General features: G+C 46.0%; 6 protein-coding genes, 1 long non-coding RNA gene and 1 pseudogene across 10 annotated transcripts; 6 read left to right on the forward strand and 2 right to left on the reverse strand.

The window, feature by feature from the left end:
* Nucleotides 1-11,817: 11,817 nt before the first annotated feature.
* On the reverse strand, nt 11,818-13,706 carry LOC100272780 (uncharacterized). The gene has a single exon (NM_001147233.2). The coding sequence runs from the start codon at nt 13,568-13,570 to the stop codon at nt 12,068-12,070; it is 1,503 nt and encodes a 500-aa protein (NP_001140705.2). The 5' UTR covers nt 13,571-13,706; the 3' UTR covers nt 11,818-12,067.
* An 18,482-nt stretch (nt 13,707-32,188) lies between these two features.
* Nucleotides 32,189-36,809, forward strand: LOC103634883 (uncharacterized; annotated as a pseudogene).
* Nucleotides 36,810-41,316: 4,507 nt separating this feature from the next.
* LOC103636799 (inositol polyphosphate multikinase IPK2) lies at nt 41,317-41,988 on the forward strand. Its single transcript, XM_008659121.1, has one exon. The coding sequence runs from the start codon at nt 41,317-41,319 to the stop codon at nt 41,986-41,988; it is 672 nt and encodes a 223-aa protein (XP_008657343.1).
* Nucleotides 41,989-42,592: 604 nt separating this feature from the next.
* Nucleotides 42,593-44,628, forward strand: LOC103634884 (actin-interacting protein 1-2). Its single transcript, XM_020542542.3, has 3 exons — nt 42,593-42,831; nt 43,607-43,793; nt 44,266-44,628. The coding sequence occupies exons 1-3, from the start codon at nt 42,608-42,610 to the stop codon at nt 44,494-44,496; spliced, it is 642 nt and encodes a 213-aa protein (XP_020398131.1). The 5' UTR covers nt 42,593-42,607; the 3' UTR covers nt 44,497-44,628.
* A 4,168-nt stretch (nt 44,629-48,796) lies between these two features.
* On the forward strand, nt 48,797-52,461 carry LOC103634885 (uncharacterized). 2 transcript variants are annotated; one of them, XR_002264290.2, is made up of 6 exons: nt 48,797-49,768; nt 50,036-50,470; nt 51,294-51,482; nt 51,593-51,673; nt 51,791-51,903; nt 51,995-52,461. It is a non-coding gene; the product is annotated as an uncharacterized lncRNA (long non-coding RNA). The 2 variants fall into 2 exon arrangements; XR_004851895.1 differs by having other exon boundaries at nt 51,791-52,461.
* Nucleotides 52,462-54,620: 2,159 nt separating this feature from the next.
* On the reverse strand, nt 54,621-60,204 carry LOC100279792 (uncharacterized). Of its 2 annotated transcripts, NM_001152750.1 has the most exons (12): nt 59,846-60,086; nt 57,527-57,834; nt 57,151-57,384; nt 57,015-57,039; nt 56,756-56,845; nt 56,386-56,557; nt 56,212-56,285; nt 56,023-56,092; nt 55,836-55,907; nt 55,572-55,723; nt 55,404-55,477; nt 54,621-55,242 (listed from the first exon to the last, which is right to left on the reverse strand). In NM_001152750.1, the coding sequence occupies exons 2-12, from the start codon at nt 57,783-57,785 to the stop codon at nt 55,178-55,180; spliced, it is 1,287 nt and encodes a 428-aa protein (NP_001146222.1). In that variant the 5' UTR covers nt 57,786-57,834; nt 59,846-60,086; the 3' UTR covers nt 54,621-55,177. The 2 variants fall into 2 exon arrangements, with proteins under 2 accessions (NP_001146222.1, XP_035817317.1); XM_035961424.1 differs by lacking the exon at nt 54,621-55,242 and having other exon boundaries at nt 55,396-55,477; nt 59,846-60,204.
* Nucleotides 60,205-64,250: 4,046 nt separating this feature from the next.
* LOC103634886 (uncharacterized) lies at nt 64,251-73,261 on the forward strand. 2 transcript variants are annotated; one of them, XM_020542684.1, is made up of 11 exons: nt 64,251-64,633; nt 66,481-66,560; nt 67,015-67,102; nt 69,013-69,094; nt 69,188-69,311; nt 69,451-69,605; nt 69,803-70,223; nt 70,296-70,378; nt 72,107-72,211; nt 72,338-72,532; nt 72,814-73,261. In XM_020542684.1, the coding sequence occupies exons 4-10, from the start codon at nt 69,087-69,089 to the stop codon at nt 72,354-72,356; spliced, it is 915 nt and encodes a 304-aa protein (XP_020398273.1). In that variant the 5' UTR covers nt 64,251-64,633; nt 66,481-66,560; nt 67,015-67,102; nt 69,013-69,086; the 3' UTR covers nt 72,357-72,532; nt 72,814-73,261. The 2 variants fall into 2 exon arrangements, with proteins under 2 accessions (XP_020398273.1, XP_008655686.1); XM_008657464.4 differs by lacking the exons at nt 64,251-64,633; nt 66,481-66,560; nt 67,015-67,102 and having other exon boundaries at nt 68,973-69,094.
* A 55,631-nt stretch (nt 73,262-128,892) lies between these two features.
* On the forward strand, nt 128,893-138,059 carry LOC103634889 (DExH-box ATP-dependent RNA helicase DExH10). The gene is made up of 17 exons (XM_008657468.3): nt 128,893-129,167; nt 129,270-130,289; nt 130,586-130,900; nt 131,119-131,223; nt 131,322-131,390; nt 132,050-132,217; nt 132,319-132,390; nt 132,483-132,599; nt 132,812-133,033; nt 133,140-133,298; nt 134,422-134,511; nt 134,790-134,885; nt 134,962-135,115; nt 135,199-135,347; nt 135,504-135,599; nt 135,807-135,899; nt 137,625-138,059. The coding sequence occupies exons 2-17, from the start codon at nt 129,291-129,293 to the stop codon at nt 137,733-137,735; spliced, it is 3,015 nt and encodes a 1,004-aa protein (XP_008655690.2). The 5' UTR covers nt 128,893-129,167; nt 129,270-129,290; the 3' UTR covers nt 137,736-138,059.
* Nucleotides 138,060-143,466: the final 5,407 nt, after the last annotated feature.

Raw genomic sequence — 143,466 nt, forward strand, 5'->3', positions numbered from 1 at the left:
CCTCCTCCCTCTCCTCCCTCCCCCTCTCCTCCCTCCCCTTCCCCTCGCCGCTCGGCCCCATGGCCGGTTCGGCCGCCCGCCCCACCCCTCGCCGCTCGGCCCCATGGCCGGTTCGGCCGCCCGCCCCACCCCCCCCCCGCGCGCGCCCCCGGCTTGGCCGGCTCGGCCGCTCGGCCGCCCCCGCGCCCTGCCCCGCGCCCCTGCGCGCCCAGCGGCTCGGCCGCCCCGCCCCTGCGCCGCCCCCTGCCCGGCCGGTTCAACCGCCCCCCCCCCCCTCTGTTTTTTATTTTTTTTATTTTATTTTATTTACTTTCTGTGATCATAATTACTGTATTTTAAATAGGCTAATCACTGTTCATGCTATGGGAAAATAGGAAGTTTAATTTAAAATTCCGTTATGTTATTGATTCACGTAGTTAATCGTTTACCCCGTGCAATGTTGATCAACTAGAAGTGATTAGGTTTCCATTAGTATATATAAATATGTATAACAGAATTATTTTGTTAAGAACCAATTGTGTCATTAGTGCATAAGATTTAACCCCCCTGCGAGACCTTTCCCGTTTCTTTCTAACCATAACAAATGCGTTATCGAATGTCATACTTGATGCATATTCGCTTTATTTGTTATCTTGTATGGTGTACTGTTCTTTTGTATTAAATATGTGGATGTATGTATGTATGTTTGCGCTCGCATAGAGAACGATCCGGTCGAAGAGCCCGAGGAATTCGCAGGAGAAGCCCCTGAGCAGCAGTCGTTTGGTGGAGGCAAGTGTCCTTTGACCCATCTATGTCCTATTCATTCTTTAATTCACCTCCCGCTTTACACATTTATACCTAAGGATTGACTAGCTTTTGTTATCCATGTCCTTGTTTACCTATTTGGGTCGGATTATTACTACTTAGTCTGATGCTATTGCTCAACCCTAATCAATGAACATGATGTGATTATCTATGATACGCTGTTTTCCCGCTCTTCTTTATGATTATACTTGTGGTTTTCAAGGGGACTCGAGCGGTTTCTCGAGTGCCTCTCCGTAAGGACCTGTTCTATGGATGACCGCCCAGGAAAACAGTGCAACCATGAGGGTGGAATGGGGTGCCCTTAGCTGAATAATTAGAGGATCCGGGGTGTAGTTCACTTAGCCGTCGTGCCGTCAATGGGGCTCGGTGTATGCGGCTCGCTCTGCCAAGTTTGGGTTCGCCCCTTGGGGAGGAGTGCGGTGCATTTAGGAAACCTAACGGGTGGCTACAGCCCCGGGGAATCTTTGTAAAGGCTTCGTAGTGATGCCCTGCTGGATCACCTTGGTAGTGATCAATGGAGAGTCATGATCTCCGGGCAGAATGGGAATCACGGCTTGTGGGTAAAGTGCACAACCTCTGCAGAGTGTTATGAAACTGATATATCAGCCGTGCTCGCGGTTATGAGCGGCCAAGGGAGCTCCAATGATTAGTGGTACTTGATCAGAGACATTGTGGTACAGGTGGTTATGAGATTGATGGTTCTGGTTATGATTATGGTGCTGGTAAGTGGTATTCTTTCCGTTTGGAAAGGATACATTGGGTTAATAACTTGGGTTAATGCTAAAACTTGGCTTTCTACTAGTAAGTAATAACCTGACCAACTAAAAGCAACTGCTTGACTTATCCCCACATAAAGCTAGTCCACTACAGCCAAACAGGATACTTGCTGAGTATGTTGATGTGTACTCACCCTTGCTCTACACACCAAACCCCCCCCCCCAGGTTGTCAGCATTGCAACCACTGCTCAGGCGAAGATGAAGCTGTGGAAGGAGACTTCCAGGAGTTCCAAGATTACGACGAGTTCTAGGTGTGGGTTAGCGGCAACCCCCAGTCGGCTGCCTGTGAAGGCCGCGTTATCTACGTTTCTTTTCCGCACTTTGATTTATTGTAAGAACTATATGGACGTCTCAGACGTATGATGTAATCGATTATTTCCCCTTATTAATACTATTTTGAGCACTGTGTGATGATGTCCATATTATGTAACTGCTGTGTACGTGAATAACTGATCCTGGCACGTACATGGTTCGCATTCGGTTTGCCTTCTAAAAACCGGGTGTGACAATAGCGGACTAGCCGTTGGAGATTCCCGAAGCTGGCGAGTTCCTGAGGCCGCTCTCCCTTGGCGCACCGGACACTGTCCGGTGTACACCGGACAGTCCGGTGAATTATAGCGCGAGTGCCTCTGGAAATTCCCGAAGGTGGCGAGTTCGAGTTGGAGTCCTCTGGTGCACCGGACATGTCCGGTGGTGCACCGGACACTGTCCGGTGGCACACCGGACAGTCCGGTGTGCCAGACCAGAGGTGCCTTCGGTTGGCCCTTTGCTCTTTTGTTGAACCCAACTCTTGGTTTTTTTATTGACTATGTGTGAACCTTGGCACCTGTATAACTTATACACTAGAACAAACTAGTTAGTCCAAGGATTTGTGTTGGGCAATTCAACCACCAAAATTATATAGGAACTAGGTGTAAGCCTGATTCCCTTTCAACAAGCATTAGCATAGTGCCCAATCTGACTGCACTTGAAGCATGTAGGGCCGGTCTTCTGTCCTGTAGGCCTCGTCGGGGTGCCAGTGGGAGTAGCCTGACGAGTAGGTGTCCGTGGAGACCCCTGTGGAGCATACTAAGCTGTACGTGGCCCTCCTGGTCGAGTCGGTGTACCCTGTGGTGGTACGTAGCGGGGACGAACACTGTTGCTACCCTGTCCTTGTGAGATAGCCTTCCTCTTCAAATCACCCAATTGAACACGCTTGTGTTCAATAGCAAGAGCCTTATCCAGTAGCCTCTGAAATGATGGAAAGGTGTGTGCAACCAGTGCATACTGCAAGGGTCCATTAAGTCCTTCAATAAAGTGCTCCTGCTTTCTTTCATCCTCAACAACTTCCTCTGGAGCATATCTCGACAACTGAATAAATTTGTCTCTGTACTCGCTGACTGACATGTTGCCTTGCTTCAATGACAGAAACTCCTTCTTCTTGATCTTTATCATACCAGCTGGAATATGGTAGTTCCTGAACTGTGTACTGAACTCTGCCCAAGTAATAGTATCAGCAGCATCGTGGGCAGCAGTATAAGAATCCCACCAGTCAGCAGCAGGACCCGTTAGACGACCTGAGGCATAAAGAACTTTCTCCCGGTCCGTGCACTGCGCAATATTCAGCATCTTCTCAACGGACTTCAGCCAATCATCCGCGTCCAGTGGATCAGGTGAGCTTGCAAATGTAGGTGGCTTATGACTCATGAACTCCCGGTGCTTATCACGAGGTGGAACTGGTGGTGGTGGTGGAGGCAGTGGTACTTGTTGCTGCTGTTGCTGCTGTTGTTGCTGTTGCATTTGTTGTTGCAGCTGCTGTTGTTGTGCCCTCCTTTCTTGGCGTATCTCCTCTCGCTCTTGGCGCAACTCCTGGCGTATATCTTCTCTTTCCAGACGCATCTCCTGGCGTTCTTGCTGCATCTGTGCACGCATATCAGCCATAGTGTCCGCCATTTGCTGCATCACCGCCATCTGAGCAGCAACCAGTGGGTCAACTCCGCCTGGTGGAGGATTAGGAGGATTCATCTCTGTTGGCTGTGGCTGAGGTTGTCTATATATCCTTCGAGTGTGTCGATTAGGAGGCAAATCAATTCCACCACCCCTCCTGGTATTGACCATCTGAGTTAGATACATATGGTAAGAAAGAGCAGTAGACAAGGCAGTAATTACAAATCATGTTACTTTGGGGGATTTATTAGCTAAGCAGTTTAATGTTTTACCTACCATAGCTAATTTATTACATTATGCTGGCACATGCTAAGATGTCCATATAATATTTCAATCAATCAAAGAAGCAAATCAGGCATTGATCATCAGAACAATCAACCAACATTTTTAATAGAGAAAATAATTTAATTTTGTCTTAGGCTTCCTAACTCTTAAAAATGTCATAGGGGTAGGGATTCCAAGGTGTGAAATCCATCTTGTCTCAGAGTAGAAAAGGTAAGAATGATCAGAGTAGAACAGTAGAAGGTGAGACAGGTTCAAGATGAGTGTAGAAAGAATCGGAGTAAGGTAAGTATAGAATGAATCAGAATGAGATAAGTAGGTAAGGGTTTTGTCCATTTCTATCTAGGTTTCGTCCTACAGTCGACATTTGCTCTGATACCACTTCTGTAACACCCGGTTTTAAGGAACAAAGCCGGGTACATCTCATACATGCGCCAAGAAGACAACATATATAATAACAGAGTGTATAGAGATAAATGTCATAAAACATCAGAGTATTTATTACATAGCGGAAGACTTATTTCAAAATAAAGGAATAACCATAAAACGAACTAAGGATCGTCGGCGCCAATGTCGATTGAGAAACGCCACCTAGATCAAGTCGAATGCCTCAGTGTTAGGCGGCTCCTCTTCGACCACCTGTTCTTCTCCTGTGGGGGGTGTGAGACAGCAAGAGTGAGCTCACATACGTTCATAGCTCAACAAGTCGTGGAGAATAATGTGGCATGAACTCACCAAAGGTGGGAGTTCATGAAGTGTAAGGCTGATCAATGAAATAAAGGCTGAGGCTGAGCATTGCTTTTATAAGTTGGTCAAAATTTTATTAGCAATTACTAAGTGTAAGTAAATACCAAACCTTAATAATAATAAAGAACAATAATAATAAAATGATCCCAAATGCGATGCAAATGCCAAATTAAATTTAGGTTCCATAATTAATCATGTGAGGGTCCGAGCCGCTCATGACCGTGAGCACGGCTAGTATACTAGTTTTATACTCTGCAGAGGTTGCACATCTTTACCCACAAGTCATGTTACCCATCTGCCAAGAGACGGCCAATCCCATACACCTCTACCGAGGAGGCGAGGCAGGGTAACACTACGAGGCCTTTACAAAGTTCCACTAGCTTCAGAAATCCCGCTACAGTTTATAGGAAGCTCCAGTGCAGGGTTCTTGCCTGACCGCCATCGCAGCAAAATCAACCAAGGACCTCCCTACACTGACCACTCCCCTACCGCCCTTGCCCCTTTCGGGTAAGGAAGGCCTCCACTAGCTTTCCTAGTTAATCAGCCAAGGGCGTCCCATTAAACCCTTGTGGTAGCACTATTTTCCCGGGTGGTCGCTCCATGTTCCCATTAATTTAATGATCTTAGCATGAACAGTAATAATAACATGATAATAACAGAATAATCATGAATAGTGTATCTCCATACCCAATCCACATAAAGCAATAGCAGGTACTACCCAAAAATATTTCAGGGGTGAACAAGGTATAAAGATAACCAAAACTGGGGTAACATAAAGGGTCCCATCAAAATTAACCTATGCAGATCATTAAAATTAATAAGAACATGGCTGGGAAAAATAAGTGATCAAGGGCACAACTTGCCTTCAATGAGCTCCTGCTCAGCTACCTCTACTTGTTGAACCTCAGTTTCCACAGTGGCTTGCTCGTCTATTCGCATCAACACAATACATACATAGTATAGCCAAAATCAACATCACACCAAACATGTAAATAAAATATACAGTAAAAATCTACACATTAAAATGAAATCATAGGAACTGGAATCACTAAATTTGGAGTTATAGAATTCAAGTTATGAATTTCCTAAGGTTTAATGTGATTAAAATAGGATTAAATGTTAAATTAATGTTCTTACTGTTTTTATGCCAAAACAGAGATACTAAGTGATAGAGAATATTATTACAAATTTTTAGAAATTGGAATGGTTCAATTTGGAGCTAAAATAAATTTTCTATGCAATAAACAAGTTTTAACACTTATTTTCATATTAAAATCTATTTTCTAATTATTTTATTCGATTTACAACAGGCTCTGGATTGGGCCACGAATTCCAGAGAAGTCAGGGGTCTCTGCGCAAAAGATACTAGACCCAGCGCACAGCCGGATAGGATGGCGGGTTAATTTTCGTTTTAGTCGGGGTCTCTTTAGCGAAATGTGCAAGCCGAAGGGGTATCATCTAATCTGAACCGTTCGATTAGGTGTGGACGCGCGAGATTAGATCTAGCCTTTCCCGAACCGGTATGCGACTGCAGCCGTTGGATCCCAAATCAACGCACCCGATATAAAACACCAAGGTCTAATCCTATCCGTGCAATCCCCGATCGACGGTCACAACTCCATGCGACGAAGGGGTACGCTCAGTTTTAATCACACCCGTTGATCACTGATCTTACGGTGCCCAATTCCCTTCCTCGCCGTGACACCAGACACCATGGTGTCCGCGGTGGCGCCCTGAACCGCGGCGGCGGCATCACCGGGCCTCTCCTGCTTTTGATCCTAGGCGCAGAACTCCAATCCGAAGAGCGATATACGGAGCGGAGGTGAAGGCAAGAAATGAGGTAGCGTTCTCACCGGTAGATACGCAGCACTGAACCCCGACCACGGTGCTATCCGAGTTTGCGGCGGAGCACCAACTCCGACGAGGAATTTCACCCGCGCCGAACGCCCACAGACGCAACGCCTTTGCTCACCACGCTTCCGTTGCGCTTCCGCGACCACCCGGAGCTTCCACGAGGCGAATGGGGCCGAGGAACGCCGATTTCGAGCAGTGGCTGGATCTTGCGCCGCGCGCAGGCTTTCTGGTGACGGCGCAGAGGGAAGAGTCGAGGGGAAAGGTGAGGAGGGAGTCAGAGGCCACGTACTTATACCCCAGTAACGCCCCGCGGTCGTTGCACGGACGCCGAGATCACCGGCGAGCGTCAGCGCGAGGCGAGCGCGGTCCGTGCAGGAAGACCGGCATGGTTGTTGAGGGAGGCCCTGGTCAAAGGGGCCCACCTGTAAGCCGAACCGGGCAGCGCGAGCGCAGCGGTACCGACTGACGCAAGAGACCCACCAGCAGTGAGCGCGGCGCGGCACGAGGGGGACAACTGCGGTGTGGGTCCCACTTGTCGGTCACCTGAGATCGTTGCACGCGGAGGCGCAAGCGCGGCTGATGGGAGGGGCCCGCGTGTCGGCGCCATCCTCCGAGTGGACTGTGCAGCGGTGAGGAGGCATTGGGCCGAAATGAGGTGGGCGGCCCAACTAGGTTAGATTTGCTTTTCTTTTTCTTTTTACCTCCATTTTCTTTTATCTATTTTCAAGATCAATTTGAATTCGAATTTAACTTTAAACATTGTGAAAATTTCATTCTCAAATTATAGTGTGACCTTAAAGTACTAATCTTGTAAATTTAATTATATTACTTATATTTTTATATCATTTGTCTTCTTTTATTTTTCAAATCCCAATTTTCAATCTAGGGTTTAATCCAACCTTAGAATCATTATCTTATTATTATTCTTATTCTTATTTTTTTATTTAATGCACAAACATATAAAACTCCAACAAGATGCACTTTATTTTATTTTAGAATCATTTGTTTTGATTAATCCCTAAATTTTGAGTATGCTCTTTTTATGATGCAAATGAGACACATAAAATTGAGGATATCTCTCTATTAATCTTGGTATACAACTTTGAGTATTACATGAACATAAATAGAATAACAAAATAACTGGAACATGGATATAATAAAATATTAACCCCAAACCATATAAAGCAATAGCACAACTACCCATATGATTCAGGGGTAATCATGGTAAAATGGATAAACAATCTAGGGTAACCTATTGGCCCCATTAAAATTAAACCTATGCATGGTAAATGATTATAAGGAACATTATTGGGTAACAAAAGCGAATCAAGGACACAACTTGCCTGGGACTTGAGATTCCAGGTACCAACTTGCTCTTCAGGTGATATGTGTTCTCACGCTAGTCGTAGCAATACAAACAAATATGGTATAGATAAAATTAACATCACACCAAACATAAGAACAAACTGAATAATAATGATCTACGCGTCGTAACGAGATCGCGGGGTCGAGGACTACTAAAATCGGAGTTACGATTACTGAGTTATGGTTTTCCGAAGATCCATGTGGTTAAGTATATAATGGACTAAGTGCAACATTTTAACCTATATTTCATGACCAAACAAAATTACTAGATTATAATAAATATTATTGTGAGAGTAATGCAACTAGAACGGATCAAATCGAAATTAGAACGACGAAGTTATGATTTTCTGAAGTATTTATGTGTTCGGTACGAGATTAATTAAGTGATCAAATTTACTAAGGGTTTCACGCTAAAACAATGTTACTAAGTGATAAACAATAATCTTACAGATTTATAGGAACTGAAATGGGTCGATTTGGACAAGATATGAATTAAATATGATTTATACAAGTTTTACAATTTTTTTATACTCAAAATCAATTTCTAACTCTATTTTTCTTGTTTTATTTAATTTCTGGACTGCGCGCACCAATACCAGGAAGCACAGGGGCTAATCCATAAGAATCCCTAGACACAGAGCGCTATATGCAGGATACCGGGTTGATTTTCCTATACTAGGGGGTCTATTTTGCAAAGTGGTCACAGCGAAAGGGTATCATTTGTTTCTGGCCTTCGGATTAGGTTTGGACGGCCCAGATTAAATCTTTCCAACTCCGAACCGGTACGCAATTGCACCCGTTAGATCAAAGATCAACGCTCACAATTTAATGAAGGCGCGATCTAATCTTCACCATGCATACACCGATCGACGGTCCCGGTCACCCAGTCGAACTGGTACTAGTAGACTAATCCTAGCCGTTCCCCAGGGATCTTGTGGCCACGAAATTGCCTTCCACCTCCCGATGGACACCCACGGCGGCGCACCCATCCATGCGGCGGCGCCATGGCTGCCGAACACCCGAACTCTCCCCACACCTCCATACTCTACACGCTTGGGCGAAAAACCACGAGAAGTCTACTATGATTCGGTTAGTAGGATCTTACCAGAGATGGTGATGTGGCGCACCCAGACCACGGCAAGACCCAACTCCGTGATGGTCAGCCACCCATTGCCGCACTATTTCGACCATATAGGCCCTGATTCCTTGTGACGGTACCACGGGCACATCCCCGGGGACTCAGTGAGGCACCCAGTTTAGCCAACGAGATCCCGAGGACACTGGTAGCGCAGTTTCCATGGTGGCTAGAACCTATCCGATTATGTTTTCTCACCGCGACGGCGATAGCGGACCCTCGGTGTTGGTGCCACACGCACGGGCACCAGGAAGGCGGTGCACGCGGTTTAAAGCCTGAACCAAGGAGTCCGAGTCCGCTGGCTTGAATCTCGCGGCGCGGAGTTCATCCCGACAGCCACGCGAGGGAATCGATCAAGCTGTTACGGCCCGAGGTTGACGATCTCTAACTCGCGGATGACAAGTGGGCCCCGTGACGCAGCTTCTGTCAGCGCGTGGGCAACGACTGGTGACTGGCCAATGGAGCCCACCCGCCAGCGCACACCAGGCCGCGAAAGAAGTGGAACAGGTCCGCGCGAGGTAAAAGGGGAGGTTAGGTGGGCCGAAGTGAGGGAAAACGGCCCAAGGGCACATTAACTCTTTTTCTTTTCCCATTTTATTTCTCCTATTTCTTTTCTTTCCATTTCAAATTCAAATTTCAATAAAAATTTTAAATTCATCTTTGTGGCGAGGTTGTACTTCCGCTAACTATTAAATTTGATTATATCACAATGTGATGGAGTTATTTTAATTATAAATTTTTATTTTGTATTGTATAATATCTCTTTCTTTCCTTCTCTATTTTTATGGTTTTGTTTTTCTAATTAGTGTTTAGATTCTATGGACCCATTAACTCATTACTATTAACATTTTTTTATTTCATTATCCACAGATGCGCAATCATGTAAAACTCAACATGATGCATAAATCAATTCAATGTCTTTTGTTAATTACTTGTTTGTAATTGTAGCGTTCACATGTGATGGTAAATAGATATAACTCACACATAAAGATAAAGAAATTATTCTCTTATCACATGATTTACAAATTTAGGTATTACGGGTAGAAGAGAACACATGCCCATGTTCGCCTCATCGAGTCGGGTGAGGCGAAGGACGTGGGTACACGACATGCGCGTAAATGGTCTGCCGAATTCGGGTTCCAAGCCTTGCACGCCTGCAGCTTACTTTTTGTAGTTTTGTTTTGCCGCTTATGGCAGAGTACTAATATGATAAGTTTATTGTACAGTCCTTATCTGATAAGAATCATCGACACATTTATCTGGTGTGGATTGGATCAATAGATCCTTATGTGATGTGAATCCTTACATGGTGTGCATTTTTATTAGAATCGAATGTGGTTTTCTTCTATAAATACCTATGGGTGTTGTCACCTAATAGCAACCAACGCATCTAGTCTCACCTCTTCTATTACACCTCTGTGTGTGCTACTTCATTCCAATCGTCGACTTGCATCGGCGCGTGTCCTTGGAACCGTCAACCACCGTCAACCGCCGTCAATGCGAAAAAGAACATGTCGACCAAGTTATTGGGACACGTCCAAACAAGTCCAAGTACATGTGCGTACACTTACATAGAGAGAGAGATACGTGCATACTAGTGTATACAAGTAACCACATTTCCTTTTCCGAAAGAAAAAAAGGGTCATGTTTAGCGATAAGCCTCGTGTCACACTCAAACCTGGAGATCTCTGTGGGCCACAGCAATTGGCAAAAGTTGTCTTCAAGCTGCCTACAATCAAAGAAAATGATGGGATAATAAGTAGCTTTCATCTTGGACCCATGTGTGTGTGGAGTAGAAGTTGTTTTAACTGATTAAGTAGCCTATAACTTAAGGCACTGTTTGGAACATAAAATCTCGGAGAAAATGTTTAAGGTTTTGAACCTGAAAGGAATCCTTAATGTGGTCCTGAAATCGTAAAACAAATCTTTAGAAACGTATAGTACTAATTAGGCAATTCTCAATCAATTGTTTCTTGTCACAATATCTAAAGTTGCCACATCATACAATACTATTGTCCCAGTGTATAGTATCATATGTTATTTTGTAGTTTCCACAAGGCAATGAATGATAGATGTGTATAAGAGTATTAATTGTGGGCCACTTAGATGGTTCAGATTTTCGTGCATATGATCTCGTGCCAAAGTGGTACTCTCTCCGGTGTAGTTGTCGTTTAGGATAGCGACACTGTCTCCAAAATATAACTTTGACTAATGTTTTTTGTTAAAATATAGATAAAGTCTTAATACATTTATAAAAAATACTTGTTAAGAGAAATTGGTGTATATAAACATTATGTTTCAAAACTACAAAATAAAATTGTTATTTGTAGTTTGACTCAAACCTTATCTAAAACAACAAGTGTTTGCATGGTTCGGTGTCAACGAGGGATGGAACGTGATCAACCTTGAGCTGACCATGTCCCTTATTTTTTAAGGAATGAACCTCATCCACCATTTTTGAAGAATATTCCTTGACCCTCATTTTGGACCTCCAATCCAAACGCGGGTAAAGTTAGAATGATCTCATCTCATCCCTCTTTATCCTTCCTCATCCCTCCGTTCAACACTACTATTCCTTTTCTTTTTTAATAAGATGTCTTTCTACATATATTACATGATTTTGAAACTGTGCAATAGGAATAGCCTTACTCGTAGGAAATTCTAGAGGAAATTGAAAATGTAGGCGAGAGCGCAGCCAACGGCCGACATGACATGACAGCGAGTGGACTGTTTTCAATATAGATAGGATAAAATAGAGAAATATAATTGTATATGATATTATTTGAGACTGTTTAGTAAAGTTTTAAATATGAGATGAAATAGTGGACGTGATAGAGGATCTGAGAGACCAGCTAGCAGTATTTGAATGTCATATACCATGACCATGAGTTTGACGAAGAACAATGATTTTAAAGAAAAAAACACTTCATGAATATGCATGTACATCGATATATATATTTGGTAAAAATAACAGACGTTTAGTAATTAATTCCAATCGAACCAAATCCAGCAGCAGCAACAATGTACGTACAGTCGTAGATTTCCATATGACCATATCCTACGCCTTGTATAGCATAGCACTATCTAATGCCAGCTAGCTGTTGTGGCCTTGTGGGGGAAAAGCCAATGATGCATGCGATGCGACGACGCGCGCGAGGTCTAGCGAGACGGCCAGGCCTAGTTCTTGCCGCCGGCGATCTGCTTCGCGACGAACGCCCTGAGGTTCATCTCCGACGAGCCGCCTTCCGACGCGGCGGCGCGCGCCTTCTCCCTCCACACGGCGGCCTTGGCGCGCACCATCTCGGAGGTGGCGAAGTCGAGGCACCGCCGCAGCTCGTCGGCCTCCAGCACGCCGTCCTTGTCGCTGACGGCGGCCCTGACGCCGGTGCCGATCCGCTCCACCAGCCACGCGTTGGTGCCTTGGTCCGTCCACTGCGGCACGCACACGACAGGGACGCCGCACGCCATGCTCTCCAGCGTGGAGTTCCACCCGCAGTGCGTGACGAAGCAGCCCACGGCCGGGTGCGACAGCACCCGCACCTGGTCGCACCACCCCACCACCATGCCGCGCTCCCCCTCCCAGTCGGCCAGCGGCGCGGCGCCGGCGCCGGCGCCCTCGCTGCTGCGGTTGTCCTCCCGCAGCACCCACAGGAACGGGCGGCCGCTCTCGGCCATCCCCCGCGCCACCTCCTCGATCTGCCGCTTGCTCATCACCGACAGGCTCCCGAACGAGATGTACACCACGGAGCCCGGCGCCTGCGCGTCCAGCCAGTCGAGGTAGCCCTCGCCGTCCTGCTTGAACAGGTCGTTGTTGTTGCCTCCGTTCTTGGCGCCGCCGGCCCCTGCCGCCGCGTCGTCGAGGAAGGAGACGACGGGGCCGACGGGGACCACGTCCACGCCAGCCTCCCGCAGCGACGCCGCCGCCTCGGGCTCCACCGCGTCGAACGTGTTGGCGAGCACGCTGGGCTTGTCCTCGCGGCCCAGCGTCTCGACGAGCTCGCGGAACGCGTCGGCGACGAACGCGTAGGGGTCGTTCTCGGGGGTGGAGACGATGAACGACGGCAGGTCGCGGACGCGGAGCGGCGGGAGGCCCGGGAACCGGACGCTCGCCCACGGGTCGCCGCCCGCCGCGGCGATGGCCCGGTCGACGCCGTCCGTGGCGCGGAAGAAGTGGAGGTACACGGCGAGAACGGTGGCCGGCTGGATCCAGTAGAGCGCGGCGGGCACGGAGCGGGCGCGCGCCACGTCGGCCACCCACGACAGCAGCAGCGTGTACACGACGAGCGTGACGGGGCGGCCCACGCCGTGGAGGCGGTCGAGGACGGCCCCCAACGTGGCGGCGCCCACGAGCTTGATCTGCTCCATGTAGTGCGTGGCGTCGTGCGCGTCGCGGTCGAAGCCGTCGTCGTAGCCGTCGGAGTAGGGCACGTACCACACCCCCGCGGCGTCGCGGTGGCCCTCCGCGCCCGCCTGCTCGCCCGGGAACATCTTGCGGAGCGCGGACACGGCCGTGGAGACGGTGACCCGCGCCCCCGTGGCGCGCAGCAGGCGCCGCGCGAGGTGGCGCGCCGGGTTGATGTGGCCCTGCGCCGGGAAGGTCACCACCAGGAGGTGCGGCTCCGGCTCCGGCTCGGGCGCCGCCCCTCTGATGAGATCCTCCTCCACCACCATGGCCGGCATTGTGCGAGAGTCACGGAACAACAACCTTACAACCGTACCCCAGCGAGTGGCCTATCTGCACGACAAGCTGCTGCGGCTGGAAGCTAGCTAGACAGCTAGTGAGGCCGATGGCTATGGCGCCGAGCGAGTGATGATGTGGCCGTGAAGAGATGTGGGAGCGGGCGAGCGGCCTGCCGCCTATTTATACTGGGGAGAGGACGCCGGTGACGCAAGCGGTGAGGAGAGCGCGCCGCTGCCGCCGCTGCTGGTTGTGGTCACAGCTCAAACAACTCAGCATCAGCCATCAGAGGGAGGTCAGGGTCTGGTCTGGCCAGGGCCGCCAATGCACGTGTGGTGCTGCCGTGCTGGCTTCTTTCCTAGCTGGCCTCATGCCACCTGGCCCTGGCGCAAGATGTCAGTGAGATGCCCAGGTCCAGGTGCAGCTCCGAACGGCTGGGCCGCCTGACCACATGAAAGTAGGGTGCCGTTTCCGCCTGTGGCGACGGACTCTGTAGCGTAACGTTCTACCTGCCTCTGGGCTGTCGCAGTGTTCGTGTTGGCCTTTGCCTTTCTGTTGTTCTCTCTTGTCTGTGTTGCCTGTTGCTGTTGGCTGTTGCGTTGCCGAGGAGATGGATACAAATGCAATGCACGGAACTGCTGAAGTGCCACGGTCCTCTGGCCGACATCTTCCTCCTTTCGAAACAAAAGGCATCAAGTTCTCTCTCTCTCTCTCTCTCTCACAAACGCATGGGCTTACCTTCCTTTTTCATATTTGTAGGATGAATGCATGGATTTCATTTTTCATATTTGACATATTCAAATCTGACTTTGAAAAGGAATATACAGGCTTACATACATACATACATACATTGTGGTCTAAACATATGTGTGTTGATTCACTACAGGAAAACGACCAGTTTCCGACGGCTTACACTGTTTCCGACGGTTCTTAGGGTACCGTCGGAAATAGCCTTATTTCCGACGGCCTTCGGCCAGCCGTCGGAAATAATTCAATTTCCCTAACGTCGTCCGTTACCCCGCGCACGGACGCACACAACGCACACACGCCCGCACAGCCGCGCGCCCGCACACCCACCGCGCCGCCGCCGCCCGTCCGCCGCCGTCGCCCGCACAGCGCGCCCACGTCCCTCGTCGACGTCCGCGCCGCCGCCCGCACACCCACGTCCGCGCCGCCGCCCGCGTCCGCGCCGCCGCCCGCACAGCGCGCCGCCGCCGCCCCGGAGGCTCGCCGGAGACGCCAGAGACGCCACACGAGCCCCGACAGCGCCTCGAAGGTGGTGCAGCGGCCGAGGGCGCCGTCGGCAAGCGTCAGCCCGCGGACGCGCTCCAGCCGGTCCGGGTCGAAGCAGAAGGAGCGGTACTGCAGCTCCTGCGCGCCGTAGAGCGCCGCCGTGTCGGAGACGTCGGGGATCTCGGCGAACTCGTGGTGCGGGAAGGTGTGCACCGGCGGGTCGCCAGAGCCGCGCACCGCCGCCCGGGGGGCTCGCCAGACCCTTGGACAGCGCCGCCCGTGGCCGCCGCCGCCCGGGGGGCTCGCGCGCCAGAGCCGCCGCCGCCGCCCCTGGCCAGAGCGCCGCGGTGGACGCCGCGGCCTCCCCGCCCCTGGCCAGCGCCGCCCGTGGCCGCCGGGACCTCCCCGCCTTGGCCGCCGCGTTACCCGAGGCCGCAGCCGTCCCCAAGCCCGAGGCCGTCGTCGAGTCTTGTCACGTGAGCGCGCGCACGTGGCCGTTCGCACGGGCCCGAACGTGGCCGCACGTGAGCGCGCGCACGCAGCTTCACACCGGTCGCCAGTCGTCACTCCTGTGGGCAATTCAGGTAATTTTTAACTTTATTAATGTCATGTTGTAGTATAATGTGATGCTGTAGTATAATTTGATGTGATGTTGTAGTATAATGCGATACTATACTAAAATAGGTTTAAACTTATGCGTCACCCGTTTCGGTCCAACACATTGCTTAATAAAGTAGTGTGTTGTACCGAAATTGTCCCTTTTTGGACAGCCTTAGAGTGAACGACATATCAAATATGATTTATGATTAGTCAATGAGTTTGAGCGAGATTTCGACAGCATAACCCTCTTGTTCTCCGTTGCACCATTACGGGCGTGCAATGGAGAACAACAGGGTTATGCTGCCGAAATTTCGTTCAAACTCATTGACTTATCATAAATCTGTGATATGTCGTTCACCCTTAGGTGGGTTTAGGACCTATCCTTTCCTATAATTGTAGGACCACCGGCTCATAATATATCTAGAAATTAATGAACTTGTCTTGATCTTTAATTAGTCGAACGATGGGTGATAGTCGTCGCTGGATGTATGAAGGCTGGCGAAAAAATGATCCTTCGCTTGAGTGGATACAGAAAACCGAAGATTTTATCAATCGTGTTTTTTCTTCGTCAAGAAATGGTCGAGTGTGGTGCCCATGCAGTGTTTGCAAAAATTATCAACGTCAAACCAAGAAAGAGATGTCTGGTCATCTTTGCAAAAATGGCTACGTGCCAAATTATGAAGTTTGGGTGCATCATGGTGAGGAGCTTCCCCGTGGATATGCTCCAGAAGGTCAAGACGATTTTGACCCGGATTTAGACCGAATGGAGGAGATGGTTCAGGATTTAAGAGAGGATCCCGATTTAGTGTTTCCAGATAATCCTGAGGATCCTCAACCGCCGGAAGTTAAAAAATTCTTTGAACTTCTCAAGGCAGCAGAAGAGCCGTTGCACGAACACACGAGAGTAACCATTCTTGCTTTTGTGACGCGACTTATGGCTATCAAGTCTAAGTTCGCATTCTCCATCAACTGCTTAAATGAACTTTTGAATTTGATTAGCGACGTATTACCACCAGATCACAAAATGCCCAAAGACGTGTATCAGTCAAGAAAGTTACTCTCTGGCTTAGGTATGGAGTATCAAAAAATTGATGTTTGTCCAGATAACTGTATGCTTTTCTGGAAGGAAAATGAAAAATTAGACAAATGTTTGAGATGCAGCAAATCAAGGTTCGTTGAGGTCGTAAATGAAGATGGAGATAAATTGACAACAGAAGTAGCAAAGAAGCAACTTCGTTACATGCCTCTCACGCCTCGTGTAAAACGGTTGTTTCTCTCAAAAAACACCGCTAAGCAGATGAGATGGCACAAAGAACGTGACCGCGAGAACCCTCAAGTTATGATGCACCCATCTGATAGTGATGCGTGGAAGGCGCTTGATGATTTTGATTCGGATTTTGCTAGTGAAGCTAGAAATATTCGATATGCAGGATTTTGCTAGTAAAATTTAATTTATTGTTATACTATGTTGTTATCTCTTTATTGTTATACTAATATAATTTTCAATATGCAGGATGGCGGCTCGAAAGTTGAAGAATTTTGTGAAGGGCATGACGAAGGGCTCTTCTTCTTCTTCAGGAAGAAGCAAAGCACAGGAGTGTCTGTTCCAGGGTACCGAGTCGCTCTCGAGCAACAGACGACAGGCTTTGATGGAACATCTTCCACCTGATATGCATGGACAGGTGTGATTACTCTAAATTATTATTTTATTTCAATATAGTAATGTTTATATGAATCTAATGATTAAAGTGTTTCATGTGCAGGATGTTAACGAGACTCGAGAGGAGGAGGCAAGGGGTGAGGATGCGGCCGATTACGATGCGGCCGATGCAGACTATGAGCAGGAAGATGATGCTGGAGGTGGAGGTGGAGATGGGTGGTCTTCCGGTGGTGGTCAGTTTGAGGGTGGATGGTCAGCAGGCGGATGGGACTCATGGCCTAGCAGTGATGCTGGAGCTTCTAGTGGTGGAGGGTCTTCTCGGGCACGGAAGTCGAGGAAAACACATTGGGTGCCTCCTCCTAAAGTTCCTGCTCGTGAGGAGGATAAGATTTTGATCGTACCGTGTGGCGACGAGTGAGTTGATTCTAATGTTAAATATTTGTTCATGCATTATATGAAATTTGTTAATGCTTCTTTTGTACAATGTGGTTGCAGGTCTTGGATTGATGCATCTTTTCAAGGTCAAGGACGTCGCACACAGGTGAATAAAGTTTTGGGAAGTATATGCAAATATCTCTGGCCTGGTGTAGTGATGGAGAAAGGCGTTGAGGTGCCTTGTATGTCTTGGGATCAGTACGGGCTCGCGTTCAATGCGGAACATAGGAATGCCCAAGGTGCTGTGTGGCATGAGTTCTGGGTATGTTCTCTAGCCCAACTTGAATTGATTCAACTATACAATGTGCTAAAAATCTTGTTTCTTGTTTTTTTCAGAAACGTTACAAGTTGCCTGAAGATGGAAGTATGAACGATCGTGCACGGATCGTTTTTAACAAGAGCGCGACTACCTTGGTTAGGGATCAGATGTATTATGCTCGGATCCAGGTCACTTCTGATTACATATTAAGGCAGGAAGGACGTCGGCCACGTTCCAAAAGTGAGGCATCAAACAAATACTTAACCGAAGAAGAATATCTTGAGGTAAATTGTTTTTATCCTAATTCATGTCCAAGTGTTAGTACTAACAATACATTGGATCGAAATAAAGTTTTCAGACTCGGTGCCATGGATGGCATCAAATGAGGCTGGTTGGCGGGCTGTATGCAAATATTGGGCAACAGATGGATTTAAAGGTGTTTCAATGAGAAACAGCTCAAATCGTGGGCATGATGTTCACCACAGATATGGTGGTGATGGCCACGTTCGTTTGGCAAAGCGCATGGTAAGTGTAATTTATGGTCGTGCATATCATGAATCTTCTATGTGTTTATGTTATTTTCTCTTGCCTGTAGGAAGCTAGTTCTGGTGTTACGCCGAGTGATGTTCAAGTTTACCTTAGAGGTCACAGGGGGTCGGATCCTACAAATCCAGAACAGTTGTGTTCTCAGTCAGCTGCTGAGCGTGTGGTGAGACTTTCGCAACTAGTTACAATGCACTTCTATTCTAAGAGTCGAGAAAAATATAACTGCATTGTTTATTATTTGTCAGGCCTCATATGGTGCTTCCATGATGTCGGAGCATGGGCAAGACTATGATTGGATGAATCAGCCTATCGATCCTCAGGTTGTGTATGCTAGTGGAGGCGGAAAACCTCATGGACGGTGAGTTTGCTATTATTAATTCGTCGATTTGATCTTTTCTAACATGATGTGTTGCGTGTTTAACTTCTTTCTATTTTTTCTAGTTACCCCATGTTTGGTAGTGTTATCGACTCGACTCAGGTGAGGCCTGAAAGGTCTCGTCCATCGAGGTCGTCTAGCCGTGGTCCTCGCTCTAGTACCCAAGGAAACGCCGAGCTGATCCGGATGCAGGAAGCTTTGAGGCGGCAGGAGGAGTATAACAAGCAACAACAAGAGTACTGGGCTGCTCAATTTGCACGACAACAGGAGATGATGCAGGTAATTAGATCCTCGTGAGCCTCTACTATAATTGGAGCACATATTTTCTAATATATCCTCGTAACATAGCTTTCAATTTCTTTCAGCAAATAGCACTAGGGCAACGTCCAGATTTTTCAGCGATGACTATGCCACCTCCTCCACCTATCCCGCAGTTTGTACCGACTCCACAATTTAGTTGGGCCACACCTGCACCTCAGGTTATATTACTTGACTTTTTCTTTTGACGTTGCATAACAAGAATTTAACTACTAACATTTTTTTGAATGTTGTAGGTCCCTCCAGGAAACTTGCTAACTCCGGGAAATGAGGACTCTGAAGATGCGGTCGCTTCTTTTGTGGACGGTCTTCTAAACAGTGGAGGAGCTAGCGGATCAAATCAACCACATCCATTTGATCAACCTCCTCCATTTTGAGTAGCCTGTCTGCTTGTGTTTTTCTCGTACTATGGACTTGTGAACTTGTGGTATTGGGAACTTGTGTTATTGTGAACTTCTGAACATGTGAACTTGTGAACTTGTGAACATTGTGAATTTGTGCTTTAACTTGTGAACTTGTGCTTTAACTTGTGAACTTGTGTTATTGTGTGTTTCATGTGGTATTGTATGTGATTCTGGATGAAAACTGGATATTGTGTACAGATTGAATCTGTGTGATTGTTTGTAAAACAAAAAGCAGACAAATTCTGTTTCTCTGTTTTTTAATTATTTCCGACGGCCGCTTATTTCCGATGGCCCCGTCGGAACTAAGCTGTGACGGCGTCAGGCGCCGGCGGCCGGCCGTCTGCGGGGCCCACCTCGCTTTATTTCCGACGGCGCTACCCTGGCCGTCGGAAATAAGTTTACTTCCGACGGCCCCGTCGGAAACGCTGACACTTCCGACTGGGTATCCCCTACGGCATTACTTCCGACGGGACCCGTCTTAAGCCGTCGGAAGTAACTATTTCCGACGGTTCAGAACTTATTTCCGACGGTTTAGGCCGTCGGAAACTGGTCATTTTCCTGTAGTGATTGAGCTTTTGGAGGCTGTTTTTTCTTTAAAAAAACAAAAGGCTAACTAAAAGGATAGGAATCAGAAATTGCATTTTAGAAGGTGTTTTTGGTTAATATAGACTCACTTTGGTTGGACTTAACAATCTATTTTTTGCTTTTCTAAAACCCAAAAAAGTCGACATTATGTGCTTTTGGGCAACTAGGACAGCCACCCGCGACCATATGCGCTTTTGCTGCTTGGCCGGACGCCCAACAACCCTAGCTCTAGGTTCAGTACCGGATGAAAGGGCACAGTTTGATTTTGGTAATTGAGTCACAACCTAGATGAACTAGCATGTGTTTTGTTAAGACATACATGTGGCTAATCTACAAGTACACTAGTACGAGCAACATGAACCACGGTGGTGAAATGGCTTGAATTTGTTGCAAGTGGTCAGCTAATGTGATGAAAGAGCTCGGTGCATATGAGACATGACATGGTATCATGTGGCTATACGAAGAAGACCAAGAGACATGTTTTGGTTGTGTTGGACCGAGTTGCAAGTGTGAAGGACAAGTCAAAGACTTTGGAGCGATGGATCGCGTGGCGATGAAGTTTGAGCAAGCGTTGGCGCCGATGAACCAAGCCAATGATGAAGAGCATGCAAAGTTGCAGTCGTTGAACCAGTAAAACCACATGGCAACATGAAAGTGAATCTTATCATTCATGGAGAACGATGGAGGAACTTCATGATATGGGCAATGATCAAAGATTGTGTGGTTGGCTACATCTATGGATGATCGTTGCTCATCGTTTGATGAAGATGGAATGGATGTGCAAGGCAAATGTAAGATTTATGTGTGTGGGTGTGGCATCTATGTACCCGTCAACCGATGGTTGCCCACTTACCCCGCGTCGTCCTACATTGGGGCATGTGTTCTAAAATAAACACATACCAGCTCATTTTCACGAAAAGTTTTTTTTTAACCAAACAATGTGATATAAAAAATATAGTACTATATTATTCTGCATAACTGAGGCTCCATCGCAAATCTAAGCTGGGATCGATCTCGCTCAGTTGGATCGTGCACGCACGTAAAAAAAAGCAAGCCCAAGACCCAAGTCTTCCATTTCCCTAAGTAACGAGCATTCTAGAAGCTCGCATGATATGGGGACACGGGTGCATGCAGCAGGCAGAAGCTGAACTGGACGCTTCTTGCTAATTATTGGTCGCGTACGTTCTCTTCACAGCATGGCCCTGTTTGCCAACCAGTTTTGCTCTAGCTTAGTTAGGCCCGTAAAAACTTAGGACCGGCGACCGGCGTTGGAGTCTACCCTATCAAATTAACGAACCAACCGAAGAATTTGATTTTGTTTGGGAGGTTGCAACCCCATATATGTTTAGGGTTTAGAATTCGATTAGCTCTCCTCCATGTCCAGTTTCTGCTAGCCTGTACTTGCGTGACAGGGAGCGAAGATTTTATACGCAGTCGATAATGCAGAGGACAGCTGCAGCAAGTCGGATTCTCTCCGGCCGGGCTTCTAGAAGCCTCAAACCCATCATATACTGTAGAAAAACAGCACACGCACGCCGAATCGGAAGCTTCTACTAATCATGCCGTTCCGTTCCACGTTGTAGAACCCCCCCCCCCCCCCCCCCCCCCCCCCTGGACCGGTGTAGCGCGGTTACCAGTATCTGTCTATCAGCGTCAGTAGTCCCAGTAGCACACACAGTCCTGGCAGGCTGGCACGACGTGCTCCAAGCCTCCAAGACACAGAGTCCAAGCAGAGCAGCGATGGGAACTGAAAACTGCTACTGTTACTGCTACTGCTGCTCTTGTCTCGTTCTCCTCCCACTCCGCCAATCATCATATAATAACATTACGAAAAATCGACCAACTTTATGCTTGACTAAAGATACAAAAAATAGTAGTGTATGTTAACAGTACTCGATAGTTACTGATAGATTAATTACGCTATATTTTTTTTTATGATAACATGTTTAGATTTGCAACTGTTAATACTAATTCTAAAAATACTAATCGAATTTAAAATTACTTGGGTTATTAAAACGTGGTGTATGTTATTTATTTTAGGAGAGAGAGAGAGTATCACACTTCTCGTTTTCTAATGAATTAAATTAATAGGCTTAACCAGATATTACAAAGATATAGTAATACGTATAAATTTGATGAATTTCATTATATTATTAGAACAATGTTTTTATATTAAAAATATAAAAATACAATTATTACATATTACCTCTAGTTAAAAGATACACGGTATTGCTGCTCGGAGAGCGTTTCACGCGACCTCTGTCGCCTACGCACCGACGCGTGCGTCACGGTACATGTGGGCCCGCAGTGGGCGCGGCTGGGCACGACACCGCGATTGAGCCGTCTTCTCTCCACCAGTGACTCCGTGCGACGGCTTCCAACCGCGACTCTCTCCACCAGTGAGCGGTCGTACGCGAAGCGTGCGTGTCCTCTCTGCGACACGGCCTCCAGCGGCGACGCATCGGCGTCCGCGCGCGAGGACGACCGTCGTGGCGGTGGGCAGAGGGCATGGAGGTCCACGGCTGCCCCGAGGGTCGTGCCGCGATCTGGACGGCTCGGACCGGGTCTTCGACGAGCGGCGCGGGCGACCGGATCTGCCACGACGGAGCGACGCGGCCCAAGGACGGCGCGGGGCTGCAGCTGGCGCTTCGCCGTTAGCCAGGTGAGTGTGCCGCCTCCGCTTCTCCAGCAGCGCCACCAGGGTACGGGCCGGTGCGCCGCTGTAGATCTAGGGTGTCCAAATTCGCCGTCGCCGTTAGCCAGGTTAGCCGGTACTGTAGATCCCCTGTGGAGCTCGACGCGCGTCGCTGTCCTCCGCTGCCTATGCCCATGACGTTAGGTGAGGGGCTGTTCACCGGATTTACAAATCCCACACATCCGCGCGTTGCCTTGCCTCCATCGCCTGTGCTTTTCCAGCAGCGTCGGCTCGCTGTTCTTCTGTACTTGACCATAGCGCCCATCCCGCTGCTAGGTAATATATAGAGCCCCTTCGCTGTTGTCTTCCTCTTTCCGTCGTCCTGGTACCCGGCGGAAGCGCTTTTCTCATCCTCGACTTCGTCGCCGTCGTCCGTTCCTTTCTTCGGACGCTACTTTCTGTTGTTTCGGTTCCTTCATTGCATCATGTGTGTTAGCTCATAGTGTATGTTGCTCTTGTAGATCTGCTACGTACCAAAAGGGCAGACACACGCACGTCCTCAGGCTGTCCTCTCAGTCTCTTCTGCAGCTATTCGAGGTGAGCCACTCCTTCCACCATTGCTCTCTTTTAAATGTTGCTTTGGTGTCCATGGATAGATTGTCTGCATTTTTCCAGATTAGGTGCACATCAGTTTCTTACAACTCTGCTTTTTTTGGGGAGAAACAGGGTGGTGTCGTGATTCATTTTTTCCTACACATTTTACCGCTACTTCCTCTTCTGCTTGCATGCGTAGATAGTTTTTCACATTTCACTGAGCAAGAACTGGACATGAGGTTCACTTCACCTGCTTCCTGCAACTGCAAAGGATCATAAGATATGTAAAAGGGCTAACAAACAGTTGTACTGAGCGAAACTATAATTTTGAAGCTAGAAAGTAGAAACCAGTGAAGAAATACAGCATGCCTTCCAGGCTTATTATCAGGACATAAAAAGAAAACAAACTGACATGGCATAATGGTACCATTGAGTAACAAATATGGAACCGCAGGCATATGATTTATGACAATCTATTTAGTTGCCAAGAAACAATACATTCCAATTTTCTGTCTTTACATGGAAGATAAAAAAGTAAAAGAGTGCAATAATTCACCATTTTTGGCTAGGAGATTTAATGAAGTTAATATGACACTCAAGAAGGTGATTCTGTTGGGCTTAATCCCTGCTCTTCTCATCTCTGCAAACAGCTCAAGTGCCTCAACTGACAGCCCATGCATTGCGAAACCAGAAATTATTGATGTCCATGAAGAACAGCCTTTTCTGAATCTTCAACAGATAACTGCTCCCCCTTTCTTCAGTCAGCCCTTTCTCCATAATTTGATTAAGAACAGGGCGATCACCAGTAACAGAGCTTGTCATTAGAAAATGAGCGCTTTTACACACCTCTGGCCCCAAAAATAGAAACAGCCCAGGTCGTACAGCACCATTGTAACCAATTTCTAAGAAATGTTTCAAAATTTGATTCTAAATTGAATCTGAGTCCAGCCAAACAAATTTTCGATTTTGTGTTCAGGGTGCCATTTGGAAGTTTGCCCTAAATGATAATATCTAAACAAGCAGAAGAGTAGAAGCAGCAGGAAGCAGGGTAGCAACCATGGCACCAGTTGTGCCATTGTGCTCATGGAGTAGATTCTTGTGTTTGTGGAAACTGTCCTCACGCTGCATGGCCAGGCAAGAGAGTCGTAAGCAATTGAAGGCTTCACATTAATAATCAGCAAGGATCTAGATGGTCTAATCATTTTCCTCATGGATTCATTTACTGTTTCTCTCCAAGGGAGAGATGGGGAGGAGCACATAACTGAATGAGTCAAAACTCAATTACAGATATAGACATTTAACAGGTGAAGAGAAGAATCACATTCTGTTGGATTAGTATACAAAGTGGAATCATTTCTATCCTTCATGGCACCCAAACAACCTGACTGTGGAATTAGTTTCCAATTCTTTTCAATTCCTAGGCACCAGTCGGGCCCTTTAGTAGTAAAATCATTTAAACAATCCTCAGAGGCTCCAATCTGAATTAGTTTCCAATTCTTCTCAATTCCTAGGCACTGTACAAGATGTTTGCACAGGCGGTATTTCAGGGATGCACCAATCTGAATACCCCTGCCAGCACTTCATCCCAATCTTCATCCGATCCCAGGTTGGCCATGGCAAGGAGAGTAAATATCAAGGATAGATATTTCAGCCTTTTCTGAATCTTCAACAGATAGCTGCTCCCCCTTTCTTCGGTCAGCCCTTTCTCCATAATTTGATTAAGAACAGGGCAATCACCAGTGACAGAGCTTGTCATTAGTCCAAGGTCTACCAAGTCTCTATACATTCCATGGACCCAAACCTCCTAGATTAGAGGTTATGGCATCCAAAAGTTGACTGCAAAATCTGGTTACCATTTCTGTTTGCCTGAACCAATTTTCAGTTATTCACCCCATTGCCTTCTTTCTGACAGGGGTAGTTTAGGCGCCCGTATCTCCTAAATCTTCATAACACCAGGCCAAAGTTCCTTATTAAACTCGCTCATGAATACAAGACTTCCTTAGATATCATTATGTCGCCCATTTCACTGGATACAGACATAGATACAGGCATAAATGGATAGACTATCTTTAATTTTTCAGATTAGGTGCACTGTGCAGGATTTTTGTGCAGGTGATATTTCAGGGATGCACCAATCTGAATACCCCTGCCAGCACTTCATCCCAATCTTCATCCGATCCCAGGTTGGTCATGGCAAGGAGAGTAAATATCAAGGGTAGATATTTCAGCCTTTTCTGAATCTTCAACAGATAATTGCTCCCCCTTTCTTCAGTCAGCCCTTTCTCCATAGTTTGATTAAGAGCTGGACAATCACCAGTAACAGAGCTTGTCATTAGTCCAGGGTCTATCAAGTCTCTGTAGAATTCATAGACCCAAACCTCCTAGATTAGAGTTTATGGCATCCAAAAGTTGACTGCAAAAGCTGGTTATCGTTTCTGTTTGCCTGAACCAATTTTCAGTTATTCACCCCATTGCCTTCTTTCTAACAGGGGTAGTAGACTGAATCCGACGCTCCAAAATGTTTGGAGGATCAGACACTCCAAAATGAATCATAGACTGAATCCGACACTCCAAAATGTTTGGAGGTATTAACATGCAATACCTGGGAACTCATATTATAAGACATTGGTGCATACTTCTGTTCTCAGGCTCTGTATACGCTTTAGAGTCAGTGTGCTTGCAGCTTTCTCATAGGTTCTATTGCCGCTCTTGCTGCCTTCTTTCTCTTAGAGACATAGCTGCATTACCTTCCCTTCCATATGATCCTGTTTTGGTCATGTGTCACTTCCTTAGATATCATTATGTCGCACATCCGTTTCTTGGAACTATACTTTTTTGGGGAGAAACAGAGTTATCTAGGCTATCCCCAAGCCTAGGATTTGGTTCATCACAGAAAATATGGCTTAACCAACATGTTAGAATACAAATTAACTTGACTTCTCAAATATGTCTTTCTCAACTGTATCACCAATGTCGTGAACAAATGATGGACCATAGACTGAATCCGACACTCCAAAATGTTTGGAGGATCAGAGTGACTAACATGCAATACCTATGATATCTTCCCTTCCAGTGCCCAACGTTCTGCGTTTTCGCAAAGTCTGCACTAATATTGTGCGCTCTTTTGGTTGAATATAGCCTTTATTTAAGGCAATCTGTCTCTTTCCCTTTCGCATAAACAACCAGGCATTCATTATGTCTTTGAACAGCTACTATCGAACCCATGAACACACTTGATCAGCCATCCGCTTCAGCGCCGGCACATGCGTCGCGTTATGCGATTTCGTTGTCCTCTCAGCAGGTTCGTCAAAAGCGGCCAGGTTAGTGGCTGTCAACCTTTTCATGCTGCTTATATCTACTACAGCTCTATGCACATACTAAGATGCGTGTCCACGCCGTTTGTAGGCGACAAGTCCTTACTCGACTTTCCTACAGCGGTTGCCACCGCTAACAGACACCACCGCAAACAGAGGATGCGTCGTACGGTTGCGTCTGCTGAACGAGGATGTGCAAACAACGGTTTTCCCCTATCGTGTATGTTTTCAAAATAATCATTAGGTTTCGTGCGTGGTGCGCGTAAACAAAATTATATGAATTTATGCTCGACTTCCTACTTATAGTTAGCGCGGATGCAGCCTCACCGCCTCTTGAACGATCATACGTCGAGCTGCTTAAAGATGCTTGTGTGCCACCTGGTTTATTTTCTCTACAGACTTCTAAAGTTGTCCATACAACATTTACACATCTTTGCCTGTAGAGACCTACAAAGATCGCTCATACTATGGTGGCCCATCAGACGAGTGCCCACATTGTGGCGCCGTTTTCTGGTTTCAGGAACGGGTCAAAAGTTTGTCTGCTGTTTCGCAGCGCAGGCTTGTGTACAATCTTTGTTGCAGAGGAGGTAAGATTGTTTTGGAGCCTTACAAATGTCCACCGGCACCCTTATGTGACCTACTGCGATTCGATGGTGATAGTCGTGCAAGAAGGTTCCTTAGGCAAATCCGCTCATACAATTCCCTTTTCGCGTTTACCTCACTAGGTGTTGTCGTTGATCGATCGATAAATAACGGTACTGCACCTTATGTTTTCAAAATCAATGGCGTCGTACACCATCGCATTGGCTCGCTACTGCCCAGTCATGGATTGCGCCCACAATTTGCGCAGCTTTACATATATGACACTGAACATGAGGTGCAAAATAGGTTGGGCATGTTTGAGAATGAAGCTGATGTCCATGATCGTTCGGATCCAGAGGTGGCCCGTTTATTACTTAACATGCTAGATGAGCATAACAAGCTGGTCGCGGCATTTCGCTTTGCTAAAGAACGTTTACACGAAGAGGGCGACCAAAAGGTGACGTTGCGGTTGTTAGGCTGTAACACACGTCATGACGCACAATACAACTTACCAGCCAATGGTGAGCTCGCTGCTATAATAGTGGGTGATTGCTTATCTTCACAATACAAGTATGATGTCCTCGTGCACGCTAGAGACGGTGGCCTCAAACATGTTTCGTGCTTGCACCCGTCGTACATGGCCTTGCAGTACCCGCTGCTTTTCCCTTACGGTGATCGTGGATATCATCTTGGAATAAAATACGCTGACGTGGGAGAAGGTGATGTCGCATGCCGCAAGTATGTTACGATGCTTGAATTTGTTAGACATCGTTCACACTATAGGCTCAACGAACCGAACCCATTCACTTGCTATGGTAGGCTAAGCAACCAGCTAGCTGTCGATGCGTATTCTACGATCGAGGCGTCTCGATTGCAGTTCATAGCGGACCACCAAAAAGAATTGCGTTGTGAATCCGTACAGGGAATAACCGATGCCATTGGCAAGGGTCTCACCAGTGCTGACTCGGTTGGGGCAAGAGTTATTGTGCCTGCATCTTTTACGGGCGGCCGAAGGTACCATGTGATGAACTACCAGGACGCGATGGCCATCTGCAGAGTATACGGCCCACCAGATCTCTTCGTCACCTTCACATGCAACCCTAAATGGAAGGAGATAGTCGATGCCCTTCGCTTCGAGCCTGGTCAGCAGCCATGCGATCGTTCCGATATCGTTGTAAGGGTGTTCCATATGAAGGTCGATGAATTCATAGCAGACATTAGAGAAAATAAAATTTTTGGTCCCATCCGCGCTGGTGAGCTTCATTTTAGCTTGACACATTGAGTGGTTCCTTAGTATTGCTTTGCATGCTCTCACCTATAGTCCGTCCTATGCAGTGATTTACACCGTAGAATTCCAAAAAGGGGCCTACCACACATACACTGTCTTCTATGGCTGCTTGGTGGTCGTTCAGAGACAGAAGCCTGTGCCATTGACGCTTTCATATGTGCTGAGATACCTGACGTTGTCATTGACCCCTTGGGCTATGCTCTCGTTGATGAATTCATGATACATGGTCCATGCGGTGATTACAACAGGCGGTGTCCATGCATGAAAAATGACAGATGCTCTAAGAAATTCCCTAAGACGTACCAAGACGAGACTGTCATCGACGCTTTTGGCTATACCCTTTACAGAAGACGAAACAACTACCGGTTCGTAGTAAAAAGGTGGAATAAAATTGGACAATAGGAGCGTAGTGCCGTACAACATGCATCTGCTTAAAAAATACAATGCACATATTAATGTCGAGTGGTGTAACAAAACACACATGATCAAGTACTTGTTTAAATATGTTACCAAGGGAAGTGATCGAGCCAAGATATATTTTGAGTTGACTGCGAACACAGCTAATGCATCTCCAGGTCGTCAAATAGCCCCGCCAAATGAGATCCGCGAATACATAGATGCCAGATACCTATCAACATGTGAGGCTCTATGGTGAATCTTCGAATTCGACATTCACTTTAGAATTCCTTCCGTGGAACGCCTGGCGGTACACTTACCTGGAAAAAACATTGTACAATACGAGCCTGGGACAGACCTACAAGCGCTGCTTTTGAGCCGTGCAGCGAAGAAGACAATGTTAACTGAATGGTTTCAAATAAACTTGAAATATGGTGATGCACATCACCTCACTTATTGTGATTTCCCAAAAGAGTGGTCGTGGGACATTTCTACTAGGTGTTGGCGAAGAAGGAGGTTGACGTCTGCCAAGATTGGTCGCATGTACTACGTGCACCCAACAGCTGGGGAGCTATACTATCTACGCATGCTCTTGATGTTTGTTTCCGGTGCAACGAGCTTCGTTGATGTAAGGACCTTCCAGGATACTGTGTACGAGACGTTCAGAGAGGCGTGCGAAGCACGTGGTTTGCTCGAAGGCGACAACGAGTGGAACCTTCTATTTGATGAGGCAGTAGTGTCTGCCTCGTCATTTCAGCTTCGGCATCTGTTCGTTACCATTGTCGTTCATTGTCCTGTTTGCAATGTTCGTGCTTTGTTTGACAAATATTGGATCTACTTCACCGATGACATACACCATGGACTTAGAGAAGCTCTCGGCAACCCGCGCTACACAGCTCCACATGAACAACTCCTTACGTTGCTTTTGAGGAAACTAGCAGACACGTTTGCTAACAGTGGTGCCAACATAGTTGATTATGACCTGCCAATCTTATCGGCCTGTGGTGACGAAGTGTTTGGCAACCGGCTGATAAACGACGAACTGAGGTCTGAACCAGTGCTATGGCGTGCCCATGCCGCCGTTGCTGTCTCGCAGTTGAATGCTGACCAACGGTTCATTTTCAAAAAGCTGACTGAATCTGCGCTGTCTTGCTCGCCGGGCATATTTTTCGTATGTGGGCATGGTGGGACGGGTAAAACTTTCTTGTGGAACGCTATACTCACACATTTGAGGTCCCGGCAAAAAATTGTGCTTGCTGTGGCCTCCTCTGGCGTGGCTTCGCTGCTATTACCAAAAGGCCGTACTGCTCATTCACGTTTCAAAATACCATTTGATCTAGATGAGAGAGGTGTATGTGGTGTCAAGAGAGGTACCATGCTGTCTGAACTTATACAACGGACTTCTCTTGTCATATGGGATGAGGCGCCGATGACCCATAGGCATTGCTTTGAGGCCCTAGACAGGACTATGTGTGATATTCTTTCGGAACATAGAGCGGAAAATGCGAACATCCCATTTGGTGGCAAACCTATTGTGCTTGGAGGAGACTTTCGCCAGATTCTACCTGTGGTGCGCAAAGGCTCACGGTCTGCCATAGTGAACGCATCGATTACCAGCTCACCGTTGTGGCAGCATGCAACTGTTTTGAAACTACGAACAAATATGAGGCTCTCCAACCCGTCTTTACATGGGAAGGAACACGCGGACTTGGAACAATTTAGCAAATGGGTCTTAGATATCGGCGATGGTGCTTTGCCAGCCATGACAAGAGGAGACGAGTCCGAACCTACATGGGTTACGATTCCTGAAGATTTATTGATACGCACAGATGGTGATGCTGCTGCGGCCCTCATATCCGAGGTCTACCCAGATTTGTTAGAGAGATATATGGACCCTACATACCTAGCTACACGTGCCATTGTATGTCCTAATAACCTTACGGCTGATAAAATAAACAATTACATTGTCTCAATGCTCCCTGGACATGGTGTTCAATGCCTTAGTTGTGACACGATCTCAAAGGCGTCTGAACGCATACCTGATTTTGACATGTTGTATCCTACTGAGTTCCTAAACTCTATTAATGCAGCAAATTTCCCTTGCCACAAACTTGTGCTAAAAAAGGCGTTACTGTCATGCTGCTACGTAACTTGAACCAGACTGCGGGGCTCTGTAACGGAACAAGGATGCTTGTAACTGAGATCAGCCATCGTATTCTTAAATGCGTAGTGCTAACGCCCTCCGGAGTCGGAGAAGAGGTTTTCATACCGAGGATTGCGCTTAACACTACCGACGCCAAATGGCCCTTCACATTGCAAAGAAGACAGTTTCCAGTACGGATATGCTATGCCATGACGATTAATAAGAGCCAGGGTCAGACCCTCTCAACGGTTGGCCTCTACCTTGACAGACCTGTGTTTACGCATGGCCAGCTTTACGTCGCTGTTTCAAGGGTTACATCTAGAAGCGGTCTTAGAATTTTGATTGAAAATCCTGATGGTTCTTGCGGATCACAGACTCGAAACGTTGTTTACCGGGAAGTGCTACGGGCCGTAGATGCGGACCCCCTGCAGACTTCTTAGGGCATTATCGACTCAGACTTGTACATAACCAATATGTAAAATAAAAATGTGTATACCAGCAACGCGTTTAGTTATCGTACCTATTCTGTTGTACAACTGCTTCCCCACCAAAACAATTTTTTTGGCTCCTATACCGTTCGTCTAGCAGCCGACCGGCATGCAAGCACTAGGTGTGGCAAGTTTACAAAGGGGAACCGTTATGTCTCGATGCTCCAGTAGATCTTGTCATACAACATCCGTGGTAGATGCCTACTCAATGATATTGGACTAACTTTACCTGGCATGTTTCTCCTATCCTAAATAATTTTTTGGGTGGCCATACTGCCCTTATCAACATCGAGTGTAATGTTTGTTGGTTGCTTATTTCGCTGGAAATGACTGACCACTGTTTCTTTACTGCAGATGGGGGACATACTCATTCCTAGCCTTATGGTTGGAGACTGCTCTCACAGCATGTGTGTGCGTGTCTCTAGGCTTTGGGAATTCCTTGATCCTCAGGATGACAGTAGGCTCCTGCATACTGATCTTGTTTTGCTTGATGAAGAGGTACATGCATCTTTATACTGGTCTAATACTTGTGCATGCATAATAACCATCAGCTCATACAACATGATATACAATTTTCTATGCAGTTCTTGCGTGTTGTTTAAAATGTTTCCTCCTTTTGTTAGGGAAACAACATACATGCCCAGGTCTATCCTCCGTTATGCCAACAGTTCAGTGTGCTGCTTGATGAGGGAGGGGTATACAACCTGAAGTATTTCTTAGTCAGGAAAGCTAACAGATTCTACAAACCGGTTGAAAACTGCAACATGATCAGCTTTACAAAGTGGACTACGGTTGAGGTTGTCCTCTAGATCCCCCCTGCTTTTCCGGTTTGCACATATAATCTCACTCCCATAGAACAGTTGCAACCGCGTGTGGACTACAAGGAATATTTCATGGGTAACCTTCTAGACATAGTGGTTTCCATGTTACAAGTAGCATGAATACAGTACCAATGCCCTCGTTGTTTCTATTGTAGATGTGCTCGGTGTTGTCAGTGTGATCTCCCATGTTTCGTCGCTGCGCACAAGGGGACGACAGGCTGAGGTTATGAAGAGAACAGTCACTATAAGCAATGCAAGGTATCGTTTGCATTCCTATCCTGCTATACATTCCTTTTGGGTGCCGCACACGTGTATGTTGCACAATTTTGTTTGCACGAAAATAGCAATGAACCCGTGAATAGCCTGAACCTAAACCACAGATTATCATCCGTGTGGGGGCTGCCACTTCTTATTCTCCACGCTAGCAAAATTGTCGATACGCTCAAGGGAATAGCTGAAGGGTAGATGCACCTAGACAGGAAGAACACCATTAGATCACGCGGGGGTCAATCTGCATCCAAAAACTCAGCAGGAATATGTCCACAAATCATGCAAGGGTTATGCTACAAACAGGTTGGCCATAGTGAGAAATAAAAAATGCCATCTTCCTTGTAAAGGAAAACTGGTTTTAAACTACCTATGTCTTCAGTTGACCATACTTCATTGCAATGTACCTTAGAAAAGATCATTTTCCCTGCTCGGCCAATCCTCCATGCCTAATATTATCTATTGCTCATATAGAAGATTACTAGACAACTTCATCTGCCATTGGCCATTTAAACAAACAGCTATTTTGAGGCCTAGCATTTAGTGGTTTACGTACTTCGCACATAATTGGCAGTATGAAATAGCGCTCTAGACGCACTGTTTATGGCTTTTGTTTCTTTGCAATGTCCACAACTAACACGATACAATGAACAATTTATTTGTAAACTCGCTGTTCTTCACTCTGACAGGGATACTGGGCCAACCGTTGATGTTGTGCTTTGGGGCGAGCGGGCCACAGCTTTCCCAGCTGAACAGATCCACAGGGACAGTGGATCCTCACCACAGATCATAATATTTGTTGGCACTCTCGTGAGGAGTTACGCTGGTAAGTCTACTACATCCCTTTTATTGCACTGCTAATACGCATGAGCGTCTGAAAGGTTCCATTGTGTTTTAGATAATGTGTCTTTATCGGGTGGATCGTCATGCAAGTGGTACATAAACGCACCGGTCCCGGAAGTAAACGCTCTCAGAGCTAGGTAACTTACTCATCCTAGGTTTTCAGACATACAGTTTTCCGTCATCTTTCTCACCAAATCTGATTGGTGCCATTCGTAAACTGACATGGGTAAGCAGTGCTGAAACCAAACACCACCCTGTCATTTGGGATCAGGGGAAAGCAGCTGCTGAGGGTGCAGTAATTGCAGTGCCTGAACATAGGAAACTCAAGGATATTAAGTACCTCCATCCTTTTGAAAACAAGGTACCACTACTCGGCTAAACCTTTCAATCCTAAGTTTTATCACAGGTTCATAGCTGTTCACTTCAGTTACATTGTTTACAGAAGAAGGAATGGCTTGTCATCGTAAAGATCCTCAAGATTGATAGATCATGGTGGTACAACGCATGCAAAAAATGCCTTAGGACAACCAAACCACACGGTGACACATACAAGTGCACCAATAGTTCCTGTGACAGCATTGGATCGCCTACCCCAAGGTCAGCTCTTATACGTCTCTCCCTGTTTTTGTTAAGGACCTGCTAGACACCTTCTATTTAGATCTAAAAATGTTAGCTCATACGCGTTCTAAATTAAGCACGCTGTAAGCATGATAGACACAGACCAACTTTACCCCTTTCAGTTGCATATTGCAATTTGTAGGTGAATACTAGAAAAGAGGTAAAAATCACCGTACGCATTTCGTATTTGGCTTTGATTCTTGAACCCATCAGTAATAGCAGTACAGAGATTCATAACTACCCAGCTCATGTCAGGGATGTAAATATGCCCTAGAATTTCGTTTGAGCTATGCACAGCATTAGAGCAGGGGCAATAGCCCTGTGCAAGGGTTTGCTTACCAATCAGGTAGATAGTAGATATGGCTGCTTGAGTTCCAACTACAGCAAGAAGAGTTGCTATGATGGAGGTTGTCCAGTATATGGCTTATGCAGTTAGAGTATCTTAACTTTGGTGAAGTTTAGTGCGCAACGCATTAGCATTCCGTACATCTGTAAGATAAACAGATGCCAGTCTGTGCATAGTGTGTTTGTTCTGGTAATATAGCTAAAAGAAAAGTCGTTAAAACAAACTATGGCAACTAAAGGAGACATTTAGTGTCTAGGACAAAATTTAGATCTAAATTGAACTAAGAGTTTCGCCGTCTACAGATTTCATGGTTTGTGATGTCTGGCTATCGAACCACTCTGTGCAGGTACAAGATATCCCTCACCGCTGAAGACGATACTGACACCGCCGAGTTTATCTTCTTTGGACGAATGGCGCAGCGGCTCATTAAAAAAATGTGGACACCCTCATCTCGACTAATCCACCCGGTTTCATTCCAAAAGAGATTACAAATCTACTGGAAAAGTCTTTCGAGTGGAATGTTAGCTTCACCGAAAGCACAATTATTTATAGCAATGTTTCCTTCCAAGTGAATGCTATAAACGCAGAAATGGATGGTGGCAACATACTTCCAACTACACCGTCCTCACAGCCATCGTCGATCGTACTTTCTCAAGGTACATCTTATCATATCTGTTTAGTAGAGCTATGTACATTAGTTTATGCCAAGTTAGAAATGAAACTAATGGTTTGTTTCCTCTACTTGTTTCTTTCCGTTTCGTTCTACCTGTATATGATGGGTCACCTAAAGCTGAAACGACACAGACTGCAAAGTGTGCTGAATAGACACAAACTGGCACTCTGCTGTCTGCTCACCTGAAACTAGGCAGCTTCCTAAAAAAGAGTATTAAACAATTGGCTGAACCTACACTGATTGATATTAAACTGGTCAAATTGAGTAATGATTAGTGCATATGAAAACAGAACTAAACTCATACACTGTAAACATGCTGCACAAACTACACCAGAAATTCAACATATGCTAAAAAGAGGCTAATATGCGTCATTTGTCCAGAACACCATATGTTGCGCACATGTTGCACACAAAACTGGTGTATATCTCGGAAAATTACTTGAAGCAACCACAATATTATACCTCAGGTAGATATTCAGAATATGTTCCACCCATATTAAAGACTCAACCACATTACACTGGAAGGGGCCATACCACCGTTTATGCCGTAATATTATAGTTTAAAGGCATTTTTCCCATCTACAGACCAAGCATTTCCGCCTTCTAACTTAGTAGGTTTCTTTTTTAGTACAGCTCTTTTCACTGCACCCTATCCCCATCAACTGCAACTCTTGTGGCTCTAACCTGTTTTTTGTCTGGCTGCTAACTCCGCGGTAGGACAAGGACAGGTGTCACACAGAACAGGGAGGCTTCCTTCATCCGCGAGCCGTCACTGACACCAGAGAGTCACAAAGTTTCATCTATCGCCAAGGTTCATTGTTGTACTCAGTACAACAAAATAGCTACCTACAATATAAAGCATCGTTCTCCTTCTGTATACACTAAGAAATAAGCCCTAGATATGTCTTTTCATTGCAGTGTAACATACAGACAGCCCCACATCAGGGAGACAATCTGCTCCAAGGAACAGAAATTGTCACTTCTCCGCCTAACATGCAGGCGCCATCAGGAGCTGCTTACAGCGTGCTAGATGGGTCTACAAACAAGGCTCACAAAAGTGTTACTGGAAAAAGGTTAGCTTCATGCCAAGCAATCTACCTAGACTGTTATTCCCGTACCATCTCATCACTTTTGCATGCATGCCATGGGACCAAACTTTTCATAGGGCTCGGACATCACCTTCCAACAAGGTTGCCAAGAAACTTTTTAGAGATGAAGACACAGGAGATGACGATGTTGCTGGTTCTGGAGACGTTGATGCTGAGTAGCGGTATGTCCAAATCTGCCCTACAACTTCATAACATATATGCTTCCAGGTGTTCCAATTGCATGTAATATAAGGCAGTTGATACTACGCAAATCAAAAGCCCAATGATCAGTAATAACTACTTTTAGCTAACTAAAACACTGTGATGCATAGGAACGACATTCAAAGCAAGCTGACAGGTCATCAGATATCTCAAACAAGCATTCTAAAGCTAACAACAGGTCCATATGTGGTTGATTGAACTAATATATAAATAAAAGAGAAAATGGTGTAACCTTCTACCGATATAGGTGAAAATAGAAATTAGCAAGTTTTCGGAAAAGAGGTCAATAGGCTAAAACATCAGCAAGTCAAAAAAACGATAGTCAAGTGGTTTCGAATGGATTACCTTCATAGACCTCTTCAGTCGAGATCTACGGGAAAAAAGTAGACATTATATTTGAGATTGCAATGTTTGCCAAAACTTGTTAATTGATTGATACCCTTTTTTAGTTGCAGTGCTTTTGGACATGAGCGCCACCAGCTATGGAGACCCGCTTTTGGGAACTGAAGATCGCTTTTGGGAACTAGCCCAGTTCATCTAGGTTACTCTTAGAACTTGCCCCCCTGCTGTGCAGGGAGTATGGTTTTATGCTTGTAAGATATGAGCAGCGCTATGTTGTGTGCTTGACTGTAAGTTATGTCTTTTGGTGCTTCTAGGGTAGTAGCTGGTCGTAGCTATGATATGCGTGCAATCTTGCGAGGACCATACTCGCGATATGTAAAGCATGCCTATGTAGTCTAGGCCTGAACAAGACATTGCTTCCCTTGGTACTTCTACTATTTCTCTTTGTCGTTCTGTGCTACTACCAGCCATCTATTTGTCGTTCTACTCCCTTTAACATGTAACTATTAGGTGGTAACCAATCAGACGCGTCCATTTCAAGGTTTTCCTTAGTTTCCATTGAAATTTATCTATTACCCCGGTTATCTGCTAATTTATCTTATAGTACAGGAAATACACAGCGAAGCAGCTCCTATGTTCCATTGAAGAAAGGAGGCAATTCAATTCTGAATGATAAGAAAAATACCAAGGTATGTCGTGTAACCCATCCTTGAATTTCAGATTGCCTTTATTTGTCATGAATATTATTTTCCTTGTTTTCATGTTTGAGCCAGATTTAGCAATGTCGTAGCATAGGTAGGTGTGACTCTTTTGTTGAGGTGGAACTTTGATCGAGATGTGGCATGGTCTCGCTCTTATCTTGTCTGCATAGTTTATGAATTGACAGACATGGATACGTTTGTTTGCCATGCCATGTCGTTCCTCTTCCACTTCCACATTCTACATGTTTCTTTAGCTAATTAGGTCAGCTTAGGAGATGTTCATTACCGAACCTCCTTCAACCCACATTGCTTGGCTCACGCTTTCTGTGGGTACCATATGGTAGTAGGGTAGTGCAGTTTCTATTTTGCCACCTTGTTTATGCATCTGTCTATTCAAGCTTTGGTAAAAGTTGTGTTCATTTCCTTTTTGCCTTTTCTTCGGGGATTTACCGGGAGATATGCCTGTATGATTGTCCACATGATTAGACCGTGGTGCCCCTGGCCTCATCAATCGATTTGCCTCTTGATGTTGTGCATCTCAGGGCAGCACACAACAACGACTGTATCCATTGTGCTCGGGGGAGCCGTAGGCCTGAGATTCGTGGTCATCTGCTTGTTTTTCGCCAGGAGCCTGGTCAAGAAAAAGGATGGTGGTGGGTTAGTGGAAACACGAGCACGAGCAGCACCATGGCTCTCTTCTTTGAGCTGCCACCATTCTGCAGCTCCCACTGCTGTTTGTTCCACCAGCTGTGGACAAAGACATTGTGGGGGCATGGTATGGCATTTTGATGGTATGGTTGTGTATTTTGTTTCTTCAAGGTGGTGAGTGGAATACAGAGGGGGTGTTTTTGGCTCTTCTTCCTCTGGCCATGTGAGGGTGCCATCCCCCCCATGATGGCAGAGAGAGGAAAAGAGGTGGCAAGCTGCTGTTCAGGAAAGAAGCTGTCCACTTCTGGGGCTATTTTGATTCTCAGCTGAAATTGGTAGACGAGCTCGGGGCTGTCGTCTTAGCCTCTCCTGCTTAGGGTTCTAGGAGTACATTGATTCTCTTGTATTTTTTTGACCCCCGCCAAATGAAAAATACCTGTTCGGTCTAGGTTGAACGTACTTAGTCTCTTGTTTAAGGTTGCAGGAGCGGGTTGGGTGTCTATTTGGTTGGTCTGTTATGCAAAACGAACCACCAGATGCTCTGGAACCAGATTTTAACTCTAGGGTTTGGTAGTAGCTGGTGCTACCGCCACTAGTTAACTGGTCGCTAGCCTTTCTGTATGGACATTGCTGACCTGGTAACCGCACAGCTGTGCTGTGCAGCTATTCTCTTCGTTTGACCTGTTGCGGCTATTCGTCGTACGTTCCTGAATGCTTGCCTGAAAACTGTCTGCTCTAGCGACCAGCGGGAACTTGTCAAACTTTTGTGATGGCTACGACATGCTGCATTGTCGGATACACCTCTTCTGACAGGGCAGGTTTGTCTATAAATTGCCTTAACTTGGTTGTCTATAATTGTCAGTTCAGCATGTCAAAATCAAAGGAACATTGTCTGCTGGATATGTTCGTTGGAATTTCTGTGTTCAATGCCTTTGTGTTGCTTACCGTATTAATTTCTGTGTCAGAGCATTGGCTGAGGTTAAAATCAGGTACAATTTCTCGGATCACTCATTTACAGTATCATATTCTGCACTGGAATATTCTCCGCTCGATATTCTCGCTAATTCCTGTGTTGCTTTGGTGCTGGAACAGACTGTACACCCAGTTAGATAGACTGAGCAGGGTCTTGGTCCTGGAGCACTGCACGAGGATCACATCAGCACGGTTAGTGAAATCCACATCTCCTAAATGATTCCAGCTTACGCTTATTATTATTAAAGGTTCAATTTGGCGTGCAGCTGTCTTTGATTTGGTGCTCTGATTTCTTCTACGTTGTATGAAATTTTTTGTGTTGCCATAAGCTTTCTTTTATACGAGTCATGTACCATTGATTCAGATTCTGTAGAACTGTTCCAAAAATTCAGTTATTAAGAGACAGACTAGGAAAAGGTAGAAATATTTGTACTTTAGGGTGATAGAATGCAATTACTGATTGTAGTTTGACTGCTCATGAACTGTGCTGTTTTACCAAACAAATTGAAAGATAAACCAAATCTTATATTGCAAGCCATGTCCTACAAAAAGATGAAAACAATGGTACATAATTTACTAGAGTATATTTTCTTGGTCCTTCCTCCTTTTGTCGGTTCATATGGAGTACACCCAGAAATAAGTATACATAGTCTTTTTGATACATCAATGTTAGTCTTTTTAAATTCTTAAATTATGAAACTACTAAATGTTGAACGCTTTAAGTTTTCCAAAAGTTTGAACAGGATATACATATAGTGTTATCGGTGAGAACCACCAAATCTTTGATCTAGAAGGTGACAGTGGAAGGCTCATTATTCTGTCTGACCAAGACAGCGAGAAGCAGTTTTGACAGTGGTTCTGACGAGGATGAACCAGAAGATGTAATTTATTTGTGGATTCATATGTTGCACTTGTTTCTTGATTCATGCACCTTTGATAGCTGTTCTTTCTCAAACATAATTTGTTCGTAAAAATAGGAAGAATCCAGTGGCAGTTCTGATTCTGAGTCCGAGGATGAGGTACCCACCTTAGTACCTTACTACAATCAAACTCCATTGCTTCGCCCGATCATTGCTTTGTTGCTCTGCTGTTTTGTGAGAGATTGAATCCTTGAAGCACTAATTATGCTGAATGATTTATCAAATCCTCTACTGAATTTTAATATGGCATGACCAAATATTCATCCCTTTTTACCTCACCGATAGGGCGCCCGAAGGGGCGCCATCTGTTCTAGTATTTTTAAAAAATAAATCTGGTTAGATTTAGCTCGGTGAAAGTAGAGTTTTCGACCACATAACTCAGGATCCGGCCCAATCAATCTGCATTCAGCCCACTAGATTTTATATAGGAAGTTCACCTGGTTTTCTCCTAAAATTGTTTTTGTCTATACCACTATATAATCAACCAGTTTAAGCTCTATAAAATCTATCTAACCAAATCACTCCATACCCATAATCTTCACTAAATCCACCAAATAAAGTGCACCCAGACATAACACGCCATCAAATCCAATGGTTCAGGTCGCTCGATAACCCTTTCTCATTTACTCACTCAAATATAATGGACGATATTATCTGAATCATCATTCGTCCCTCCAGCTCTTCGTCCTCCACGACCCCGCAGCCCCCAGTTTCTCCCTCCCGTCGTGTCCCCGCCGCCCCCTCTCCCTCACTCACGTCGTCGTCGCCACCGCCGACAACCACTCTATTTATGTTGCCACCGTCGACCCTCTACTCTCCAGGATCGTAGCGTTAGTACGGACTTTATGCTTGTGTGCACCGTCCAATCACCACAGGCCACTATCCCGGGCTGCCTCGCCGTCTTAGGGCTTGTTCGGTTATTTTCAATCCATATGGATTGAAGGGGATTGATACGGATTGGAGGGGATTTTAACTTACTAGGGATTGAAACCCCCTCAATCCCCCTCAATCCATATGGATTGAGGTAGAACCGAACAAGCCCTTAAGGGAGCACATAAGTCCAACACAGGCCACCGGTTTTATTAATTCGCATTTCTGTACTTGGTTGTTGTTATTGTTTTCTTTTATTTTTCTATTTTTGTTACAATATTTCATAGTTGATGTTGACTTAAAATATTTTTATATCTATACTACTTATTAAGACTCTAAGGGTAGCCTGCCTTTTTTCGTTCTGCCATCCGTGAATCTAGACCGTTCACTTCGTCCAGAGCGATCCGACCGTGCTCCGCCCCCCCCCCCCCCCCCCCCGCCCCCTCCGCCTCGCTCGTTCCAGCCGTCCCTGCCTTTGGCAACCACCCCGCCCCCAAAATCTCTTTCTCCGCTGCGCCGCAAACCCACCATCGCCACCCGTCACCCCTTGCTCCCCATACCATGTCCGACCTCCACCCGCTGGAGCACCAAGTCGCCGGCCACCGCGCCTCCGCCAGCAAGCTGGGCCCGCTCATCGACGGCTCCGGCCTCTTCTACAAGCCGCTCCAGGCCGGCGACCGTGGGGAGCACGAGGTCGCCTTCTATGAGGCGTTCTCCGCCCACGCCGCCGTCCCAGCCTGCATCCGAGACACCTTCTTCCCCCGGTTCCACGGCACGCGACTCCTCCCCACCGAGGCGCAGCCCGGGGAGCCGCATCCGCACCTCGTCCTCGACGACCTCCTCGCGGGGTTTGAGGCGCCCTGCGTCACAGACATCAAGATCGGTGCCATCACGTGGCCACCGAGTTCGCCGGAGCCCTACATCGCCAAGTGCCTCGCCAAGGACCGCGGGACCACGAGCGTTCTGCTCGGATTCCGCGTCTCCGGCGTTCGAGTCGTCGGCCCCGAGGGCGCCGTGTGGCGGACGGAGCGCCCGGAGGTGAAGGCTATGGACACCGTCGGCGTCCGCCGCGTGCTCCGGCGCTACGTGTCATCCGTTGCCGACGAGGGGATTGACTGCGTGCTCGCGGCGGCGGTGTACGGACGAAAAGGTGGAGTCATGTCACAGCTGTGTGAGCTCAAGGCGTGGTTCGAGGAGCAGACTCTGTTCCACTTCTACCTTGATCTCATTTGAAGAATTCGGATGTTAGGGGAAAGCCAATGGTGCTGCCTTTTTGTGGGATGGCCGTGATCGGGATTCGGGAAAGAGCACAGAAAGTGCTATGATTCGATGGTTCGGACTGGCATTGGCCGTTATCTGATGATCTGGCCATACGAGGCCGTTCGAGGGATGTATTCTATGAAGTGATTTGCAATGGGGATAACGGGATAGCCCTTGTCCCCATCAGACGTGGATTGTTGAGGCTTGTGTGCAATGGATGAAGTATTTGTTGAAATCGGGACGATTTTGGTTGGTGCCCTCAATGACCAGCCTGCTCCAGGGCCCAGGCATGCATCTGAGGTCTGAGCCCCAGTGCTGGAAATTCAAAGGCATGGGAGAGCTGCCTGGTCCAGGTAGTTTGCCTGGGGGCAAACCAAACAGACCAGTCCTTATTCCTTAAAACTTTCACATGCTCTTTATCTTATTTTGGATTAAGCATCACCATCAATTGGCATTAGCTTAGGCACTTAGACTATACATGTACTGTTGTTTGTTTGAATGATGATTATTTGGTTGACATTTAGTTCATATAATAATAAGTAATACATAATTGAAGGAAAATCTTCCCTCATAGGAACAGGCGTGGGCTATAATGACTTTTTGTTTGTGTGTTCATTTCTTTATATACTTATTTAAGCTCTTTGCATTATGTAGATGGGACTCTGACAGCACAGTTGGTGAGTTTGATGGGCACTCAAAGAGGGTTCTGAGCTGTGACTTCAAGCCAACACGTCCATTTCGCATTGTGACATGCGGTGAAGATTTTCTGGCTAACTTTTATGAAGGACCACCATTCAAATTCAAGCATTCCATAAGGTCGGTAGTCATTGCTGGTTTTCAGACCTACCTAACAGTGTATAGCTAGCTCTTTGCCATAATTGTTTTGTTACGACCTTGCTTACCTTTTGCCAATGGGCTAGATATACACATCTGATGTGGATTACTATACTACATTTATTACAAGTGTGTGAATTAAACCCTTTATTTACCACTGTATCAGTGATGTAGTCATGTTAACACGGGTGTCATCTATCATCCAGTCTTGCATTTGCTTATGCAGTTACACTCTGACCTATTCTAATACAGTTTACCTTTTCTTTTTATTTTTCTCTAATTTTCCGTAACACTGATGTTTATTGAGCTTTACATGCATATAGTTTAACGCTTGACAGAAAAAAACAATTGTAGCCGGACTTAAATTTTGGTTACTGCAGGATCTGTTTCAACACCTATAGTGGTGCCATTTCCTTTTTTTAGTTTACTTCTTGACCTATGCAGAAATTGTAGTTGTTTTTTGCATAATTAAGGTTTTTCAATAGATGTAAGCTTGTTCCTGTATACTAATTCTATGTCCAGTATGACAAACTGAAGCTAACACATTGTAGTTACTGGAGTACGTAGATGCTTTGTCCTGCACCTGCTCCATGCATTTAAAGTAGAATGTTCCTACTGGTTTACATGATTTGAACATTTCACAAACACTTCTTTAAATTGTTATTTATTATGTATCTATGCATCATACTGTAGCAGCATTTTACTTCTGGCACCTAGGATGCGTATTTCACATTTTTCAATTCACTTTGCATTTCAGGGATCACTCGAATTTTGTTAACTGTATCCGGTATGCTCCTGATGGTAGTAAGTTTATCACTGTGAGTTCTGATAAGAAGGGTTTGATATATGATGGTAAAACTGGAGAAAAAATAGGAGAGCTTTCCACTGAAGGCGGACACACAGGGAGCATATATGCTGTTAGCTGGAATCCTGACAGTAAACAGGTAATCCGATATTAAGTATTCTCTGTTTTTAGTTCTCATTCACAGTTCGAAATGTCGTGTTTATAGTGTACCTATATTTTCTCAGATTTGATGTGGAATTATTTGTTAGGCATGATTGAGGAACAACGCGCAGATTTAGAAAATATGCTTGATAAAACCTAACATTGTTGAACAGATAACATGATCCACTTATAAGGCTACTAGACAGTAAACAAAGTATTTGTTTTTCAACCTAGATCCCATAATGATCTAGCCTGTATCTAGGATATGCGTGATATCATTTTTTTATGAACATCTTATCTTTTTCCTTCAAATGTGTTACTTTTTTTGTAGCATTGCACTCATGCATTTTAGTTTCTTTCAATGGATGTTTGGTGCTCATGACCTATGTATGACTATCTAATCAATATCGTATAATTTCAAGTGTTTATCCACTTCTAATGGTTTTCTCTTATTTTACCGGTGCATTCAGGTTCTAACAGTTTCTGCTGATAAATCTGCGAAAGTATGGGATATCTTTGAAGATGCAAGTGGGAAATTGAATCGAACTTTGGTTTGCCCTGGTATAGGAGGTGTGGATGATATGCTTGTTGGTTGTCTCTGGCAGAATGATCATCTCGTGACAGTCTCTCTTGGTGGGACATTTAATGTGTTCTCTGCAAGCAACCCAGACCAAGAACCAGTTACATTTGAAGACGGTTAGTTCTTTGGTCTTCTTTCCTCAAAGTAGCCCAAGAACTATACTATCTACTAGCTATGATGGTGTCATCATGAGGTGGATATTGGGTGTTGGATTTGGTGGGAGACTGATGCGCAAAAACAACACTCAAATAAAATGCTTTGCTGCAGTAGAAGAAGAGCTTGTTACCTCAGGTTATGATTATAAGGTAAGAAAAATCAACAGGTTGCCCATATCTCTATCTCTACTACTTATTAAGGCTGCAAGGGTAGCCTGCCGTTCTGTGATCTCAGCCGTCCGTTCTACCATTCTGTGATCTCAGCCGTCCGATCCTGCCCACCAACCCCACGCGGCCTCTCCCACCCTGCCTTCCGTCGCCCCCAATCCTTTTCCTCCCCGTCGCAGCGTCGCCGGCTGCCACGGTCCACCAACGACTCTTCTTCCTCACCTCCCTCCCGCTCCAGCTCTAGCTCGTCTCTCTCCTCGCCTCGCGTAGGGTTTCGCTTCCCGTCTCACCGTCGTCAGCATGGGGGACAAGTAAGTATCTCTCCGCTCCGTGCCCCCTATCTCTCTCTGCCTCTCCTAGGGTTTCGACGCCTCACTTTGATTCCCCTCCTCGATCTACTCTCCCAGCTACGATGACGAAGGCGAGCCGATCATGAACCTCAACGAACGGGAACCCTCCCCTGAGCATCAGCCGTATGAAGACCTCGATGACGACCTCGACGGCGGCGGCGATTGGACCCGCGACCGCTCTCCGACCCCCGTCCACGGCGACGACGGGGCAGGGTCCTCCTCCAAGCCCCGAAAGCACCTTCTCAAGAAGGGCGGTGGTGGAGGCATGCCCAGCGATGACGGGCTGGATGACTATGGGTTGGCGGACGAGGACGCGGACCCTTCGGATGAGGCGAGGAAGAGGAAGGGCCGCGCGAGCAAAGAGCCCCTATTCCCCTCCCCTTCCGCTCGAGTCCGTCGCCGTCGCTCTGCCCTCGTATCCCCTCCCACGACACCGAGACAATGACGGCGTAGACCGCGGAGGAGCTCACCACCCAGATCGAGCAGCAGAAGCTCGAGGTGAGATTTCGCACACACTCCTGTCATTTCCGCAACCCTAGCTAGCTCTCACTACTCCCTTCGCATCAACTGCATCCCACTCCCCTCATCTGCGTGAGCCGCAACCGTCGTCCATCGAGCCGCCGACGCCACGCCAGGCCTCCACGCCGAGCCTCCGCGCGAGGCGCGACCGTGCCTCCGAGCTCTGTCGCCCCGGACCGCCGGCGCCGGGTAGCCGTGAGCTTCGATCGGACCTGCCCGCGACCAGGCTGAGGCACCGCCTACCCGAGCTCCGCCCAGGCCGCCCGCCTGCTCGGTAGGACGACTGGACGAGCTCCTCTCCGCGGGCGCTGAGCAGCCGAGCTCCTCTCACGGAGGTGCGGAGGCCTTCAGGTCGAGGCGCCGAGAAGAAGGACGATCGCGTGCTCGTGCCAGATTTGGGGTCGCTCACCAGCATCCATGATAGGTGGGTGGTTCGAAAAAATCTATTACTACTAGTAGAGATACTTCTTTGATCATTATCAATCAATTCATCGTAATAAAAAAACCTGCCAAATATTCTCGTTTGGTAGTTGCCCGCTGCTTTAGCTTTTTCAATCGCCTTAATAGTAGATTATTATGTTTTTTATTATGATTTGGTATCTTCTCCGTGTCTGTGAACAAGAAATATTATGTTCCTCTGAATATAGATCGCTGAGAGTTTATTGTTCCTGGCGATGGAGGGCGCGTGAACTCTTCTACTACCTCAAGGGTGGGCAGGTGGACTATGGCGAGGATCACAACAAGACTTGCGGCCACAACAGGTTTGGGAGAATATATCACACAGGTAGGAAATTCCAAAGAACACAATACATGACCATGGCCTTTCAGAAATTTATTTATCCATTAGTTCTTACATGGCTGTTCTAATTTGGTGCAGGGCACTATCCTATTTGTTACGAGCACAACCCAGTGCATTTTGTGGGGCACTCTGCTGGCGCGTAGGTTGTGAGGGTGCTGCATCAGATGCTTGCCGACAAGGTACACAAACAAGAGATTTTTCGGTTTTATTCACAAGTGATAGTTGTTTATTGCTACTGGTGGAATTAGTCATGCATATCATGTGCTTTCAGAGGGATGGTTCATGTGAGCTGGAGTACAAGATTAGAGCACCCAAATTAGGATGACTTTAAATCATTTTCTGTTAACTTGGGCCTCTGCTAACACACTTTTGTAGGGATAGTCCAAGAATCTGTTTTTAGCAATGTTATCAAGTCGTATGACTAATCACGATTTGCAGGTTGATTGCTGCCATGGCAATCAACTATGCACTATGATTAGTTAGGTTGGTCGGTCTCATGGTCACTAGAATCGATTTAGATGATTTGATAACATTGGTTTTTACTCACGATTAGCTGGGCTGATCGCTACCATGGCGATCAGCTATGAACTATGATTAGTCATGATTAGTCTTGGACTGACTGATGTCATCAGTGACTAGGAATGATTAGACGATTCGATAACATTGGTTTTTAGTATGGCCAAAGTTCATTCTTAGTTTAACCTTCCCCTCACTTTATGTGAAATTGACGTGCGCTTTTGTCACTGAATTGAGTTTTTGTTTTTTATTGCATGACACTCTATGGGCACATGTGGCATGCTGGTCTTTCTTATTGCATGTTGAGCTGGCAGCTTGCTGGCATGCTGTAGTGTTACGAAACATGTGAACTTTAGCACTGTGGATATAGTATATATAATTCTAACACATATTGCGATACTGATCTCAGGCTTTCCCTGGTCATGATACTTCTGAAGATTGTAGTTGTTGTTATGGACGGTGGAAATGGTTGGTTCTGATGGTTTTGGTCTTTTACGGATTGTTATTGTTTTTTACGAGGGGCGGCGCAATCCTTTTCAATCTCGCATGTTGTATCACAATATGTTTTCGTTTTTAATGTTGTCCATCAATTATTCTTATATGTGTGACACCAGCATACTTATCTGTTGAATGCCATGTACAGGCAGAGGAAGTTGTGGTGGAAAAGACCAAAACAATGATAAAAAGCCTCTACATCTTGTCAAAGGTGCCTTTGGACAGGTATGTAATTTACTCAGTTACAATATTTGCTTTAGGTGTTCTTGAATAGTATACATATTCAAGTCAAATAGATGATGAAAGTTACCTGAGTGACTGATCAGTCAAATTAATTTTGGGTCAAATATGGTGAGGCACGTATTTCACAATTGGTTCACTTATGGTGTAACACATTTCATAGTTCCTCATTGCCTCATGTGTTCATTTGGGGCCTGTAGTATTAGGGTATGTACTTTTGAGTTGTTAGACTGGATAGATTGCTTGTGCATTCCGTTTGATATTGGGATTTGAGAAGCTACATGTGACATTTGGAACTAACGAGAATACTATACCTTTGAGCATAAAAGCTGAGTCTTTGTTCCTTACATATCTCATGCAACTGAATTGCATTTTTATTTTATTTTAAGAGGATTAAATGCATGCTCATCTGAATATAATACTCCCTTTGTTTACAAATTATAGTTCGCTTTAGCTTTGTTCTAGGTTAAACTTCTCTAACTTCAATAAAAGTTTTAGAAAAATATATTAACATCTACAAGTTGAAATATGACCTCATTTTTATGGAGGTTGCCCTTCTTTCTGTTCTTGGAAGAGGTTGTTCCACGAGGAAGCTAAGCTTCAAGCCCTTAGATTCAGTGATGGTAATCGGCTTGCCTTGCTCTGTTTAGACTCTCTATCTTAGCTTTCCCTTTTGCCTCCCTCAGTCTTTCTATTCCTCTCTTTCTGGTTGTTTTTTTGGTATAGTTTGAGACCTCTTTGCACAGGCTTCTCTTCTTTTATATTAATAAAATTCTTTTACAATATATGTGTGTGGGGGTCTCCCCTGCTGTATCTTTCGCTAAAAAGAGTTGAAATATATGCACGGGCATTCAAGACATACTTTATGGATAATTTAATGAAACTAATTTGATGCCGTATATATCGGTTTATTTTCTGTGAACTTGGTCAGAGCTAGAGAAGTTAGACTTAGGATAAAGCTAAAGTGATTGACTCCATAACTTGTATAGAAGAGGGAGTAATTACTATTCCAAGATTTTTGTTTGAAATTTTAGTATTTGCGTTGTCATTTTGATTTTCTTGTGCACTAATTTCTTGGTCCAATTTATATATATACTACTATATTAAGGTTGTAAAAGGGTAGCCTCCCTCCCTTGGTTCTGCCTTCTATAAATCCACACAGTCTATCTATATCCCTGCGATCCTCGCCCTTGAACTAGCGGAACATCCTCCGTCTCCCACCACCCGAGCGATTTCCTCTCCCTCGCGTCCCACGCCATGCCCTGATGTCGTTCTTCCTCCTGACCGCGACGCTCGCCGCGATCCCATCCTCCCAGCCTTTCTTCTGCATAATTTCTTTTATATTATAATTTGTGTTCACGCTTAGGTAAGTAATGCCACACAATTTTTGTTTACTCCTATTTTTGTTGCAGATTGTCCAGACTGTATAATTTTTTATATCATCATTGTTGTGATTCTTTCCTGTTTAGTCCTAGGTTATGATGAACAAGTTATCATGACTGCAACACTTGTGTTCAAATGAGTTAGGCACTTCTCATGCTAATTCAAATCTCATACATGAATTTTTCATGTTTTGTTAGTGCTTCAGGGTTCTACCTTCTTAATGAAACTATGATATAGAATTAGAATAGGGCACCCTAAGAATTTTGACATCACTAAACTCATACAACAGAGTGTGCACGGCAACACTTGTTAAGTGGCAACAACAAAGCAATGCAAATGCACATTTAATCTTGACTTACAAGTGCTGGTAAACGAATACCATTTTTGTGGTAGGAATGAGCCTTCTATATTTATCGAGTTATCTAATAAACATATGAGGAGAGGCAAGAAATTGACAGATGACAACTCCACTTCATTAATTATATTTACCCATCATATCCAATATTTCTGACAAAAGATATCTAATATCACTGACTTCTCTAGGTAGTGAGTGCCTTTATGTTTGCATGCCACTATACATATTTCTTTGTTGGGATCTGGTTCTTATTCTGCTTGTGACTCAGTTCACTATTTGTGAATCTTGCTTTTGTCAGTTGCAAATCAGCTTGTACTTGTAGCAGCAACTGGACAGGGTCCTGCAATGCTCGCTCCATGGGGTGCAGGCTCATCGTCTACCATTACTGCCTCTCCGTGCTGGTTCCTACCAATGTAAGCGCCTCAGCCTCTGCTCACTTACACTGACCGTCCAATTGATATCATCCCTTTTGTTCCATTCCATGTGTGCATCTGCACATAGTGGCGGCTGAATGTTCATTAGCCAATCCTGTCAGTGTGAGATCATCATGTATTGTCACCCTTAACCACATTGAACTTATTTCTGTTGAGCAATCTGAGAGAGTTCTGCTTTTATTGTGACCATGGGTACTCTTACTTAGTCTGCTACATATGTTAATTAACACTTTGCTTGCTGAAAAGCTAAAACAGCTCAGGGGTGTTTGGATTCAGCCACTAAAATTTAGTTGAGGCCGAGGCCCTCTTTGAGCTCTACAAGATCAGTTGTTCTATCATCGACGACGACCTATCAACCAGGTGCATTCAATAAAATTCCTCTTCGATTCCTGTATCTGTCGTGCATATTCTTGTCATTCATGACGTGATTTGGGGTTGATTTGAACATCTATTTTTTTGAATGAAACATTCCTTGCACTTGGAAGATGTGTTTTTTTGTTGCTTTAGGCCTCGGACAATTTCTTTGGATTTAAATATGGAGGAAATGGTTACAAAAGACCTGGGATAGTGACACTCTGTCATCCTAGGCTAATGAGATTGAGCACCTGGTAATTCCAGCAACAGATTACCTCTTTGAACCTTCACTCTAGGATATTTCTCAAGCCATAGATTTCATCCATAGTAAGTTCTTGCCTTTTCTTGTTTATTTTTAATGCAAAAATTACATGATAGCAAATCGATACCTTTTCTGAAACATAACACCAGTGCTGATCAGTTTTCTATTATTTTGTTTTCCTTGCATCCGTGGTACCTTTTTTATATGGATTTTTCCCAAACAACAACCGTTGAATCATAGGTAGGAGAGTTTGTTGTGGCTGACTCAAAAACTTAGGGAAGAAAAGCAGGTAGTAGTTAACTCAGAAAAGGGAAATAGGTTATTATTTTGATCACTGGTCAACTAATGTTTATGTTATTAGGTATGCATTGCCAATTTGATTACGATGTGGTAGGTATGGTTACAAAGAAGTTACAACACTATCTTTTAATGCATAGTCCATTCCCAACCTCCAGATTAAGGTTCTGTTAGATTAGTGTAGATTTTCTATTGAAAAATATGAAATGAGACTAGCCATTACACAATGTCTGTCAGTCATTCAAACAAACTAGAACCATAACCAATCAAAACACGTCTATAATCTAACATTCTTGCTTTGTGTCAAACAGCAACCCATGACAGGGTAGACTTAGCTGAACGCATAGATACGTTTGCCAAAAAGTTATGCATATATAGTATATATTATGTACATATATTTAAAAAGATGACACAAAATGATAGGCTATTCAAGTAATCAACCCAAAATCATACATACAATTAGTATTGTGTGATTTTAATCAAATATACATTACAGAAAGTATGATTTATGCGATCAACGATTTTTTACCCTTTGAAATTTTGAATACTCGGTCTCAAATTGGTAGATTCAGCATATAGTTGCCTTTTCAGGGAATGCATCACAAGGTGGTACCACATTACCCATGATCTACGTGCTCGGAGACTCCCTGGCGCCTGTCGAGAACAACAATAACCTGGTGACACTGCTCAAGGCCAACTTCCTACGAAACAACATCGACTACCTAGGGCACAAGGCCATCGGCTGCTTCAGCAATGGCAAGAACTCCATCGACTTCCTCGGTACGTGCGTGTATCAGTGATACCTAGCTACTCTGATACATTTTCATTCATCTACATATGCAATCCGGTTTGGATTTCTGATCGAGCAGCTTCTTTCTCATTCCCACCAGGAAGAAGGTAGGGGAAAAGCAGGGAAGTAGGTCGTACCACGGTGCCTCGTGCTATCGCCAACGAGGGAGCTCGCTCAACAAGTAAGCCATTGAATATTGTTTTTTGAGTATCGTGGTTGAATTTGTTTATTTTTCGTGATTTTATTTATTTTTACAAGTTCCATGTTGATTTCCTCCCGTGCACGAGTGTCCCTGCAGCCACAGGGAGACCACATCGAGCTGCACCAGAAGCGCCATGGTAAGCACTTGGACCACGAGGTGCGCAAGCACGAGGCGCGCGAGGTGCATAGGCCTCGAAGGACACTCACAATGTGTAGTTCTGATCTGATAAGTTTACGCACTTTTGGTTTTGCTGTTCATGTGCGCCCATTGTTGATGATCACGTGTCTTGTGCTGTTGTAGTTGATTGGTACTAAGGGCAAGAGGTTTGTCAAGAAACGCTATGCTGAGAAGGCGCAGATGAAGAAGAAATAAGTGCTTGTTTGCTGCTCCTGTTTATGTGTTGATATTTGTGAGCCAATAACTTTTAACCATGACTGCTTTACTGGTGTATCATACCCTGAGTAGCGGTTGTGAGCATGAAAAATTGCTTACGCCCCATAGAGGTTATGACTCAGCTTGTCAGCCATCCCCAACTAAGTTGTGTTCTTCTGAACCATGCTACTTTGTTCTTTACTGCAACCTGCATTCGTTGATGCGAACAAACTAATTATGTATTCCTCTGATCATTACTTAGATGAGGAACAATCTCTTTGTATTATGTGGTCTGACTATCATGGTGGAATTTGTTTAATCTGTTTATGTGATTTGCAAAAGAAAATGCAATGAGTATGCGCCTTTGTGAAATAATAAAGTTAACTATGCATTAACTCTTTTCAAAGGCACCACAACACTTTTTGTTGGTTGATGGCATAGAATAATCTCGCTTATCAGTTAAAATTGTGAATTTGTGGGGTATTTTTTGGGCCGCTATAGAACATGTCAAGAATGAATAATGCTACAGATCTGCTCATGGGTAGCTAGAACATCTCAATCAATTCTACTCTTTAATTCTAATCTAATGGATATCACAAAATCTTGGGGAGATTTTTTTTCATCAGTATGATAACTAGAACATATTCAACAATTTTGTTGTGTTCATCAAAACACGGTTACTTTCAAGTCTTCATCAAAATAAGGTTACTTCAATCTACTTTTTTCTCACTCTCTTCCTCAATCGTCGTTTTTTTCCATTGCCTGATGTGGATGCTACTCGTGTTGAACGCCAGGTACCTTCTTTTCCCTACTTTGCCAAGATTTCTTTTGATTTTTTAAAATTCAGACCCGAATGATAAGTAAACACTTGAAGTCGGCAATCCTAATATATATATATATCTTTGTTATTTCCTTTCAAAATCTTCTGTTAGCACTTCCCATCTATGTCTCCCTGGTAGCATCCACCTACTCTGAGTGTTTGGGTAGTATCACTAGCAGCAAAAATCTATTGATCACAAACAACAAACAGTGATCTCGACGCATTTGGTCGGTAATGCTATTTTGATGAATGCACTTAGTTTGTAACTTTGTAATATGTGACAAAACAATGTCAATGAAAGAGCGATAACTGAGGCATTTGCCATGCAGTTTAATTGCTTTTATGAGCAATAATTTTATATAGACATTTGTCTCTATCAATGTTAAAGGATTTTTCACATACATTTTTTGTTCTAAAAAATAAAATAGGGAAAACTCAATTCAACTGTGTAGGCACAATTTTGAAGCCAAGTTCACTGACGCTTGTTATTGGCATCAGGTTTCACGGTTGCGTGAGTACCAGGGTGTAGATTCACGTTTTGATGTGATTGCAAGACAATACCTTGAAATTGTATGGGTAATCTTTCCGGTGTTGCTGCCATTAGTTTGCTTGCTAACCATGGTCGAGCTTCAAAAACTAGAGAGCATGCAATGGACAATTCACCAGGTGAAGATGGACCTAAAACCTCACCATGACCATGCTGTCATGAACTATTGTATAGTTTCTTAGAAATAAATATTGTTCAATTTCACATATATCTAAAATAACTGCACATTCAAGTGACTATTTTCACAAAAATCTAAAATAATTGCATATTTAAGTGACTATTTTCACAGAAATCCGAAATAACTGCAGCTCTCAACTTGTAGACCAACCTGTTGTAGCTCCATTTTCAAGATATTGTGATCCAAAAAATAAACCCTTGATATTTTCAAATTTTGATTTGATGTGCAATATTGTTGATTCATTTGCCATTTTTGCGGAGATTGCAATTTTGTCATTCCAAAAGGCAAATCAAAGTGGAATTGATAATAACCTCGATCGTGCAAAATTGGGAAAATTGGGAGACCTAAGAAATTCGTGGAACATGCTCTCTAAGCAATACAAGGAAGAATATGAGAAATGCATAGAAGAATGTATGTGCAGTGTGGTCTCTGTGTTTCATTTGTTTCTATTGGTTTGTGATTTGGAATTAGTAGATAAGCCATGCTTGAATTGCTTAATGATAGTTTGTGTTTTTTTATTTTGTTACAGCGAAGTCACTAGATTATGATAAACTGTATAAAGGTCTGGAGGTGCTAGCTGATCTTGACAAGCATGCAAATTCTACGGTTATCATACCTCTCACTGGTTCTCCCTTGTAACGAACTTATTTGGTGGATCGACACGTGTTTGTACTCGGATACAATGCATGATATCTTGTATTATAACTTTCTGCTTGTTATTTTTCTCCTTAGCACAAGGCGGTTGCTGATCATTGCCCTATTTTGATTGCTTCAAGTTACCAAAGCATATTACTTGAGTGATCGATGAACATTGCATTTTATGGATATGATAGATTTGTTCGATGTGTAAGACTTTTAACGTATGCAAAAAACTCTTTAACTTTTACAAGATGTTAACAAAAACATACCATAACAATTAGTATTTTTGAATTTCAATATATCTTATCATAATATGTTTACTCCGTAGCAACGCACGGGCATTCACCTAGTAACACAATAAGATTGTTCACAAAAAAATTGAGTTGATGAATCTTGCCGAGGCGTAAATAATTCCGAGTTCAGATAATTGGGACGTGTTTGCTTACAGGCCCATGAATCTGCCGGGCACAGACAGGCAAAAGCAAAACCCAAGCGCATGACTGCGTCCAAACACGCTCTATATGGGATTGTTTGGATGGTGCCCCGGGCCAGACAGCTGTGCTTGTGGCCGAGCAGCAATCCAGACAAACAGGCACTATGTTTTTTGAGATAGTTCGGTACAAGTACAACGAGATCGATGAGCTTCCTGAACCGAGCTCCACGATGGACTAGTGGCATCAGTATAGTACTACTCCTTAGTTGCCTCCTCTTTCTTGTTGTCTTGTCTGCTGCACCTCCAGCTTAGCAAAAACTACCCGAGCTGCAGCAGTGCAGCATCATCATTGACCAATGAACATCCAGGAATGCGATGCATAGGAGTTAGCACGCACCACCTCTTCCCGTTTCCCGTCCCTTTGATTTGCTCTTGTGTTTGTATGTATATATAGATTCCGGCTGTCAGAAACTCAGAATCAGCGGAAAAACTGCTCACGTCTCCGCCGCCGATCCCACCTGCCTCGTCTTCCAGATGACGGGCGCGATCATCATCCATACTGCACGCATACATACCACAAGTGCGAGCTGAGCAAAGCATTCATTCATTCGTCCGCCGCCGGTCAGTGTAAGCTAGCACAGACCACGTACGCAGGACCGCCGCCATGCATGGCCGCGCGCCGAACAAGAAAGCTGGGGGAGCAGTTCAGAGGTCACTTACTGTACACGATTGCCGCCAGCCACTCGTTGCCGACGCGCACCCACGTGCTCGCCCACCCGACGTCGATCGTCCACCTGCGGCGGCGGATGGATCATTTTCAGTGGATTGTATTCAGACCACAACCATGCATGCATGCCCGGCCCCTTGTGATCGATCGAGCTCACTTGCCTCTCCATGGTGTGGCTCGCGTTCGCGTTCCAGCCGACGAAGATCATGGCGAAGTACATGGCGCCCATGGAGAACACCAGGTGGAAGAAGCCGAGGCCGTAGGGGATGTCGTCCTCCTCCTCCTCCTCCGACTCCCCCTCCGCCTGCTTGAACTGCGAGTTCGTTCGTTCGTAGACGTTTAATTTCAGATCGAGCTCAGACTTATTTCTGTTCGGGTAATAGTTCAGTCGTCTTGGGCCCAAATGGCAGGAGAGGAGCACGCACCTGGAGGCACTTGGAGTCGATCCCCGTCGAGAAGGTCGCCGCCACGATGACGACGACGGCGATCACAAAGCTCTGCCAGAGAAAGAGAGAGGGAGGGAGGGAGGGAGGGAGATGCCGATTCGTCGTCAGACTAGTGCACAGCAGCGTGCGTTTGTAACTGAGCTTTTTGCTTGGCTACTTCACTTACCGCGATGTTCACCCAGTCTGCGCTCGTGGCGACTTCTGCCTTCCTGTTGCAAACCTCCGTGTGCGGCTCGCTGCCGGGTTTTTTTTTTTGTGAAATCGTACTACTGGTTAGTTTCAGATGCAGTCACTGTACGCAAAGCACACAGACAGAGGCAGGATTTCAGAAGCCATCGATAGATCTCGATCTCACCTTCTGATCGCCGACCAGCACAGGAACACGACGTAGATCCCCATCAGCCCCGGCGCCACGTACCCTGCCTTCACCTGTATATATGTTTATTTCCAAGCCCCAGCTGTGAGTAATGAACGGACGCCATCTCCAGACAGAGCATGTATTATTATGCGTGTGTCTGAGCTCGCTTGCCTTGGAGCTCATGGAGACGAAGGTCATGAGCTGCACGAGCGCCAGCGTGACGGTGATGAAGAGGATGTTGAGCCTGCAGGCCGGGCTGGGCGCGTACCACACGTACATGAGCACGATCCCCAGGAGCGACCCCACGTACGTGACGATGGACACCGCCTGAATCTGCAAGTGGCTGCGTTTTTTTGCAAATGGTCATGAGCTAGCAGCAGCAGCAGAAAGAAAGAAAGAAAGAAAGAAAGAAAGAAAGAAAGAAAGAAAGAAAGAAAGAAAGAAAGAAAGAAAGAAAGAAAGAAAGAAAGAAAGAAAGAAAGAAAGAAAGAAAGAAAGAAAGATGGTATCGAGCGGTGACAGACAGAGACAGTGAACCTACTATCTCTTCTGGGTCATCTCTGCGCGGCACCAGTCGTTGAGCCACATGATGAACCTGGTGACGCTGATCAGCTGGATCACCAGGAAAGCCCTGCTTGCGGTTTCGTTGATCGATCCCGGCCGAGAGGCAAAGTTCGTTAGGATGGCATGATGCATGTTCATCTAACCTCTACTACAATATATCTATGGAGGAACGAGTTGATGCCTAGCAGCTAGTCTGGAATCTGGATGCTGAGCTGAAGAACACGAACGAAACATACCCTGCTCCGAAATGCGCCACCTTCCCTGCAGAGACATCGATCGTCAGCAGCAAGATCAGAAGGCTGTATATATACCTAGATAGATGGAAAAGCATATATATGAAGGTGTGTGCCGGCCAGGAGAGTAAGTACTGACCGTAGAGCTGGACGAGCGGCGACGGCGCGAGGAAGGTGACGGCGGTGAGGCCGAGCCAGAGGGCGAGCTTGGCCGGCCACCACTCGGAGTGCCACGAGTTGCGGCAGTCGTGCACCTTCCTGGCCTTCACGGTGGACAGGAACATGACGAAGAAGAAGACGAAGCAGCCGAGGCTGACCCGCAGCACGCCCTCCGCGCCCAGGCAGTAGAGCGCGCCCTGGCAGACCTTCAGCCCTGCGCACGCACGGACACGCCATGGTCAGTCAGATCATCGTTCATCGGTCGACCACCTGGCTCGAGACCTTGTGGGTCGGTACGTAGCATAGCATGCGGGCAACGCGCGTGGAGGACTAGGAGGAATGGGTGGTATACGCACGCTGCAGCTCGGCGAGCGCGGAGTCGCCGTAGTCGCGGAGCGTCCAGGCGAGGAGGTTGGTGACGAGGAAGATGAGCGCGTACATGTAGCGCGCCACCATCGGGTTGGGCCCCAGGAATAGCCCCGCGCAGGCGCAGGCGCAGCAGCCCCAGTCCTCCGCGAACCGCGCGCGCCGCTCGTCGGATGACTGTTCCTCCTGTTGTCCGTGGCGGCGCTCGCCGCCGCCGCCGGCCTCCATGTCGGCGCTACCAAACGTCATCTCTACCCCCTCCCCTCCAAGAAATTTTAGCACAGCTCCCTTCTTTTTCCTGCACACACACAGAGAGAGAAAGAGAGAGGTAAACGAAGATTAAAACAAGGGTACAACAAACAAAAAGAGCAGAGCAGATGTGTTACAATTACTACAATACAACACACACGCAAGGGGCGTGAGTGACGAAGCGTCCGAGCTCGTCGTAGCTCGTTACGTACGTCTCGCTCGACTGACATCACATCACATTGCATCCTAGCTCATCCTCGTCGCTGGCGGTCGGAAACGACGTGTTCCTTTCCTTTACGCCAAAGCATCCACCAACATCGCGCGCCCCTGAAGACCTGCTAGTTTTCTCCTTTGCCTTGCTTTGTCGGCAACACACGTATACAACTGCCTGTTTCGGCGCTGTGTGCCACCGTGTATGCGTGCTGCTACATCCTACTAGCCATATGTGTTCCCGCTTCCTATTTGTATGCATTGCACGCTTGGGCTGATGACGGTTATAGCTCGATCGCAAGAAACGGTGCCGTTTTTCCCCGTGAACGCTAGCTAATATCATTTTAGGGCTTGTTCGTTTCAACATTAATCCATGTGGATTAGATGGTATTGAGTCGGTTTAAATCCATAGCAAGTCAAAATCCATCCAATTCATTCCAATACACACCAATCCACATGGAATTGAAATAACCGAATAAGCCCTAATACTTGAGCAGCCATCGCATTGCGTGTTCAAAACTTCAATTCCAGACACTAAAAAGGCGTCAAAAGGTTTACTCAAGAGCCTAGAGACTTCCATATTTTTTGCAAGAGTAAAGTGCCGATATGAACTATTTTCGAATGAATCATCTAGGTTCATGTACTATTCGAGGATGGACCTAAATAACACACCCAAAATAGTTTATAGACGGTTGATCTACTTTACTCTTTTCGCAAAGCACCGGGGAAAAAAGCTAGCTAGGGTCTGAATCCAGGGTATAGGGTAAGCATATGCAGAGATATATAGGCTTCGGATTTGGGATTACAATCGGTTAAAAGAGGCGGAAACACGAGAGCTCCGTGGACCACTGCAAGGAGAGGAAACACGTACACACACACACACACACATGGCCTTTTTTGTGACTGTCACACGTAGTACGGTGCTTTGGACGGAAAGAGCAGATGAAAGCGGGCAAAGCATTTGGATGATGATTGTAGACTGTAGTAACGGAATAAAGCAGGTAAAGGAGAGACTGATATCCTTTGACGAATGGTATAGTCGTGTTGGAGCTGTTGTTTTCTCTCCCTCTTTCTTCCGGCCGGGCGGCAACAACCATGCAGATTAATTAAGCTAGCAAATTTCGTTTTAATCTGGTAGGGTGCGTTGCGTGAAGTCTGTAATGGTCTAGTCTACTCTACTAGCAGTACTTTTTTAAAGTAGGCATTGATCAGTTGCCCGTGTGCTTGTTGCGTCTTTTGCTAATACTAACTGCCTACTGGTACTGTTAATCAGGACTTAACGGAAAGATGGCCACACCACAGCTCTCCCAGCTCTTGCGTCAGAAACTGTGAACAGGAGAGTGGAGCCGACTGCATGCATGTCTTTTCCTTTATTTTATTTTTTCTCTTAATCGTGTGTGTGTGTGTGTGTGTTCTCGTCTTTCAGAGAAATAACGGTACTGATTGTTCAGTTCATCTTTCTAACGAGAGCTGCACTCACACAGCTGACGGATCCAATTCACCTGGTCCGCTGGTCGGTCGGTCGATCGTCGCCGCCGCATTATTTCCGGCAGCGAGAAGCAACAGGCAGGGCAGTCGCCCGCGCGCGCGCGGCAAGAAAGCAGGGCGCGCTAGCTATGATTCAAACAGACACACATGTATATATGATGGCTGCGCCGCCCCCGACCATGCGTGTACGGGAAGGAAGCGATCGAGGAGCGCAAGGAAATGATCAGCGCAGGGCGGCCGTGAGAGCTAGCGATCAGCGCAGCAGTAGCTAGTAGCAAGCATCGGATCGGAAGAACAATCTCAAGCAGCGGCCAAGGAATAACGAAGCGACGAGGAGCTAGGAGGATGACTCGCAGACTCACCTGATGATGTGCCGGCAATGGAGCAGCCCCCTGCCAGGTACTAGTAGTAGTCTAGTCTACCTGGAGGCGCGGGCGTCGGTACGGCGGCCACCCGTCTCTGTGCGTTCGTGTGTGCTCGTGCAGTGGCGCGGCCGGCCTTCACCAAGGAGGAGGAGGTGGGTGCGTCGGTAGAGATGGTGCTGCTAGAGCTGGAGCTGGGTGCGGCGCGGTAGAGATGGTGGTGGATGTGGGAGCGAATAAGGGAGGGCGTGGAAGAGGCGGTGGTGGTGTGTCTGGCTTTTGTTCCGCGCCGCAAGCGACCGTACGTGCCGCCAGGCCGGCTCGGCTTCGTGTACTGCTGCGTATCACACACACAGCCCAGATTCTCACAATGCCCTTGCCCCCGCTATGCCTATGCTGTGCGGCATCCTTTTGAGTGGAGCCGGTGAATTCCTGGCCCCTGCAGGCTGCAGCCATGCCAAGGGTGAAAGGCCTCGGTTCCAAACTTCCACTGGCCTTGATTCCCGTTACACTACATGTGGCTCCCGCCGCCCGCCAGTGAATACGCATACGCCCATCGAATAGTAGTCGCAACTCGCAAGGGATTTTTCTTTTATGGCTAGTTTGGGAATTCAATTTTCTTAAGAGATTCTTATTTTCCAAGAAAAAATAAACTAATATTTTTTTAGAAAATATTTTTTTGATAAAATGGTGTTCCCAAATTAACCTTACTAGTAGTATTTTGCTGTGGCTTCAGGACAGCCATGCATGCCTCGGGTTTGGGAGAGAGGAGAGAGGACAGAGGGTTCTGGAGCTCCGGCCGGTACTGGACAAGGTTACAATCCGTAGGCCTTGGAGTTTTGTTGTTCCAGAAAACACAAAAAAAACTCATGGTTGGATTTATTTATTTTTTTTAAAAAAAAAAGAGAGACTCGGGAGCGAACCGAGTTCAGCATTTTTGGTTGGCATGCCGTGCCGGGATGCCGGGCGGCAGGCAGGTGGTGGTGGTGCCCCACCCCACCGTCGTGGTCGGCCGTCACACCGGTCCGCTCCGCCGCACCGGTGCGGATCGAGACGGAAGGACGCGCGTCCCTCGTGGAGTGGTGGATGTGCGCGTGTGGTCGGATGCGCGCGGATGTGTCATGCGCGCCTGCAGATGCACACCACGTACGGGAATGGAAGGAAGGAAAAACGACCGTGTCTGTCAGTGAGGGCTTTAGGCGCTTTGGGCACGCACATGCATGTTGGCCGCCAACCTACGCCGAAGGGAAACGGGGGCAAAGCCAGCATGCGATGCACGAGCGGCAGCGTCAGGCGTAGAGATGGCAGTGGGTAAGGTACCCAGTGGGCACACGAAGCCATACCCATACCCACTAGGAAAAAATTGACCCATATCCATACCCACTACTCATCATGAGTACAAAATTACGCCATACCCATACCCACCATGGGTAGCGGGTACCCATCCGGTACCCATACCCATTAACATTACGATAAACATGATCATTTAAATCACAAAAATAAGTACCAGTATAACAAATGTATCGAACTCAACATAATTTTATCACAGGTTCAACAATATTCAACATTAAATGGCAATATCATGCCTTCAAATCACACAAAACATAACATTGATTCTACAAAACTATGGACAAAACTTAGCATTCATTTTATATGAGACATATAAATCCGGACTCACGTGTCATATATTAGCGGGTTCCCCATCGGGTAGCGGGTATGGGGCAACAGAGAACATACCCACACCCATCGTACCCGATGGGCATAACAAATGACCCAATAAAATACCCATGGATATCAAAATCCGCCATATCCGTGCCCTAATAGGTTTTTTACCCATCGAGTTTCGGGTTTCGGGTACCCATTGCCATCCCTAGTCAGGCGTTACCGGACGGGGTCGTCGGATTCGGACGTCGGGTCGGATGATCCATCGGCAGGCAGGGCGCGGCGGGCTGGATCGGCTCCGTACGTGTCAGCCACGACTTCGCTCGCGAATCTTTTCTTCCGATCATGCATAGATCTCTTGTTTGCACGTCTACGGACTAGAGATGACAACGGGCGCGTACCCGCTGGGTACTATGTTCCCAAACTCGTACCCGCGAAATTAAAATATACCCGCTAAGAAACCCATACCCGCAGCCGGGTACAAGTTTTTGCCCGTACCTGTGCCCACCCGGGTACCGGGTACCCGCGGGCTACCTGTGCCCGACAAGAAAGCTAATGGGCTGGGCTGCCAACCATGTTTACTAGGCTGGGCTCATTCGGATGCTAGCCAATCGTTCCTGCACTGAGGCTCTAGATTTCATAGATAGCTAATGGGCTGGGCTGCCAACCATGTTTACTAGGCCATAAAATGAACTTTTGGTTTGTTTAATAATATTATGCCGGGTTTTAGAAACCCATGGGTTTGCGGGTATGGGTACTAGGATCCCGTACCCGTACCCGCGTACCCGCTGGGTTTAGCTTATCACCCATTAAAAAACCCGTAGGTTTGGATATTAGCCCGTACCCGTGCCCTAATAGGGTAAAAACCCACCGGGTTTCGGGTTTCGGGTACCCATTGCCATCTCTACTACGGACGTACGTAAAAATAGGAGGCCGCCGATCCGTGTTCAGATATATAAATATGTAAAACCCTTCGCGTGCTGTAAAATATGTATTTTCGTGGCGTGTATTCAGACATTTCAGCGAGCGGATACATACATACACGTGAGTACAAACTCGCGCGTCTCTTTCGTCTGGATACACGGGAACCACAATAAAAATATAAGATAGTAAAATAAAATAAAAGGAGGTGATCGATCGACGCGAGAAGGCAAATATCCAAGACCAGGCAGTTCGATCAGTTTTCACTCCCTGCTTCCACAGTGGTACAGTATATATTAGGTATGACGGAGGAGGAGCGAGGATGAAGATGCCTGGTGCTGAGAATATGAGCCGGGTTTTTTAGGTCAGCACGAGCACGGCCCGAAAACATGAGACCAAGCACAACCCGTCACGAAATAATATCGATTAGGCCTCAAATTCTGGCCCGTCGGGCCCCCGGCACGGCCCAATTAAGCTCAAGTTGTTTAATTTATTTAATTTAGTAGGCTACCGACTTTATATTGTTGTGATATTTGAAGTTTATGTGATCAAACGATGCTACAATTGTTTAATATATTTAATTTAGTAAGCTATGGATTTTATTTGGTTGTAATATTATGATTTTATGTGGTCACCAACGAAGTCACGACGTGGTTTAGAACCGGGCTGAGCCACGGTTTTTGCACTTTGGGCTGACACCGCACGATCCAATTTTTTTTTTTGGACTTTCTTGATCCAAACCCATTTGACACGAAACACGATGAGCTTAGACCAATTCCCAGCACTAAACAGGCCCTGAGAGCATACCGGCGGATACGCAGACGCTAGCTTGAGATGATTCGAATTGCGTGGTACGTAATATATACATGGATACATGCCACTGTCCCAGCAACCAGAGGATCAGATGCTGCACTATCTCTACTGTCCCTGCTCCATATAGCCATCAACGAGACCACCACCGCGCAGGGGCGCGTACTGTGCCTACTATGGCACATTGGTATGAACGAGCTGAGGCCCCGGCCCCACCCCAAGTGTGCACGCGCCAACCAAACGCAAGTTGGCCCCCCAGCTAACTACGTGCCTAGCCTAGTAGGCTGCATATACGATATCTAAGTTATTAAAACTTGAAGCCTTTTGGACGCTTTCCCGCGTTCGCCAGGTTCGCGTGGATCCACTGCGTGACGCGTCATCCACGGGTCCCACCAAGTGTTTCCTCTGTTCCGCTCGCGACGCGTTCCGTGAGTCCCAGCGTACACCGACCGCTTCCTGTTCCGCTCGCGACGCGGTTTTCTGTCCCGCTCCGCTCGCGAGCTGTTTCCTGTTCCGCTCGCAACCAGGCGTCTTCCTCTTCCCAATCGCAGCCACCCCGACGACTTCCTGTTCTCCGTTAGGTCCTTAGATCCGTTGGAGGCACGCGCGGGGTGGGAGCAGGCGGGGTGAGCTGCCGTCGCGGTGCCGCTCTTCCTCTCTGATTCGAGGCGCCGCTCTTCCTCCTAGATCTGCCGTCGCGGCGCCGCTCTTCCTCTCTGATTCGCGTCGCCGCTCTTCCTCACTGATTGGAGGCGCCGCTCTTCCTCTCTGATTCGAGGACCCCGTCTCGCTCCACCACTTCATCGTCGCCGGCAGGCAGCGGACGCAATGCATCGAGGGCAGCCAAAGGAGGTGCGGTGGCGTCCCGTGCCACCAATTCACCCAGGCGCTCAAGAGTAATATAATAAGGTGTGGTGCCCATTTCGATTTTGCATAGCCTCTATCCTATCTATCGCATTGTCTGGCGCGTTTTGGAGTGAAATCAGGATGCAGTCTCTTGGATTACAGCAGCCACGGGTTGGATGACACTACTGGGTGGTCCCTGCCGCCGCGCGGGTCCACGTGCAGCCGCTGTAGGGAGAGGAGCGGATGGGCGCGTAGCCGTCGTCCACACGCTGTCATTCGTCTCCATCGTTCCTATGCGTCAGCAGTTCCAGGCATGGCCGAAACAGCGCCACGCTCTGTGCGGTACGACGGTGAGTACTTTCATCACTTTAATATTTCCTCTCCCTGGCTCCTGGCCATCTTATTTAGCCCTGCACTGAGAGTTTGTCGACTTCGTCTTCCTCGCTGCTCATCACTTCGGTTTTGCCACCCACCGTCGCCATGGGAGCATTTGGTGTGCTGCTGTTGCCCGCCACGACCTACGCATTGTGAGCGGCTTCGTAAACCCAGGTCTGCAGTACCATCACTTGCCTTTGCAGACTCCCCGTTGTTCTCGCCTTTTCCCCCTTCTATGCATGTGGCTGTGTTTACTTCCTCCCCTCCCAACTTTTTGTTATTTCTTTTTATTTTTGCAGGACCTGGTTTATTCTTTTTTGGATCCTTGTGATTAATAATACACTGAATCGTTACATAAATACAACACTTTAGAATTAATATTTAGAAGAAGAAAAAATAGTCCAAATTGCTCCATCCAAAAAAACTTGCCGCTCTATATGATGATACCTGTATCATGATGATTTTCTTGAGTGTTTGTAATAATGTCTTCTTTATACTTTAAACAGTCTGGTATATATGATTAGGGTTCATACTGTATCCCGCCGCTCTTCCAGTACCGTCACTTACCTGTTGTAGACTCCCCGTAGTTGTCGCCTTTTCCCCGCATGTGGCTGTGTTGGGATAGGTTCCAGATTTGTGGATTAGAGTGTCGGTGTCCCTTTTATTCCTTTTCTTGATTTCAATTCTTTTGGATCGACTGTGTTGGGATAGGTTCCAGATTCTGTTGGCCCATATGAATTCATGAACTACACGTTGACCAAAAAGGAAATAAATTTCACTTTGTTGAAAACAGTGAGCAGCTTCTCCAACTCCAAATTCACTGGACCTAATCACCTAATGAACCCAGCGATTAGAACTTTCTTCGCTGTCAAAGGACAGTGAAACCTGCTGATAAGAGTGGCCCTGACTTGAAATTCATCTCTGCATTCCAAATTTGCATTCCAAGTTCTCTTAGTAGCAGTTCAGTCATTCAGTGTCACATACTCACATGTCTCAGGGTTGTACAGACCTAGAAAATGTAATAATAACCAAACCCTTGGTCTTAACTTCCAAGCAGATTATGGTATGCTATTGAGGACTGATGTATTGAGCAATAACTTATTTCTTTGAATGGAATCTTTGCCTTTTTCTGCAGTTTGGGTTAAATGTTCCTTCTGTTCATGCTATATCAGCACACTGTATCTGATAACAAAATGTTTGAGATTTTTTCCTTCTTTGAATGGACTATCTTTGCCATTTTTCGAGTTTGTATTAAATATTTTTCCTATTCATGCTCTATCAGCAATTCAGCACACGTAGTCCAATGACAGAGTGCTGAAAAGAAAAATCTAATAACAGCCTTCATAAAAATACAGTTTTGTATACCATGACGATTTTACTCACTTCATAGAAATACAATTATGTGCTATTTAGGTTTCTGTTCCTATATTATAGTCAACATCTCACTTGAGAATACAATGCAAGGGTGTATTTTTGTGCTAAACAGTACATTAGCTAGCGCTTCTGAATGATCCGCTGACGGCAAAAAGGGCACTAGCTGGTAGTAGATTGTGATTTTGTTCACACGTTTTATTGTGATTGTGTAACCTATGATGAGGACTCTACAGGATGCCTTGCAAAACAGTCCGTAAATGAGTATTAGCAGTAGATGTGAAGTTAGTTGATTGTTGAGGTCCTTAGGACACGCTACACATTTTTGTTTGAAAATCACTAGAATACCCAATGAGATTTGTTTTCCCTTTCTAATGATCTCTAGTGTTTATCACTGCTAAAGCCATGTTTAGCAGATTTGCAGTACCATCTGTGCATGTGACTTGCAATCGTCAATGAAAAGTTGGCTCCAGTCCTGTTACATATGAACTGGTAGTGTTAACAGGCCCTAGATTTAGGAAGAGATTCCACAAATTCTTGAACAGATCCCAGATCAAACTGATTTGGTCTGGATACAACCATTATTATTTAAATAATGCCCAAGTTGCACATGAGCTGGTTAGCTAATTCTTTTTCGGTTGTTTTTTCAGTGCTCTCGGTGCTTGCTGTCTGGGTGACTTTTGGCGCAGTGTGGACGAGACCACTCACCAGTTTGCCCTTCCGATCAGCGGTTAGTCTGTGCATCTATGCATGTCATTCTCCTTTTAGGTGCACTACATTTTCTTATGGCGAACCAATAGGAAAAAGTTACCCAACAGATTGCATCAAAATCACCTAGCCAAGCTTGGAGTTGTTTGACGGTTGCATCAAAAGCACTTAGCCATTTCTACTATTGTTCAAAAGCACTTTTGTGTTGTGTGGTATTGCTGAAGTTTGGATTAAGGAGAATAGTTCGACCAAAAATCTGTCTGATATGTATCAATCTGAATAGTCATAGTGGTATTATTTGAATGTTCACGTCATGTTAATTCTCTTGTTTTTACAAAGTTGTCTTCTAGGAGATGCGTAAATGTTTTTCTCTGCTTCATTCCATGCATACCAGCCTCTAAAAAGGCACTAGCCTCTACTTATGTGCAGAGATATGTCGTTGCTGGTTCGCTAATTCTTATGGTTTTTTTTGGCAGTGAATTGGGTGCTTGCGTGCTTGCTGTTTGGGGGAATTTTATCACAGCTTGGAGGAGACCCCTCGCCATTTTGCGTTTCCAATTGTCGGTTAGTTTGTGTGCCTATGCGCCTGCCCTGTTTTTTATGTGTTGTTTGTTACAAACCAAATTTTCACCGGTGTTAAGTGACGTTCTTCCATGCTATGCGATATATAGTGCTATGCCTGATTCTCCATGCATGTGTGTTGCGAGATGCCACGAACCGAAGCGCCTGAGGCACGGTGCAATTGCGCAGGGTTAGTGCTCATAGTATCGCTTCTTTGTTTATGCGCGCAACGGCCGGTACCCATCATAATTTTCGATGCTTCTCTTGCGGGCCAAAAAACATGCAGCCTCTTTAGATTGCCCGGTCTTTGAGACAGCTGATGCCCATCGCATTATGGATGGTGAAGACGAAATAGCCCCGTCTAACCTTCCGGGACCTTCTAACCAGCCGATACCTACGCTACAAGGAACACGTGCGTACAACTGTGTTTATGCAGCCATTACTGCAACAAAAAAATGGTGTTAGTGATACTTATGTCGTCACAGGTCGTAGATCTATAATGTCATTCCCTTCAGCGCTTGCCACATCCAATAGGCTACACCGACGCAGTAGAGTACGTCGCATGGTAACTGACCAACCATTGTCAACCACGCTTCCTTTGGACAAGTCATACGTAGATGCTCTAAAAGGTATGTATTATGCCCAACATTTCTGGTAACATTCTTCCTACTTTGTTGATGTGCTACCCTTTCTCTTCTTCCTATGTAGATGCCTACCCTGAGAGGTCATACTACGGTGGACCTGAACACATATGCCCATATTGCCACGCTGTTTTCTGGTTCCAAGAGCGTGTCAAAAACGATTCCTTGTCCACCCAAAGGAAAATCGTGTACAACCTTTGCTGCAAAGGAGGGAAGGTGAACCTAAAACCATTTGAACGCCTGCCGCCTTTGCTTGCTGGTCTTTTGAAATTTAATGGAGGTACTCGCTCGAGGCGTTTCTTGAGGCTTATCCGGTCCTACAATTCATTGTTTGCATTCACCTCTTTCGGTGCAGCTATCGACAAAATGATAAATAACGACACTGCACCTTATGTTTTCAAAATTAATGGGGTGGTGCACCATAGGATTGGCACCCTACTTCCACAGCGTGGGACACAGCCAAAATTTGCCCAACTGTACACATATGACAAGGAACATGAGACCCAGAATAGGCTAGGCATTTTTGAGACCGATGATGCTGCTGCTGGCCAGCTAGACCCTGAAATGGTGTCGTCGCTGCTCGATATGTTGAATGAAAACAACTCGCTTGTCAAAGCATTCCGATGCGCGAGAGAACACCTTGAGCGCGAGGATGATCAAAAGATAACACTCAGATTGTTAGGCTGTAACACACGACATGATGTACAATACAACCTACCCTCAAATGGTGAGATTGCTGCCATTATTGTTGGCGACTACACGACCGGGGAATACACATATGATGTTCTTGTGCATGATAGAGAGTGCGGCCTCAAATGTGTTTCATGCTTGCATCCAGCATACATGCCTTTGCAATACCCATTGTTGTTTCCTTACGGTGAACATGGCTTCCATCTTGGTATTAGGTACTTTGGTGATGACGATGTTGGTTCATCAAAACGAAAATACGTCACGATGCTTGAGTTTGTAAGGCGACACATGCACTACAGATTGGACGAGCCAAACCCATATACGTGTTACGGTAGATTAAGTGATCAAATAGATGTCAGATGCGTATTCAACTATCGAGGGAAACAGGCTACAGTTCATAGCAAGCCACCAAAGTGATCTACGGTCGGAAACTGTTCAGGGCATAGCTGACGCCATTGATAAGGGCTTCGTTAATGCTGATTCGATTGGCGATAGGGTAGTTGTCCCTGCCAGCTTCACTGGTGGTAGAAGGTACCATGTCATGAATTACCAGGACGCGATGGCTAATGCCCTTTGTTTTAGATGGACTGTGCTTTTCTGGAGGCTCACCCTGTAAGTGGTACATTAATCCTGATGTTCCTGAAGAAGGTGCCCTCATGGCTAGGTAATATTCTGCTATGCCTGCTGCACATATAAGACTGTTGTTTGTCTTCGCTCTGTTCTAACTTCAGCTTGACTCATTGTATGTGCAAACCAGTGCGATGAAAGCACATAGTCCCATTAAGTGGAACGAAGTTCTATCTTCGAATCAGCCTATGTCCCATGTTCCTAAGGAACAGAAAATCGCTTATATCAGAGATCTGCACCCATTTGAGAATAAGGTATGTTCCATGTTTCATTCACTTAGCCGATGTTTCCTTACCAACTGTCATGGTCTTCTGTTACTGTTTTCCTGCAGTCGTGTCATATATGGTTGGATCTGGGAATATAGCGTGACCGTGTATTTACATGTTCGTGCAGGATAGGGAATTCTTGGTGACAGTCACTGTAAAAAAGATTGGTGATAGGTGGTGGTACAATGCATGCAAAAAATGCACCCGCACAGCTGTGGCTCATGGGGATTCCTACAAGTGCAGCGATCAAGTTTGCGCTAACATTGGCACGCCTAGCCAGAGGTTAGTCGGCATCTCTTCACTTCAATTGCCTCCATTCTACCTTTGCCTCCCAACAACTCTCGCTGTTTTGACTCCCACTCACATATAATATGCAGCAACTACTTTTCTATGCATCAGCCTGAGTGAACGTTTCCATTTCCTATACACACGACCTACCCATTTTCACTGTGCTTACTCGGTGTCGCCATGTGCTTTAGGTACAAACTGCTTCTCGCTGCAGGGGATGAGACGGGTGACATAGACTTCATCCTCTTTGGTCGGATGGCGCAACGCATCATCAAGAAGCCGTGCGATATGCTCATTGTCAACAATCCGATCGACTTTATTCCTGATCCAATCACAGATCTGCTCGAGAAGACGTATATATGGAATGTGAGTTTCTCTGACCACACAATCAATACTGGAAATATTTGTTTCCAGGTCAACGCAGTCGTGGCAGAGATAGGTACTGCAAAGGACTTCATCCAAGCATCTTCATCAAGGCCAAAACAGTCACAACCTGTGTTGTTGCAAGACGCACCCAGTGGCGTTGAAGACACTCCTAACAAAGCCTCTAACTTGGTCATGCCTTCGACCCCGCTCACACCACAAAGTTCCGCAACCAGTGTGCAAGATAAGGTGTGCATCCCATAAACTTCCAGATTTATGTTGCAAACAGTACGCGCTCTGTTACTAACCCCTTATATGCAGACTTTTTGTGTTGGCAGCAGCACTATGGTTCCAGGTGCTATTCCCGCTATAACAAAGGAACTGACATCCACGCCTAGGAAGAGGTAAATTCCGCTTAATCGCACTCCAACACAGTTTTATTACAGGCCTTCATGGTTCGTACAAACAAAAAAAGGAACTGATGATGATTAGTGTGCATAAACTCAATTTTAAAGAAAAACGCAAATAGGAAACATTTTGTTGCATCACCGACACAGTCCTCAGGATCATGCCTCTCATGGGATAGAGGTACCTGTTAGGTTTAGTCTCCATCAGATTTACATAGAGCTCACTGCTGACACAGTTTAAATAGTTCAGACAGCCCATCAGATCTACACAGTTTTCGAGGTTCTCAGGCACACCAAGGTTCACATACATTTCACATAGATCTGATTTTGCTCACTGTTGACACAGTATAATCTCTACCTGGCTTCTCATGAAGTCCAGGGTACAGCTGCAATAGCTCATGGTTCATGCATTCCACCAAGCCTAAGCGTGCACGCTTCTCTTCTGATGCCCTATTGCAGTCCATAAGCTCATGTTACAATAGACAACAAAAGTAGAACACTTCAAAACTCAAATTCGTTGTGCAATCACAGACCTAGCAGTGAAGGGCATGGTTGGGAACTTCTGGCTGATTTCACTGAAAATAAACGTTGATGCTTTCATCTTCAGGTTATAGTTCTTGTCTACAGCCCTTTTGTAGATAGTGGTCTGCTTCTCATCCAATAACTTGGGTTGGCATGAATATTCAACGAAAATGTGGTCATACATGGAAAAAAAAGAAGCATCACATGCAAAAAAACAAAATTTCTTACCTTCCCCTCCCCAGTGCTGGTGACAATATCGATTGCATAGACTTCATTTTCTTCAAATTCAGCACCATCAACCTTTGTATCAACATTGGAGACACTTAGCACAACTTTGTTACCATCAATCACAGATTGCTTCAGTTGATGGCTAAGAACACCTTCCACAATTTTTTAATCATAAACAGCAGCTACTTTCCACTCCTGCTGAATACATTTCACCCAGTCTTTTGATGGCTGTTAAAATAGTTTTTTTGAGTGCTGAACTGAACTAAGACAAAAATGATAGCATAGGGCAGGGCAAAAGGCTGTCCAATAACTTGGGCTAGCATGAATATTCAACGAAAATGTGGTCAGACATGGAAAAAAAGAAGCATCACATGCAAAAAAAACAGGATTTCTTACCTTCCCCTCCCTAGTGCTGGTGACAATATCGATTGCATAGAGTTCATTTTCTTCAAATTCAACATCGTCAACCTTTGTATCAGCATTGGAGACACTTAGCACAACTTTGTTACCATCAATCACAGATTGCTTCAGTTGATGGCTAAGAACACCTTCCATAATTTTGCAATCATAAACAACAGCTACTTTCCCCTCCTGCTGAATACATTTGACCCAGTCTTTTGATGGCTGTTAAAATAGTTTTTTTGAGTACTGAACTGAACTAAGACAAAAATGATAGCATAGGGCAGGGCAAAAGGCTGGATGATAGACGACCAACGATTTTAATAGTTACCCCCCATTAGATGTAAAACTTATGACTTTTTAAACAAGTTTGTTTTCTGTCCACGAATATGTTTTCTCCACCTTTAATGCTTGTTCGTACTTCGTGCATATGCAAGGTGTGTATCAATGTCGTCGTCAATTCTGTTGCTGCTGTTTTCTAAAATAAAGCCTCATTTGTCAGATTAGAACTTCGGATAGAAGACAAAATTGAACATTGGCTTTTGAAATTGTTGCTAACCAAGCTTTTCGTTCTAGGACAAGGTCTTCGCCATCAAAGACAGTTACAAAGAGGTTGTTCACCGACATAGATGGAGGAATCACTGGCTCTAAGGATGTCGCGGATAGCGCTGCTGCCCCTAGGTACCTTTTCCCTTGTACCTCTAGGTTGTCCATGAACGCCTAGGCAAGAAAATATTTTTGTTTCGATTCCTGGCCTAGACTGATATGTCCTTGACTATCTAATTGTAACTTTGTCCCCCTTTTCAGCCCTACCAAAGATGCTTAGTCACAGAGGGGCACAGGTCTTTTGGGCTCACAGTTGCAGCTGTTCGCTCTTTTGGATGATCGTTGTCTACTGCTTTTGTATCCAAGCTGCTATGTACATATGCTTTCGGAAGGATATATGATACACGTTCATGTCCACACGCTCGATACAGGTTGGCCCAGAGCAGACTTAACAAGGTATGCTCGTTTGATCTTATGCTACATACTTCGTCTAGATCTGTACATTTTATGCGCCACACAATCGTGGTTCCACAACTTAGACTTTACATGATGAATCAACTCTATCTGCACATTTTGTTACATGTAATAAGTGTTAGACATTTCTACTGACGTTGTCGTACACTTCTATTCTCAATTCATCTTGCCTTGTCGTTGTTCTATTGCTACGATTTGTTTGTATTAATGGCTTACTCCAAAAAAAATAAATGTTCTAAATGTTTCTCACAACTGCGTTTCAGGTTACTACTAGATCAGTGTTCGCCATCGATGCTATGCATAGGCCACGCTGGATTTCTATGCTTGTTGACGTGAACGTGCTTCGCTCCCTTCATGTTTAAGCCTAAGCAGCTTGATGTGCTTGTGCCAAAGACTTTTTAAGAACTACACAACAAACCAACACTTACAACACGCTTTTGTGTACAATGATCATCTGCTTGTTGCACCGTACATGTATAGTCTATGGAGCTGCAAACTGTTAGAGTTATGTATTGTTGTACTGATCACCGTTTCGTAACTGCATGTACACTGTCTTTTAGAGACAGTTGTGGAACCTGCGTTCGCGCCATATGTATTATATTATCGTATTGTATCCTTCAATATGTTTGTGTTCCTACAATGTCCAGGTCCCTGTCATACTTGGAGACACAGATGACTACATGTTTGATGAGATGATTGATCCTTACATGATGTTCTGTGCGTTGTGAAGAGAACCTGAACGCTACCACTTATGTATATCTATTGTAACTCCTAAGTAACCGCTGACCTTAGCCACAGGAAGTTGAGCCTTTTCTTGATAGGGCGCCCATAAGGGCGCCACCTGTTCTAGTATATATGCATTAGCGCAAGCTATTGTTCGTGCACTGCACATGATGCATTGCATGCGGATGCGGCAACGAGGAATCATTCACTTGCACACTTATTAAGGCGGTAAGGGGTAGGCTGCCATTCCGTGTTCTGCCATTTTCTGCCAGTGTTCTGTCATTCCCATTACCCCCTCCCCATACTGCAAATCCCATTCACATTCCCACGTGCATCCCACGCTTAGCTAAAATTAAATTAAAAAAACACAAAGGTGGCCCTAATGGGATTTGAACCTGCGACCTCTCAAGCAAATGTGCTCGTAGCTACCACTACACCACATGCGTGTTTATGTCAATATTTGTTACAGTAAAAATATCTACTACATCTCTCCCAAAGCCCACCTGCTACCTTTGCACAATGTGTAGTAGTAGATAATTATCAACGAGATTCCTGAATTATATTTTTGGATGGAGGGAGTAGTATTTAAAGAAGAGTCTTACATGCAATTTCTTTTGTTTGAATAATGTTTTCAACTTAAATTCTTTTTTATATGTGTGACATTTATTCTCCGTAATATTTTTCTATGGATCTGACTTGTGAGTCATTTTCATAAACCAACGCCAAAGATGAATCCATGTTTCTTACTTGGAAACCCCGAACAAACACCACTGGCAGGAGGCGCTCACGTTGGCATCGCTCATCGACGACGAGAAGAAGCTTGGTGAAAGGGAATTAGGCTTACACCTATTTCCTAAATGATTTTGGTGGTTGAATTGCCCAACACAAATAATTGGACTAACTAGTTTGCTCTAGTCTATAAGTTATACATGTGCCAAAGATTCATACTAAGCCAATAAAAAGACCAAGAAAAGGGTTCAACAAAGAGAGCAAGGGATAACCGAAGGCTGCCCTGGTCTGGCGCACCGGACTGTCCGGTGTGCCACCGGACAGTGTCCGGTGCACCAGGGAACTCGACGCGCAACTCTTCATCTTCGGGAATTTTCAGAGGGCTCCGCTATAATTCACCGGACTGTCCGGTGCACCACCGGACAGTGTCCGGTGCCCCAGAGGAGAGCGACTCTGAACTCGCCAGCTTCGGATTTGCGCTCCGCTAAAATTCACCGGACATGTACGGTGCACACCGGACTGTCCGGTGAGCCAGCGGAGCAACAGCTACTTCGCGCGCAACGGTCGACTGCAACACATTAAATGTGCGCCGGAGCGCGCAGAGGAGCAGTGCACGCGCGGGTGGCACACCGGACAGTCTACAGGACTTGTCCGGTGCGCCACCGGACAGCCAGGCGGGCCCACAAGACAGAGCTCCAACGGTCGGAACCCAATGGCCAGGTGACGTGGCTAGCGCACCGGACAGTGTCCGGTGGCACACCGGACTGTCCGGTGCGCCATGCGACAGCAACCTCCACCAAACGGCTAGTTTGGTGGTTGGGGTTATAAATACCCCCAACCACCCCACATTCAAGTCATCCAAGTTTTCCACCTTCCAACTAGTTACAAGAGCTAAGCATTCAATACAAGACACACCAAAGTGATTGAAAGGCGCCTAGAGGGGGGTGAATAGGGCGAAACTGAAATTTACAAAATTAATCACAACTACAAGCCGGGTTAGCGTTAGAAATATAAACGAGTCCGAGAGAGAGAGTGCAAAACAAATCGCAAGCGAATAAAGAGTGTGACACGCGGATTTGTTTTACCGAGGTTCGGTTCTTGCAAACCTACTCCCCGTTGAGGTGGTCACAAAGACCGGGTCTCTTTCAACCCTTTCCCTCTCTCAAACGATCCCTCGGACCGAGTGAGCTTCTCCTCTCAATCAATTGGAACACAAAGTTCCCACAAGGACCACCACACGATTGGTGTCTCTTGCCTCAATTACAAGTGAGTTTGATCTCAAGAATGAATGAGAAAGAAAAAGCAATCCAAGCGCAAGAGCTCGAAAGAACACAAGCAAATCTCTCTTCACTAATCACTAAAGTGTTGTGTGGAATTGGGAGACGATTTGATCACTTGGGTGTGTCTAGAATTGAATGCTAGAGCTCTTGTAAGTAGTTGAAGTGGGAAAACTTGGATCACTTGAATGTGGGGGTGGTTGGGTATTTATAGCCCCAACCACCAAACTAGCCGTTTGGTGGAGGCTGTTGTCGCATGGCGCACCAGACAGTCCGGTGCGCCAGCCACGTCACCAGGCCGTTGGGTTCCGACCGTTGGAGCTCTGACGTGTGGGCCTGCATGGCTGTCCGGTGGTGCACCGGACAAGTCCTGTAGACTGTCCGGTGTGCCACCCGCACGTGCTCTGCTCCTCTGCGCGCGCTGGCGCGCATTTAATGCGTTGCAGTCGACCGTTGGCGCGAAGTAGTCGTTGCTCCGCTGGCTCACCGGACATGTCCGGTGAATTATAGCGGAGCGGATTCCCGAAGCTGGCGAGTTGAGAGTGAAAGGGAAATGTGCCCTTGGGCCATTTCTAAGTATTTTGGTGATTGAGTGTCAACACAAGTGCTTAAATGTGAGTTTATGCCCATGGATGAACAAAGTGCAAATCATGAGTAAAGGTATGTTTCTAAGCCTTAGTACATTGGTTTTGTGTACTAATATACTTGTCTAAGTGTTTGAAACAGGAGAAATCGAATAAGAGAAAAGTTGGCTGTGTACAGCCAAAAGGCTGTTCGGTCTGGAGCACCGGACTGTCCGGTGGTGCACCGGACAGTGTCCGGTGCACCAGGCTGACTCGGCGCGAACTGGCCGCTCTCGGGAATTCGCCGACGGCGTACGACTAAAATTCACCGGACTGTCCGGTGTGCACCGGACTGTCCGGTGAGCCAACGGTCGGCCGAGCCAACGGTCGGCCGCGGAATCTGCGCGCGACACGTGGCCGGGCTAACGGTCGGAAGGGGGCACCGGACTGTACGGTGTGCACCGGACATGTCCGGTGCGCCAACGGCTCCCAGATCTGCAACGGTCGGCAGCGCTGTTTAAGGAAAGATATCGGGCACCGGACCGTGTCCGGTGTGCACCGGACTGTCCGGTGCACCCGACGACAGAAGGCAAAGATGGCCTTCCAGATTTGCTCTCAACGGCTCCTAGCTGCCTTGGGGCTATAAAAGGGACCCCTAGGCGCATGGAGGAGATACACAAGCAACCTTAGAGCATTCTTGATCATCCACACTCAGTCTTTGCGCATTCGTTTGTCATTCTCAGTGATTCGAGCTCCGTTCTAGTGAGAACTTTGAGATAGTCTTTTGAGCTCGATTCTTGGCCGTGTGTGTGCGCATTTTGCTGTGGATTTGTGTGTGTTGCTTCCCTCCCTTACTCCGTGCTTCTTTGTGAACTTCAAGTGTAAGGGCGAGAGACTCCAAGTTGTGGAGATTCCTCGCAAACGGGAAAAGATTAAAGTAAAGAAGAACACCGTGGTATTCAAGTTGATCATTGGATCACTTGAGAGGAGTTGAGTGCAACTCTCGTCCGTTGGGACGCCACAACGTGGAGTAGGCAAGTTTTGTACTTGGCCGAACCACAGGATAACCACCGTGCCATCTCTGTGATTGATTTCTTGTGGTTATTGTGTTTTGACTTGTGTTTTGACTCCTCTCTAGCCACTTGGCAATTATTGTGCTAACGATTAACCAAGTTTTTGTGGCTATAAGTTTAAGTTTTACAGGATCACCTATTCACCCCCCCCCTCTAGGTGCTCTCAATTGGTATCGGAGTCGTTCTCTTCAAGAAGGGACTAATCGCCCGAAGAGATGGATCCTAAGGGAAAGGGGATGGTGGTCGACAACAACGAGAAGGAGTCTATCTTCAACGAGCCGAAGAATGACAAGTCTACCGACTTGGGCTCAAGCCACAAGCGAAAAGATGGGAAGAAGAAGAAGACAAGGCGCATCAAGGAGATCATCTACTACGACAGCGACGAATCCTCTTCTTCCCAAAAGGACGACGACACCGACTACAGGAAGACGGTCAATTCGAACTTTTCATTTGATTATTCTCGTATTCCACATAGTTCGAATTCGCATTTGCTTTCCATTCCTCTTGGCAAACCTCCACACTTTGATGGGGAGGACTACGGATTTTGGAGTCACAAAATGCGTAGTCATTTATTCTCTCTCCATCCAAGCATATGGGAGATTGTAGAGAATGGAATGAAATTTGATAGCTCGGATAGCCCTATGTTTATTAATGAACAGATTCATAAAAATGCACAAGCTACTACTGTGTTGCTAGCCTCTTTGTGCAGGGACGAGTACAATAAGGTGAGCGGTTTGGACAATGCCAAGCAGATATGGGACACCCTCAAGATTTCTCACGAGGGGAACGACATCACCATGCTCACTAAAATGGAGTTGGTGGAGGGCGAGCTTGGAAGATTTGCGATGATAAGGGGCGAGGAGCCAACCCAAATATACAACCGGCTCAAGACCCTTATCAACAAAATAAGGAGCTATGGAAGCACGCGATGGACGGACCATGACGTCGTCCGACTATTACTAAGGTCCTTTACCATTCTTGATCCTCATTTGGTGAATAATATTCGTGAGAATCCCAGGTACACCAAAATGCCGCCCGAAGAAGTTCTTGGGAAGTTCGTAAGCGGGCGAATGATGATCAAGGAGGCAAGATACGTGGACGACGCGTTGAACGGTCCTATTCATGAGCCTCAACCCATTGCTCTCAAGGCAACGAGGAGCAAGGAGGCGCTACCAAGCAAGGTGGCGCAAGTTGAGGCGGCCGGGCTAAATAATGAGGAGATGGCCCTCATCATTAAGCGCTTCAAGACGGCGCTTAAAGGTCGCAAGGGACAGCCAAGCAAGACCAAGACAAAGGAGAAGCGCTCGTGCTTCAAATGTGGTAAGATTGGTCATTTCATTGCTAACTGTCCCGATAATGAAAGTGACCAGGAAAAAGGGGACAAAAGGGAGAAGAAGAAGCATTACAAGAAGGCCAAGGGCGAAGCACATATCGGAAAGGAGTGGGATTTGGATTGCTCCTCCTCCGACTCCGACAATGAAGGACTCGCCGCCACCGCCTTCAACAAGTCATCTCTTTTCCCCAACGAGCATCACACTTGTCTCATGGCAAGGGAGAAGAAAGTAAGCACTCATGATACTAGTACTTATGCTTCTTCAAGTGAGGATGAGTCTAGTGATGATGATGAGATAGATTACTCATGCTTATTCAAGGGATTATATAGATCTAAAATTAATAAGATTAATGAGTTGATTGACGCGTTGAATGACAAGAATAGATTACTAGAAAAACAAGAAGATCTTTTATATGAGGAGCATGATAAATTTGTTAGTGCACAAAATTCTCTTGCTCTAGAAATTAAAAGGAATGAAATGCTCTCTGGTGAATTATCTACTTGTCATGAAACCATTTCTACTTTACAAGGTATTAACAATGATTTAAATGCTAATTTAGAAGTAGCAAATAAATCTAATTCTTGTGTAGAACATGTTATAATTTGTACTAGGTGTAAAGATTTTGACATTGATGCTTGTAGTAAACACCTAGTTTCAATTTCCAAACTTAATGATGAATTGGCTAGTCTTAATGCTCAACTTAAGACTAGCAAGAATGATTTCGAGAAACTAAAATTTGCTAGGGATGCCTACACGGTTGGTAGACACCCCTCAATTAAGGATGGACTTGGCTACAAGAGGGAAGCCAAGGACTTGACAAGCCATAAGGCTCCTATCTCCGCCAAGGAGAAAGGGAAGGCTCCTATGGCTAGTAGTACTAAAAGGAACCATGCTTTTATGTATCATGATAGGAGACAAACTAGAAATGCTTATAGGAGTTATAATACTTATGATGATTTTGACTCTCATGCCATGTTTGCTTCTAGTTCTTCCTATATGCATGGTAGAAATATGTCTAGGAGAAATGCTATTCATCATGTGCCTAGAAAGAATATTATTCATGCTCCTAGGAAAGTAGTGAATGAACCTTCTACAATTTATTGTGCTTTAAATGCTTCCTTTGCTATTTGTAGAAAGGATAGGAAAATAGTTGCTAGGAAGTTAGGGGCAAAATGCAAGGGAGACAAAACTTGCATTTGGGTCCCTAAGGATATTTGCACTAACCTTGTAGGACCCAACATGAGTTGGGTACCTAAGACCCAAGCCTAAATTTGCCTTGCAGGTTTATGCATCCGGGGGTTCAAGCTGGATTATCGACAGCGGATGCACAAACCATATGACGGGGGAGAAGAAGATGTTCACCTCCTACGTCAAGAATAAGGATTCCCAAGATTCAATTATATTCGGTGATGGGAATCAAGGCAAGGTAAAAGGGTTAGGTAAAATTGCAATTTCTAATGAGCACTCTATCTCTAATGTGTTTTTAGTAGAGTCTCTTGGATATAATTTGCTATCGGTTAGTCAATTATGCAATATGGGATATAACTGTCTATTTACAAATGTAGATGTGTCTGTCTTTAGAAGAAGTGATGGTTCACTAGCTTTTAAGGGTGTATTAGACGGCAAACTTTATTTAGTTGATTTTGCAAAAGAAGAGGCCGGTCTAGATGCATGCTTAATAGCTAAGACTAGCATGGGCTGGCTGTGGCATCGCCGCTTAGCACATGTGGGGATGAAGAACCTTCACAAGCTTCTAATGGGAGAACACGTGATAGGTTTGACTAACGTGCAATTCGAAAAAGATAGACCTTGTGTAGCTTGTCAAGCAGGTAAACAAGTGGGAGGAACACATCACAGCAAGAATGTGATGACCACCTCAAGACCCCTGGAGCTGCTACATATGGACCTCTTCGGACCCGTCGCCTATCTGAGTATAGGAGGAAGTAAGTATGGTCTAGTTATTGTTGATGACTTTTCCTGCTTCACTTGGGTGTTCTTTTTGCAGGATAAGTCTGAAACCCAGGGGACCCTCAAGCGCTTCCTCAGGAGAGCTCAAAATGAGTTTGAGCTCAAGGTGAAGAAGATAAGAAGCGACAACGGGTCCGAGTTCAAGAACCTTCAAGTGGAGGAGTTCCTTGAGGAGGAAGGGATCAAGCACGAGTTCTCCGCTCCCTACACACCTCAGCAAAATGGTGTGGTAGAGAGGAAGAACAGGACGCTCATCGATATGGCAAGGACGATGCTAGGAGAGTTCAAGACCCCCGAGTGCTTTTGGACGGAAGCCGTGAACACGGCTTGCCACGCCATCAACAGGGTCTACCTTCATCGCCTCCTCAAGAAGACTTCGTATGAGCTACTAACCGGTAACAAACCCAATGTATCTTACTTTCGTGTATTTGGGAGCAAGTGCTACATTCTAGTGAAGAAGGGTAGAAATTCTAAGTTTGCTCCCAAAGCTGTAGAAGGGTTTTTGTTAGGTTATGACTCAAATACAAAGGCGTATAGAGTCTTCAACAAATCATCGGGTTTGGTTGAAGTCTCTAGCGACGTTGTATTTGATGAGACTAATGGCTCTCCAAGAGAGCAAGTTGTTGATTGTGATGATGTAGATGAAGAAGATGTTCCGACGGCCGCTATACGAACCATGGCGATTGGAGAAGTGCGGCCACAAGAACAAGATGAACGAGATCAACCTTCTTCCTCAACTATGGTGCATCCCCCAACTCAAGACAATGAACAGGTTCATCAACAGGAGGCGTGTGATCAAGGGGGAGCACAAGATGATCATGTTATGGAGGAAGAAGCGGAACCGACACCTCCAACCCAAGTTCGAGCGATGATTCAAAGGGATCATCCCGTCGACCAAATTCTGGGTGACATTAGCAAGGGAGTAACTACTCGGTCTCGATTAGTTAATTTTTGTGAACATTACTCCTTTGTCTCTTCTATTGAGCCTTTCAGGGTAGAAGAGGCCTTGCTAGATCCGGACTGGGTGTTGGCCATGCAGGAGGAACTCAACAACTTCAAGCGCAATGAAGTTTGGACACTGGTGCCTCGTCCCAAGCAAAATGTTGTGGGAACCAAGTGGGTGTTCCGCAACAAACAGGACGAGCACGGGGTGGTGACGAGAAACAAGGCTCGACTTGTGGCAAAAGGTTATGCCCAAGTCACAGGTTTGGACTTTGAGGAGACGTTTGCTCCTGTGGCTAGGCTAGAATCAATTCGTATCTTGCTAGCATATGCCGCTCACCATTCTTTCAGGTTGTACCAAATGGATGTGAAGAGCGCTTTCCTCAACGGGCCAATAAAGGAGGAAGTGTACGTGGAGCAACCCCCTGGCTTCGAGGATGAACGGTACCCCGACCACGTGTGTAAGCTCTCTAAGGCGCTCTATGGACTTAAGCAAGCCCCAAGAGCATGGTATGAATGCCTTAGAGATTTCTTAATTGCTAATGCTTTCAAGGTTGGGAAAGCCGATCCAACTCTTTTCACTAAGACATGTGATGGTGACTTGTTTGTGTGCCAAATCTATGTCGATGACATAATATTTGGTTGTACTAATAAAAAGTCTTGTGAAGAGTTTAGCAGGGTGATGACGCAAAAATTCGAGATGTCAATGATGGGTGAGTTGAACTACTTCCTTGGGTTCCAAGTGAAGCAACTCAAGGATGGCACCTTCATCTCTCAAACGAAGTACACGCAAGATCTGCTGAAGCGGTTTGGGATGAAGGACGCCAAGCCCGCAAAGACTCCGATGGGGACCGACGGACTCACCGACCTCAACAAAGGAGGTAAGTCCGTTGATCAAAAAGCATACTGGTCAATGATAGGGTCATTACTTTACTTATGTGCTAGTAGACCGGATATTATGCTTAGCGTATGCATGTGTGCTAGATTTCAATCCGATCCTAAGGAATGTCACTTAGTGGCAGTGAAGCGAATCCTTAGATATTTAGTTGCTACGCCTTGCTTCGGGCTCTGGTATCCAAAGGGGTCTACCTTTGACTTAATTGGATATTCAGACTCCGACTATGCTGGATGTAAGGTCGATAGGAAGAGTACATCGGGGACGTGCCAATTCTTAGGAAGGTCCCTGGTGTCATGGAACTCTAAGAAACAAACTTCCGTTGCCCTATCCACCGCTGAGGCCGAGTATGTTGCCGCAGGTCAGTGTTGCGCGCAACTACTCTGGATGAGGCAAACCCTCAGGGACTTTGGCTACAATCTGAGCAAAGTCCCACTCCTATGTGATAATGAGAGTGCTATCCGCATGGCGGAAAATCCTGTTGAGCACAGCCGCACAAAGCACATAGACATCCGGCATCACTTTCTGAGAGACCACCAGCAAAAGGGAGATATCGAAGTGTTTCATGTTAGCACCGAGAACCAGCTAGCCGATATCTTTACTAAGCCTCTAGATGAGAAGACCTTTTGCAGGCTGCGTAGTGAGCTAAATGTCTTAGATTCGCGGAACTTGGATTGAATTATAGCATACATGTGTTTATGCCCTTGATCATGTTCATTCTGCATTTTGTTGCTTATTGTGGTGCTCAAGTTGTACAAACTCTCCCTGGACCTCACAAGTCCGTTGCAAAGTGATGCACATGTTTAGGGGGAGATGTGTTACAACTTGACCCTTTGAGACTAACCATATGCTTGAGTTTGCTTGATTTAGTCTCGAAGGCGAATTGAAAGGGAAAAGGTGGACTTGGACCATGAAAGACTTCCACTGCACTCCGATGAGAGGGTAACTTATTCCAAGTTCATCTCATGAACTCTTATTGCCCTTTGTTCTTGATTGAAGATTTTGGTGAGGCAATGGGGTTAAAGGGCCAAGATTGATCCCGTTTTGGTGCTTGATGCCAAAGGGGGAGAAAATAAAGGCCAAAGCAATAAATGGATCAGCTACCACTTGAGAAATTTTTGAAAATAGTAGAATAGAGCTTTTGGATTGTTCAAAACTCTTGCATTGCCTCTTTTGTCAAAAGTTGGCTTCTTGTGGGGAGAAGTATTGATGATGGGAATTAGGGGGAGTTTTTGAAATCTTTGATCAATCTCTTTTGGAATGACTCTCTTTATGCTTCAACATGTGTGTTTGACTTAGAGATAGAGATTTGAGTTTGATTTGCAAAAACAAACCAAGTGGTGGCAAAGGATGATCCATATATGCCAAAAATTGAATCAAAATAAATTTGAGTTTTATTTGAAGTGATATTGCACTTGTTCTAGTTGCTTTATGTTGTGTTGGCATAAATCACCAAAAAGGGGGAGATTGAAAGGGAAATGTGCCCTTGGGCCATTTCTAAGTATTTTGGTGATTGAGTGTCAACACAAGTGCTTAAATGTGAGTTTATGCCCATGGATGAACAAAGTGCAAATCATGAGTAAAGGTATGTTTCTAAGCCTTAGTACATTGGTTTTGTGTACTAATATACTTGTCTAAGTGTTTGAAACAGGAGAAATCGAATAAGAGAAAAGTTGGCTGTGTACAGCCAAAAGGCTGTTCGGTCTGGAGCACCGGACTGTCCGGTGCGCTAGGCTGACTCGGCGCGAACTGGCCGCTCTCGGGAATTCGCCGACGGCGTACGGCTAAAATTCACCGGACTGTCCGGTGTGCACCGGACTGTCCGGTGAGCCAACGGTCGGCCGAGCCAACAGTCGGCCGCGGAATCTGCGCGCGACACGTGGCCGGGCCAACGATCGGAAGGGGGCACCGGACTGTCCGGTGTGCACCGGACATGTCCGGTGCGCCAACGGCTCCCAGATCTGCAACGGTCGGCAGCGCTGTTTAAGGAAAGATATCGGGCACCGGACAGTGTCCGGTGTGCACCGGACTGTCCGGTGCACCCGACGACAGAAGGCAAAGATGGCCTTCCAGATTTGCTCTCAACGGCTCCTAGCTGCCTTGGGGCTATAAAAGGGACCCCTAGGCGCATGGAGGAGATACACAAGCAACCTTAGAGCATTCTTGATCATCCACACTCAGTCTTTGCGCATTTGTTTGTCATTCTCAGTGATTCGAGCTCCGTTCTAGTGAGAACTTTGAGATAGTCTTTTGAGCTCGATTCTTGGCCGTGTGTGTGCGCATTTTGCTGTGGATTTGTGTGTGTTGCTTCCCTCCCTTACTCCGTGCTTCTTTGTGAACTTCAAGTGTAAGGGCGAGAGACTCCAAGTTGTGGAGATTCCTCGCAAACGGGAAAAGATTAAAGTAAAGAAGAACACCGTGGTATTCAAGTTGATCATTGGTAAAGAGTGTAGGATCGGCCTTTCCGACTTTGAATCCATTAGTGGTAAGAAAATCTCTAAGGCATTCATACCATGCTCTTGGGGCTTGCTTGAGCCCATAAAGCGCCTTAGAGAGTTTATAGACATGGTTAGGGTACTTACTATCTTCAAAGCCGGGAGGTTGCTCAACATAGACCTCTTCTTTGATTGGTCCATTGAGGAAGGCACTCTTCATGTCCATTTGATAGAGCTTGAAGCCATGGTAAGTAGCATAGGCCAATAATATACGAATTGATTCAAGCCTAGCTACGGGTGCGTAGGTTTCACCGAAATCCAAACCTTCGACTTGGGAGTATCCTTTGGCCACAAGTCGAGCTTTGTTCCTTGTCACCACACCATGCTCGTCTTGCTTGTTGCGGAACACCCATTTGGTTCCTACAATATTTTGGTTAGGACGTGAAAATAAATGCCATACCTCGTTCCTAGTGAAGTTGTTGAGCTCCTCTTGCATCGCCACCACCCAATCCGAATCTTGTAGTGCTTCCTCTACCCTGTGTGGCTCAATAGAGGAAACAAAAGAGTAATGCTCACAAAATGTGCAACACGAGATCTAGTGGTTACCCTCTTATGAATGTCGCCGAGGATGGTGTCGACGAGGTGATCTCGTTGGATTGCTTGGTGGACTCTTGGGTGTGGCAGCCTAGGTTCTTCATCTTCCTTGTCTTGGTCATTAGCATCTCCCCCTTGATCAATGCCGTCATCTTGAGGTGGCTCATCTCTTTGACCTTCTTCTTCATCAACTTGAGCCTCATCCTCATTTTGAGTTGGTGGAGATGCTTGTGTGGAGGAGGATGGTTGATCTTGTGCATTTGGAGGCTCTTCGGATTCCTTAGGACACACATCCCCAATGGACATGTTCCTTAGCGCGATGCACGGAGCCTCTTCATCACCTATCTCATCAAGATCAACTTGCTCTACTTGAGAGTCGTTAGTCTCATCAAACACAACGTCACAAGAAACTTCAACTTGTCTAGAGGACTTGTTAAAGACTCTATATGCCCTTGTGTTTGAATCATATCCTAATAAAAAGCCTTCTACAGTCTTAGGAGCAAATTTAGATTTTCTACCTCTTTTAACAAGTATAAAGCATTTGCTACCAAAGACTCTAAAATATGAAATGTTGGGCTTTTTACCGGTTAGGAGTTCGTATGATGTCTTCTTGAGGATTCGGTGTAGATACAACCGGTTGATGGCATAGCAGGCGGTGTTGACCGCCTCGGCCCAAAACCGATCCGAAGTCTTGTACTCATCAAGCATGGTTCTTGCCATGTCTAATAGAGTTCTATTCTTCCTCTCCACTACACCATTTTGTTGTGGCGTGTAGGGAGAAGAGAACTCATGCTTGATGCCCTCCTCCTCAAGGAAGCCTTCGATTTGTGAGTTCTTGAACTCCGTCCCGTTGTCGCTTCTAATTTTCTTGATCCTTAAGCCGAACTCGTTTTGAGCCCGTCTCAAAAATCCTTTTAAGGTCTCTTGGGTATGAGATTTTTCCTGCAAAAAGAATACCCAAGTGAAGCGAGAATAATCATCCACAATAACTAGACAGTACTTACTCCCGCCGATGCTTATGTAAGCAATCGGGCCGAATAGATCCATGTGTAGGAGCTCGAGCAGCCTGTCAGTCGTCATGATGTTCTTGTGCGGATGATGAGCACCAACTTGCTTCCCTGCTTGGCATGCGCTACAAATCCTGTCTTTCTCAAAATGAACATTTGTTAATCCTAAAATGTGCTCTCCCTTTAGAAGCTTATGAAGATTCTTCATCCCAACATGGGCTAGTCGGCGGTGCCAGAGCCAACCCATGTTAGTCTTAGCAATTAAGCAAGTGCCGAGTTCAGCTCTATCAAAATCTACTAAGTATAGATGACCCTCTAACACTCCCTTAAATGCTACTGAATCATCACTTCTTCTAAAGACAGTGACACCTACATCAGTAAATAGACATTTGTAGCCCATTTGACATAATTGAGAAACGGAAAGCAAATTGTAATCTAAAGAATCTACAAGAAAAACATTGGAAATGGAATGACCAGGTGATATTGAAAGGGAAATGTGCCCTTGGGCCATTTCTAAGTATTTTGGTGATTTAGTGTCCAACACAAGTGCCTAAGTGTTAAAAGGTGGACAAAGTACAAATCAAGTATAAAGGTATGTTTCTCAGACTTAGTACATTGTTTTAGAGACTAATGTATTCTGTCTAAGTGTTGGAAACAGGAAAAATCAAGCTGAAATTAAAGATGGCTTTGTTCAGCCAAAGTCAGCTCTGTCTGGGTGCACAGGACTGTCCGGTGGTGCACAGGACTGTCCGGTGGTGCACCGGACAGTGTCCGGTGCGCCAGGCTGGCTCAGGCGAACTTGCTGCTCTCGGGAAGTGATTAACGGCGTACGGCTATAAATCACTGGACTGTCCGGTGTGCACCGAACTGTCCGGTGAGCCAACGGTCGGCCGCGTGAGACACGTGGCCGAGCCAACGGTCGGAAGGGGGGCACCGGACTGTCCGGTGTGCACCGAACAGTGTCCGGTGCGCCAACGGCTCCAAAGCGCCAACGGTCGGCTTCGCCAAAGAAGGAAAGAAATCCGCACCGGACAGTGTCCGGTGGTGCACCGGACTGTCCGGTGTGCCAGGCGACAGAAGGCAAGAATTGCCTTCCTGAATGCATTCAACGGCTCCTAGCTGCCTTGGGGCTATAAACGGGACCCCTAGGCGCATGGAGGAGAACACCAAGCATTCTCTAAGCATTCCTAAGCACCAAGTCTTTGATTCCGCGCATTTGATTCTTTGCTATAGCAATTAGAGCTCCATTTGAGTTGTGAACTCGCTGAGTTGTGTTGTGAGCTCTTGTTGCGATTTGTGTGCGTGTTGGTACACTGATTTCGTGTCTTGTGTGTGTTGCTCATCCCTCTCTTACTCTGTGCTTCTTTGTGAACATCAAAGTGTAAGGGCGAGAGGCTCCAAGTTGTGGAGATTCCTCGCAAGTGGGATATAGTAAAGTGAAAGCAAAACACCGTGGTATTCAAGTGGGTCTTTGGACCGCTTGAAAGGGGTTGATTGCAACCCTCGTCCGTTGGGACGCCACAACGTGGAGTAGGCAAGTGTTGGACTTGGCCGAACCATGGGATAAACCACTGCGCCATCTCTGTGTTGATCTCTTTGTGGTTATCGTGTTGTGCAAGCTCTCCTCTCTAGCCACTTGGCTTAATTGTGCTAACTCCTAATCAAGTTTTGTGGATTAAGTTTCAAGTTTTTACAGGATCACCTATTCACCCCCCCTCTAGGTGCTCTCAGATATAGCAATTTTACCCAATCCTTTGACCAAAGCTTGGTTCCCATCCCCGAATGTGATAGCTCGTTGGGGATCTTGGTTTTTCTCGTAGGAGGAGAACATCTCCTTCTCCCCTGTCATGTGGTTTGTGCACCCGCTATCGATGATCCAACTTGAGCCCCCGGATGCATAAACCTACAAAACAAGTTTAGTTCTTGACTTTAGGTACCCAAATGGTTTTGGGTCCTTTGGCATTAGACACAAGAACTTTGGGTACCCAAACACAAGTCTTTGACCCCTTGTGCTTGCCCCCAACATATTTGGCAACTACCTTGCCGGATTTGTTAGTTAACAAATAAGATGCATCAAAAGTTTTAAATGAAATGCTATGTTCATTTGATGCACTAGGAGTTTTCTTCTTAGGCAACTTAGCATGGGTTGGGTGCCTAAAACTAGATGTCTCACCCTTATACATAAAAGCATGATTAGGGCCAGAGTGAGACTTCCTAGAATGAATTCTCCTAATTTTGCTTTCAGGATAACTGGCAGGGTACAAAATGTAACCCTCGTTATCCTGAGGCATGGGAGCCTTGCCCTAAACAAAGTTAGACAATCTTTTGGGAGGGGCATTAAGTTTGACATTGTCCCCCTTTTGGAAGCCAATGCCATCCTTGATGCCAGGGCGTCTCCCACTATAAAGCATACTACGAGCAAATTTAAATTTTTCATTTTCAAGTTCATGCTCGGCAATTTTAGCATTTAATTTTGCTATATGATCATTTTGTTGCTTAATTAATACCATATGATCATGAATAGCATCAATATCAACATCTCTACATCTAGTGCAAATAGTGACATGCTCAGTGGTGGATGTAGAGGGTTTGCAAGAATTAAGTTCAACAATCTTAGCACGCAATATATCATTTTTATCTCTAAGATCGGAAATTGTAACATTGCAAACATCTAGTTCTTTAGCCTTAGCAAGCAATTTTTCATTCTCAATCCTAAGGCTAGCAAGAGAAATGTTCAATTCTTCAATCTTAGCAAGCAAATCAACGTTATCATTTCTAGGATTGGGAATTGAAACATTACAAGCATTTGAATCAACCTTAGCAATTAAACTAGCATTTTCATTTCTAAGGTTGTTGATAACATCATGGCATGTGCTTAGCTCACTAGTTAATTCCTCACATTTTTCAACTTCTAGAGCATAAGCATTTTTAACCTTAACATGCTTTTTGTTTTCCTTGATTAGGAAGTCCTCTTGGGTGTCCAAGAGGTCATCCTTCTCATGAATGGCACTAATTAATTCATTTAACTTTTCTTTTTGTTGCATGTTTAGGTTGGCAAAAAGGGTACGCAAATTATCCTCCTCATCACTAGCATTATCATCACTAGAGGACTCATATTTAGTGGAGGATTTGGATTTAACCTTCTTATTTTTGCCGTCCTTTGCCATGAGGCACTTGTGGCTGACGTTGGGGAAGAGAAGTCCCTTGGTGACGGCGATGTTGGCGGCGTCCTCGTCGGAGGAGGAGTCGGTGGAGCTCTCGTCGGAGTCCCACTCCCGGCAAACATGGGCATCGCCGCCCTTTTTCTTGTAGTACTTCTTCTTCTCCTTTCTTCTCCCCTTCTTGTCGTCGCCCCTGTCACTAGAAATAGGACATTTTGCTATAAAGTGACCGGGCTTACCACATTTGTAGCACACCTTCTTGGAGCGGGGTTTGTAATCTTTCCCCCTCCTTTGTTTGAGGATTTGGCAGAAGCTCTTGATGACGAGCGTCATTTCCTCATTATCGAGCTTTGAGGCGTCGATTGGTTGTCTACTTGATGTAGACTCCTTCTTTTCCTCTGTTCCTTTGAATGCGACACGTTGTGCTTCGGACATGGAGGGACCATCAAGCTCGTTGATATTCCTTGAGCCTTTGATCATGAACTCAAAGCTTACAAAATTCTCGATTACTTCCTCGGGAGTCATTAGTGTATATCTAGGATTGCCACGAATTAATTGAACTTGAGTAGGGTTAAGGAAAATAAGTGATCTTAGAATAACCTTAACCATTTCGTGGTCATCCCATTTTTTGCTCCCGAGGTTGCGCACTTGATTCACCAAGGTTTTGAGCCGGTTGTACATGTCTTGTGGCTCCTCCCCTTGGCGAAGACGGAAGCGACCGAGCTCCCCCTCGATCGTCTCTCGCTTGGTGATCTTGGTTAGCTCATCTCCTTCGTGCGCGGTCTTGAGCACATCCCAAACTTCTTTGGCGCTCTTTAATCCTTGCACTTTGTTATACTCCTCTCGACTTAGAGAGGCGAGGAGTATAGTTGTGGCTTGGGAGTTGAAGTGCTCGATTTGGACCACTTCGTCCTCATCATAATCTTCATCCCCTACGGATGGTACCTGTACACCAAACTCAATGACATCCCATATACTTTTGTGGAGTGAGGTTAGATGAAATCGCATTAAATCACTCCACCTTGCATAATCTTCACCATCAAACGTTGATGGTTTGCCTAATGGGACGGAAAGTAAAGGTGTGTGTTTAGGAATGCGAGGATAGCGTAGGGGGATCTTACTAAACTTCTTGCGCTCATGGCGCTTAGAAGTAATGGATGGTGCGTCGGAGCCGGAGGTGGAAGGTGATGAAGTATCGGTCTCGTGACCACCTTCCTCATCTTCTTTTTCTTGTCGCCACTCTGATGCGACTTGTGGGAAGAGGCTTTCTTCTCCTTCCCCTTCCCCTTGTTGCGGGACTCTTCTGATGAAGCTTTCCCATGGCTTGTAGTTGGCTTGTCGCCGGTCTCCATCTCCTTCTTGGCGTGATCTCCTGACATCACTTCGAGCGATTAAGCTCTAATGAAGCACCGGGCTCTGATACCAATTGAAAGTCGCCTAGAGGGGGTGAATAGGGCGAAACTGAAATTTACAAAATTAATCACAACTACAAGCCGGGTTAACGTTAGAAATATAAACGAGTCCGAGAGAGAGAGAGTGCAAAACAAATTGCAAGCGAATAAAGAGTGTGACACGCGGATTTGTTTTACCGAGGTTCGGTTCTTGCAAACCTACTCCCCGTTGAGGTGGTCACTGTAACGCCCTGAATTTGGGGGTAGAATTTTTTCTTCTTTTCCCTCACCAAATTTAGGCGTTACCATTTCCTTTTCCCTTTTTCTCCTCGCTAAACATTGATCTTTTCCAAAGTTATAGCGGGATTCGGCTTGAGATCCCATGTAAAGCAAAACCCTAAAATACTTTATTTTGTGTGATGCACCATGCCGAACCATGCATACTTTTTGATTGTCTAAAATGTAAATGCATTCATCTAGAGAAAGTAGATTATTAGAAAAAGAAACCTTTTTCTTCTCCTCTCCCCTCCTTCCCCATTTTCGGCCCAGCCGCCCCCCCCTTCCCCCCCCCCCCCCCTGCGTGGGCCTCGCAGCGGCCCAGCCCCCCCTTCCCTTCCCGCCGTGGGCCGCCTGGCGGCCCAGCCGCGCGCCCCCCTCCCCCTTTGGGCCCAGCCGGCCCAACCGTCCCCCCTCCCCTTTTCTTTTTCCAAAAATCCCCCTACCCGCGGGCCCCGCTCGTCATCCCCTCTCTCTCTCCCTCACCCTAACCCTAGCCGCCGCCTCTCCCCTGCCCTAGCGCCGCCGCCGCGCCGCCCTCCCCTCCGGTGAGGTTTCTCCCCCCCCCCCCCTCCCTCCTCTCCTCCCCTCCCTCCTCCTTCCCTCCCGTCGGCGTCCCCCGCCCCCGCGCCATGGGCGCGCCCGCCTCGGCCCCGGCGAGCTCGGCCCCGGCTCCGGCCGCCCCGGCCTCGCCCGCGCCCGCGCCCGGTCGCCCTCAGCCGCCCCGCCCTCGGCCGCCCGCTCGGCCGCCCTCCCCGCGCCGCCCCGACCCCGCGCTCGGCTCGGCCGCCCGGCCTCGGCCGCCTCGCCCCGCCCGGCCCCCCGGCGAGCTCGCGCCGGCCCCGGCCCCGGCCACCCCGGCCCCGGCGCGCCTCGCTCCGGCGAGCCCGCCCCTCGCCGCGCCCCGCCTGCCCCGGCTCGGCCGCCCCCGCGCGAGCCCCGCTCGGCCCCTCGCGTCCGGCCGCCTCCCGGCGAGCTCGGTCGTCCCCTCCGGCGAGCTCGGTCGCCACGCCCCGGCTCGGCCGTCTCGGCCGCGCCCGCCTCGGCCCCGTGCCGTTCCGGCCCCGGCCGTGCCCCCCGCCGCGCCCGTGCTTCGCCCCGCCCGTGCGCCGTGCTCGCCCGCTCGCCCCGCCGTGCCTTGCTCGCGTCGTGACGGCCCCGGCGTGGCCTCGAGCTCGGCCCAGCGTGCCTTTAGCGCGCGGCTTTGAGCTCGGCTAGCGCTCGGCCCCGACGTGCGCACGGCTAGTTTGTGGCGTGTACGTGTGGTCTCGCGCGCGTGCTCGTGTAGTGCGTGTGCCTTGGCACGACCCGTCGTGCCCCGTCTACCCCCCCCCCCGTGTCCTATGTGCGCTAATCACGTGTTTATATTAATAAGATAGGAGTCTCAATTTGGAAATTGGTTACGTTAGTTAATTTGTATAGCTAATCATCTATCTCATTCAATGATAATCTACTAAAAGTGGTCACGTTTACATTAGTGCATGTAGCTAATTCTTTTATTAGAACCAATTGGAACTAGAGCACGTGACGTCTAGTCATTTGTTTACCCGTAGTGCGTCTCGGGCTTAAGCTCTAACCCTCGCTAGACCTTTTCTCATTTCTTTCTAACCATGGTGAGTTCATTATCGTATGTGATATTCTATGCATATTTACTTCATTTGTTTTCTTGTATGGTGTACTATTTGTTCCCTAATTTGAATGGATGGATGTATGTATGCTTGCAATCGCATAGAGAACGATCCGGTCGAAGAGCCCGAGGAACTCGCAGGAGAAGCCCCTGAGCAGCAGTCGGTTGGTGGAGGCAAGTGTCCCTTGACCTATCTCTGTCCTATATATTCTTTAATTCACCTCTCGCTTTACACATTTATGCCTAAGGATTGACTAGCTTTTGTTATCCATGTCCTTGTTTACCTATTTGGGTTGGATAATTATTGTCTAGCTTTATGCTATTGCTCAAACTCTAATCAATGAACATGATGAGATTATCTATGATACGCTGTTTTCCCTTCTCTTATTATGATGTTGTACTTGTGGTCTTCAAGGGGGCTCGAGCGGTTTCTCGAGTGCCTCTCCGTAAGGACCTGTTCTATGGATGACCGCCCGAGAAAACAGTGCAACCATGAGGGTGGAATGGGATGCCCTTAGCTGAATAATTAGAGGATCTGGGGTGTAGTTCACTTAGCCGTCGTGTCGTCAATGGGGCTCGGTGTATGCGGCTCGCTCTGCCAAGTTTGGGTTCGCCCCTTGGGGAGGAGTGCGGTGCATTTAGGAAACCTAACGGGTGGCTACAGCCCCGGGGAATCTTTGTAAAGGCTACGTAGTGATGCCCTGCTAGGCCACCTAGGTAGTGGTTAATGGAGAGTAGCTCTCTCCGGGCAGAATGGGAATCACGGCTTGTGGGTAAAGTGCACAACCTCTGCAGAGTGTTTGAAAACTGATATATCAGCCGTGCTCGCGGTTATGAGCGGCCAAGGGAGCTCCAGTGATTAGTGGTACTTAATCAGAGACACTTTGGTTTACAGGTGGCTATGAGACTGATGGTTTTGGTTATGACTATGGTGCTGGTAAGTGGTATTCTTTCCGTTTGGAAAGGGTACATCGGGCTAATAACTTGGGTTAATGCTAAAACATGGCTTTCTATTAGTAAATAATAATCTGGCCAACTAAAAGCAACTGCTTGGCTTATCCCCACATAAAGCTAGTCCACTACGGCCAAACAGGATACTTGCTGAGTATGTTGATGTGTACTCACCCTTGCTCTACACACCAAACCCCCCCATCCCCAGGTTGTCAGCATTGCAACCACTGCTCGGGAGAAGATGAAGTTGTGGAAGGAGACTTCCAGGAGTTCCAAGACTACGACGAGTTCTAGGCGTGGGTTAGCGGCAACCCCCAGTCGGCTGCCTGTGAAGGCCGCGTTTATCTACGTTTCTTTTCCGCACTTTGATTTATTGTAAGGACTATATGGACGTCTCAGGCGTATGATGTAATCGACTATTATTTCCCTTTCAATACTATTTTGAGCACTGTGTGATGATGTCCATGTTATGTAACTGCTGTGTACGTGAATAACTGATCCTGGCACGTACATGGTTCGCATTCGGTTTGCCTTCTAAAACCGGGTGTGACATAAGTGGTATCAAAGCCGTGCTGACTGTAGGATCGCTAACCTAGAATAGAATGGTCGTTCTAAGGACTATAGACCTCTGTCCCTGCCTTGACTTTGATATCCCTTCAAAAGTTGGTCATATCGACCAAAACCTATGTTCTACTATATATTATACCTTGCAGAAAATTATGTTTTATTCTAATCCTTCATTTATTTATGATTCATTATTTGCTGGTCATATTAATTCTGTTCTCACCCTTTTGCTTGCGATATCTTTTGTAGATGGCTCGACTTAGACACACTGCACGAAAGTCTGTCATCCCCTTCTTACCCTCCCGCCTTGCTGAGCGTCCGCTTCGCCGTCCCGTGGCCGGTCAGTCCAGTCACTTGGAGAGACTACACCACCGCCTGCATGAGGAGCAGGAACGTCGACAGGAGCAGGAGCAGCAGGGCTCTTCTTTCTCGCTCCAACAGGAGATAGAGTCCGTGAGGAGCTGCTCCCCTGTGCTTCCCTTGGAGACGCCCCCTGCACCACCACTGGGCGCCCCAGCTTCTGGAGTAGCTGCTGGAGGAGACCCAGATGATGGAGGTGGCGACGACAGCTCGAGCCACGACATCGACTTCTCTGCCGACCAGGAGACGGAAGGATGGGTTGCTCGACCCATCACTCGCGACGCTGCTCGCGGGTGTCACTTCCACGATGCGCTCGACACCCTGCTACGTCGGGCACTTAACCGGCGTACTTGGTCCATCGAGTATCGTTGTGTGGTCTACCAGCATAGTCGCGGGGTCTACCCGGACCGCTGGGAGGTGACCTGCTTGGTGCGCCGGCCGGAGAACAGTCTCCAGGGTGCGGAGGCCTGCTCAGAGCACTATTCTATCTCTGAGTGGGACTCAGCTGAGGCAGCCATGCAAGATGCTGCACGGCGTGCGCTTTCGCACTACTGCTCGGTTCTCGGTGGGGTAGCTGACGGTCTTGACCTGAAGTATTACCCCCGCCATTCATCTGGCAGCACAGGAGGCGTGATTGTCTCACCTGTCGGCGAGGACAATCCTAGGTTGAGCAGCACAGTCAACCTAGCCGCCGTGCTAAACACGGAGCTGGACCATGCATTAGACGAGCTGAGTAGGGCTCGTGCTGAGATCGCCCTGCTGCGGGCTGAGCGCGCGGAACGTCGTCACCTGGACGATGGTTCCCCCGCTCCCGTCGGGACTCAGCACCCGTACCGCTCACCTCGGCGTGGACACCAGCCTTATGGCAACCCCGACTGCAAGACCAAGATAAATCTAGAACCATAGATCGTTAGAGTTGGATCTTGTAATTAATACAAAATATATATACATAGAAGCTTCAGTCTTAGCGTTAGTCTCGGTCTTAGTTAGTCTTAGTTAGACAGAGTAGTTTACTATATCCTGTGCATTTATGTTTGTCATGATGAACTATGTTTGGTTTGGATCTTTGTAATGACTGTCACCAGAATGTGGGTATCTCCTGCATTTTGGTTTACCTATTATGTTAATGGAGTTAGCTATATAGTTGGGAAACCTTTTATTCCACTTTCCTCTTTATCTGAGAAGCTGTGTGGTCTGTGTTGGAGATCAGTGAAGATGCTCATCTGTTCAGTGCTGTTGAAGAATTCTATACTCTTTTCTTATGCTGCAAGATTTGCCAGATCAGTTCTGATGTGTGGTTGCATTCTGCAGATGTCAGAGAACAGGCGCAGAGGAGGAAGGCGTGCTCAGCAGGAGCGAGCCGCTCAACAGGATGAGGTGCCCCAGCAACAGCACCTGCCGCCCCCGCCCCCGATGTCGATCGAGCAGATGTTTCTGATGCAGACTCAGGCAGTTCAAGCCATCGGTCAGACTCTGGCCGCCATTCAGGAGCAGCAGCAGCAACAGCAGCAGGCCCCACCTCAGCCTCAGATGCCCAGAGACAAGCGTGCTGAATTCATGAGAGGTCATCCACCAATGTTTGCTCATTCTTCTGACCCCATGGATGCTGAAGACTGGCTGCGCACTGTGGAGCAGGAGTTGCACACCGCTCAGTGCGATGACAGGGAGAAAGTCATGTATGGTCCCCGTCTGTTGAGAGGAGCAGCTCAGTCATGGTGGGAGTCTTACCTCGCCACCCATGCCCACCCCGACACCATCACCTGGGAAGAGTTCAGAGGAAGCTTTCGTCAGTACCATGTTCCTGCGGGTCTGATGACAGTGAAGAAGGAGGAGTTCCTGGCCCTCAAGCAAGGGCCATTGTCTGTCAGTGAGTACCGAGACAGGTTTCTGCAGCTGTCTCGCTATGCTCCTGAAGATGTCAACACCGATGCCAAGCGGCAGTACCGTTTCCTGAGAGGCTTGGTTGACCCTCTGCAGTACCAACTGATGAATCACACCTTCCCGACATTTCAGCACCTGATTGACAGAGCAATCATGACAGAAAGGAAGCGTAAAGAGATGGAGGATCGTAAGCGCAAGATCAGTGGACCCCAGCCTGGAAGTAGCAGTCGTCCTCGTTTCTCAAGCAATCAATCTCAGCAGTTCAGGCAGAACCAGCGTCCACCTCAGCAGCATCAGCAGTTCCAAAGGCAGTACCCTCAGCACCAGTACCAGAACCGTCAGAGCAATCAGTCAGGAGGTCAGTTTCAGAGGCAGAATCAGCAAGCACCTCGCCTTCCTGCCCCAGCAAACCAGCAGAACAATCAGGCAGCACCAGCTCAGGTTGGAAACAGGGCATGTTTCCACTATGGAGAGCAAGGCCACTGGGTGATGCAATGTCCGAAGAAGGCAGCCCAGCAGCAGTCAGGCCCCAATGCCCCAGCAAAGCAGAATGTGCCTCAGCCTGGAGCAGGCAACCGCTCTCAGCCGCGCTATAATCATGGGAGACTGAACCACTTGGAGGCTGAAGCAGTTCAGGAGATCCCCAGCATGATAGTAGGTATGTTCCCAGTCGACTCCCATATTGCAGAAGTGTTATTTGATACTGGAGCAACACATTCTTTCATTACTGCATCATGGGTAGAAGCACATAATCTTCCAATTACTACCATGTCAACCCCCATTCAAATTGACTCAGCCGGTGGTAGAATTAGAGCCGATAGCATTTGTTTGAATATAAGTGTGGAAATAAGGGGGATAGTGTTTCCCGCTAACCTTATAGTAATGGGTACTCAGGGAATAGATGTCATCCTAGGGATGAATTGGCTAGATAAGTATCAGGCAGTTATCAGTTGTGATAAAAGGACAATCAAGTTGGTGTCCCCACTAGGAGAGGAAGTGGTGACCGAGTTAGTCCCGCCTGAGCCAAAGAAAGGAAGTTGTTATCAGATAGTTGTTGATAGCAGTGAAGCAGACCCAATTGAGAGTATCAAGGTTGTGTCCGAATTCCCAGATGTGTTTCCAAAGGACTTACCGGGTATGCCACTAGAGCGGAAAGTTGAACTTGCCATAGAGCTTCTTCCTGGAACCTCCCCTGTCTTTAAGAGAGCTTACAGAATATCTGGACCAGAGTTGGTTGAACTTAAGGAGCAGATTGATGAGCTGTCAGAGAAAGGTTACATCCGGCCAAGCACCTCGCCTTGGGCCGCTCCTGTCTTGTTCGTGAAGAAGAAAGATGGCACCAAGAGAATGTGTATTGATTACCGAGCTCTGAATGAAGTCACGATCAAGAACAAGTACCCTTTGCCCAGAATAGAAGATCTGTTCGACCAGTTGAGAGGAGCCAGTGTGTTCTCCAAGATTGATCTGAGGTCAGGTTATCATCAGCTCAGGATCCGACCTTCGGACATTCCGAAGGCGGCATTCATTACCAAGTATGGGTTGTATGAGTTCACAGTGATGTCTTTTGGTTTGACCAATGCACCAGCATTCTTCATGAACTTGATGAACAGTGTATTCATGGATTACCTTGATAAGTTTGTGGTGGTATTCATTGATGACATTCTGTTTTATTCTCAAAGCGAAGAAGAGCATGCAAGTCATTTGAGGATGGTATTGCAGAGATTGCGAGAGCACCAGTTGTATGCAAAGTTGAGCAAATGTGAATTCTGGATCAATGAAGTCTTGTTCTTGGGTCACATAATCAACAAAGAAGGATTGTTTGTGGATCCGAAGAAAGTGGCAGACATTTTGAACTGGAAAGCGCCAACAGATGCTCGAGGAATCAAGAGTTTCATTGGAATGGCCGGATATTATCGGCGATTCATTGAAGGGTTTTCGAAGATTGCGAAACCAATGACAGCGTTGCTAGGCAACAAGGTTGAGTTCAAGTGGACCCAGATATGCCAAGAGGCCTTCGAAGCGCTGAAAGAGAAGTTGACAACAGCGCCTGTCCTAGTCTTGCCTAATGTGCACAAGCCCTTCTCGATGTATTGTGATGCTTGTTACACAGGTTTGGGATGTGTGTTGATGCAAGAGGGAAGAGTTGTGGCTTACTCGTCCCGACAGCTGAAGGTTCATGAGAAGAATTACCCAATCCATGATCTAGAGTTGGCAGCAGTGGTTCACGCACTGAAGACATGGAGGCACTACCTGTATGGACAGAAATGTGATGTTTACACAGACCACAAGAGTCTGAAGTACATATTCACTCAGTCAGAGTTGAATATGAGACAGCGAAGATGGTTAGAGTTGATCAAAGACTATGAGTTGGAGATTCATTACCATCCAGGCAAGGCAAATGTAGTGGCAGATGCTTTGAGCAGGAAGAGTCAAGTCAATCTGATGGTCGCTCGTCCGATGCCTTATGAGTTGGCTAAGGAGTTTGATAGGTTGAGTCTCGGATTTCTGAACAATTCGCGAGGAGTCACAGTTGAGTTGGAACCTACCTTGGAGCGCGAAATCAAAGAAGCGCAGAAGAATGATGATAAGATCAGTGAGATCCGGCGACTGATTCTGGAAGGCAAAGGCAAAGATTTTCGGGAAGATGCAGAAGGTGTGATATGGTTCAAAGACCGCTTGTGTGTTCCCAATGTCCAGTCTATTCGGGAGTTGATTCTCAAGGAAGCTCATGAGACAGCCTATTCGATTCACCCTGGTAGTGAGAAGATGTATCAGGATCTGAAGAAGAAATTCTGGTGGTACGGAATGAAGAGGGAAATCGCAGAGCATGTGGCTATGTGCGATAGTTGCCGAAGAATCAAGGCAGAGCACCAGAGACCAGCTGGATTGTTGCAACCGTTGCAAATTCCTCAGTGGAAATGGGATGAAATTGGTATGGATTTCATAGTCGGATTGCCTCGCACTCGAGCCGGCTACGATTCCATTTGGGTAGTAGTGGACCGCTTGACCAAGTCAGCCCACTTCATACCCGTCAAGACCAACTACAGCAGTGCAGTATTGGCAGAGTTGTATATGTCTCGGATTGTTTGTCTTCATGGTGTGCCAAAGAAGATAGTGTCAGACAGAGGAACGCAGTTCACCTCTCATTTCTGGCAGCAGTTGCATGAAGCCTTGGGCACACATCTGAATTTCAGTTCAGCGTATCATCCGCAGACAGATGGTCAGACCGAAAGGACCAATCAAATTCTTGAAGACATGTTGAGAGCCTGTGCGTTGCAAGATCAGTCCGGATGGGACAAGAGATTGCCTTATGCAGAGTTTTCCTATAACAACAGTTACCAGGCCAGTTTGAAGATGTCACCATTTCAGGCGCTTTATGGAAAGAGTTGTAGAACTCCGTTGCAATGGGATCAGCCTGGAGAAAAGCAGGTGTTTGGGCCAGACATTTTGCTTGAAGCCGAAGAGAACATCAGGATGGTTCGAGAGAATCTGAAGATAGCGCAATCGAGGCAGCGAAGCTATGTAGACACAAGAAGAAGAGAGCTGAGTTTCGAAGTCGGAGACTTTGTCTATCTGAAAGTGTCACCGATCAGAGGAGTCAGAAGGTTCGGAGTCAAAGGCAAGCTAGCACCCCGCTACATTGGTCCGTACCAAATTCTCTCAAGGCGTGGAGAAGTGGCCTATCAGCTCAGTCTGCCAGAGAATTTGTCTGTTGTGCATGATGTTTTTCATGTGTCTCAGTTGAAGAAGTGCTTGTGTGTGCCAGAAGAGCAGTTGCCAGTGGAAGGTCTTGAAGTCCAGGAGGACTTGACCTATGTTGAGAAGCCAGTGCAAATCCTTGAGGTTGCAGACAGAGTCACCCGAAGGAAGACCATCAGAATGTGCAAAGTTAGATGGAATCACCATTCAGAGGAAGAAGCAACCTGGGAGCATGAAGATGATCTGATGGCTAAACACCCTGAGCTCTTTGCTAGCCAACCCTGAATCTTGAGGGCGAGATTCTTTTAAGGGGGTAGGTTTGTAACGCCCTGAATTTGGGGGTAGAATTTTGTCTTCTTTTCCCTCACCAAATTCAGGCGTTACCCTTTCCTTTTCCCTTTTTCTCCTCGCTAAACCTTGATCTTTTCCAAAGTTATAGCGGGATTCGGCTTGAGATCCCATGTAAAGCAAAACCCTAAAATACTTTATTTTGTGTGATGCACCATGCCGAACCATGCATACTTTTTGATTGTCTAAAATGTAAATGCATTCATCTAGAGAAAGTAGATTATTAGAAAAAGAAAACCTTTTTCTTCTCCTCTCCCCTCCTTTCCCATTTTCGGCCCAGCCGCCCCCCTTCCCCTCCCCCTCGTGGGCCTCGCGGCGGCCCAGCCCCCCTTCCCTTCCCGTCGTGGGCCGCCTGGCGGCCCAGCCGCGCGCCCCCCTCCCCCTTTGGGCCCAGCCGGGCCAACCGTCCCCCCTCCCCTTTTCTTTTTCCAAAAATCCCCCTCCCCGCGGGCCCCACTCGTCATCCCCTCTCTCTCTCCCTCACCCTAACCCTAGCCGTCGCCGCCTCTCCCCTGCCCTAGCGCCGCCACCGCGCCGCCCTCCCCTCCGGTGAGGTTTCTCCCCCCCCCCCCCCCCTCCCTCCTCTCCTCCCCTCCCTCCTCCTTCCCTCCCGCCAGCGTCCCCCGCCCTCGCGCCATGGGCGCGCCCGCCTCGGCCCCGGCGAGCTCGGCCCCGGCTTCGGCCGCCCCGGCCTCGCCACCGCCCGGTCGCCCTCATCCGCCCTCCCCGCGTTGCCCCGACCCCGCGCTCGGCTCGGCCGCTCGGCCGCCCGGCCTCGGCCGCCTCGCCCCGCCCGGCCCCCCGGCGAGCTCGCGCCGGCCCCGGCCCGCGCCGCCCTGACCCCGCGTCCGGCCGCCCCGCCCCGCCTCGGCCACCCCGGCCCCGGCGCGCCTCGCTCCGGCGAGCCCGCCCCTCGCTGCGCCCCGCCTGCCCCGGCTCAGCCGCCCCCGCGCGAGCCCCGCTCGGCCCCTCGCGTCCGGCCGCCCAGTCCGCCCCGCCCTCGGCCGCCTCCCGGCGAGCTCGGCCGTCCCCTCCGGCGAGCTCGGCCGCCCCGCCTCGGCCCCGTGCCGTCCAGGCCCCGGCCGTGCCCCCCGCCGCGCCCGTGCTTCGCCCCGCCCGTGCGCCGTGCTCGCCCGCTCGCCCCGCCGTGCCTTGCTCGCGTCGTGACGGCCCCGGCGTGGCCTCGAGCTCGGCCCAGCGTGCCTTTAGCGCGCGGCTTTCAGCTCGGCTAGCGCTCGGCCCCGACGTGCGCACGGCTAGTTCGTGGCGTGTGTGCGTGCGGTCTCGCGCGCGTGCTCGCGTAGTGCGCGTGCCTTGGCACGACCCGTCGTGCCCCGTCTACCCCCAGACGCCCCGTCTACCCCCCCCCCCCCCCTCGTGTCCTATGTGCGCTAATCACGTGTTTATATTAATAAGATAGGAGTCTCAATTTGGAAATTGGTTACATTAGTCAATTTGTATAGCTAATCATCTATCTCATTCAATGATAATCTACTAAAAGTGGTCACGTTTACATTAGTGCATGTAGCTAATTCTTTTATTAGAACCAATTGGAACTAGAGCACGTGACGTCTAGTCATTTGTTTACCCGTAGTGCGTCTCGGGCTTAAGCTCTAACCCTCGCTAGACCTTTTCTCATTTCTTTCTAACCATGGTGAGTTCATTATCGTATGTGATATTCTATGCATATTTACTTCATTTGTTTTCTTGTATGGTGTACTGTTTGTTCCCTAATTTGAATGAATGGATGTATGTATGCTTGCAATCGCATAGAGAACGATCCGGTCGAAGAGCCCGAGGAACTCGCAGGAGAAGCCCCTGAGCAGCAGTCGGTTGGTGGAGGCAAGTGTCCCTTGACCTATCTCTGTCCTATACATTCTTTAATTCACCTCCCGCTTTACACATTTATGCCTAAGGGTTGACTAGCTTTTGTTATCCATGTCCTTGTTTACCTATTTGGGTTGGATAATTATTGTCTAGCTTTATGCTATTGCTCAAACTCTAATCAATGAACATGATGAGATTATCTATGATACGCTGTTTTCCCTTCTCTTATTATGATGTTGTACTTGTGGTCTTCAAGGGGGCTCGAGCGATTTCTCGAGTGCCTCTCCGTAAGGACCTGTTCTATGGATGACCGCCCGGGAAAACAGTGCAACCATGAGGGTGGAATGGGATGCCCTTAGCTGAATAATTAGAGGATCCGGGGTGTAGTTCACTTAGTCGTCGTGCCGTCAATGGGGCTCGGTGTATGCAGCTCGCTCTGCCAAGTTTGGGTTCACCCCTTGGGGAGGAGTGCGGTGCATTTAGGAAACCTAACGGGTGGCTACAGCCCCGGGGAATCTTTGTAAAGGCTACGTAGTGATGCCCTGCTAGGCCACCTAGGTAGTGGTTAATGGAGAGTAGCTCTCTCTGGGCAGAATGGGAATCACGGCTTGTGGGTAAAGTGCACAACCTCTGCAGAGTGTTTGAAAACTGATATATCAGCCGTGCTCGCGGTTATGAGCGGCCAAGGGAGCTCCAGTGATTAGTGGTACTTAATCAGAGACACTTTGGTTTACAGGTGGCTATGAGACTGATGATTTTGGTTATGACTATGGTGCTGGTAAGTGGTATTCTTTCCGTTTGGAAAGGGTACATCGGGCTAATAACTTGGGTTAATGCTAAAACCTGGCTTTCTATTAGTAAATAATAATATAATCTGACCAACTAAAAGCAACTGCTTGGCTTATCCCCACATAAAGCTAGTCCACTACAGCCAAACAGGATACTTGCTGAGTATGTTGATGTGTACTCACCCTTGCTCTACACACCAAACCCCCCATCCTCAGGTTGTCAGCATTGCAACCACTGCTCGGGAGAAGATGAAGCTGTGGAAGGAGACTTCCAGGAGTTCCAAGACTACGACGAGTTCTAGGCGTGGGTTAGCGGCAACCCCCAGTCGGCTGCCTGTGAAGGCCGCGTTTATCTACGTTTCTTTTCCGCACTTTGATTTATTGTAAGGACTATATGGACGTCTCAGGCGTATGATGTAATCGACTATTATTTCCCTTTCAATACTATTTTGAGCACTGTGTGATGATGTCCATGTTATGTAACTGCTGTGTACGTGAATAACTGATCCTGGCACGTACATGGTTCACATTCGGTTTGCCTTCTAAAACCGGGTGTGACAGTCACAAAGACCGGGTCTCTTTCAACCCTTTCCCTCTCTCAAACGATCCCTCGGACCGAGTGAGCTTCTCCTCTCAATCAATTGGAACACAAAGTTCCCACAAGGACCATCACACGATTGGTGTCTCTTGCCTCAATTACAAGTGAGTTTGATCTCAAGAAAGAATGAGAAAGAAAAAGCAATCCAAGCGCAAGAGCTCGAAAGAACACAAGCAAATCTCTCTTCACTAATCACTAAAGTGTTGTGTGGAATTGGGAGAGGATTTGATCACTTGGGTGTGTCTAGAATTGAATGCTAGAGCTCTTGTAAGTAGTTGAAGTGGGAAAACTTGGATCACTTGAATGTGGGGGTGGTTGGGTATTTATAGCCCCAACCACCAAACTAGCCGTTTGGTGGAGGCTGCTGTCGCATGGCGCACCGGACAGTCTGGTGCGCCACCGGACATTGTCCGGTGCGCCAGCCACGTCACCAGGCCGTTGGGTTCCGACCGTTGGAGCTCTGATGTGTGGGCCCGCCTGGCTGTCCGGTGGTGCACCGGACAAGTCCTGTAGACTGTCCGGTGTGCCACCCGCGCATGCTCTGCTCCTCTGCGCGCGCTGGTGCGCATTTAATGTGTTACAGTCGACCATTGGCGCGAAGTAGCCGTTGCTCCGCTGGCTCATCGGATAGTCCGGTGTGCACCGGACATGTCCGGTGAATTATAGCGGAGCGGATTCCCGAAGCTGGCGAGTTTAGACTCGCTCTCCCCTGGAGCACCGGACACTGTCCGGTGGTGCACCGGACAGTCCGGTGAATTATAGTGAAGCGTCTCTAAGAATTCCCGAAGGTGCGAAGTTTGGCTTGAAGTCCCCTAGTGCACCGGACACTGTCCGGTGGCATACCGGACAGTCCAGTGCGCTAGACCAGGGCAGCCTTCGGTTATCCCTTGCTCTCTTTGTTGAACCCTTTTCTTGGTCTTTTTATTGGCTTAGTGTGAACCTTTGGCGCCTGTATAACTTATAGACTAGAGCAAACTAGTTAGTCCAATTATTTGTGTTGGGCAATTCAACCACCAAAATCAATTAGGAAATAGGTGTAAGCCTAATTCCCTTTCAGTGATCAAATCCTCTCCCAATTCCACACAAGGCTTTAGTGATTAGTGAGAGAGATTTGTTGTGTTCTTTTGAGCTCTTGCGCTTGGATTGCTTCCTTCTTTCATTCTTTATTGCGAATAACTCAATTGTAACCAAGGCAAGAGACACCAATTGTGTGGTGGTCCTTGCAGGGAAGTTTGTTCCCGTTTGATTGAGAAGAGAAGCTCACTCGGTCCGAGGGACCGTTTGAGAGAGGGAAAGGGTTGAAAGAGACCCGGTCTTTGTGACCACCTCAACGGGGAGTAGGTTTGCAAGAACCGAACCTCGGTAAAACAAATCATCGTGTCTTGCTCTTTATTCGCTCACGATTTGTTTTGCGCCCTCTCTCTCGGACTCGTTCTTATTTCTAACGCTAACCCGGCTTGTAGTTGTGATTAAGTTTGTAAATTTCAGATTCGCCCTATTCACCCCCCCTCTAGGCGACTTTCAATTGGTATCAGAGGGCGGTGCTTCATTAGAGCCTAACCGCTCGAAGTGATGTCGGGAGATCACGCCAAGAAGGAGATGGTGACCGGCGAGAAGCCCGCTACAAGCCACGAGAAGGCTCCATCGGGAGAGTCCTACAACAAAGGGAAGGGGAGGAAAAAGAATCCCCTTCACACAAGTCGCGTCGGAGCGGTGACAAGAAAAAGAAGATGAGTGTCACACCCGTTTCTAAGGGCAAAGTCGGGTGCATAGCATATGTGTGCCAGGATCTATTTCCACACATATGTTGACGTCACAAGTGTAATATATCAAAAGAACAATGCATAAAAGCGTAAATAGCGATTATATTAACATATTACACTTTGAACAGACATAATGTCTTAACCTTTATCCATCAAAGTACAGCGAAACAAGGACATCCATCCACAGGAAGATGACCGGGGGTATCACTAGACTAGCATCCATGGAGTTCAGCATCATATCTTCATCTGCAAACTTCTGATCAAAATTAAGCAAGGGTGAGCTCACTTATGGTCGGGGCTCAGCAAGTGGGGGAAAAACTAATGCAGGTTTAACAAGGTGAGGCTAAGGTTGAGCAGTAAGCATTTTAGTTGGTCAACATTTTATTAACAACACCTGTCTTACTAATAAGTGTGAATCCCAAGTATTCCCATTAAACAAAGGTACAAGAGTATATCAAAAACACTTAAGTGAAACCACTTAAGCAAACCATTGGCAGATCATCGGATCTCGATTTATTTTCATCTTCAAGTTCAATTATCATGTGAGGAGTTCAGGCTGCTCATAACCGTGAGCACGGCTGATATATCAGTTTTACACTCTGCAGAGGTGGCGCATCTTTACCCATGAGTCGCGATTCCCTTCTAGCCCGGGTTAGCTAGACCCGTATTCACTTCCGAGGTGAATGGCCAGGGTCTCACTACGAGGCTTCTCCCTAGAGTCCTCATTACGCAAATGCTGGAAATGGTCAAACTGCATAAGGCACACCTACCGTAACCAACTTATAGTCCAGACTACAGGGTAGAGCTTTGGGAACTATGCCCGTATCCAATCTGCCTGAGCCGGAACTATAAGAGCTTGCCAGATGCCCCCGTTCCTGTCAACCACGACCAGCACCCAACATAAGACTTCCCTAGTTATTTAGCCAAGACCAGAGCCATGATAGTTCTCATGGTAGCACTGTTTTCCCGGGTGGTCACTCCATGTTCCAATTAATATGCAATAATCTTGTTTAACCATCGGGTTAACAACAACAAAGTAATCTTACCATTTGGAACATTAATATCATAAACAGGAGTGACTGCATAAATTTAAAGTTGTAGCAATAGCATAGCTACGAAAGTAAAGTATAATTCCCAGGTTTGATCAAGGAATAAGGCTGGAAAGGTTATCTAAATAGGTAACCCGTCAAATTATGCATATATTCATCGAAGAATAAACTTTATTAAATGTATTGTTTGGGATCAAACAGAGTATGCAGAGGGAGAAGTCCACTTGCCTTGCTTATTGAAAACTTGAGGTTCTTCCACGAAATATATCTTGATTCTCAACTTACTAGATCAACCACTGAATATCACACAAACAAACAAGAAGAACAAACACCACTCAATAACATACAACATTCACCATACGTAAAGCTAAAAGAAAGCCTAACGAAAAGAGCGTTCGCTTTTCAAAAACGTTACACACAAGGGTTATAATAAAAAAAATATTCTTTTCAAAAAAGGTGTGATCTATATTTTATAAAACAAGACATAAGCTTAAAATATCTTAATTAAAATATACAAATATTTGGTTCATCAATTTAATCTTTTATAAAACATCATATGTGATACATCTAAGATTAAGGGTTTATAAGATGATAGAACACGTTATAACCATATTAAACATTTCTAATCTTTTAGAAAAGATATATGTTATATCTAATGTTAATGGGCTACTAATCACGTTATTAATTGTAGAAGCATTATGCGTATTGTTAATCATTCACTTATGATAATTTAAGATATAAGTCTAAATAGGTTTTATGTGAAAAGGTCATTATTATTAACCACCTATTTATGGAAAATTATGATATATGCTTTAATGGACTTTTATGTAAAAGACAATAAACAAACAATTATATTTTATTTTTATTATAAAGTACATGTCCTATATTTTATTAAGAAAGTCATATACAAAACAATATACAAACTAACATTATTATTAAAGAACATGAACACTAATTTCCTTAGTTTATTCTTCAGGAAAAAGCTAAGTGATTCGTATATAATGTGCACTAAATTCTATGAAATCATTAATCGTGCCATAAGTTTAGTTATGAACCAATTGACTATAGGTTTTACTAATAAATTATGATAAATGATAATTAATCTATTAATTGTCTTTAATTCTATTGTAGGAATAAATTATCTAATTCCTTAGAAAGGAAATTATGTATAAACTATCATTTATAAAAGCAATGACCCTTATTATCTTTTTATTAAGAAAATATAAATAATCTATTAATTATATCTAGTTTCAAATGATCTAAATCATTTGAAAGAAAATTATGTTCAATAATATTTAATCTATTATTTTAGTTATGTGGGTAAATTAAGCTATATCAATATTATTAAAAATCTATATCTAGCATACACATATATAATATGAAATACATAGATATAACACAATTTCACATTTTATAAGAGAAGATAATAAAAGATTATGTTTTATATTTGGTTAACGATATAAGGCTATATTTTCTTTAAATTCTTGTTAGAAAACTAACTATAAATCACTTATAATAGACGAAATTCAAATTTAAGTTACGAAAACAAGTTGTTTGTTGCAAACAATAACTTAAAGTATTTTACATAAACTTATAAAATTAACAAACCAAAAATCAAATTATTTCAACTCTAATTATTCATCTTATAAAATAAAATATTTTGTACAGGCTAGATACACAATTAACTATAGACTTGAGGGGGTAGCTTAAAAATATGACCTTCTTGTACCTTCGGATGTTGGTTTGGTGAGTAAAAGCGGTCACGACCGGCTGGCGCAAAGGATCGGACGTAGGAACGACAATGGTGACGAGTTCTGGTGAGGCGGGTTCAACGGCGTCGACTATGAGTGGTGACGCCGAGACGATTTCGGCAACGTCGGAATTAGGCAGCGGACTCCGGGGCTCCGACAGTGAAGTCACGTACGGTGTGGGAAGTCTCCAGGCGCAGGGGCATCTGGTTGCGACGAACGTCGAAACGTCGCACAACAACAGTCGGCAAATCCATGGAGTCCGACGAAGGTGGTTGGGCTCGGCGAGGAGGTAGTATGGCACCAGCGTGTAGCAGCAGCGCGTCGCAAGCGCGATCACGGCGTAGCACGTGGGCAGGTGGAGCAGCGAACGATGTAGTGCAGCGACAAGCTACACAGAGCAACGTCAGGTGGCGCGAGTAGCAGCAATAGAGGCACGACGATGAATTGCAGCATCAGAGGGCGGAGGGGAGGGAGGAGCAGAGCAAGCGAGGAAGGGGAAGGTGAGCTTGTGGGCACATTACTTATAGGCGTCCGGAGGAGGTCGAGCGGCGTCTGGAAGGGAAGACGAGCAGGCGACGGTGCTTTAGTGGGGTCAACAGTGCTTCCGTGCCAGCAGGCGACAGTTACTTGGAGAAGAAACGAATGGAGTTAATGGGGAGGAAGAGAAACGAAGGCATTGAAGTTTCATAACGCAGGAGAGAAACGGATGAGCGGTCGAGGTCGCGGGCGGTTCGGCTGCTCGGTCGAGCGCAGCGCACGGGTGCGCGGGGTGGCTCGGCGGGCGCGCGTCGGGTGGCCGGTCGCGCAGGGCGTCGCGGTGCGCGGGGCGTCGGGCTGGAGAGAGAGAGGTTGGGGAGGGAGAAACACAGGGAGGGCGGCGGCGCTGTTGTGCAGGAGGAGCCAGGGGCTATGGGTGCGTGCGTTCCTAGCAGCACGAACTGGAAACGGAAGACAAATTAGGGAGGAGATTAGAGGACTGGTGGGTCCCACATGTAAGGGAGAGAAGAGAAAAGGGAGAGTGGGATCACGTGGGGAGGGGCTGAGAAAGCTGGCTGGGCTACTTGGCCGAGTGGGTAGATAGACAAGCTCGTTAGCTTTGTTTTTTTCATTTCTTTTTTTTAATACACAACGTGTCATGTTATATATATTTCGGAAAATCGAGAAAAAAATTTATATTATAATTAGCACGATAAAAACTTATTTACAGAAAAATAATCATTTAAGAAAATTTATATTATTTAAATAAAAGAGACTTTATATAAGAGAATAAAATCAAATAAAATGAAATATGCAAATACCTACAAACAAAAATTATTAATCATATCAAAATACATATTTTTCAATATTATTTCTAACAAACCATTATTTCACAAAATGGGGTTTTTGTATCACAAAAATTGAACCCAAAGATTGGTTCTACAAATCAGTCAAACAAACTGTGTGCATCGACATGAATGCATCAAACAACTAAACTTTTACTAATAATAAAAATGTTATGTTTATTTATACTACCATTTCATTATTTGAAAACATAAATATTTTCCTTTTTACTAAAAATTAATCATATAAACTAAGTTATTTTCAATTGACAGATTTAGGGTGTTACAATGAGGAAGGTGGTCTACTACGAGACCGACACCTCATCGCCATCCACCTCCGGCTCCGACATGCCGTCCGTCACTTCTAAGCGCCATGAGCGCAAGAAGTTTAGTAAGATCCCCTTACGCTATCCTCGCATTCCTAAACATACGCCTTTACTTTCCGTCCCATTAGGCAAACCACCAATGTTTGATGGTGAAGATTATGCTAGGTGGAGTGATTTGATGCGATTTCATCTAACTTCACTCCAAAAAAGTATATGGGATGTTGTTGAGTTTGGTGTACAGGTACCATCCGTAGGGGATGAAGATTATGATGAGGACGAAGTGGCCCAAATCCAACATTTCAACTCCCAAGCCTCAACTATACTCCTCGCTTCTCTAAGTCGAGAGGAGTATAATAAAGTGCAAGGGTTGAAAGGTGCCAAGGAGATTTGGGACACGCTAAAGACCGCGCACGAAGGAGACAAGGTGACCAAAATCACCAAGCGGGAAACGATCGAGGGGGAGCTCGGTCGCTTCCGACTTCGCCAAGGGGAGGAGCCACAAGACATGTACAACCGGCTCAAGACCTTGGTGAACCAAGTGCGCAACCTCGGGAGCAAAAAATGGGATGACCACGAAATGGTTAAGGTTATTCTAAGATCACTTGTTTTCCTTAACCCTACTCAAGTTCAATTAATTCGTGACAATCCTAGATATACACTAATGACTCCCGAGGAAGTAATCGGGAATTTTGTGAGCTTTGAATTGATGATCAAAGGCTCAAAGAAGATCAACGAGCTTGACGGCCCCTCCACGTCCGAAGCACAACCGGTCGCATTCAAGGCGACAGAAGAAAAGAAGGAGGAATCTACTCCAATTCGAACACCCATCGACGCCTCCAAGCTCGACAACGAGGAGATGGCGCTCATCATCAAGAGCTTCCGTCAAATCCTCAAGCAAAGGAGAGGGAAAGATTACAAGCCTCGCTCCAAGAAAGTTTGCTACAAATGTGGTAAGCCCGGTCACTTTATAGCAAAATGTCCTATTTCTAGTGACAGGGGCGACAACAAGAAGGGGAGAAGAAAGGAGAAGAAGAAGTACTACAAGAAGAAGGGTGGTGATGCCCATGTTTGCCGGGAGTGGGACTCCGACGAGAGCTCCACCGACTCCTCCTCCGACGAGGACGCCGCCAACATCGTCGTCACCAAGGGACTCCTCTTCCCCAACGTCGGCCACAAGTGCCTCATGGCAAAGGACGGCAAAAAGAAGAAGGTTTAATCCAAATCCTCCACTAAATATGAGTCCTCTAGTGATGATAATGCTAGTGATGAGGAGGATAATTTGCGTACCCTTTTTGCCAACCTAAACATGCAACAAAAAGAAAAGTTAAATGAACTAATTAGTGCCATCCATGAGAAGGATGACCTCTTGGACACCCAAGAGGACTTCCTAATCAAGGAAAACAAAAAGCATGTTAAGGTTAAAAATGTGTATGCTCTAGAGGTTGAAAAATGTGAGAAATTAACTAGTGAGCTAAGCACATGCCATGATGTCATCAACAACCTTAGAAATGAAAATGCTAGTTTAATTGCTAAGGTTGATTCAAATGCTTGTAATGTTTCAATTCCCAATCTTAAAGATGATAATATTGATTTGCTTGCTAAGATTGAAGAATTGAACATTTCTCTTGCTAGCCTTAGGATTGAAAATGAAAAATTGCTTGCTAAGTCTAAAGAATTAGATGTTTGCAATGCTTCCATTTCTGACCTTAGAAGTAAAAATGATATATTGCATGCTAAGGTTGTAGAATTAAAATCTTGCAAACCCTCTACATCTACCGTTGAGCATACTTCCATTTGTACTAGATGTAGAGATATTAATGTTGATGCTATCCATGATCACCTAGCCTTAATTAAGAAACAAAATGATCACATAGCTCAACTTAATGCTAAGATTAGTGAGCATGACTTAGAAAATGAAAAAATTTAAATTTGCTAGAAGCATGCTCTATAGTGGGAGACGCCCTGGCATAAAGGATGGCATTGGCTTCCAAAAGGGGGACAATGGCAAACTTAATGCCCCTCCTAAGAAATTGTCCAACTTTGTTAAGGGCAAGGCTCCCATGCCTCAGGATAACGAGGGTTACATTTTGTACCCTTCTGGTTATCCCGAGAGCAAAATTAGGAGAATTTATTCTAGGAAGTCTCACTCTGGCCCTAACCATGCTTTTATGTATAAGGGTGAGACATCTAGTTCTAGGCAACCAACCCGTGCCAAGTTGCCTAAGAAGAAAACTCCTAGTGCATCAAATGACCATAGTATTTCATTTAAAACTTTTGATGCTTCTTATGTCTTAACTAACAAATCCGGCAAGGTAGTTGCAAAGTTTGTTGGGGGCAAACACAAGGGTTAAAAAACTTGTGTTTGGGTACCCAAAGTTCTTGTTTCTAATGCCAAAGGACCCAAATTAGTTTGGGTACCTAAAACCAAGAACTAAACTTGTTTTGTAGGTTTATGCATCCGGGGGCTCAAGTTGGGTAATCGACAGCGGGTGCACAAACCATATGACAGGGGAGAAGAAGATGTTCTCCTCTTACGAGAAAATCCAAGATCCCTAAAGAGCGATCACATTCGGGGATGGAAATCAAGGTTTGGTCAAAGGACTGGGTAAATTTGCTATTTCACCTGACCATTCCATTTCCAATGTTTTTCTTGTAGACTCTTTAGATTACAATTTGCTTTCCGTTTCTCAATTATGCAAAATGGGCTACAACTGTCTATTTACTGATGTAGGTGTCACTGTCTTTAGAAGAAGTGATGATTCAATAGCATTTAAGGGAGTGTTAGAGGGTCAGCTATACTTAGTAAATTTTGATAGAGCTGAACTCGACACTTGCTTAATTGCTAAGACTAACATGGGCTGGCTCTGGCATCGCCGACTAGCACATGTTGGGATGAAGAATCTTCATAAGCTTCTAAAGGGAGAGCACATTTTAGGACTAACAAATGTTCATTTCGAGAAAGACAGGATTTGTAGCGCATGCCAAGCAGGAAAGCAAGTTGGTTCTCATCATCCACACAAGAACATCATGACGACTGACAGGCCGCTGGAGCTCCTACACATGGACCTATTTGGCCCGATTGCTTACATAAGCATCGGCGAGAGTAAGTACTGTCTAGTTATTGTGGATGATTATTCTCGCTTCACTTGGGTATTCTTTTTGCAGGAAAAATCTCATACCCAAGAGACTTTAAAAGGATTCTTGAGACGGGCTCAAAATGAGTTTGGCTTAAGGATCAAGAAGATTAGAACCGACAACGGGACAGAGTTCAAGAACTCTCAAATTGAAGGCTTCCTTGAGGAGGAGGGGATCAAGCATGAGTTCTCCTCTCCCTACACGCCACAACAAAATGGTATAGTGGAGAGGAAGAATAGAACTCTATTGGACATGGCAAGGACCATGTTTGATGAGTACAAGACTTCGGATCGGTTTTGGGCCGAGGCGGTCAACACCGCTTGCTACGCCATCAACCGATTGTATCTACACCGAATCCTCAAGAAGACATCATATGAACTCCTAACCGGTAAAAAGCCCAACATTTCATATTTTAGAGTCTTTGGTAGCAAATGCTTTATTCTTGTTAAAAGAGGTAGAAAATCTAAATTTGCTCCTAAGACTGTAGAAGGCTTTTTACTAGGATATGATTCAAACACAAGGGCATATAGAGTCTTGAAAGGGAATTAGGCTTACACCTATTTCCTAATAGATTTTGGTGGTTGAATTGCCCAACACAAATAATTGGACTAACTAGTTTGCTCTAGTCTATAAGTTATACAGGTGCCAAAGGTTCACACTTAGCCAATAAAAAGACCAAGAAATGGGTTCAACAAATAGAGCAAGGGATAACTGAAGGCAGCCCTGGTCTGGTGCACCGGACTGTCCGGTGCACCACCGGACAGTGTCCGGTGCACCAGGGGACCCCAAGCCAAACTTCGCACCTTCGGGAATTTTCAGAGGCGCTTCGCTATAATTCACCGGACATGTCTGGTGCACACCGGACAGTGTCCGGTGCTCCAGAGGAGAGCAACTCTGAACTCGCCAGCTTTGGGAATCCGCTCCGCTATAATTCACCGGACATGTCTGGTGCACACCGGACTGTCCGGTGAGCTAGCGGAGCAACGGCTACTTCGCGCCAACGGTCGTCTGCAACACATTAAATGCGCGCCAGCGCGCGTAGAGGAGCACAGCACGCGCGGGTGGCACACCGGACAGTCTACAGGACTTGTCCGGTGCACCACCGGACAGCCAGGCGGGCCCACACGTCAGAGCTCCAACGGTCGGAACCCAACGGCCTGGTGACGTGGCTGGCGCACCGGACTGTCCGGTGCGCCATGCGACAGCAGCCTCCACCAAACGGCTAGTTTGGTGGTTGGGGCTATAAATACCCCCAACCACCCCACATTCAAGTCATCCAAGTTTTCCACCTTCCAACTACTTACAAGAGCTAGGCATTCAATACAAGGCACACCCAAGTGATCAAATCCTCTCCCAATTCCACAAAAGCTTTAGTGTTAAGTGAGAGTGATTTGTTTTGTTCTTTTGAGCTCTTGCGCTTGGATTGCTTTCTTCTTTCTCATTCTTTCTTGAGATCAATACTCACTTGTAACTGAGGCAAGAGACACCAATTGTGTGGTGGTCCTTGTGGGGAAGTTTTGTTCCCGGTTGATTTGAGAAAAGAAAGTTCACTCGGTCCGAGGGACCGTTTGAGAGAGGGAAGGGGTTGAAAAAGACCCGGCCTTTGTGACCTCCTCAACGGGGAGTAGGTTTGCGAGAACCGAACCTCGGTAAAATAAATCCGCGTGTCACACTCTTTATTCGCTTGCGATTTGTTTTGCACCCTCTCTCGCGGACTCGATTATATTTCTAACGCTAACCCGGCTTGTAGTTGTGATTAACTTTGTAAATTTCAGTTTCGCCCTATTCACCCCCTCTAGGCGACTTTCAATTGGTATCAGAGCCACGGTGCTTCATTAGAGCCTAACCGCTCGAAGTGATGTCGGGAGAACACGCCAAGAAGGAGATGGAGACCGGCGACAAGCCCACTACAAGCCATGGGAAGGCTTCATCGGGAGAGTCCCGCAACAAGGGGAAGGGGAAGGGGAAGAAGCCCTCTTCCCACAAGTCGCATCGAAGTGGCGACAAGAAAAAGAAGATGAGGAAGGTGGTCTACTACGAGACCGATACTTCATCACCTTCCACCTCTGGCTCCGACGCGCCCTCCGTAACTTCTAAGCGCCATGAGCGCAAGAAGTTTAGTAAGATCCCCTTGCACTATCCTCGCACTTCTAAACATACTCCATTACTTTCCGTTCCATTAGGCAAACCGCCAACCTTTGACAGTGAAGATTATGCTAGGTGGAGTGATTTGATGAAATTTCACCTAACCTCACTCCACAAAAGTATATGGAATGTTGTTGAGTTTGGAGCACAGGTACCATCCGTAGGGGATGAGGATTATGATGAGGACGAGGTGGCCCAAATCGAGCACTTCAACTCCCAAGCCACAACTATACTCCTCGCCTCTCTAAGTCGAGAGGAGTATAACAAGGTGCAAAGATTAAAGAGCGCCAAGGAAGTTTGGGACGTGCTCAAGACCGCGCACGAAGGAGATGACCTAACCAAGATCACCAAGCGGGAGATGATCGAGGGGGAGCTCGGTCGCTTCCGTCTCCACCAAGGGGAGGAGCCTCAAGACATGTACAACCGGCTCAAAACCTTGGTGAATCAAGTGCGCAACCTCGGGAGCAAGAAATGGGATGACCACGAGGTGGTTAAGGTTATTTTAAGATCACTTATTTTCCTTAACCCTACTCAAGTCCAATTAATTCGTGGCAATCCTAGATACACACTAATGACTCCCGAGGAAGTAATCGGGAATTTTGTGAGCTTTGAGTTTATGATCAAAGGCTCAAGGAAGATCAACGAGCTTGACGGCCCCTCCACGTCCGAAGCACAACCGGTCGCATTTAAGGCGACGGAAGAGAAGAAGGAGGAGTCTACACCGAGTAGAACACCCATCGACGCCTCCAAGCTCGACAACGAGGAAATGGCGCTTGTCATCAAAAGCTTCCGCCAAATCCTCAAGCAAAGGAGGGGGAAAGACTACAAACCCCGCTCCAAGAAAGTATGCTACAAATGTGGTAAGCTCGGTCATTTTATCGCAAAATTTCCATTATCTAGTGATAGTGATAGGGGCGACGACAAGAAGGGGAGAAGAAAGGAGAAGAAGAGATACTACAAGAAGAAGGGTGGTGACGCCCATGTATGCCGCGAGTGGGACTAGGACGAGAGCTCCTCCGACTCCTCCTCCGACGAGGACGCCGCCAACATCGCCATCAACAAAGGTCTTCTCTTCCCCAACATCGGCCACAAGTGCCTCATGGCAAAGGACGGCAAAAAGAAGAAGGTTAAATCTAAATCCTCCACTAAATATGAGTCCTCTAGCGATGATAATGCTAGTGATGAGGAAGATAATTTGCGTACACTTTTTGCCAACCTAAACATGCAACAAAAGAAAAAATTAAATGAATTGATTAGTGCTATACATGAGAAGGATGATCTCTTGGACTCCCAAGAGGACTTCCTTATTAAAGAAAACAAAAAGCATGTTAAAGTAAAAAATGCTTATGCTCTAGAAGTAGAAAAGTGTGAAAAATTATCTAGTGAGCTAAGCACTTGCCATGAGACCATTGACAACCTTAGAAATGAAAATGCTAGTTTAAGTGCTAAGGTTGATTCAAATGTTTGTGATATTTCAATTCCCAATCTTAGAAATGATAATGATAATTTGCTTGCTAAGATTGAAGAATTAAACATTTCTCTTGCTAGCCTTAGAAATGAAAATGAAAGATTGCTTACTAAGGCTAAAGAATTAGATGTTTGCAATATTACAATTTCAGATCTTAGAGATAAAAATGATATATTGCGTGCTAAGATTGTTGAACTTAATTCTTGCAAACCCTCTACATCTACCACTGAGCATGTCACTATTTGCACTAGATGTAGAGATGTTGATATAAATGCTATTCATGATCACATGGCTTTAATCAAACAACAAAATGATCATATAGCTAAACTGGATGCTAGAATTGCCGAGCATGAACTAGAAAAATGAAAAATTTAAGTTTGCTCGTAGTATGCTTTATAGAGGGAGACGCCCTGGCATTAAGGATGGCATTGGCTTCCAACAAGGAGGCAATGTCAAACTTAATGCCCCTCCTAAGAAATTGTCTAATTTTGTTAAGGGCAAGGCTCCCATGCCTCAGGATAACGAGGGTTACATTTTGTACCCTGCCGGTTATCCCGAGAGCAAAATTAGGAGAATTCACTCTAGGAAGTCTCACTCTGGCCCTAACCATGCTTTTATGTATAAGGGTGAGACATCTAGTTCTAGGCAACCAGCCCGTGCTAAGTTGCCTAAGAAGAAAACTCCTAGTGCATCAAATGATCATGACATTTCATTTAAAACTTTTGATGCATCTTATGTGTTAACTAACAAATCCGGCAAAGTAGTTGTCAAATATGTTGGGGGCAAGCACAAGGGGTCAAAAACTTGTGTTTGGGTACCCAAAGTTCTTGTGTCTAATGCCAAAGGACCCAAAACCATTTGGGTACCTAAAGTCAAGAACTAAACTTGTTTTGTAGGTTTATGCATTCGGGGGCTCAAGTTGGGTAATCGACAGCGGGTGCACAAACCACATGACAGGGGAGAAGAAGATGTTCTCCTCCTACGAGAAAAACCATGATCCCCAACGAGCTATCACATTCGGGGATGGAAATCAAGGTTTGGTCAAAGGATTGGGTAAAATTGCTATATCTCCTGACCATTCTATTTCCAATGTTTTTCTTGTAGATTCGTTATATTACAATTTGCTTTCCGTTTCTCAATTATGCAAAATGGGCTACAACTGTCTATTTACTGATGTAGGTGTCACTGTCTTTAGAAGAAGTGATGATTCAATAGCATTTAAGGGAGTATTAGAGGGTCAGCTATACTTAGTAAATTTTGATAGAGCTGAACTCAACACTTGCTTAATTGCTAAGACCAACTTGAGCTGGCTCTGGCATTGCCGACTAGCACATGTTGGAATGAAGAATCTTCATAAGCTTCTAAAGGGAGAACACATTTTAGGATTAACAAATGTTCATTTTGAGAAAGACAGGATTTGTAGCGCATGCCAAGCAGGGAAGCAAGTTGGTGCTCACCATCCACATAAGAACATCATGACGACCGACAGGCCACTAGAGCTCCTACACATGGATCTATTTGGCCCGATCGCTTACATAAGCATCGGCGGGAGTAAGTATTGTCTAGTTATTGTGGATGATTATTCTCGCTTCACTTGGGTATTCTTTTTGCAGGAAAAATCCCATACCCAAGAGACATTAAAGGGATTCTTGAGAAGGGCTCAAAATGAGTTCGGCTTAAGGATTAAGAAAATAAGAAGCGACAATGGGACAGAGTTCAAGAACTCACAAATCGAAGGCTTCCTTGAGGAGGAGGGCATCAAGCATGAGTTCTCTTCTCCCTACACGCCACAACAAAATGGTGTAGTGGAGAGGAAGAATAGAACTCTATTGGACATGGCAAGAACCATGCTTGATGAGTACAAGACTTCGGATCGGTTTTGGGCCGAGGTGGTCAACACCGCCTGCTACGCCATCAACCGGTTGTATCTACACCGAATCCTCAAGAAGACATCATATGAACTCCTAACCGGTAAAAAGCCCAATATTTCATATTTTAGAGTCTTTGGTAGCAAATGCTTTATACTTGTTAAAAGAGGTAGAAAATCTAAATTTGCTCCTAAGACTGTAGAAGGCTCTTTACTAGGATATGATTCAAACACAAGGGCATATAGAGTCTTTAACAAGTCCTCTGGACAAGTTGAAGTTTCTTGTGATGTTGTGTTTGATGAGACTAACGAATCTCAAGTAGAGCAAGTTGATCTTGATGAGATAGGTGATGAGGAGGCTCCGTGCATCGCGCTAAGGAACATGTCCATTGGGGATGTGTGTCCTAAGGAATCCGAAGAGCCTCCAAATGCACAAGATCAACCATCCTCCTCCACGCAAGCATCTCCACCAACTGAAAATGAGGATGAGGCTCAAGTTGATGAAGGAGAAGATCAAGCAAATGAGCCACCTCAAGATGACGACAATGATCAAGGGGGAGATGCAAATGATCAAGACAATGAGGATGAAGAACCAAGGCCGCCACACCCAAGAGTCCATCAAGCAATCCAACGAGATCACCCCGTCGACACCATCCTCGGCGACATCCATAAGGGGGTAACCACTAGATCTCGTGTTGCACATTTTTGTGAGCATTACTCTTTTGTTTCCTCTATTGAACCACACAAGGTAGAGGAAGCACTACAAGATTCGGATTGGGTGGTGGCGATGCAAGAGGAGCTCAACAACTTCACTAGGAACGAGGTATGGCATTTAGTTCCACGTCCTAATCAAAATGTTGTAGGAACCAAATGGGTGTTCCGCAACAAGCAAGACGAGCATGGTGTGGTGACAAGGAACAAAGCCCGACTTGTGGCCAAAGGATACTCCCAAGTCGAAGGTTTGGATTTCGGTGAAACCTATGCACCCGTAGCTAGGCTTGAGTCAATTCGTATATTATTGGCCTATGCTACTTACCATGGCTTCAAGCTTTATCAAATGGACGTGAAGAGTGCCTTCCTCAATGGACCAATCAAGGAAGAGGTCTATGTTGAGCAACCTCCCGGCTTTGAAGATAGTGAGTACCCTAACCATGTTTATAAACTCTCTAAGGCGCTTTATGTGCTCAAGCAAGCCCCAAGAGCATGGTATGAATGCCTTAGAGATTCCAAGCCGACCCTAAGGAAGCTCACCTTACGGCCGTAAACGAATCTTGAGATATTTAGTTTATACTCCTAAGTTTGGGCTTTGGTATCCTAGGGGATCCACTTTTGACTTAATTGGTTATTCGGATGCCGATTGGGCGGGGTGTAAGATTAATAGAAAGAGCACATCGGGGACTTGCCAGTTCTTGGGAAGATCCTTGGTGTCTTGGGCTTCAAAGAAGCAAAATTCCGTCGCTCTTTCTACCGCCGAAGCCGAGTATATTGTCGCAGGCCATTGTTGCGCGCAACTACTTTGGATGAGGCAAACCCTTAGGGACTACGGTTACAAATTAACCAAAGTTCATCTTCTATGTGATAATGAGAGTGCAATCCGCATGGCGGATAATACGGTTGAGCATAGCCGCACTAAACACATAGCCATTCGGTATCACTTTCTAAGGGATCACCAACAAAAGGGAGATATCGAGATTGCATACATTAATACTAAAGATCAATTAGCCGATATCTTTACCAAGCCACTTGATGAACAAACCTTTAACAAACTTAGGCATGAGCTAAATATTCTTGATTCTAGGAATTTCTTTTGATGTCTTGCATGCATAGCTCATAAATATACCTTTGATCATGTCTCTTTTATATATGCTATGACTAATGTGTTCTCAAGTTTATTTCAAACCAAGTCATAAGTGTATTGAAAGAGAATTGGAGTCTTCGGCGAAGACAAAGGCTTCCACTCCGTAACTCATCCTTCGTCGTCGCTCCGAGCATCTCTCCGGCTTTGGTATATTCTTCGCTCATGTTTTATTTGCCAAAGGGGAGAAAGTAGTTGGGAAAGGGCTCTAATGATTCCGTTTTTGGCGATTTATGCCAAAGGGGGAGAGAGCATGAGCCCAAAGCAAAAGGACCGCACCACCGACCGCACCACCACTAATTTTAAAAAGAGTTTTTCAAATGATATGATTTTCAATTTGGTATCTCCTTGTGTTCAAAAAGGGGAGAGCGTTGTATTTTCAAAATCAATATCTTAAAACCCTCTTGAACACTAAGAGGAGATTTTCATTGAGAGGGAGTTTTGCTTAGTCAAAGGAAAAGCATTTGAAACAGGGGGAGAAAATTTCAAATCTTGAAAATGCTTCGCAAAATCTTATTCATTTACCTTTGACTATTTGCAAAAGAACTTTGAAAAGGATTTACAAAAGAATTTGCAAAAACAAAACATGTGGTGCAAGCGTGGTCCAAAATGTCAAAAATAAAAGAAACAATCCATGCATATCTTATAAGTATTTATATTGGCTCAATTCTAAGTAATCTTTGCACTTACATTATGCAAACTAGTTCAATTATGCACTTCCACATTTGCTTTGGTTTGTGTTGGCATCAATCACCAAAAAGGGGGAGATTGAAAGGGAATTAGGCTTACACCTATTTCCTAATAGATTTTGGTGGTTGAATTGCCCAACACAAATAATTTGACTAACTAGTTTTCTCTAGTCTATAAGTTATACAGGTGCCAAAGGTTCACACTTAGCCAATAAAAATACCAAGAAATGGGTTCAACAAAAAGAGCAAGGGATAACCGAAGGCAGCCCTGGTCTGGCGCACCGAACTGTCCGGTGTGCCACCGGACAGTGTCCGGTGCACCAGGGGACCCCAAGCCAAACTTCGCACCTTCGGGAATATTCAGAGGCGCTTCGCTATAATTCACCGGATATGTCCGGTGCACACCGGACAGTGTCCGGTGCTCCAGAGGAGAGCGACTCTAAACTCGCCAGCTTCGGGAATCCGCTCCGCTATAATTCACCGGACATGTCCGGTGCACACCGGACTGTCCGGTGAGCCAGCGGAGCAACGGCTGCTTCGCGCCAACGGTCGTCTGCAACGCATTAAATGCACGCCAGCGCGCGCAGAGGAGCAGAGCACGCGCGGGTGGCACGCCGGACAGTCTACAGGACTTGTCTGGTGCACCAGCGGACAGCCAGGCGGGCCCACACGTCAGAGCTCCAACGATCGGAACCCAACGGCCTGGTGACGTGGCTGGCGCACCGGACAGTGTCCGGTGGCGCACCGGACTGTCCGGTGCGCCATGCGACATCAGCCTCCACCAAACGGCTAGTTTGGTGGTTGGGGCTATAAATTCCCCCAACCACCCCACATTCAAGTCATCCAAGTTTTCCACCCTCCAACTACTTACAAGAGCTAGGCATTCAATACAAGACACACCCAAGTGACCAAATCCTCTCCCAATTCCACAAAAGATTTAGTGTTAAGTGAGAGTGATTTGTTGTGTTCTTTTGAGCTCTTGCGCTTGGATTGCTTTCTTCTTTCTCATTCTTTCTTGAGATCAATACTCACTTGTAACCGAGGCAAGAGACACCAATTGTGTGGTGGTCCTTGCGGGGAAGTTTTGTTCCTGGTTGATTTGAGAAGAGAAAGCTCACTCGGTCCGAGGGACCGTTTGAGAGAGGGAAGGGGTTGAAAAAACCCGGCCTTTGTGGCCTCCTCAACGGGGAGTAGGTTTGCGAGAACCGAACCTCGGTAAAACAAATCCGCGTGTCACACTCTTTATTCGCTTGCGATTTGTTTTGCACCCTCTCTCGCGGACTCGATTATATTTCTAACGCTAACCCGGCTTGTAGTTGTGATTAACTTTGTAAATTTCAGTTTCGCCCTATTCATCCCCCCTCTAGGCGACTTTCAAGTCTTTAACAAGTCCTCTGGACTAGTTGAAGTTTCTTGTGACGTTGTGTTTGATGAGACTAACGGCTCTCAAGTAGAGCAAGTTGATCTTGATGAGATAGGTGATGAAGAGGCTCCGTGCGTCGCGCTAAGGAACATGTCCATTGGGGATGTGTGTCCTAAGGAATCCGAAGAGCCTCCAAATGCACAAGATCAACCATCCTCCTCCACGCAAGCATCTCCACCAACTCAACATGAGGATGAGGCTCAAGTTGATGAAAGAGAAGATCAAAGTGATGAGCCACCTCAAGATGACGGCAATGATCAAGGGGGAGATGCAAATGATCAAGACAAGGAGGATGAAGAACCAAGACCGCCACACCCAAGAGTCCACCAAGCAATCCAACGATATCACCCCGTCGACACCATCCTCAGCGACATTCATAAGGGGGTAACTACTAGATCTCGTGTTGCACATTTTTGTGAGCATTACTCTTTTGTTTCCTCTATTGAGCCACACAGGGTAGAGGAAGCACTACAAGATTCAGATTGGGTGGTGGCGATGCAAGAGGAGCTCAACAACTTCACTAGGAATGAGGTATGGCATTTGGTTCCACGTCCTAATCAAAATGTTGTAGGAACCAAGTGGGTGTTCCGCAACAAGCAAGACGAGCATGGTGTGGTGACAAGGAACAAAGCCCGACTTGTGGCCAAGGGATATTCACAAGTCGAAGGTTTGGATTTCGGTGAAACCTATGCACCCGTAGCTAGGCTTGAGTCAATTCGTATATTATTGGCCTATGCTACTTACCATGGCTTCATGCTTTATCAAATGGACGTGAAGAGTGCCTTCCTCAATGGACCGATCAAGGAAGAGGTCTATGTTGAGCAACCTCCCGGCTTTGAACATAGTGAGTATCCTAACCATGTTTATAAACTCTCTAAGGCGCTTTATAGGCTCAAGCAAGCCCCAAGAGCATGGTATGAATGCCTAAGAGATTTCCTTATCACTAATGGATTCAAAGTCGGAAAGGCCGATCCTACACTCTTTACCAAAACACTTGAAAATGATTTGTTTGTATGCCAAATTTATGTTGATGATATTATATTTGGGTCTACTAACGAATCTACATGTGAAGAGTTTAGTAGGATCATGACACAGAAATTCGAGATGTCAATGATGGGGGAGTTGAAGTACTTCTTGGGATTTCAAGTGAAGCAACTCCAAGAGGGCACCTTCCTAAGCCAAACGAAGTATACTCAAGATATTCTAAGCAAGTTTGGGATGAAGGATGCCAAACCCATCAAGACACCCATGGGAACCAATGGGCATCTCGACCTCGACACGGAAGGTAAATCCGTCGATCAAAAGGTATACCGGTCGATGATAGGCTCTTTGCTCTATTTATGTGCATCTCGACTGGATATTATGCTTTCCGTATGCATGTGTGCAAGATTCCAAGCCGACCCAAAGGAAGCTCACCTTATGGCCGTAAAACGAATCTTGAGATATTTAGTTTATACTCCTAAGTTTGGGCTTTGGTACCCTCGGGGATCCACATTTGATTTAATTGGTTATTCGGATGCAGATTGGGCGGGGTGTAAAATTAATAGAAAGAGCACATCGGGGACTTGCCAGTTCTTGGGAAGATCCTTGGTGTCTTGGGCTTCAAAGAAGCAAAATTCCGTAGCTCTTTCTACCGCCGAAGCCGAGTATATTGCCGCAGGTCATTGTTGCGCGCAACTACTTTGGATGAGGCAAACCCTTAGGGACTATGGTTACAAATTAACCAAAGTTCCTCTTCTATGTGATAATGAGAGTGCAATCCGCATGGCGGATAATCCCGTTGAGCATAGCCGCACTAAACACATAGTCATTCGGTATCATTTCTTAAGGGATCACCAACAAAAGGGAGATATCGAGATTGCATATATCAATACTAAGGATCAATTAGCCGATATCTTTACCAAGCCACTTGATGAACAAACTTTTAACAAACTTAGGCATGAGCTAAATATTCTTGATTCTAGGAATTTCTTTTAATGTTTTGCACACATAGCTCATAAGTATACCTTTGATCATGTCTCTCTCATGTGCTATGACTAATGTGTTTTTCAAGTGAATTTCAAACCAAGTCATAGGTATATTGAAAGGGAATTGGAGTCTTCGGCGAAAACAAAGGCTTCCACTCCGTAACTCATCCTTCGCCGTCGCTCCGAGCAACTCTCCGTCTTTGGTATAATCTTCACTCATGTTTTTATTTGCCAAAGGGGAGAAAGTAGTTAAAAGGGCTTATATTTCACTCAAGGTATCCGTTTTTGGCGATTCATGCCAAAGGGGGAGAAAGTATTAGCCCAAAGCAAAAGGACCGCACCACCACCTAATTTTAAAAACTAATGTTTTTCAATTGGTAAATTTCAAATTGGTATCTTATTGTGTTCAAAAGGGGGAGAAAGTAGTATTTTCAAAATCGATATCTTAAAACCCTCTTGAACACTAAGAGGAGAATTTCTTTAAGGGGGAGTTTTGTTTAGTCAAAGGAAAAGCATTTGAAACAGGGGGAGAAAATTTCAAATCTTAAAAATGCTTCACAAAATCTTATTCATTTACCTTTGACTATTTGCAAAAGGACTTTGAAAAAGATTTACAAAAGAATTTGCAAAAACAAAACAAGTGGTGCAAGTGTGGTCCAAAATGTTAAATAAAGAAACAATCCATGCGTATCTTATAAGTATTTATATTGGCTCAATTCTAAGTAGCCTTTGCACTTACATTATGCAAACTAGTTCAATTATGCACTTCTATACTTGCTTTGGTTTGTGTTTGCATCAATCACCAAAAAGGGGGAGATTGAAAGGAATTAGGCTTACACCTATTTCCTAAATGATTTTGGTGGTTGAATTGCCCAACACAAATAATTGGACTAACTAGTTTGCTCTAGTCTATAAGTTATATAGGTGCCAAAGATTCATACTAAGCCAATAAAAAGACCAAGAAAAGGGTTCAACAAAGAGAGCAAGGGATAACCGAAGGTTGTCCTGGTCTGGCGCACCGGACTGTCCGATGCACCACCGGACAATGTCCGGTGCACCACCAGACAGTATCCGGTGCACCAGGGAACTCGACGCCCAACTCTTCACCTTCGGGAATTTTCAGAGGGCTCCTCTATAATTCACCGGACTGTCTGGTGCACCACCGGACAGTGTCCGGTGCCCTAGAGGAGAGCGACTCTGAACTCGTCAGCTTCGGATTTGCGCTCCGCTAAAATTCACCGGACATGTCCGGTGAGCCAGCGGAGCAACGACTACTTCGCGCGCAACGGTCGACTGCAACGCATTAAATGCGCGCCTGCGCGCGCAGAGGAGCAGTGCACGCGCGGGTGGCACACCAGACAGTCTACAGGACTTGTCCGGTGCGCCACCGGACAGCCAGGCGGGCCCACAAGACAGAGCTCCAACGGTCGGAATCCAACGACCAGGTGACGTGGCTGGCGCACCGGACAGTGTCCGGTGGCACACCGGACTGTCCGGTGCGCCATGCGACAACAGCCTCCACCAAACGGCTAGTTTGGTGGTTGGGGTTATAAATACCCCCAACCACCCCACATTCAAGTCATCCAAGTTTTCCACCTTCCAACTACTTACAAGAGTTAAGCATTCAATACAAGACACACCAAAGTGATCAAATCCTCTCCCAATTCCACACAAGGATTTAGTGATTAGTGAGAGAGATTTGTTGTGTTCTTTTGAGCTCTTGCACTTGGATTGCTTCCTTCTTTCATTCTTTCTTGCGAACAACTCAATTGTAACCAAGGCAAGAGACACCAATTGTGTGGTGGTCCTTGCGGGGAAGTTTGTTCCCGTTTGATTGAGAAGAGAAGCTCACTCGGTCCGAGAGACCGTTTGAGAGAGGGAAAGGGTTGAAAAAGACCCGGTCTTTGTGACCACCTCAACGGGGAGTAGGTTTGCAAGAACCGAACCTCGGTAAAACAAATCATCGTGTCTTGCTCTTTATTCGCTCACGATTTGTTTTGCGCCCTCTCTCTCGGACCCGTTCTTATTTCTAACGCTAACCCGACTTGTAGTTGTGATTAAGTTTGTAAATTTCAGATTCGCCCTATTCACCCCCCTCTAGGCGACTTTCACTTGGCGACTGCCAGTTCGACCTCTAGAAGCAGTACTACGTGGCCACATGCGTCGCTGTGTTCGACAAGCTCTGGCGCAGCCACCGCTTGGACGCGGTCCAGAGTGGCTGCACCGTGCTGTCCATCTTTAAATAGGGGGACCTCATGGTCGTCGCCAACGCCGGCGACTATCGGGTTGTTATGGGCACCGCATCCGACAACGGCGCTGTCACACCGTCCAGCTCATCATCCACCTGAAGCTCAACCTCCCACGTAAGTCACTACTGATCGGCCATGAATTCTTGTGCGCTGGGACGACGGCCGTTGCTGATGTCGTGTGAGTGTCCTCAAACAAGATTTATGTAGAGGAGTAACACATCCGGTGGTGCAACGGCTAGGTGTACTACCTCGCTGATGAGCCCAGGGTGCACTTCGTTTGGCAGCCCAGCCAAGAGTCATCGGTACTCGCCATGTCGTGCGCGTCCGACAGCAATGATCACTCGCCATCGTCGGGGTAGCTTTTGTGCCAGCCTGCCTTTAATTCTCTTCGCAAACACATACACTTGCTTTTTTGTTTAAGCAAATGTGTATGGCGGTGCGTACCTGATGGCTCACAATGTACGAGGGAACTTTTACCGGCAGGTCTGACACATGCTCTCTAATGATGAGACAATGCAAATTGTGGTATATATCGAAGTCTGCATGATACTGATAGTTGAAATGTAGTAGTGAAACAGCTAAATTAAAAAAACAAATTTATGTATGGCTATGGTTACAAATGGATTATGAAATATTTTTTTTATAACAATATAACACATATTTTGTATATAAGTTATTATGTTACTATATGTTTCCGTTGCAACGCACGAGTACTTACCAGTAATAAGTTAATAACTGCATATATAAATCCGCCTGAAATCCATGCTTGAAATCGTCGCTGGTGCGCGCGGCAACTAGATACATGGCGATGGTGGTGACGTGCACTTGTCGACGACCAAGCATGTTGCTCCACCGACCATCATGGTCTCTGCACGTACGTGCGCGACACGGCAAAGGGATGCGCGTGTAGCTCTAGTTGTTGCGCCACGAATGATCACGAGCGCGGACGCTTCATGTGGTTTTACTAGGCGTAGGAGCTAGCTAGCGGAGTACTCGTGAGGCTTGGGTTTTGTTTACAAATGACCTATTTATATTATTGATATTGCCCTCCACACACACACACACACAAAATGCTGGAGCACTTTTGCCGTGCAGAGCAGGAGCAAAAAGAACTGGCCGGTTCCAATCATCTCCTTCATTTCCACTGTTTTAGGTATGGTACAAATGACAACAAAACTACTACTGTAACAGTTTATAAAACATTTTCCCAAATGAACCTTGAGGAGGTATAGCTGCGCAGCCAGTCCACCCACATATAACGGGAAATCCGTTGTACAATGAATTTTTTCATGTAATCATCGTGCAACTAAACTACTAAATGCCGTGAAAAATCTCAAAAAAAAATATAGGTATACTTCGTTATTTATTCTATCAATATATCAAACTATTATATTAAGGGATGTAAAAAAAGAGAACATCTTGTCATTATCTCGAGTTCTTATTAGATAATTTGCTAACTCTTTTTTTATTTTAATATGACAGTGGCCTCAACTAAAATATTCTTCCTTCTAAAATTAGAATTGTTTAAAGATTTATTTGAGACCCGTCTCAAAAAAGAAGATTAAATGGTTTAACAACTTTATGTATTCAGAAAAAAATACCAGATGAGATTAATATGTATAAATTCATGGTCACTGACTTCGCATTTGCAAATGTTTTGAAGAAAATCTTAAGAAAACGTTTGTATGTAGTTTGTTTGTTAAGAATGTCTGTGTGAATTTTATAAGAAACATTATTAGCTCGGTTTTTAGCTGTCTCATGCCACTAAATTGGCCGGACCGAGTATGAAGCGATTTTAACCTTAGAAGAAGGGCTAGAACTAGGGTTATCTCAGGAGTTGGAACCTTGGAGTTTGGCTCTAATACCAGTAATTGCTCACTACATCTCGGTAACATCTCTGTTTTTTTTTGGCAAGTGCAGCTTCTCTGTTTATATCGGGTAAGACAAAAGAGAACGCCAAACAAAAGAGTATTAAAAGAAACATCAATCAAAAGATGATAACGTGGACGTGGATCTGGGCAGCAAATTGACGGGGTTTTTCCGCCTTTTTCGGTTACAAGTGGATTCAGTGAGGTTGGAGAAGATTAAGGGTCTGTTTGGTTTGTGGCTAAATGTTGCCTAAGGTTAGTCGTTCGAATTGAATAACTAACTTTAGGCAGAAAAGTTAGGTAAAGTGTGACAACTGAGGTAGTGAACCAAACAGGCCCTAAATCATCTTATAGTCAAAATTAAATTGGAGGGAGATTTAATCCCTTCGATCCATTTCAATCTTCTCGCAAGTGAACAAGCCCCACTGGGCTCCCTGTATCCAAAGGAGATTGGGCCGGTATCCCGACTGTGCTCGCTGTATCCAAAGGAGACCTGTTACCTGCAGCCTGCAAGCCCAGCCTTCCCTGCTTGGCTTGCATTCCGACCTGCTTGGCTTGGCTTGCATTCACAGTTGCACGCCGGCCGCCGCCAACCCCGCCCCCACGTCGCGCGCGCTGTCTCCCTCTCGCCTCTCTCGTGGAGACGACTGGGCGACAGCCGACAGCCGCTGTCGCCCAACGCAAGCTGCCCAGGTCTTCTTCGGGCTCTTCGCCGGCGACGAGCACAGCCAGGTACGCTCACCCCTTTGCCTTCCCTTCCCTGCGAAACCAAGCACCCAAACCTTGTATTCGCATCTGACCTAGTGACGCGTTTTGTTGGGCTATGTACCTTAGGTTTAGGTCGAGCAGGGGCCGATGGGGGAAGAGGCGGAGAGCAACTGCAAGCGCAAGGCGCCGGACTCGAGCGTGGAAGAGCAGCCGAGCCTCGCGCCGGCGCCGGCGCAGTCGCAGGCGGACCCGGCGGCCAAGCGCCCGAACATCTCCCGCTCTTGCGTCCACGAGGTAGCCGTCCCGAATGGGTACGAGTCGGTTAAGGACGAGGCGGTGCACGGGACGCTTGCCAGCCCGGCCTTCAATGGGGAGATGGCCAAGCAGTACCCGTTCAAGCTTGACCCCTTCCAGAGCGTATCCATCGCTTGCCTGGAGCGGAACGAGTCCGTGCTTGTCTCCGCGCACACTTCCGCGGGGAAGACCGTCGTTGCGGAGTACGCCATTGCCATGGCGTTCAGGGACAAGCAGAGGGTCATCTACACCTCCCCGCTCAAGGCCCTGAGCAACCAGAAGTACAGGGAGCTCAGTCAGGAGTTCACAGATGTCGGGCTGATGACTGGCGACGTCACGCTCCATCCGAACGCCACATGCCTGGTCATGACGACAGAGATCCTCAGGGCGATGCTCTACAGGGGCTCCGAGGTGATCAAGGAGGTTGCCTGGGTTATATTCGATGAGATACATTACATGAAGGATCGTGAGAGAGGGGTCGTGTGGGAGGAGAGCATCATTTTCTTGCCCCCTGCCATCAAGATGGTTTTCCTTTCGGCTACCATGTCGAATGCGACCGAATTTGCTGAATGGATATGCAGCCTGCACAAGCAGCCCTGTCATGTTGTGTATACGGACTTCAGGCCCACACCATTGCAGCACTATATGTTTCCAATAGGTGGTTCTGGTCTTTACCTTGTAGTAGATGAAAATGGCCAGTTTAGAGAAGATAACTTTGCGAAGCTACAAGACTCCTTTGCTAAGCCAAATAATCAACTGGATGGAAGGAAAGGTGGTGGACCTAAAGCGAGTGGCCGAATTGCAAAAGGTGGAAGCGCCTCTGGGAATTCTGACATATACAGAATTGTTAAGGTAGGCAGACACTTGCATTCTTCTGCGAATGATGTAATATATTCTTTGGCTTAGTGCGCTTTCTGAGTTTACCAGTTCATACTTTCATGAAACTCTCTAATGTAAAGTATTCTGTGTTAAAGGAGCCTTAAATTTGATATCTCACTAGTAAATATTTACTGTTCATTTATTAGAATATTATTTGAATTCTTCTGCTCACATGGTTGTCGATATATTATTTGTCTTTCAGTTGTTATCTTATTTGCAACGGCGGCACCCATATCCTTGCCTAATTTTGAGTGCATGTTAACTTTCAGATGATTATGGAGCGCAAGTTTCAACCAGTCATAATTTTCAGCTTTAGTAGAAGAGAATGTGAGCATCATGCCATGTCTATGTCAAAACTTGACTTCAGCACTGAAGAAGAAAAGGAATGCATTGAGCAGGTTTTCTGTAATGCTATTGGTTGTTTAGTGGAGGAAGACAGAAGTTTACCTGCTATAGAGTTGATGTTGCCACTTCTTAAACGAGGTATTGCAGTACACCATTCTGGACTACTTCCAATAATTAAGGAGCTAGTGGAATTGCTCTTTCAAGAAGGTCTTGTGAAAGCTCTCTTTGCTACCGAGACAGTATGATCTCTATCCTGATTATTTCTTAAACTTGTTTTGATCTCGTCACATGCAGTGTAAGGTAGAGTTCAGTTTCTTGAATGGATTTTTTTCTTTAGTTTTTAAATAGGTAAAGTAAGAGAACTATTGTTGTACACTTTATGTAAATATTGCATTTCTTACTCTTAGTCGCACCATTGATGAGTAACAGTCTTGATTTTGATATTGTTCTGCTTCAGTTTGCCATGGGTCTTAATATGCCTGCGAAAACGGTTGTTTTCACGTCTGTCAAAAAATGGGATGGCGATAGTAACCGCTATATTGGTTCTGGAGAATATATACAGGTAAATCTTTCATATATGAAATGCAAGTGAGGCATGCATTCAGACATGTGAGTTTAGGGGACTGATACAACCCATTCTTACATGAACTGTACTCTTAGATGAGTGGAAGAGCTGGCCGGCGTGGCAAGGATGAACGTGGTATCTGTGTTATAATGATAGATGAGAAGGTGAAGTTCTATAGTTCTATGTCCCTTTTATCTTTGTTTTCCAAGTACAATTCATTTAGCATGTCAAGGTGTTTGTGATGGATTAGTGTCGTTGTTGACTACTTGACTTGACACCTTTTCTTTTTGACAAAACTGGGTTTTCATTTGGGATGAATACAACACAATTTATTCCAGTGCATCCTCATTCTGCAGTTGTATTTCTGTGTCCAGTTGACAAAATCTGATGTGAGAATTGATCACTGATTTCCTTGCTATCTATTGTTCTTGCTATTTCAATTGCAGGTAAAATTCTGAATCCACTAAAAATCTTTATTAGGTTCCATCTTTTGTTCTTTGTATATATTAGTTTCACTGTTTATTGGTATTCAAACGAATGTTTACTTAAGTCAATGGTATGCTTTGTGACTGCATTACATTTTGAATACGATGGAATAGGCGTGCTTAATTATTCATTTTGTGTTGTTGAAACATACCCCTAGAACTTCATGTTTTGTTCTAAACGTATGCTTGAATTGTGTTTCCTTCATGAAAACTAATTAGCTTCCATGGTTTCGAATGCTAACTACTACAGTGGATCATGTGTTGTGCCCATCTTAGGTTACTTTAACCTTACTTTTTTTACTTCCGTCCATCTCACTTAACACAAGGATCTTCTGCAGATGGAAATGAGTGTTATCAAGGACATGGTGTTAGGCAAACCAGCACCTCTAGTCAGTACTTTCCGTCTGAGCTACTACACTATTCTGAACTTAATGAGCCGTGTGGAGGGCCAATTTACCGCTGAGCATGTGATTAGGCATTCATTCCATGAATTTCAGTATGAGAAGGTTTGTTTGAGTAACTCTTATAGATGCTTCTACTGTCATACACTAGCCAATGTTAAAAATAGTTTTTTTTTCACAATTAAAAGAACTATCTTGCTTTTCAGGCATTGCCAGAAATAGCTCAAAAGATTACACGGTTGGAGAATGAAGCTACCTTGCTTGATTCTTCTGGCGAGGTGTGGTAATCTTAATTACTGTATTCAATATTTTTTCTTGTGAATTTGTCATCCTCCTCCCTGATATTAGACTTGCGCATTTTCTTGTACAGACTGATCTTGCTGAATATCACAAATTGGGGCTTGATATATCTGAACTGGAGAAGAAAATCATGTCTGAGATGATTAGACCAGAGAGGGCTTTGTTGTATTTGGTTCCTGGAAGGCTGGTAGGTAACTTAATTTTCACAAGTCATTTCTGTCTGTAGACATGGTGGTTGTGTCACTACCATTTTATTTGGACTTGGCTGATTATAAATTGCAGAAGTACATCCTCTGTTTATGTTCCCTTTTTTTATGAACTTTTTTTGGTGTTTACTTCTGTTGTAGGCTTCACAAAATAACACATGTTCTTCCCACTCACTATTTTTCATTTTGGCAGGTTAGAGTGAGGGATGGTTCAACAGACTGGGGATGGGGTGTGGTTGTAAATGTAGTGAAGAAACCTCCAGCATCTGGGACTCTCCCTCCTGCATTAAGTGCATCGCGCAGCAACAACTATACAGTCGATACCTTGCTTCACTGCTCCTCTAATTCCAGCGAGAATGGATCACGTTCAAAGCCATGCCCTCCTCGCCCAGGGGAAAAAGGTGAAATGCATGTGGTGAGTTCTGAGTTGAAGCTTTATGACAACGGGTTTTATCATGTTAGACTATCATTAGATGGTCATCTGAGGTATTCCTTTGAAATTAATCTGGAGGTATTTACAGGTGCCTGTACCATTGCCTTTAGTATCTGGTCTAAGCAGTGTTAGAATCAACATTCCTCCTGATCTACGACCACCTGAAGCAAGACAGAATATACTTTCTGCAGTGCAAGAACTAGGAAAGCGCTACCCCCAAGGTCTTCCGAAACTACATCCAATCAATGTATGGTAGTTTGTTTCTTGGCAATTTTGGTATTTGCGCCTAAAGTGTCATTTTTGTTGTGGATTCAGTTCTAGAAAATTACTAGCCGAAGATATTCCTTAGTGCTGGTCGTTTTGTTGTGCTAGATCTAGGCGTGTGAGTGTTCCTTTTTGTATCTGCTCTTTTGGAGGCTCTTTTCTCCTTTTTTTTCTTAATACAAATGATACACAATTCTCCTGCGTATTCGAGAAAAAATGATTAGTTGTACACGAGCACAATGCTCATTATCTTAATTATTATTCCCTCTGTCATAAAATGTTTCTAAAGCTTTTATTAGATTCATACAATTATTGATGTATGTGTTTTAGATATGTGCCTAGATGCATTATCACCCATTTGAATATAGACATAAAAATCATTAGCTAAAGCGAATACTAAAAAAACTCGGTCGGTAGGGGAAAGACCGCCCCCACAGTATTATATTAAGAAGCTCGATCGGAGCCCTGACCGAGAAAGGTCACGAAATCTGGTCCCCCGTGCAACGTGCAACATGAGGGTCTGCCCCCTATAGGCCAGATTTTTACTCATGCTTTGAGCCCTCCCAGCCCCTACACGAGGATCCACCCTCCATAGGTCAGTCCATCTCATGTGCACACGACCAAGGGAACCAGCGAGTGACCTTTTTTAACCTTAGCCTGAAATTCGCTTCCACTGGGATTCGAACTCAGGACCTAAGGAGTGCTACTCAGACCATCTAACCAACTCGGCTAGAGACCCTTTCGCACTAAAACGAATACTAATTTGGGACAGAGGGAGTACTTGTGAATTGTGATGTTGTTCGTTCTGTGATACAATTTTCTTGTAAAAATATGATGAACATATATATTATTCAATGATTCTTAATGCACTGTCTGCACATAATTTATCAGTAAAGAACAAATATATTCACGTGATCATCAGCTATTCAGCTCCTCATATTGCCTTACATATTCAGAGACTTCTGATGCCTTCTTGCTCTGCTCTGTTTGCAATTCTGCCGGTTATTCCAGTTTGTCTGAGCATATATTACAATAAATGCTCTGGCATTTTATAGAACAAATTCTTGAAACATGCACTCACTTTGATTGTCTAATATTAATAACAGGACATGGGTATTCAAGAACCTGAACTAGTTGACTTGGTACATAAACTTGAAGACCTTGAGCAGAAACAATGCTCTCACCGACTTCATAAGGTATATATTGCTAGATCTTTCCATCATTGAGCTGTTTGGTTGGCTAAATGTAACGTAACCATTGTGTGTTACGTTACACATGTTCGCTTCCCATTGTCTGTAATCGTAATATCAAATCCTATTTCCATTTCTAGATAAAGATTGAACCACTATGATGTGGTATCTGATTTCATTTCCTTTGCATTACCACTCACTGAACCGAATACCATCTAAGAAGTATCTGGAGTAATTTATTTTCTGTTTTTGACTGATGTATTTTTTGCTATGCATTGTCCTAGTCCGGTCAAAGTGAACAGGAACTATCATGGTACCAAAAAAAAGCAGATCTGAATACTGAAATTCAGCAACTCAAGTCAAAGATGCGGGATTCACAGGTTTGATTTGTTATTATACCTTGGTCACATTGGACCCTTTCTAACAACTAAATGAGTTTGTTACTTCTTCATTCAGCTACAAAAATTTAGAGATGAACTTAGGAACCGGTCCCGTGTTCTGAAGATGCTGGGGCATATTGATGCTGACGGTGTTCTCCAGTTAAAAGGACGTGCTGCCTGTCTAATAGACACAGGGGATGAACTGCTTATCACTGAACTTATGTTCAATGGTATCCATTCTATATGACTTTTTGTGTGCAGTTATTCTCTGACTGTAGTTGCAGTATTGCTTTAATACGTTCTATCTGTCTAGGTACATTTAATGATCTTGACCATCATCAAGTTGCCTCCCTTGCTAGCTGCTTTGTACCTTGTGATAAATCAAGTGAGCAGATACGCCTAAGAAATGAACTTTCTAGGCCGATGATGCAGCTTCAGGAGGCTGCAAGAAAAATAGCTGAGGTGCATATTTGTCTCAAATTTTGATGTGAACTTGATTGAGATATAAATTTCCCAGTCCTGTTTTCAATGCAATGTGATCAAAGAGCATATTTGTTGCCTTATGTATATTTTTTTTTATCTTCATGTACTTGGTTATTTCATTTATCATTGTTTTAGGTACAACGAGAATGCAAACTGGAAGTAAATGTGGAGGAATATGTTGAATCAACCTGCAGACCCTACCTTATGGATGTCATATACTGTTGGTCAAGGGTCAGTGAGATTGAGGCCCTGTTGTTAGATTTTTTTTTTAAAAAAAATGCTTTTGGAAGTTTTGTTGGCCTTAGAAACATTTTAATATCCAGTTGTGTTTTGGTTCTTACCATGTCTAATTTATGATAAGATGCAATTTTAGACTATTGGAAAGGCTGGTGTGATTTCATTAATTTTATGTTAATTGTATGTGTTATCTTCATACAGGGAGCCACCTTTGCGGAGGTGATGGAAATGACCGACATATTTGAAGGAAGTGTCATAAGACTTGCTAGAAGGCTGGATGAATTTCTGAATCAGGTAGACTGTCATCTTTATCCCTCTTCCAACATAAGTGTGTATTGCTTTCCACATTTTTAACGTCACTTGGGTTGTATGGATGCATTCCTTTGATTGCAGACTTCAGTATTAGGCTTAGTGCGCATGCCAATTAGAATTTAGTAAGGCTGCTTGGGAAATGTCCACTTTATGATGCTACTCTCTCCTAAATAATAAGACGTTTTAGCTTTTCTAGATGCATTGCTTTTACTATATATCTAGACAAAATGTATATCTAAGTATATAGTAAAAACATGGGTATAAGTGTCGGGGTTGAATAACATGGGTATAACAAAGACCAGGATTAACATGTAAAAATGAGTCGAAGAATGATGGAACCTCACTAGATTAACATGTTTTATCCGATCCTGACCCCTACGAACAGTCCCATCTCCCGGCTTCGCCTCGACCGTCCCTCGACTATTGTAGGGTGGAGGAAGAATGATCCGTCCTTAATTCTCCGTCTCGCCTGATCCCTGACCGCCTGAGGGGTCGGAATACAAAACCATGTCCCATAAAATCCACGCCCGGCCTAGGGTTGGGGGCTGTGCCCGACCTCCCAGATCCGGAATTCTGACCATTCTAGGTAAGGGTACGTGCGGGTCAGGCTCTGACACGGGCGTACGGTTCAAATGACGGCGCAATAGTGTGTGTGTTAGGGTGCAAGCTCCTCCCGTCAGGGAATGATCCGTAGTACTGGCTCAACCAATCCGTTCCGAAGGAGTTAACCAATGACAACAAGACAGTCGTTGTGAGGACAAGATGGCACGTAACAACGACCTTAGTATCGCTACAATATTATGACAGGAGGAGGAATAGTAGTCTACAGTAGTCCTTCTGTCATCAAGAATCCGGAGGACAAGGAACTACACGACAATGCCCGACCTTCGCTCGCCATAAACCCTAAACCCTCAGACTTATGTAACACGACATCTCCTTTCCTTAGTCTATAAAATTAAGGGGAGGGCCGCGATCGAGGACAACAGGCAGCAAGCTTTCACAAGTAGCCAACAGGCCCAACACTCCTGTAACCACACAGAGCACTTCACTTCGCTCACTCACCCGTTCACTAAATACTTAGGAATTCGTCCTTCTCGCCCAGTTTGTAACAATTGGTTGTAGGGACATTCTGCCCGAACTAGTATAAAACTCTTGTGCCTTTCTTGCACACCATCTGCACCAGACGCACAAAGCACGAAGATTACTAGCCGGTGGTTTCAGAACACCGACACTATGTATCTAGGAAAAGCCAAAACGTCTTGTAATTTAAAATAGAGGGAGCAGTACTTTACTGTCAATGTGACATGTTTTAATCTGTCGTACAAGTCTGAGCCATAGTTCTGATATGGTGTTGGAAGTCATTAATTTGCACACGAAAAGTTTAAACCGATCGTCACTGCTCAATTGTATGCCTCGGTTGCACCTTGGTGGACAAGATAATAAATGATAATCTTGGGAGGGGTTTAGGGGGTTGGTGAGTTTGGAATGTGTCTTGGTACCTGGCTACAGTACCTAAGATTGGCTGGTTACGGGCGGTTGGTAGAAAGATATAAATACATCTTGTGTTTCTGCAATTTGGATAATGATAGGTGGATGCACACCATGCCTATCATATCAACGATGGTTGCTCTTTATTTGTGACTGTTTTCGTAGTGAACGTCCTTTTTATTTAATGTTTGAACCTTCTAACTCTGAACTTGTTATCAGTTGAGAGCTGCTGCTGAAGCCGTGGGGGAGGTTAACCTTGAGAAGAAGTTCAAGAATGCAAGTGAGAGTTTGCGTCGGGGTATCATGTTCTCCAACTCACTGTATCTGTAATTAGCACTTTAGCAGCAATAGTACCATATGTTAGCCGACAAATGCTAGCGGCGGGTTTTGACCTGAAGCAAAATATGCGTTGTCTGTAGGAGAGGGCATTGCCAGATAGCCTCTGTAACCTTGTACTCTAGTTCCTAGACTAAATTAATTTGTTATCATGTATACATCAGGGTAGGCGTGATGCTGTCTTAAGAAATCCAAGTGATACCAATTTAAGGGCCTGTTATTGAATAGTGAGGGATTCTAGCTCCCTCAATCCTCTCTGTTACTCTTGCTTCCAAACAAATCCTAAAGGTCTAATATCACTGTTGGTTATGCTCTAAAGTTTTTTTTTGGATGATTGAAACTGTATCGAAGAATCGCCATAAATATATTTGCTCAAGAACTGTAAAAGGCTGTATCGAAGAATTGTGTGACGTAACCAGTTGCAGAGTGACAGAGGTGGGCTGTACATTCTCGGTAAGCATGTGGTTAATGAATAATTCTTGAGAACATTTCATAGACAGGAGAGTACACAAGCCTTGTAATACAAGCTGAAAGGACTGCAAAACGCAAATCGCGATAGCTGGTGGAAGAGCAATAGATTGAAGCAAAGTAAGTAGCAGCTCTTCCAAGACTGCTTCGAACAATGGGAGAAGTATGGCAACAAATATGACAGATCTTTTCAAAAGATTGCCGAAGAACCAAATGATAAAAAAATGTCCGATGCTATAGCCCATTCAGAGGAAGTTGAAAAGGCAGCCCTTTTTATTTTAACATATTTAGTACTTATAGTATACCTATTAAATAATGATCATCTATCTTAGATTTAACGTCTCTTGCTATATTATCTTATTTATTATGTATACCAAAATATACATGTGCACTAGGCTTCGCGCACCTACGACGAGCTACCAGCGTCATGGAAGCTGTGACCATTGTCGGGCTCGGGCCTCTTGCCGTCGCACGAGCCGCGCCGGGTTGGCCGCCACGCGGGGCCGCGCGAGGGAGGCATGGAGGCAACCACCAGCGGCAGACTGATTCTAGCAGCAAACCCTCAAATTAGAGATGTCAATGGATACCAGTGATTTATTGGGTATTTACTCCATTTAGGTATGTACCGGAGCTCAATATTTTATCCATAGATCACTCACGTATTTACTCCATTTTACATTTAGGTATGTATAGGACCTCAATATTTTATCCATGGATCACTTATTGAGCAAAACCATTCACTTAATGGACAAAAGGATATTAGAACGTTCCGTCCTCACCAATATCCGTTAACCTTTGGTTATAAAATATACAGTATAAGCTTAGCCCAAAAACATAAATTTGGGATTCAACCATCCATTTCTTTTGACTATTTAACAACCTTTTAGGTGATAATGTCATAAAATGTTTAACAACTATTTGATGACTATGAATAGAACAAGTAATATGTTATGTGGTACAATCCGAGTGTTACTACTTTATTTAATTATCTATGGTATTGTTGAATTGATGATCAAATGATGCTACAAATTTGTAATGATATTTAGATGGATATATTTGATGTTTGTAAACTGTATTATTTTGATATATACTTAATCTTTGCAGGTACGGGTATGGAGGTAAATGCATATGCATTAGTGGATATTGGTGACCCGACTAGATTATTTTTTTGTCGTGGGTATTGTCGGGGACCATAATTAGGGGTACCCCCAACACTCCTAAACTCGGCTGGTAATCACCATCAGCACAAGCTGCAGAGCCTGATGGGCGCAATTCAGGTCAAGGCTCCGTCCACTCAAGGGACACGATCTCGCCTCGCCCAAGCCCAGCCTCGGACAAGAACAGTAGACCCAGGTGGATTCACGCCTCGCCCGAGGGCCTCCTCAAGCAACGGGCGCACCCTCGACTCGCCCGAGGCCCAGCTTGGGCAGGCTTCGTACTGAAGCAACCTTGGCCAGATCGCCTCGCCAACCGATCGTATCGCAGGAGCATTCAATGCGAGGATCGCCTGACACCTTATCCTGACGCACGGTCCTCAGTCGACAGGGCCGAAGTGACCGCAGTCACTTCGCCCCTCCACTGACTGACCTGACAGGAAAACAGCGCCGCTCGCCCCTCTCCGACTGTTGTGCCACCCACCAAGGTGAGGCTGACAACAGCTGAGCCCAGCCTCAGGCGCCACAGGAAGCTCCGCCTCGCCCGACCTTGGGCCTCGGCCTCAGGAGAAGTCTCCGCCTCGCCCGACCCCAGGGCTCGGCCCCCACCTCGGCCTCGGAAGATGGACTCCGCCTCGCCCGACCCCAGGGCTCGGCCCCCGCCTCGGCCTCGGAAGATGGACTCCGCCTCGCCCGACCCCAGGGCTCGGCCCCCGCCTCGACCTCGGAAGATGGACTCCGCCTCGCCCGACCCCAGGGCTCGGCCTCGACCTCGACCTCGGGCGGAATCGCGTCCTCGCTCGGTCTCAACCTCGACCTCGGAGGAGTTTTCGCCTCGCCCGACCTTGGGCTCGGACCGACCACGCCACAGGGGGGGATCATCATTACCCTACCCCTAGCTAGCTCAGGCTACGGGGAACAAGACCGGCGTCCCATCTGGCTCGCCCCGGTAAACAAGTAATGATGGCACCCCGCGTCTGCCCATGACGACGGCGGTTCTCAGCCCCTTACGGAAGCAAGGAGACGTCAGCAAGGTCCCAGCAGCTCCGATAGCTGTGCTTCTACAGGGCTCAAGCGCTCCTCCGACGGCCACGACATCGCATGCACATGGCTCTAGCACCTCTCCGACAGCCATGTTGGCATGTACATAGGGCTTTGGCTCCTCTCTGCCGGACACGTTAGCATATTGCTACACCCCCCATTGTACACCTGGACACTCTCCTTACATCTATAAAAGGAAGGTCCAGGGCCCTCATACGAGAAGGTGGTCGCGCGGGAGGACGGGCTGACGAACAGGCTCTCTCCCTCGCGAACGCTTGTAACCCCCTACTGCAAGCGCATCCGCCCTGGACGCAGGATAACACGAGCCGCGGTTCTCTTTCCCCTTTTTGTGTTCCATCTCGCGCTGACTCATCTGGGCTGGGGCACGCAACGACAATTTACTCGTCGGTCCAGGGACCCCCTGGGGTCGAAACGCCGACAGTTGGCGCGCCAGGTAGGGGCCTGCTGCGTGTTGACGGACAACTTCCCGTCGAGCTCCAGATGGGTAGTCTCCAGCAACCTCTTCAGCCCGGGATGCTGTTCCGTTTCGGGAGTCTCGAGTTCATGTCCCTCGACGGCAGCTACGACATGGTACTCCTTCCTCCGCCGCGCGACAGCGACAACGGTGGCCGTCAGCCCGCCCGGCGGCGGCGGAATCGACGACGTCTTCCCCCCGTGGCAGAAGAGCAGCATCTGGGTCTGTCCCGCCACCTTCCTCACCGCAGGAGGAGGAGGCGGGGCAACCGTGGCCCAGCAGGAGGCGGCACCTCGCCGGCCGTCGAGCGAGTTGACGGCGCCGGCACCCCAGCGGGGGACATGTCGGGACTCGTTCTCAAGTGCTATGAATTAAGAACAAGGCAACATAAAATGTTAAATGTCAACGTCCTTCGTCCATGAAACATTATTCCCTTGAGGATAATGGGCCTTGGACGAAGGTTGATGAGAGTAAAATTACGAAGCTTAGATCTTCGTACTAAGATTTCAATAGATATTGCAAGATGACATAAAATAAAAGGTATGAAAGGGACAAATAAATCATAGACGAATTACATTATATTTACTTAATATATTGAGTCATTGAATACAATAATACCTCTGCCTTGGCAAAAGGTTGGATTCCGAAAGATGCGATTGCAATTACTAGAATGCGTGAACAGTAACGGAATACTATTCACTATTTATAGGCACAGGACGCAGCCTGTGAGGAATTACAAGTATGCCCCTTATAAAAGCTTACAACATTGACTCAGACCTTTATGGACTAAAAGGTCATTCTATCTTTAAGTCGGTTTGTAATGCCGAAGCTTCACGAAGAGGAACCTTCGGCTATCTTATGCAAACAGCTTCAGCCGAGGACCACTTCTTTCTATAAGACCTTCGGCGACGAAGCATAGACCCAACAGTAGCCCCTTTCGCGGTGCTAGATCGTTTTTCGTAACGAGCTTGATCCGTGAAAAAAGTCTCTTAAGCTTCGGAGCGCCGAAGGTCTAAAAAACACCTTCCCTGAGCTCGTTGTCGAGAAACAATTCAATCTCCCAGCGTGTAGCGGCCCCACCTTGCAGAGTTACTGTTCGGTCTCTGCGGTCCACCACGCAGCGAGTGCGAGCGGGTGTCCGCCTGGTGTAAAAATTCTGGCGCTTCGCCTTCTTACCTGCAGCACTATATAAACAGACGAGTAGGTGTGAAGTTACCACAGCATTCATTGCTATTTGCACTGTTTTGCTGCCAAAATTTTTAACCGTCGCCGAAGCTTGTCTGTCGGAATCGAACGAAGCTCCAGTTTGAAGCCTGCTTTGGAGGAAGAAAGTATTAAAGTTTCACAAGTTCATACTTAAATGGCCAGAGTGCGTTCTACCGCCAGGGTTGAGCGTGAGGGGGACGAAACTGAAGCTTCGGAGACTGTCCCCATCTCCGAAGCCATGCAACGATCCGGGCTGGTGACTTCGGAAAAGATTCCTAGTGATGATGCGGAACAAGCAATCGCTGAAGCAGAGGGAGAAGATATTGAGGAAACTGATCCCGAAGATGACTATCGCATTGCCATGCCAAGCAAACCTAGCCACTTGGACTTTGGGAAATCTACTGTTTCGAAGGCTGATCTGCCAAGATGGTAAAATCGGGCTTTTTTACTGAAAATCAGAAGAAGCTATTGCGCTTCGGGGGAGAAGAGACTACCCCAAAGCCGGAGAAGGATGAAATTGTTATTTTCAAAAGCTTTCTAAAGGCTGGATTAAGGTTCCCCCTACATGGGATTATTGCAGAGGTACTGAATAGGTTCGGTATCTATTTTCACCAGCTGACCCCTAACGCTATCGTTAGGCTTATTGTTTATATCTGGGCACTCCGAAGCCAAGCAGTGGAACCATTTGCGGACAGCTTTTGCCGGGTTCACGAGTTGCATTATCAAACGAAGGCTAGAAAGGATGGATTGCACGACAATTTTGGTTGCTATAACTTCGCCTATCGGAAAACTACAAAGTTTCCTGTAATTAGCTACCGAAGCAAATGGGCAGCAGGCTGGAAATCTGAGTGGTTCTATGTCAAGGTGGATGACGACAAGGAAAAGCTTGTGCAAAGTCCGCTCGAACTAATCTTCGGAGAAACCCGACCACGCTGCAACATGACACCCGAAGGTCCAACACAACATGCAATGAGTGAGTTCAGAATTATTGCAGAGCATATCAGCACAAGGGACCTGGTTCAGGAGTTTTTAGCTTTCAAAGTTTTTCCCAGTTTGAAAGAATGGGAAATGCCGAAGCTACAGGGGGAAAAGAAAGAAGGTGAACTTGTACGTTTACCTTACTATTTCAAGTTTAAAAAGTACTTCAAAACACCTTGCCGAGAGTGGCTAGATACAATTGAAGTAATGTGCAATGAAATACTTGGCAATTATTCCAAAAAAGAAGATCAATTGATGACCGCAGCCTTCGGCACCCGTCCGAAGCGAAGGCTAAATCGAGTGCTGGACGCCTTAAATTTCGAATACCCTGATTACGAAAATCTGAACAAAGGTGCCGGAGGCCAAAAAAGGAAAAGGATAACTGAAGCCTTGAATGAAGATG

Source organism: Zea mays, chromosome 8 (assembly GCF_902167145.1).
Source record: "Zea mays cultivar B73 chromosome 8, Zm-B73-REFERENCE-NAM-5.0, whole genome shotgun sequence".
NCBI classification, from domain to species: domain Eukaryota; kingdom Viridiplantae; phylum Streptophyta; class Magnoliopsida; order Poales; family Poaceae; genus Zea; species Zea mays.

Bases quoted from the DNA above. Each gene is read 5' to 3' on its own strand.
- LOC103634886 (XM_008657464.4), top strand. From the start codon at position 68,997: ATGCCCTTTGTTTTAGATGGACTGTGCTTTTCTGGAGGCTCACCCTGT. The intron at 69,312-69,450 runs GTATGTTCCATG...ATGTTCGTGCAG, and splicing joins TGCACCCATTTGAGAATAAG to GATAGGGAATTCTTGGTGAC. The intron at 70,224-70,295 runs GTGTGCATCCCA...CCTTATATGCAG, and splicing joins CAACCAGTGTGCAAGATAAG to ACTTTTTGTGTTGGCAGCAG.
- LOC103634889 (XM_008657468.3), top strand. From the start codon at position 129,291: ATGGGGGAAGAGGCGGAGAGCAACTGCAAGCGCAAGGCGCCGGACTCG. The intron at 131,224-131,321 runs GTAAATCTTTCA...CTGTACTCTTAG, and splicing joins GTTCTGGAGAATATATACAG to ATGAGTGGAAGAGCTGGCCG. The intron at 135,600-135,806 runs GTCAGTGAGATT...ATCTTCATACAG, and splicing joins TCATATACTGTTGGTCAAGG to GGAGCCACCTTTGCGGAGGT.
- LOC100272780 (NM_001147233.2), bottom strand. From the start codon at position 13,570: ATGCCGGCCATGGTGGTGGAGGAGGATCTCATCAGAGGGGCGGCGCCC.
- LOC103634884 (XM_020542542.3), top strand. From the start codon at position 42,608: ATGACTTTTTGTTTGTGTGTTCATTTCTTTATATACTTATTTAAGCTC. The intron at 42,832-43,606 runs GTCGGTAGTCAT...TTTGCATTTCAG, and splicing joins AAATTCAAGCATTCCATAAG to GGATCACTCGAATTTTGTTA. The intron at 43,794-44,265 runs GTAATCCGATAT...CGGTGCATTCAG, and splicing joins GGAATCCTGACAGTAAACAG to GTTCTAACAGTTTCTGCTGA.
- LOC103636799 (XM_008659121.1), top strand. From the start codon at position 41,317: ATGTCCGACCTCCACCCGCTGGAGCACCAAGTCGCCGGCCACCGCGCC.
- LOC100279792 (NM_001152750.1), bottom strand. From the start codon at position 57,785: ATGACGTTTGGTAGCGCCGACATGGAGGCCGGCGGCGGCGGCGAGCGC. The intron at 55,908-56,022 runs GTAAGTGAAGTA...TTTCTCTGGCAG, and splicing joins CAGACTGGGTGAACATCGCG to AGCTTTGTGATCGCCGTCGT. The intron at 55,724-55,835 runs GTGCGTGCTCCT...ACGAACTCGCAG, and splicing joins TCGACTCCAAGTGCCTCCAG to TTCAAGCAGGCGGAGGGGGA.